This window comes from Macadamia integrifolia, chromosome 4, assembly GCF_013358625.1.
Source record: "Macadamia integrifolia cultivar HAES 741 chromosome 4, SCU_Mint_v3, whole genome shotgun sequence".
NCBI lineage: Eukaryota > Viridiplantae > Streptophyta > Magnoliopsida > Proteales > Proteaceae > Macadamia > Macadamia integrifolia.
This window is the reverse complement of record NC_056560.1, coordinates 22,998,780-23,135,474: the sequence shown is the minus strand read 5'-3', so window position 1 is coordinate 23,135,474 and position 136,695 is coordinate 22,998,780. Positions and strand designations below refer to the sequence as shown.

General features: G+C 38.9%; 6 protein-coding genes, 1 long non-coding RNA gene and 1 pseudogene across 8 annotated transcripts in view; 4 read left to right on the top strand and 4 right to left on the bottom strand.

Annotated features, from left to right (window-relative positions):
- The first annotated feature begins 31,746 nt into the window (after positions 1-31,746).
- LOC122076164 (cysteine-rich receptor-like protein kinase 10) lies at positions 31,747-34,734 on the top strand. Of its 2 annotated transcripts, none has more exons than XM_042641473.1 (7): positions 31,747-32,678; positions 32,763-32,879; positions 33,038-33,210; positions 33,346-33,556; positions 33,680-33,917; positions 34,020-34,170; positions 34,254-34,734. In XM_042641473.1, the coding sequence occupies exons 1-7, from the start codon at positions 31,889-31,891 to the stop codon at positions 34,542-34,544; spliced, it is 1,971 nt and encodes a 656-aa protein (XP_042497407.1). In that variant the 5' UTR covers positions 31,747-31,888; the 3' UTR covers positions 34,545-34,734. The 2 variants fall into 2 exon arrangements, with proteins under 2 accessions (XP_042497407.1, XP_042497406.1); XM_042641472.1 differs by having other exon boundaries at positions 32,760-32,879.
- A 190-nt stretch (positions 34,735-34,924) lies between these two features.
- Positions 34,925-39,172, top strand: LOC122076163 (cysteine-rich receptor-like protein kinase 15). The gene is made up of 7 exons (XM_042641471.1): positions 34,925-36,924; positions 37,275-37,391; positions 37,470-37,678; positions 37,767-37,977; positions 38,153-38,390; positions 38,561-38,711; positions 38,798-39,172. Exons 1-7 carry the CDS (start codon positions 36,168-36,170, stop codon positions 39,098-39,100), a joined length of 1,986 nt encoding a protein of 661 aa, XP_042497405.1. The 5' UTR covers positions 34,925-36,167; the 3' UTR covers positions 39,101-39,172.
- A 1,556-nt stretch (positions 39,173-40,728) lies between these two features.
- On the bottom strand, positions 40,729-41,480 carry LOC122076165. The gene is made up of 2 exons (XR_006139453.1): positions 41,269-41,480; positions 40,729-40,977 (listed from the first exon to the last, which is right to left on the bottom strand). It is a non-coding gene; the product is annotated as an uncharacterized LOC122076165 (long non-coding RNA).
- A 2,975-nt stretch (positions 41,481-44,455) lies between these two features.
- LOC122076340 lies at positions 44,456-61,524 on the top strand. Its single transcript, XM_042641651.1, is given in 14 exon segments — positions 44,456-45,411; positions 46,762-46,878; positions 46,960-47,168; positions 47,252-47,462; positions 47,637-47,874; positions 48,001-48,151; positions 48,243-48,544; positions 55,733-56,580; positions 57,891-58,025; positions 58,377-58,498; positions 58,752-58,962; positions 59,185-59,422; positions 60,803-60,953; positions 61,070-61,524. Coding segments are annotated over 14 exon segments (4,038 nt in total). The 5' UTR covers positions 44,456-44,654; the 3' UTR covers positions 61,418-61,524.
- Positions 61,525-63,624: 2,100 nt separating this feature from the next.
- LOC122076339 lies at positions 63,625-67,755 on the bottom strand. Its single transcript, XM_042641650.1, has 4 exons — positions 67,060-67,755; positions 66,278-66,918; positions 65,251-66,155; positions 63,625-64,055 (listed from the first exon to the last, which is right to left on the bottom strand). The coding sequence occupies exons 1-4, from the start codon at positions 67,753-67,755 to the stop codon at positions 63,625-63,627; spliced, it is 2,673 nt and encodes an 890-aa protein (XP_042497584.1).
- A 2-nt stretch (positions 67,756-67,757) lies between these two features.
- Positions 67,758-69,350, bottom strand: LOC122076338. Its single transcript, XM_042641649.1, has 2 exons — positions 68,465-69,350; positions 67,758-68,374 (listed from the first exon to the last, which is right to left on the bottom strand). Exons 1-2 carry the CDS (start codon positions 69,348-69,350, stop codon positions 67,758-67,760), a joined length of 1,503 nt encoding a protein of 500 aa, XP_042497583.1.
- A 1,311-nt stretch (positions 69,351-70,661) lies between these two features.
- On the bottom strand, positions 70,662-92,466 carry LOC122076337 (annotated as a pseudogene).
- Positions 92,467-119,589: 27,123 nt separating this feature from the next.
- LOC122075750 (serine/threonine-protein kinase ATR) overlaps positions 119,590-136,695 on the top strand; it is a 57,274-nt gene continuing 40,168 nt past the window's right edge. Inside the window, exons 1-5 of the mRNA XM_042640897.1 lie at positions 119,590-119,863; positions 119,963-120,107; positions 122,733-122,845; positions 123,332-123,666; positions 123,784-123,908. Coding sequence (XP_042496831.1) covers positions 119,707-119,863; positions 119,963-120,107; positions 122,733-122,845; positions 123,332-123,666; positions 123,784-123,908 — 875 coding nt within the window. The 5' untranslated portion in view covers positions 119,590-119,706. The remainder of the gene's footprint in view (positions 119,864-119,962; positions 120,108-122,732; positions 122,846-123,331; positions 123,667-123,783; positions 123,909-136,695) is intronic.

Genomic DNA, 136,695 nt, shown 5'->3' with positions numbered 1-136,695 from the left:
ACCAACCGAGGAGTACCTCTTTCTATTTCAGCAGCCTTATTAACATAGAAGGCTGTACAACTCCAGGGTGATGTACTGGGTCGGATAAGCTTTTTGGCTAAGAGATCATTGATCTCTTCTTTGCATGTTTCTAAGAGGGTTTGATTCATTTGGGCAGGTCTTGCCTTAGTAGGGATTTGAAGATCTGAGAACCCAGTAGCATAAGGTAGGGAGACCATATGCTGCTTTCGATACCAAAAAGCATCAGGAACATCAGAACAAAGATTGGATTCAAATTTTGTTTTAATTTGATTAATTTGTTGGATGGTTTTTGGATTTTTAAGATGATCAGAGACTCTTTCATGAAGGAGCTCTGTTTTGAGAAAATTTAATTGTCTAATTTTCCTAACACTTTGGTCATTAGAATTTTGGGCTTGCAAGAATGGGAAGACAATCTTTTGTCCTTGGAATTTTGTGGAAATCCCATCTTGGGTTATTTTAAATGGTTTGATTTTTTCTAAAAATGGTTGACCAAGGATTATGGTTTGGTCAAGATCTTTGGCAAGGATGAAACTTTGGGGAAGGCAAAGGCCTTGGTTGCACACATGGGTGTTTGAAAGTTTGTATTGGACATTCAACCCAGATCCATTAGCCGTATTAAGGCGTTGGGTAGTTCTTTCATAGAACTGAGTTGGAATAGCACCTTCGTTGATGCAATTGGCATTTGCACCAGAATCAACAAGGGCAATGGAAGAGAATTTGAATGAGGCATTAATGACTAAGGTTATGCGAACATACCAATTTTGACAGGTTATGGTAGACACAAAACCAGGGATTGTAGGATTTGATTCAATATATTCTTGGTTTGCAAACGGATTTATTAATGGTTCGTTGTTTGAAGTTGAAGCCTGTTGGTTTTGGGGTCTGTTTAAAAGGGCTATTTGTTGCTTAATTTGTTTTATTTCGTACTGCAAAGATGCAGTAGTGGTTTCAAGGGATTTGATCCGACCAGAATGATCAGGAATAATAGGTTTTGATATTTTATCAAATTTTTGCATTATTTGATGAAGATTGTATGGTTGAGGAGAGTTTTGGGTAGAAACATTGTTTCTGAGATGCTCAAGGCAGGCCTTCTTATGTTCTGGGTCTGCTAAGCTATCAATATAGTCAAAAATATTTGAGTTTGGTGATGCACGAAGCATCCGGACAGATTTGGGAACACAGTCTTCACAGCTAAGACCAATAATACAAGAATCACAGTTACATGCTTGAAAATTCTCATTATTGGAAGAACTGGAAGAATTATGTTCAGAGGCTTGAATTTGGTTAAGCTTATGATTTTCATCCTCAGAAGAAGATGAAGAAGTTTCTTGAAATAGAGCAAGGATTTGGGTTTTGTCTTGCTCAGAGATTTGTAAAGAATTAATTTTATTTGAAACTCTACAGAATTTGGCAATGTGCCCAGGCTTACCACATTTGAAACATCCTTGTGTGGTTTTATCTGGATTTTGATTCTTAAAATTTTTAGGTGCCTTGAAAGGCTTCCTATATTTGGTATATTTTGGTTTTGAAGGAGTTTTATGATAAAACTCAGGGGTTGAAAATGGTTTGTTAGACACATATTTTTTGGATTTGTGAAAATTTTTATAATATTTACGGGAAGACTTATGTTTGTGCTTAGATGGAGGTCTGAGAGGTGGAAATCCAAATTGTTCACAGAATCCTCCTAACTCACGTTTGTAAAATTTGTTCTCTTTATGGATTTGTTTTTTAAGTCTAATATCAGTACAAAGAGCAAGGCCCTCTTCATGAATAAGACTAATGATTTGGCCATAGGACATTTGATCATAGGGAATAATCCCATCATTTTCTTTCCTAAGGCGTTGTTTGATTTTTTCAGAAAACAAAGTTGGTAATCCTGTAAGGAATTTTTCTTTCCAACAGGGAAGGTTTGCATCAGGTCTGGTTAAGACTTTGGTTAAGAAAGTGTCTTTGTACCATTTGAAATCATGTAATTTCTTACATCTAAGGTTTGATAATTGTTCAGCTGTTCTATCTTTGAGACGAGAAGGGTTTCCTAAAAAGTAATTTGTAATGCTGAAAATAAGGGTATTAACAGCATCCTCTATAGGAATACCTTCACCATCAAGAAGAGGAACACCATCTGGTGTAATTTGAACAGCCATTAAGATTTCTGTTTTTTGGACATCAGTCAGGACATAATCCCACCAACCTTTGAGTTGGCCTGTGAAGCCAGAAACAAGCAAGGTAGCTACAGCACTATCAGGTGTATTCTTGATACGATGTGCGTTGCTAACCATGGTCATTTCTTGGAGTTTGTTCATGAGATTATGTTCGGACAGACCATCTATGTTCCATTCATAGATGATTCCACTTTGGTAGGAAGCCTGAGGAGCAGTTCCTCTAGCTTCAATTTGTAGGTCTGGGAAGACCGGGTGTTGGTTAGAACTTTGACCGATTTGGTTAATTTTGGGAAAGTCTTCTTCTTCAGAACTTGAGGAAGTGTCTGAAGAACATCCTATAATGTTGAGGATACCTCTATTATTTGATTCAGCTGTTGGTTCATTTGAAGCTTGATTTTGGGCTGGTGTTTGAGGATCACTTAAATGTTCTTCAGTAGCATTAAGGATAGTCAAACGTTGGTTGATTTGATCTAAAACAAAGGATTTGTTAAGAGCAAGTTGTTGTTTTAGAGGAATATTATAAGGTTTGAATAATGAAACAGAAGTTGGAACTGGAGCCGGTGTCAAGGAAGAAGAGGCAACAGTCTTAGGTTGGACAAGGTTCTCAACTCTTGAAAGTTGATTACCTATGGTTTGAAGACTTAAATTTGTGAAGTTTAATTGTTCAATTTGTCTTCGGTTTGGATCTTCTTTGTCAGCAATTTTGAATGGAGAGGCTATTATCTCATTATTTTTGTAGTTATGTTTGATGCTTTCAACCGGAGGATGAATAGCATTAGTGGTTTGTCCCTCATAAAGAGTCCAGGCTTTATGAGAGGAAGTTTGAGTACATACCTGATTATGCCAGGGGTAATAAACATTATTATCCTGGGCATAGATATCAAAATATGTAAAGAAGAAAACATTTGTTTTAAGATTTGTCATGAAATTATACCAATTTGTTCTAATTTGAGCTTGTTGTTCAAGGTTAAAGGTTTTTAAGAACCATTCACGTTTTTCTTTGTTCTTTTGGGACTCAAAATCATTTCGAAGTAAAGGTTTGTCAATTTGATAATCTGTTTCTACTTGAATCATGTAAACTCCGCCAGTTTTAGGGTTTTCAGAAGGAGGAGGAGGTTCAACCTCAGATTGAGTAGGAGACCTTTGATTATTGGCTTCAGAAGGGGTTGTATCAGGAACGGTAGAAGTAGTTTCGTAAGTTCCATGTACAATATTTTGATTATTTTGAACTCCAACAAGATGAGGAAAAGGAGGAGTAGTTCTGGTTTGAGAAACCCATTGGTTTAAGTCAGAAGTTGATGCTTCAGAGCATGATCTTCTGGAACTTTGGTAAACCGGAGGGGTAGTTTGTCTGTTGAACCTAATGGCAACTAATCCGTCAGAATCTTGAGAAATAGAACGGATATTTGTGTTTGAAACTTGAGGAGGAATAGCAGTCGTTTGCAGCTGCCATTCTTCAGGGAAAGAAATATCTTCCCAACGACAAAGTTTGGGGTAGACAATTTGACCCTGAATACAGTCAGTCTCAAGGTAAAGAGTTTGGCCTTTTGAAGAAATTCTTTTAGCCCGAGGTTGGACTGATTTCATAGCTTTGTATTTGATGCGATGGATAATGGAAATTGGGATGGATCCATGCATTAATTTGTAACCATGAGTTTTAAGGTTAAGTTTGAGTGAATGTAAAATATTTGGGTCTTCTAAAGCTATGGACATGTCAGGATAGACATTAAAATGGATAGGTCCATAACAAAGACTTGTTTCAATGGCTCCCAGAAGGGAATCATTGAACTCAAGGAACCTTTGGTCACGAAGGGCTAACAACATGGAAGTGTTGAGTCCTTCTCGGTGAAGGGGTTTGATGGCCACTTGGACTAAGCCAATATGGACATAATTATATTTGCGGTCTTTGTATAAATCTTGTATGGTAAGTGGATCAAAAAGTTGGATTTCTTGAGTTTGAGGGGTAAAATTTATAGTTTGTTCTACGGTCTTGACTGTTTCGAGTCCGAACCAGTCTCGATCATAGAGATCATTTTTTGAAATCTTTGGCATATCCCAACTTCTAAGTCGTCGGTTAATTCTTGAGGTTTGTTCATCATAATCAAGCACATTAGAACTTGTGCTTGCCTCACCTGCCGATCTCATCGACATGGAGTGGGGTAATCGACTCATAATTTGAGAATTCTTAGTCTTGGGGTAATCACCTAGATCTAAGTTTTAAGATGGTATTTCCAACATGACTTGGGCACAAACGTGGTCTTACACTCTTCTGCCACTCCTCCCAAGAATCCAAAGGCATATACCGCGTCGAAAAACTTAAAAGAAAATAATTACTCAAAAGAAAAGAAATCTGCAAAGAAATAAACCGAATCCACCACCAACCTGGCTCTGATACCAGATTACAGGATCGAGATTTGCTAAAATCCAGGGAAGTAGTGATCTCCTGGTTCTGTATAGCAATCAGAACGAGATAGGTGCAATACCTTACTCCGATCTAGCAAGGAGACTAACACTGAGATGGGTGCAATACCTTACTCAGAACTAAATTTGTGCTTAAATGAAATAAACAAGCAAAGAATAAAACCATAGACAAGAATAAAAGATATGGAATTGCAGAAAATTAAAAGCTGCTTAACAAGATCTATATCTTGGAATCAAGAGGCTCGACTGTAGGCTTTGATCCAAGGATAGAACGAGAAGCTGCTGTATGCAGATGCAGATGCAAAAAGAAGCTAATAATGCAATCAAAGAAAAATACTTTGAGTTATAACTTTGAAAGTAAAGATTACAATATTTGGAGATATTTTTGATCCAGAGTTCTTGAGTCTCTGGAAAGGCTTAGGACGGTTTGGGTTAGAGGATTTGAGAAGAAGAAGGTTGGGTTGGCTTTGAGCTATAGGTAGCTAACCTTTGATGGACGATCAGACTTGGGATGATCGGAGTTTGAAGTCCGGCGAGATGCTTGGAGAGATCTTGGAAGAACTTGTGGAAGCACAACTTGCTTCAGAGCTTCTCTCTCTTAGTTTCTCAATTTGGGGTTCCGATTTCAAGTCCTTTGGGAGAAGGGGTGATGCTCCTTTTATAATGTAAGGAGGCTCATTTGATTTACATGTGGATTTGGGTTGTATTTGGGTTTCATTTGGTACTGTACCAAATTAGGTACTATTTGACATTTCATTTGTCACTATTTGATACTGTGCACTTAAATCTGCATTTGGAGTGAACAGTTGCTGCCGACAATTGTGAAACTGTTGGCGCCGAAAGTTGAAGTTGCTATGACTTGGCATCTTTGGTAGATTTGTTGTCGATAGTTGATTTGGAATCTTCAATGATCTTACCACGGCATTCCACGTGTCAGGGACACTGTTCTCCGTATTGGTTTGATCAAGAAATTTGTATCCTATTTATTTGAGCCGGATATTGGCCGGACTGTCCTATGACCTGGGACAGTAACAGTACCCCCTTTCCTTAAAGGTCGTCCGGGGTTAATTGACTAGGTAAAATTTAACGACTGCACCATGTCGGCTAGTTTATAACCGTCTTAGCAGACGTTTTTGGACCAAACTTATTTGGTCGAAGAGGACTTTGCAGTATTTGCCCGACGAGACCGCCGGGAGGTAACTTCTTTGAATTTGCTGGAGGAAGACGCTGAGAGACTGTCAGGGACGAAGTCAGGATCTACCTCATATGGATCTTGCCCATAGCAGAGTTCATGGGCAGGAACAGATCTTTGCATAGATTTGAGACTGTAGGCATCATCACTGGAGCCTTCATTGTCTTCATTGTCGGAGTCGGAGCCGAGCTCTGCTAGACGAGCACGAAGGGCTTCCTTCTCACTTTTGGTGCTTGATTTGGAGGAGGTTTGGATTTTTGGAACAGGTTGGAGACCTGTGAGGCTTTTGATTAAAGCATTTTTCTCACATTTGGAGACGTCACAGTTGTCCCACCATTTGATGTTGAACGACCGACAGAGGACTGGGGCAATCCAGTCATTTACCTGGTAGTCATATATTTGGTATTCCCAGAATACTATCCATGCGAGGCGGCAGTGGAAAAAGAATCTGAGAAGATTAGGTTGGTGAGGTTGGGGTGTTGAATTTTGAGAAAATATTTGGAAGGAATCTTGGATTTGTGGGGGTAAGATTTCTTCCATGGGTCCGTATTGGTCCCACCATTTGGGAAACCAATTGGGAGTTTGATTGTTGAATTTGTATTCAAAACAGAAAAACCAAGAGTGGCGGTTTGTTCTATTTTGAAAGGTGAAAGCTTTGAACCAGGCATCCTGGTAATCTTTGTATGTATAATTTTATGGGGAAAAAATATTTGAAAAGTTCCTTTGGTTCATGGGATGAGTTCCCCAATCTTTGAGAGACAGGATTTTGCAGATGGTTACAGTTGTATGTGTAACCAAAGTTGGGTCGGTTCTGTCATAATTGAGTTTGAGCCTGACAGAATCGGTTTCGACGAGAATATACTCGTAGAATTCTTGATTTTTTGCCATGGAATCGGAATGGTGATTCCAACCTTTGTAGAAAACTGCTTGTGCCATCATTATTGGCGAATCAAGATATTTGTATAAGGGCTCTTCAATGATGAAGAGGTCTTCTTTGCAAGGCTTTTCATAATATTGGCTTTTGAGTTTGGAACCTTGTACTGTTTGAAGAGGTTTGGTTTGTGTAGTTTGGAGGCTGGTACTGGCCTTATTTGTGGGTTGGATGGGACCTGAGGTAGAGCCTACTACCACGGCATGGGAATAAGGTATTTTTGTGGTAGTCATTTGAGTCTGGCTACGGGTAACAATTTGATGGGATGGTGCAGCAGAGGCAGCCGTAGCACCATAGTTTGATTTGGTTCGAACAACAGAATTTGAGGAAGTGGACTCCTTAGGGGGAGCCATCCTGATAAGGTTAATTTGAGGAGTCTGGCCCTGTAAGAATTCACGGGTAAGAAAGTCAGGGACAGAATTGGATTCTCCTTTAATATATTCTATTTGAAATTCAAAAATTGATAATAAAGCTTGCCATCGGGCAAAAATTTGTTTTGATGCAAGATTTGAAACATCGTTTTGTAAAACATATTTAGCTGCGCTACAATCAACACGAACTAAAAATAGTTTATTTAATAATGTATTTTGAAATTTTTGAATGCAGAGAACAATCGATAAAATCTCTTTTTTGATGGTACTGTAATTCTTTTGAGCAGAATTCCAAATGCCAGAAGTAAATTGGACTAATTGTTCTTTGTTATTATCAGGATTTCTTTGTTTAAGAATTCCTCCATATCCAATGTCAGAGGCATCAGTCTCAACAATCTTAAATGCCTCAGGATTTGGAATAAATAAACAAGGAATTTCTTTAACAAGCTTTTTGATAGTTTGAACAGCAGTTGTTTGGGTTTGAGACCAAGGAGTTGGTTTCTTTTTAAGCCGAAGATAAAGAGGTTCGGCAATCTTACTAATTTGGGGAAGAAAATCACGAACGTAATTTAAGCTTCCTAAAAATCTTTGTAATTGAGTTTTATCAAGGATTTGGTCAGGGAATTTTTCACCAAAGGTAATGGCACGATTAATGGGGGTAAGAGTACCTTTTTCAATCAAATGCCCCAGAAATCTAACCTTGGTAAGAAAGAATTCCATTTTTCTTTTTGATAGAACAAGACCATTTGATTTAATGATTTGGTAAAATGTTCTTAAGTGTTTGAAATGTTGCTCAACAGAATTTGAGAAAACCAGGACATCATCAATATAGACAATAGTGAATTGTCCATAGGAATTGAATATGTCATTCATGATTTTCTGAAATTCACTAGGAGCATTTTTGAGGCCGAATGGCATAACGTTCCATTCGTATAGGCCAAAGGGTGTTGTGAAGGCGGTTTTATAACGATCCTTGTCATGGATTTGGATCTGCCAGAAACCAGACTTCATATCAAATTTGGAAAAAATTTTTGCTTGATAAATTCTTTGTAAAAGGTCTTTTTGATTTGGGATTGGATATCTGACCCATTGTAGGGCATCATTTAAGGGTTTGTAATTTACGACCAACCGAGGAGTACCTCTTTCTATTTCAGCAGCCTTATTAACATAGAAGGCTGTACAACTCCAGGGTGATGTACTGGGTCGGATAAGCTTTTTGGCTAAGAGATCATTGATCTCTTCTTTGCATGTTTCTAAGAGGGTTTGATTCATTTGGGCAGGTCTTGCCTTAGTAGGGATTTGAAGATCTGAGAACCCAGTAGCATAAGGTAGGGAGACCATATGCTGCTTTCGATACCAAAAAGCATCAGGAACATCAGAACAAAGATTGGATTCAAATTTTGTTTTAATTTGATTAATTTGTTGGATGGTTTTTGGATTTTTAAGATGATCAGAGACTCTTTCATGAAGGAGCTCTGTTTTGAGAAAATTTAATTGTCTAATTTTCCTAACACTTTGGTCATTAGAATTTTGGGCTTGCAAGAATGGGAAGACAATCTTTTGTCCTTGGAATTTTGTGGAAATCCCATCTTGGGTTATTTTAAATGGTTTGATTTTTTCTAAAAATGGTTGACCAAGGATTATGGTTTGGTCAAGATCTTTGGCAAGGATGAAACTTTGGGGAAGGCAAAGGCCTTGGTTGCACACATGGGTGTTTGAAAGTTTGTATTGGACATTCAACCCAGATCCATTAGCCGTATTAAGGCGTTGGGTAGTTCTTTCATAGAACTGAGTTGGAATAGCACCTTCGTTGATGCAATTGGCATTTGCACCAGAATCAACAAGGGCAATGGAAGAGAATTTGAATGAGGCATTAATGACTAAGGTTATGCGAACATACCAATTTTGACAGGTTATGGTAGACACAAAACCAGGGATTGTAGGATTTGATTCAATATATTCTTGGTTTGCAAACGGATTTATTAATGGTTCGTTGTTTGAAGTTGAAGCCTGTTGGTTTTGGGGTCTGTTTAAAAGGGCTATTTGTTGCTTAATTTGTTTTATTTCGTACTGCAAAGATGCAGTAGTGGTTTCAAGGGATTTGATCCGACCAGAATGATCAGGAATAATAGGTTTTGATATTTTATCAAATTTTTGCATTATTTGATGAAGATTGTATGGTTGAGGAGAGTTTTGGGTAGAAACATTGTTTCTGAGATGCTCAAGGCAGGCCTTCTTATGTTCTGGGTCTGCTAGGCTATCAATATAGTCAAAAATATTTGAGTTTGGTGATGCACGAAGCATCCGGACAGATTTGGGAACACAGTCTTCACAGCTAAGACCAATAATACAAGAATCACAGTTACATGCTTGAAAATTCTCATTATTGGAAGAACTGGAAGAATTATGTTCAGAGGCTTGAATTTGGTTAAGCTTATGATTTTCATCCTCAGAAGAAGATGAAGAAGTTTCTTGAAATAGAGCAAGGATTTGGGTTTTGTCTTGCTCAGAGATTTGTAAAGAATTAATTTTATTTGAAACTCTACAGAATTTGGCAATGTGCCCAGGCTTACCACATTTGAAACATCCTTGTGTGGTTTTATCTGGATTTTGATTCTTAAAATTTTTAGGTGCCTTGAAAGGCTTCCTATATTTGGTATATTTTGGTTTTGAAGGAGTTTTATGATAAAACTCAGGGGTTGAAAATGGTTTGTTAGACACATATTTTTTGGATTTGTGAAAATTTTTATAATATTTACGGGAAGACTTATGTTTGTGCTTAGATGGAGGTCTGAGAGGTGGAAATCCAAATTGTTCACAGAATCCTCCTAACTCACGTTTGTAAAATTTGTTCTCTTTATGGATTTGTTTTTTAAGTCTAATATCAGTACAAAGAGCAAGGCCCTCTTCATGAATAAGACTAATGATTTGGCCATAGGACATTTGATCATAGGGAATAATCCCATCATTTTCTTTCCTAAGGCGTTGTTTGATTTTTTCAGAAAACAAAGTTGGTAATCCTGTAAGGAATTTTTCTTTCCAATAGGGAAGGTTTGCATCAGGTCTGGTTAAGACTTTGGTTAAGAAAGTGTCTTTGTACCATTTGAAATCATGTAATTTCTTACATCTAAGGTTTGATAATTGTTCAGCTGTTCTATCTTTGAGACGAGAAGGGTTTCCTAAAAAGTAATTTGTAATGCTGAAAATAAGGGTATTAACAGCATCCTCTATAGGAATACCTTCACCATCAAGAAGAGGAACACCATCTGGTGTAATTTGAACAGCCATTAAGATTTCTGTTTTTTGGACATCAGTCAGGACATAATCCCACCAACCTTTGAGTTGGCCTGTGAAGCCAGAAACAAGCAAGGTAGCTACAGCACTATCAGGTGTATTCTTGATACGATGTGCGTTGCTAACCATGGTCATTTCTTGGAGTTTGTTCATGAGATTATGTTCGGACAAACCATCTATGTTCCATTCATAGATGATTCCACTTTGGTAGGAAGCCTGAGGAGCAGTTCCTCTAGCTTCAATTTGTAAGTCAGGGAAGACTGGGTGTTGGTTAGAACTTTGACCGATTTGGTTAATTTTGGGAAAGTCTTCTTCTTCAGAACTTGAGGAAGTGTCTGAAGAACATCCTATAATGTTGAGGATACCTCTATTATTTGATTCAGCTGTTGGTTCATTTGAAGCTTGATTTTGGGCTGGTGTTTGAGGATCACTTAAATGTTCTTCAGTAGCATTAAGGATAGTCAAACGTTGGTTGATTTGATCTAAAACAAAGGATTTGTTAAGAGCAAGTTGTTGTTTTAGAGGAATATTATAAGGTTTGAATAAGGAAACAGAAGTTGGAACTGGAGCCGGTGTCAAGGAAGAAGAGGCAACAGTCTTAGGTTGGACAAGGTTCTCAACTCTTGAAAGTTGATTACCTATGGTTTGAAGACTTAAATTTGTAAAATTTAATTGTTCAATTTGTTTTCGGTTTGGATCTTCCCTTTCAGTAATTTTGAAAGGAGAGGCTAATATCTCATTATTTTTGTAGTTATGTTTGATGCTTTCAGCCGGAGGATGAATAGCATTGGTGGTTTGTCCCTCATAAAGAGTCCAGGCTTTATGAGAGGAAGTTTGAGTACATACCTGATTATGCCAGGGGTAATAAACATTATTATCCTGGGCATAGATATCAAAATATGTAAAGAAGAAAACATTTGTTTTAAGGTTTGTCATAAAATTATACCAACTTGTTCTAATTTGAGCTTGTTGTTCAAGGTTAAAGGTTTTTAAGAACCATTCACGTTTTTCTTTGTTCTTTTGGGACTCAAAATTATTTCGAAGTAAAGGTTTGTCAATTTGATAATCTGTCTCTACTTGAATCATGTAAACTCCGCCAGTTTTAGGGTTTTCAGAAGGAGGAGGAGATTCAACCTCAGATTGAGTAAGAGACCTTTGAGCATTGGTTTCAGAAGGGGTTGTATCAGGAACAGTAGAAGTAGCTTCGTATGTTCCATGGACAATATTTTGATTATTTTGGACTCCAACAAGATGAGGAAAAGGAGGAGTAGTTCTGGTATCAGAGCCACGGTGGTGGTGGATTTTGATTATTTTGGACTCCAACAAGATGAGGAAAAGGAAAACCAGAACGAGATAGGTGCAAAGAAAACAAGATGGATTTTCTCAAATCCATCTTGTTTTTCAAGTTTACTCAGAACTAAATTTGTGCTTAAATGAAATAAACAAGCAAAGAATAAAACCATAGACAAGAATAAAAGATATGGAATTGCAGAAAATTAAAAGCTGCTTAACAAGATCTATATCTTGGAATCAAGAGGCTCGACTGTAGGCTTTGATCCAAGGATAGAACGAGAAGCTGCTGTATGCAGATGCAGGTGCAGAAGATTTCTTTTCTTTTGAGTAATTATTTTCTTTTAAGTTTTTCGACGCGGTATATGCCTTTGGATTCTTGGGAGGAGTGGCAGAAGAGTGTAAGACCACGTTTGTGCCCAAGTCATGTTGGAAATACCATCTTAAAACTTAGATCTAGGTGATTACCCCAAGACTAAGAATTCTCAAATTATGAGTCGATTACCCCACTCCATGTCGATGAGATCGGCAGGTGAGGCAAGCACAAGTTCTAATGTGCTTGATTATGATGAACAAACTTCAAGAATTAACCGACGACTTAGAAGTTGGGATATGCCAAAGATTTCAAAAAATGATCTCTATGATCGAGACTGGTTCGGACTCGAAACAGTCAAGACCGTAGAACAAACTATAAATTTTACCCCTCAAACTCAAGAAATCCAACTTTTTGATCCACTCACCATCCAAGATTTATACAAAGACCGCAAATATAATTATGTCCATATTGGATTAGTCCAAGTGGCCATCAAACCCCTTCACCGTGAAGGACTCAACACTTCCATGTTGTTAGCCCTTCGTGACCAAAGGTTCCTTGAGTTCAATGATTCCCTTTTGGGAGCCATTGAAACAAGTCTTTGTTATGGACCTGTCCACTTCAATGTCTATCCTGATATGTCCATAGCCCTTGAAGACCCAAATATCTTACATTCACTCAAACTTAACCTTAAAACTCATGGTTACAAATTAATGCATGGATCTATCCCAATTTCCATTATCCATCGCATCAAATACAAAGCTATGAAGTCTGTCCAACCTCGGGCTAAGAGAACTTCCTCAAAAGGCCAAACCCTTTACCTTGAGACTGACTGTATTCAGGGTCAAATTGTCTACCCCAAACTTTGTCGTTGGGAAGATATTTCTTTCCCTGAAGAATGGCAGCTGCAAACGACTGCTATTCCTCCTCAAGTTTCAAACACAAATATCCGTTCTATTTCTCAGGATTCAGACGGATTAGTTGCCATTAGGTTCAACAGACAAACTACCCCTCCGGTTTACCAAAGTTCCAGAAGATCTTGCTCTGAAGCATCAACTTCTGACTTAAACCAATGCGTTTCCCAAACCAGAACTACTCCTCCTTTTCCTCATCTTGTTGGAGTCCAAAATAATCAAAATATTGTCCATGGAACATACGAAGCTACTTCTACTGTTCCTGATACAACCCCTTCTGAAACCAATGCTCAAAGGTCTCCTACTCAATCTGAGGTTGAACCTCCTCCTCCTTCTGAAAACCCTAAAACTGGCGGAGTTTACATGATTCAAGTAGAGACAGATTATTAAATTGACAAACCTTTACTTCGAAATAATTTTGAGTCCCAAAAGAACAAAGAAAAACGTGAATGGTTCTTAAAAACCTTTAACCTTGAACAACAAGCTCAAATTAGAACAAGTTGGTATAATTTTATGACAAACCTTAAAACAAATGTTTTCTTCTTTACATATTTTGATATCTATGCCCAGGATAATAATGTTTATTACCCCTGGCATAATCAGGTATGTACTCAAACTTCCTCTCATAAAGCCTGGACTCTTTATGAGGGACAAACCACCAATGCTATTCATCCTCCGGCTGAAAGCATCAAACATAACTACAAAAATAATGAGATATTAGCCTCTCCTTTCAAAATTACTGAAAGGGAAGATCCAAACCGAAAACAAATTGAACAATTAAATTTTACAAATTTAAGTCTTCAAACCATAGGTAATCAACTTTCAAGAGTTGAGAACCTTGTCCAACCTAAGACTGTTGCCTCTTCTTCCTTGACACCGGCTCCAGTTCCAACTTCTGTTTCCTTATTCAAACCTTATAATATTCCTCTAAAACAACAACTTGCTCTTAACAAATCCTTTGTTTTAGATCAAATCAACCAACGTTTGACTATCCTTAATGCTACTGAAGAACATTTAAGTGATCCTCAAACACCAGCCCAAAATCAAGCTTCAAATGAACCAACAGCTGAATCAAATAATAGAGGTATCCTCAACATTATAGGATGTTCTTCAGACACTTCCTCAAGTTCTGAAGAAGAAGACTTTCCCAAAATTAACCAAATCGGTCAAAGTTCTAACCAACACCCAGTCTTCCCTGACTTACAAATTGAAGCTAGAGGAACTGCTCCTCAGGCTTCCTACCAAAGTGGAATCATCTATGAATGGAACATAGATGGTTTGTCCGAACATAATCTCATGAACAAACTCCAAGAAATGACCATGGTTAGCAACGCACATCGTATCAAGAATACACCTGATAGTGCTGTAGCTACCTTGCTTGTTTCTGGCTTCACAGGCCAACTCAAAGGTTGGTGGGATTATGTCCTGACTGATGTCCAAAAAACAGAAATCTTAATGGCTGTTCAAATTACACCAGATGGTGTTCCTCTTCTTGATGGTGAAGGTATTCCTATTGAAGATGCTGTTAATACCCTTATTTTCAGCATTGCAAATTATTTTTTAGGAAACCCTTCTCGTCTCAAAGATAGAACAGCTGAACAATTGTCAAACCTTAGATGTAAGAAATTACATGATTTCAAATGGTACAAAGATACTTTTTTAACCAAAGTCTTAACCAGACCTGATGCAAACCTTCCCTGTTGGAAAGAAAAATTCCTTACAGGATTACCAACTTTGTTTTCTGAAAAAATCAAACAACGCCTTAGGAAGGAAAATGATGGAATCATTCCCTATGATCAAATGTCCTATGGCCAAATTATTAGTCTTATTCATGAAGAGGGTCTTGCTCTCTGTACTGATATTAGACATAAAGAAAACAAATTTTACAAACGTGAGTTAGGAGGATTCTGCGAACAATTCGGATTTCCACCTCTCAGACCTCCAACTAAACACAAACACAAATCTTCTCGTAAATATTATAAGAATTTTCACAAATCTAAAAAATATGTGTCTAACAGACCATTTACAACCCCCGAGTTTTATCATAAAACTCCTTCTAAGCCAAAATATAACAAATATAGGAAGCCTTTCAAGGCACCTAAAAATTTTAAGAATCAAAATCCAGATAAAACCACACAAGGATGTTTCAAATGTGGTAAGCCTGGACACATTGCAAAATTTTGTAGAGTCTCAAATAAAATTAATTCTTTACAAATCTCTGAGCAAGATAAAACCCAAATCCTTGCTCTTTTCCAAGAAACTTCTTCATCTTCTTCTGGGGATGAAAATAACAAACTTAATCAAATACAAGCCTCTGAACATAATTCTTCCAGTTCTTCCAATAATGAGAACTTTCAAGCATGTACTTGTGATTCTTGTATTATTGGTCTTAGCTGTGAAGATTGCGTTCCCAAATCTATCCGGATGCTTCGTGCATCACCAAACTCAAACATTTTTGATTATATTGATAGCTTAGCAGACCCAGAACATAAGAAGGCCTGCCTTGAGCATCTCAGAAATAATGTTTCTACCCAAAATTCTCCTCAACCTTACAATCTCCATCAAATAATGCAAAAATTTGATAAAATATCAAAACCTATTATTCCTGATCATTCTGGTCGGATCAAATCTCTTGAAACCACTACTGCATCTTTGCAGTATGAAATAAAACAAATTAAGCAACAAATAGCCCTTTTAAACAGACCTCAAAACCAGCAGGCTTCAACTTCAAACAACGAACCATTAATTAACCCCTTCGCCACACAAGAACTTGGTGAACCAAATCCAACAATCCCTGGTTTTGTGGCTACCATATCTTGCCAAAATTGGTATGTTCGCATAACCTTAGTCATCAATGCCTCATTCAAATTCTCTTCTATTGCTTTAGTTGATTCTGGCGCAAACGCCAACTGTATCAACGAAGGTGCTATTCCAACCCAGTTCTATGAAAGAACTACCCAACGCCTTAATACGGCTAATGGATCTGGGTTGAATGTCCAATACAAACTTTCAAACACCCATGTTTGCAACCAAGGCCTTTGCCTTCCCCAAAGTTTTATCCTTGCCAAAGATCTTGACCAAACCATAATCCTTGGTCAACCATTTTTAGAAAAAATCAAACCATTTAAAATAACCCAAGATGGGATTTCCACAAAATTCCAAGGACAAAAGATTGTCTTCCCATTCTTGCAAGCCCAAAATTCTAATGACCAAAGTGTTAGGAAAATTAGACAATTAAATTTTCTCAAAACAGAGCTCCTTCATGAAAGAGTCTCTGATCATCTTAAAAATCCAAAAACCATCCAACAAATTAATCAAATTAAAACAAAATTTGAATCCAATCTTTGTTCTGATGTTCCTGATGCTTTTTGGTATCGAAAGCAGCATATGGTCTCCCTACCTTATGCTACTGGGTTCTCAGATCTTCAAATCCCTACTAAGGCAAGACCTGCCCAAATGAATCAAACCCTCTTAGAAACATGCAAAGAAGAGATCAATGATCTCTTAGCCAAAAAGCTTATCCGACCCAGTACATCACCCTGGAGTTGTACAGCCTTCTATGTTAATAAGGCTGCTGAAATAGAAAGAGGTACTCCTCGGTTGGTAGTTAATTACAAACCCTTAAATGATGCCCTCCAATGGGTCAGATATCCTATCCCAAATCAAAAGGATCTTTTACAAAGAATTTATCAAGCAAAAATCTTTTCCAAATTCGATATGAAGTCTGGTTTCTGGCAGATCCAGATCCATGATAAGGATCGTTATAAAACCGCCTTCACAACACCCTTTGGCCTTTACGAATGGAACGTTATGCCATTCGGCCTCAAAAATGCCCCCAGTGAATTTCAAAAAATCATGAATGACATATTCAATTCCTACGGACAATTCACCATTGTCTATATTGATGATGTCCTGGTTTTCTCAAATTCTGTTGAACAGCATTTCAAACACTTAAGGACATTTTACCAAATCATTAAATCAAATGGCCTTGTTTTATCAAAAAGGAAAATGGAATTCTTTCTTACCAAGGTCAGATTCCTAGGGTATTTGATTGAAAAGGGTACTCTTACCCCCATTGATCGTGCCATTACCTTTGGTGAAAAATTCCCTGATCAAATCCTTGATAAAACACAATTACAAAGATTTTTAGGAAGCTTAAATTACGTTCGTGATTTTCTTCCTCAAATCAGTAAGATTGCCGAACCTCTTTATCTTCGGCTTAAAAAGAAACCAACTCCCTGGTCTCAAACCCAGACCACTGCCGTTCAAACTATCAAAAAGCTTGTTAAAGAAATTCCTTGTTTATTTATTCCAAACCCTGAGGCATTTAAGATTGTTGAAACTGATGCCTCTGACATAGGATATGGAGGAATTCTTAAACAAAGGATCTCTGATAATAACAAAGAACAATTAGTCCAATTTACTTCTGGCATTTGGAATTCTGCTCAAAAGAATTACAGTACCATCAAAAAGGAAATTTTATCGATTGTTCTCTGCATTCAAAAATTTCAAAATACTTTACTAAACAAACCATTTTTAGTTCGTGTTGATTGTAGCGCAGCTAAATATGTTTTACAAAATGATGTTTCAAATCTTGCATCCAAACAAATTTTTGCCAGATGGCAAGCTTTATTATCAATTTTTGAATTTCAAATAGAATATATTAAAGGAGAATCCAATTCTGTCCCTGACTTTCTTACCCGTGAATTCTTACAGGGCCAGACTCCTCAAATTAACCTTATCCGAATGGCTCCTCCTAAGGAGTCCACTTCATCAAATTCTGTTGTCAGAACCAAATCAAACTATGGTGCTACAGCTGCTTCTGCTGCACCATCACACCAAATTGTTACCCGTAGCCAGACTCAAATGGCTACCACCAAACTTCCTTATTCCCATGCTGTGGTAGTAGGCTCTACCGCAAGACCCATCCAACCCACAAATAAGGCCAGTACCAGCCTACAAACTACTCAAGCCAAGCCTCTTCAAACAGCACAAGGTTCCAAACTCAAAAGCCAATATTATGAAAAGCCTTGCAAAGAAGACCTCTTCACCATTGAAGAGCCCTTATACAAATATCTTGAGTCACCAATTATGATGGCACAAGCAGTTTTCTACAAAGGATGGAATCACCATTCCGACTCCATGGCAAAAAATCAAGAATTCTACGAGTATATTCTCGTCGAAACCGATTCTGTCAGGCTCAAACTCAATTATGACAGAACCGACCCAACTTTGGTTACACATACAACTGTAACCATCTGCAAAATCCTGTCTCTCAAAGATTGGGGAACCCATCCCATGAACCAAAGGAACTTTTCAAATATATTTTCCCCACAAAATTATACATACAAAGATTACCAGGATGCCTGGTTCAAAGCTTTCACCTTTCAAAATAGAACTAACCGCCACTCTTGGTTTTTCTGTTTTGAATACAAATTCAACAATCAAACTCCCAATTGGTTTCCTAAATGGTGGGACCAATATGGACCCATGGAAGAAATCCTACCCCCACAAATCCAAGATTCCTTCCAAATATTTTCTCAAAACTCAACACCCCAACCTCACCAACCTAATCTTCTCAGATTCTTTTTCCACTGCCGCCTCGCATGGATATTATTCTGGGAATACCAAATTTATGACTACCAGGTTAATGACTGGATTGCCCCAGTCCTCTGTCGGTCATTCAACATCAAATGGTGGGACAACTGTGATGTCTCTAAATGTGAGAAAAATGCATTAATCAAAAGCCTCACAGGTCTCCAACCTGTTCCAAAAATCCAAACCTCCTCCAAATCAAGCACCAAAAGTGAGAAGGAAGCCCTTCGCGCTCGCCTAGCAGAGCTCGGCTCCGACTCAGAAAATGAAGACAATGAAGGCTCCAGTGATGATGCCTACAGTCTCAAATCTATGCAAAGATCTGTTCCTGCCCATGAACTCTGTTATGGGCAAGATCCATATGAGGTAGACACTGACTTCGTCCCTGACAGTCTTTCGGCGTCTTCCTCCAGCAAATTCAAAGAAGTTACTTCCCGGCGGTCTCGACGGGCAGTTAATGCAAAGTCCTCCTTGACCAAATAATTTTGGTCCAAAACGTCTGCTAAGACGGTTATAAATTAGCCGACGAGGTGCAGTCGTTAAATTACACCTAGTCAATTAACCCCGGACGACCTTTAAGGAAAGGGGGTACTGATACTGTCCCAGGTTATAGGACAGTCCGGCCAATATCCGGCTCAAATAAATAGGATACAAATTTCTTGATCAAACCGATACGGAGAACAGTGTCCCTGACACGTGGAATGCCGTGGTAAGATCATTGAAGATTCCAAATCAACTATCGACAACAAATCTATCAAAGATGCCAAGTCATTTGTCGATAGCAACTTCAACTTTCGGCGCCAACAGTTTCACAATTGTCGGCAGCAACTGTTCACTCCAAATGCAGATTTAAGTGCACAGTATCAAATAGTGACAAATGAAATGTCAAATAGTACCTAATTTGGTACAGTACCAAATGAAACCCAAATACAACCCAAATCCACATGTAAATCAAATGAGCCTCCTTACATTATAAAAGGAGCATCACCCCTTCTCCAAAATCACTTGAAAAATTGGAACCCCAAATTGAGAAACTTAGAGAGAGAAGCTCCGAAGCAAGCTGAGCCTCCACAAGTTCTTCTAAGATCTCTCCGAGCATCTCGCCGGACTTCAAACTCCGATCATCCCAAGTCTGATCGTCCATCAAAGGTTAGCTACCTATAGCTCAAAGCCAACCCAACCTTCTTCTTCTCAAATCCTCTAACCCAAACCGTCCTAAGCCTATCCAGAGATTCAAGAACTCTGGATCAAAAATATATCTCCAAATATTGTAATCTTTACTTTCAAAGTTATATTTCAAAGTATTTTTCTTTGATTGCATTATTAGCTTTTTTCTGCACCTGCATCTGCATACAGCAGCTTCTCGTTCTATCCTTGGATCAAAGCCTACAGTCGAGCCTCTTGATTCCAAGATATAGATCTTGTTAAGCAGCTTTTAATTTTCTGCAATTCCATATCTTTTATTCTTGTCTATGGTTTTATTCTTTGCTTGTTTATTTCATTTAAGCACAAATTTAGTTCTGAGTAAGGTATTGCACCCATCTCAGTGTTAGTCTCCTTGCTGGATCGGAGTAAGGTATTGCACCTATCTCGTTCTGATTGCTATACAGAACCAGGAGATCACTACTTCCCTGGATTTTAGCAAATCTCGATCCTGTAATCTGTGGTATCAGAGCCAGATTACAGGATCTGATACCAGATTACAGGATCGAGATTTGCTAAAATCCAGGGAAGTAGTGATCTCCTGGTTCTGTATAGCAATCAGAACGAGATAGGTGCAATACCTTACTCCGATCCAGCAAGGAGACTAACACTGAGATGGGTGCAATACCTTACTCAGAACTAAATTTGTGCTTAAATGAAATAAACAAGCAAAGAATAAAACCATAGACAAGAATAAAAGATATGGAATTGCAGAAAATTAAAAGCTGCTTAACAAGATCTATATCTTGGAATCAAGAGGCTCGACTGTAGGCTTTGATCCAAGGATAGAACGAGAAGCTGCTGTATGCAGATGCAGGTGCAGAAAAAAGCTAATAATGCAATCAAAGAAAAATACTTTGAAATATAACTTTGAAAGTAAAGATTACAATATTTGGAGATATATTTTTGATCCAGAGTTCTTGAATCTCTGGATAGGCTTAGGACGGTTTGGGTTAGAGGATTTGAGAAGAAGAAGGTTGGGTTGGCTTTGAGCTATAGGTAGCTAACCTTTGATGGACGATCAGACTTGGGATGATCGGAGTTTGAAGTCCGGCGAGATGCTCAGAGAGATCTTAGAAGAACTTGTGGAGGCTCAGCTTGCTTCGGAGCTTCTCTCTCTAAGTTTCTCAATTTGGGGTTCCAATTTTTCAAGTGTTTTGGGAGAAGGGGAAGTGCTCCTTTTATAACATAAGGAGGCTTATTTGGATTACAAGTAGATTTGGGTCACATTTGGGTTTCATTTGGTACTGTACCAAATTATGAACTATTTGACATTTCATTTGATACTATTTGGAACTGTGCACTTGAATTTGTATTTGAGATGTATAGTTGCTGCCGACACTCAGAGGACTGTTGGCGCCGAAAGTTGGAGTTGCTGTCAACAAATGATTTGGAATCTTTGATTTGGACTTTGTTGGCAGTTGATTTGGAATCTTCAATGATCTTACCACGGCATTCCACGTGTCAGGGACACTGTTCACCGTATTGGTTTGATCAAGAAATTTGTATCCTATTTATTTGAGCCGGATATTGGCCGGACTGTCCTATAACCTGGGACAGTAACAGTACCCCCTTTCCTTAAAGGTCGTCCGGGGTTAATTGACTAGGTGTAATTTAACGACTACACCTCGTCGGCTAATTTATAACCGTCTTAGCAGACGTTTTGGACCAAATTTATTTGGTCGAAGAGGACTTTGTATTAACTGCCCGTCGAGACCGCCGGGAGGTAACTTCTTTGAATTTGCTGGAGGAAGACGCCGAGAGACTGTCAGGGACTAAGTCAGGGTCTACCTCATATGGATCTTGCCCATAACAAAGTTCATGGGCAGGAACAGATCTTTGCAAAGATTTGAGACTGTAGGCATCATCACTGGAGCCTTCATTGTCTTCATTATCTGAGTCGGAGCCGAGCTCTGCCAGACGAGCGCGAAGGGCTTCCTTCTCACTTTTGGTGCTTGATTTGGAGGAGGTTTGGATTTTTGGAACAGGTTGGAGACCTGTGAGGCTTTTGATTAATGCATTTTTCTCACATTTGGAGACATCACAGTTGTCCCACCATTTGATGTTGAATGACCGACAGAGGACTGGGGCAATCCAGTCATTAACCTGGTAGTCATAAATTTGGTATTCCCAGAATAATATCCATGCGAGGCGGCAGTGGAAAAAGAATCTGAGAAGATTAGGTTGGTGAGGTTGGGGTGTTGAGTTTTGAGAAAATATTTGGAAGGAATCTTGGATTTGTGGGGGTAAGATTTCTTCCATGGGTCCATATTGGTCCCACCATTTGGGAAACCAATTGGGAGTTTGATTGTTGAATTTGTATTCAAAACAGAAAAACCAAGAGTGGCGGTTTGTTCTATTTTGAAAGGTGAAAGCTTTGAACCAGGCATCCTGGTAATCTTTGTATGTATAATTTTGTGGGGAAAAAATATTTGAAAAGTTCCTTTGGTTCATGGGATGAGTTCCCCAATCTTTGAGAGACAGGATTTTGCAGATGGTTACAGTTGTATGTGTAACCAAAGTTGGGTCGGTTCTGTCATAATTGAGTTTGAGCCTGACAGAATCGGTTTCGACGAGAATATACTCGTAGAATTCTTGATTTTTTGCCATGGAGTCGGAATGGTGATTCCATCCTTTGTAGAAAACTGCTTGTGCCATCATAATTGGTGACTCAAGATGTTTGTATAAGGGCTCTTCAATGGTGAAGAGGTCTTCTTTGCAAGGCTTTTCATAATATTGGCTTTTGAGTTTGGAACCTTGTGCTGTTTGAAGAGGTTTGGCTTGTGTAGTTTGGAGGCTGGTACTGGCCTTATTTGTGGGTTGGATGGGTCCTGCGGTAGAGCCTACTACCACAGCATGGGAATAAGGTATTTTGGTGGTAGCCATTTGAGTCTGGCTACGGGTAACAATTTGGTGTGATGGTGCAGCAGAAGCAGCTGTAACACCATAGTTTGATTTAGTTCTGACAACAGAATTTGATGAAGTGGACTCCTTAGGAGGAGCCATTCGGATAAGGTTAATTTGAGGAGTCTGGCCCTGTAAGAATTCACGGGTAAGAAAGTCAGGGACAGAATTGGATTCTCCTTTAATATATTCTATTTGAAATTCAAAGATTGATAATAAGGCTTGCCATCGGGCAAAAATTTGTTTTGATGCAAGATTTGAAACATCATTTTGTAAAACATATTTAGCTGCGCTACAATCAACACGAACTAAAAATGGTTTATTTAATAATGTATTTTGAAATTTTTGAATGCAGAGAACAATCGATAAAATCTCTTTTTTGATGGTACTGTAATTCTTTTGAGCAGAATTCCAAATGCCAGAAGTAAATTGGACTAATTGTTCTTTGTCATGATCAGAGATTCTTTGTTTAAGAATTCCTCCATATCCAATGTCAGAGGCATCAGTCTCAACAATTTTAAATGCCTCAGGGTTTGGAATAAATAAACAAGGAATTTCTTTAACAAGTTTTTTGATTGTTTGAACGGCAGTTGTTTGGGTTTGAGACCAGGGAGTTGGTTTCTTTTTAAGCCGAAGATATAAAGGTTCGGCAATCTTACTGATTTGAGGAAGAAAATCACGAACGTAATTTAAACTTCCTAGAAATCTTTGTAATTGAGTTTTATCAAGGATTTGGTCAGGGAATTTTTCACCAAAGGTAATGGCACGATCAATGGGGGTAAGAGTACCTTTTTCAATCAAATGCCCCAGAAATCTAACCTTGGTAAGAAAGAATTCCATTTTACGTTTTGATAGAACAAGACCATTTGATTTAATGATTTGGTAAAATGTTCTTAAGTGTTTGAAATGCTGTTCAACGGAATTTGAGAAAACCAGGACATCATCAATATAAACAATTGTGAATTGTCCATAGGAATTAAATATGTCATTCATGATTTTCTGAAATTCGCTGGGAGCATTTTTGAGGCCGAATGGCATAACGTTCCATTCATATAGGCCAAAGGGTGTTGTGAAGGCTGTTTTATAACGATCCTTATCATGGATCTGGATCTGCCAGAAACCAGACTTCATATCGAATTTGGAAAAGATCTTAGCTTGATAAATTCTTTGTAAAAGATCTTTTTGATTTGGGATAGGANAGGTGTTTGAAGTGTTGCTCAACATAATTTGAGAAAACCAAGACATCATCAATATAGACAATGGTGAATTGTCCATAAGGATTGAATGTCATTCATAATTTTCTGAAATTCGCTTGGGGCATTTTTGAGGCCGAATGGCATTACGTTCCATTCATATAGGCCAAAGGGGGTTGTGAAGGCAGTTTTATAACGATCCTTATCATGGATTTGGATCTGCCAGAAACCAGACTTCATATCGAATTTGGAAAAGATTTTTGCTTGGTAAATTCTTTGTAAAAGGTCCTTTTGATTTGGGATAGGATATCTGACCCATTGGAGGGCATCATTTAAGGGTTTGTAATTAACTACTAGCCGAGGAGTACCTCTTTCTATTTCAGCAGCCTTATTAACATAGAAGGCTGTGCAACTCCAAGGTGAGGTACTGGGACGGATAAGTTTTTTGGCTAAGAGATCATTAATCTCTTCTTTGCAAGTCTCAAGAAGAGTTTGATTCATTTGGGCAGGTCTTGCCTTAGTGGGGATTTGAAGGTCTGAGAACTCAGTAGCATAAGGTAAGGAAACCATATGCTGCTTACGGTGCCAAAAGGCATCAGGAACATCAGAACAAAGATTGGATTCAAATTTTGATTTAATTTGATTAATCTGTTGGACGGTTTTTGGATTTTTAAGATGATCAGAGATTCTTTCATGAAGAAGCTCATTTTTGAGAAAATTTAATTGTCTAATTTTCCTAATACTTTGGTCATTGGAATTTTGGGCTTGTAAGAATGGGAAGACTATTTTTTATCCTTGAAACTTAGTAGAAATCCCATCTTGGGTTATTTTGAATGGTTTGATTTTTTCTAAAAATGGTTGACCAAGGATTATGGTTTGGTCAAGATCTTTAGCCAGGATAAAAGTTTGGGGAAGGTAAAGACCTTGGTTACAAACATGGGTGTTTGAAAGTTTGTATTGGACATTCAACCCAGATCCATTAGCCGTGTTAAGGCGTTGAGTAGTTCTTTCATAAAACTGGGTTGGAATAGCACCTTCGTTGATGCAATTGGCATTAGCACCAGAATCAACTAAGGCAATGGCAGAAAATTTAAATGAAGCGTTAATAACTAAGGTTATGCGAACATACCAATTTTGACAGGTTATGGTAGACACAAAACCAGGGATTGTTGGATTTGGTTCAACGAGTTCCTGAGTTGCAAAGGGGTTTGTTAATGGTTCATTGTTTGAAGTTGAAGCCTGCTGGTTTTGATGTCTGTTTAAGAGGGCTATTTGTTGCTTAATTTGTTTTATTTCATACTGCAGAGATGCAGTAGTAGTTTCAAGGGCTTTGATTCGTCCAGAATGATCAGGGATAGTTGGTTTTGATATTTTATCAAATTTTTGCATAATTTGATGAAGGTTGTAAGGTTGAGGAGAATTTTGGGTGGAAACATTATTTCTGAGGTGCTCAAGGCAAGCCTTCTTTTGTTCTGGGTCTGCTAAGCTATCAATATAATCAAAAATATTTGAGTTAGGTGATGCATGAAGCATCCGGATAGATTTGGAAACACAATTATCACAGCTAAGACCAATAATACAAGAATCACAATTACATGCTTGAAAATTCTCATTATTGGAAGAACTGGAAGAATTATGTTCAGAGGCTTGAATTTGGTTAAGTTTATGATTTTCATCCTCAGAAGAAGATGAAGAAGTTTCTTGGAATAGAGCAAGGATTTGAGTCTTATCTTGCTCAGATATTTGTAAGGAATTGATTTTATTTGAAACTCTACAAAATTTGGCGATATGACCAGGCTTACCGCATTTGAAACATCCTTGTGTGGTTTTATCTGGATTTTGATTCTTAAAATTTTTAGGTGCCTTGAAAGGCTTTCTATATTTGTTATACTTTGGCTTTGAAGGAGTCTTATGGTAAAACTCAGGGGTAGTAAATGGTCTGTTAGACACATATTTTTTAGATTTATGAAAGTTTTTATAATATTTGCGAGAAGATTTGTGTTTGTTTTTAGATGGAGGTCTGAGAGGTGGAAACCCGAATTGTTCGCAGAATCCTCCTAACTCGCATTTGTAAAACTTGTTTTCTTTATGGATTTGCTTCTTTAGTCTAATGTCAGTGCAGAGAGCAAGACCCTCTTCATGAATAAGACTAATGATTTGGCCATAGGACATCTGGTCATAGGGAATGATCCCATCATTTTTCTTCCTAAGGCGTTGTTTGATTTTCTCAGAAAACAAAGTTGGTAGTCCTGTAAGGAACTTTTCTTTCCAACAGGGGAGGTTTGCATCAGGCCTAGTCAAAACTTTGGTTAAGAAAGTGTCTTTGTACCATTTGAAATCATGTAATTTTTTACATCTAAGGTTTGATAATTGTTCAGCTGTTCTATCTTTGAGACGAGAGGGGTTTCCTAAAAAGTAATTGGCAATGCTGAAAATAAGAGTATTAACAGCATCCTCAATAGGAATACCTTCACCATCAAGAAGGGGAATTCCTGCAGGTGTGATTTGAACAGCCATTAAAATTTCTATTTTTTGGACATCAGTCAGGACATAATCCCACCAACCTTTGAGTTGGCCTATGAAGCCAGAAACAAGCAAGGTAGCCACAGCACTATCAGGTGTATTTTTAATCCGATGTGCGTTGCTAACCATGGTCATTTCTTGGAGTTTGTTCATGAGATTATGTTCGGACAGACCATCTATGTTCCATTCATAGATGATACCGCTTTGGTAAGAAGCTTGAGGGGCAATACCTCTGGCTTCGATTTGTAGGTCAGGGAAGACTGGGTGTTGGTTAGAACTTTGACCAATTTGGTAAATTTTGGGGAATTCTTCTTCTTCTGAACTTGAGGAAGTGTCAGAAGAACATCCTATGATGTTGCGAATTCCTCTATTATTTGATTCAGCTGATGGTTCTCCTGAGGGCTGATTTTGGACTGGTGTTGGAGGTTCTTTGGAAGGAGGAGGTGGTTCAACCTCAGATTGGGTAGGGGACCTTTGATCATTGGCTTCAGAAGGGGTCGTTTCAGGAACAGTAGAAGTGGCTTCGTATGTTTCATGGACAATATTTTGGTTATTTTGAACTCCAACAAGGTGAGGGAACGGTGGAGTAGATCTAGTTTGAGAAACCCATTGGTTTAAGTCAGAAGAAGTCGATGCCTCGGAGCATGATCTTCTGGAACTTTGGTAAACCGGAGGGGTAGCTTGTCTGTTAAATCTAATGGCAACTAATCCGTCTGAATCCTGGGAAATAGAACGGATACTGGTGTTTGAGACTTGAGGGGGAATAGTAGTTGTTTGCAGCTGCCATCCTTCAGGGAATGAAATATCTTCCCAACGACAAAGTTTGGGGTAAACAATTTGACCCTGAATACAATCAGTCTCAAGGTAAAGGGTTTGGCCTTTTGAAGATGTTCTTTTGGCTCGAGGTTGGACAGACTTCATAGCCTTGTATTTGATGCGATGGATAATGGAAATTGGGATAGTTCCATGCATTAATTTGTAACCATGAGTTTTAAGGTTAAGTTTGAGTGAGTGTAAAATGTTTGGGTCTTCTAAGGCTATGGACATGTCAGGGTAGACATTAAAATGGACAGGTCCATAACAAAGACTTGTTTCAATGGCTCCCAAAAGAGAATCATTGAACTCAAGGAACCTTTGGTCACGAAGGGCTAACAACATAGAAGTGTTGAGTCCTTCTCGGTGAAGGGGTTTGATGGCCACTTGGACTAAGCCAATATGGACATAATTATATTTGCGGTCTTTGTATAAATCTTGTAGGGTGAGTGGATCAAAAAGTTGGATTTCTTGAGTTTGTGGGGTAAAATTTATAGTTTGTTCTACGGTCTTGACTGTTTCGAGTCCGAACCAATCTCGATCATAGAGATCATTTCTTGAAATTTTTGGTATATCCCAACTTCGAAGTCGTCGGTTAATTCTTGAGGTTTGTTCATCATAATCAAGCACATTAGAACTTGTGCTTGCCTCACCTGCCGATCTCATCGACATGGAGCGGGGTAATCGATTCATAATTTGAGAATTCTTAATCTTGGGGTAATCACCTAGATCTAAGTTTTAAGATGGTATTTCCAACATGACTTGGGCACAAACGTGGTCTTACACTCTTCTGCCACTCCTCCCAAGAATCCAAAGGCATATACCTCGTCAAAAAACTTAAAAGAAAATAATTACACAAAAGAAAAGAAATCTGCAAAGAAATAAATCGGACCACCACCACCGTGGCTCTGATACCAGATTACAGGATCGAGATATGCTAAAATCCAGGGAACTAGTGATCTCCTGGTTCTGTATATATATATATATATATATAGAGAGAGAGAGAGAGAGAGAGAGAGAGAGAGCTTATTAAATGGTGATACGCTGCACTAGTGCAGTTCCTTTTATCGTTGACGAATTGAATGTGGTGGTGGGATCATTCATCTATTGTCATGATACCATAGTTGAAAAATTAGGTTTTGATTTAGGAAGAGCCACACGAGTCGAGTCAAAATTTTGAAAATTTTGGTCAAGAGTCATGTAGACCCAGCCAATGTAAAAAAATAACAAGATTCGTCAAGAATCTTCCGAGTCAAATAAGAATACAATTTCTTACCCGTCACCTTTAACTCGACAAGTCTAGCCATTTTTAAAATATTATTCAATCGGTTCATTAATTTCACTTATGTCATTGAACATGTATGCAATGATACAAACTCAAAATTCAATAATATGTGATTCCTCCATTTTTTTTTAATATTTTTATGATTTTTTTATTAATTTATATATATTTATTATATTAAAAAAAAAAACTCACACTGGCTAGGTTTGGCCAGACCAAATATCAGATTTCTCCAAAAGACGAAATGAGTTAGAGAACCTGATTTTTCCAACTTTACTTAATGCATGGTTTTTCCCAATTCCCACACCGTTCAAATTTCAACTGGTCCATCTGCTTTAGTTTTAAAGTCCCTTTACGTCACCATTCATGGAATGATGCAGTGTCATTTTCTTTTGTAATTTTTGGATGAGCAAGTGCCAATAGCAGTGTCGACTGTTAAGTTGTGGTTATCCCTTTCATTTCCTGTCAAAAAGAGAAAGACTGGCCAAGTAGCCAACATTTATCATTGAGAAGACGGCCAAGACCCGCTATTAGTTTTCCAATTACTTGCTTCCATGGTGGGGTTAGAATATGAATGAGAAATTAACCTTATTTTTAGTCATAATAAGAACTTCCCTTGTTATTACCCCGTGTCGTATCGATTCATAAAAAACACAAAATTTGACAAGAAAACTCATTATTGACTTTCTACGCGCTTATAGTCAGTTAATTAATTTTAGGGTTTCTTTGTCATCTTAAAAAAAAATACGACTATCAGTGAAAAAAAACACGTGTACTCTTTCATCAAGACCATTAGAGAGAGCTTTCTATCAATTCCAGCTTTTTTACATTATTCATGTTAAACGACTTAACTTTCAGGGGTCATCCATGTCTCCAAGGTGGGGAAAACACATATATGATGTCAAGCACCGCAAAGCATCAAATAAAGCTAAAACTGAAAGGGCAATTGATTAAAGCCATCCCTGATCATCATCTATTTCAGACAAGGGATTTGGAAAATTTCTTTTTCTGAAGTTATCTGAGAAAGTAAGGTGGGGAAAGGAGGGAAATTGTGGGTGGGGCTTTGTGTTATAGGCACCAGGCTTATTTCTCACTTGTGAAGATTCCAATAATTTAAAAAACATGTGGCAAATGGTTGAGTTTAAAGTTTCACAAAATCAAGAGAATAACATTCATAACAATGGAATATTATTGCACTTCGCTGCTTTCTATCACTTTGGGACTTGGTTTTAAGACATCTAGTACTAGACATAGCTAGACACAATTATTGACCTATTATATGGGTTTAGTTCCAACAATGAAACAATGTTCTTGAATGAAAAAGTAAAGATAAAAAAATAAATAAATAAATAAATGACCATTTAAAAAAATATATTGAGATGACTAGTAGCCAAGATTGAATAGCATTGGTACATCAAACGCCAAGAAACACGAATAAAGGGAGACAATAGATCTGTACGACACAAAGATTTAACGAGGTTCACACACCAGGGTGGTGTGCTACGTCCTCGGGCGAAGAAGAAGATGATTCACTATGCAGAAGAGAGATTACACCCTAGCAGCGGCGAGGAAGAACTCGCCCTGAAACTCTAGCTTCGTGAAAACCCTAGAATACAATGACTTTCTCAACAAGCAACAGTACATTATATATACTCCAAAAAGTGGGTCGACCCATCGGGTCGCGGTCGATCCGGTCGAACCATACCGCCCCCGCACCCCCATACGAGATCAGTGATGGGCTCCGGGCTTGGGCCTATCGGCCCAACCCCTCTGCTTCCATCACAGATCTCAGAAAAATTCCCATTTGGGTCACTACCAAAATATGTCGAATCAGGTCAATCTTCAAAGCGGGTCAAGAATTCGAGACAAACTTAACAGATAGCATCCAACTTGGGGCTTGGGCTTATGTTTGAATGTCAAGAAAAGAAAAAAAAAAAATTTGAAGAAAGAAATAGACATATAAATCAATAATTATATCATTATGATTTTTATCTTATCATGTTATTTTTGTATTTTTTTTTTTTTAACATCCAAACAACACCCTTGTACTTGGTTGCGTCAAACACTTATGTTTTATCTCTAGTCTCAAATTTTTTTATGATGTTTCAAAGACTTTTGAATGGACCACTTACATATTTTCCCCAAGAAATCTTATGCTGGTTTTTGTTAGCCATGGTTTGGTAGGTTGTGAAATTGAAGCTGAAGCCAGGGGCTTCTTGCAAGGATTAGAAGCATGTAGGAAGTTGGAACTCGACTTGGTACAAATTTGGATTGGTTCAAACAAATTATTGTCACTTGTTCTATATTCATATAGATTATTTAGCCACCCTCATATATATATATATATATATATTTTGCTTTAGTAAGTTGCAAGTTTTTAAAACAATGCCGAAGGTGGAATTGGGTTCTGATTGTTTTTCTGTTTTATTGTTGCACTGTTGGCTCTCTTGTATTCTATTCATTCTTTTATTAATAAACATCTTGCTGACCTTAGGCAAAAAAAAAAGCGGGTTGATAAATTCAGAAAACAAAAACCATTACATCACTTAATTGGGAAAATAATCTGAATTGCAATGTATTAGAAATTTAGCACCCCACTTTAAAATAAATAAATAAATAGCATTAGTTTAGATGATATAACTATGATCTAATCACATTTAAAATTAAAAATAGGGTTTAAAGGCTAATAAACATCAATAATTATGCAATACTTTTAGTTAGCCCAATACTTACTAATTAAGAGAGATTTAAACATAAAACTGAATGAAAAAAAATAAAAATGATTAAGCTATTGAGAGTGGATGGGCATTTTAGAAAGCCAAAGGAGGAAGGGTGAAAGTTTGATGCATACGGAGTATAAAAAAATGTATTTCAGATTAGATGTTAGCTAAATACAAAATAATTAGTTTAGGAGACAAATTATGAGATTTTTTCCATAATCTCTAGTGAGCATTCAAGGATTGAAAGGGTCTTTGGGTGTTTTTCAGTCACTCCCAACCGTTGAACGTTCGCTGAGAGCTGATGTGCTACAAAGAACATGGATCCCAGTTTAGCGTACTCCACTAGAGAGACAATTTTAACTTATGGGTGGATGTCACGTCGCGTGGTTCTTTAAGTCATCTCTCTCTCCATGGAGATGGTCGTGGTCGCGTCCAAGACCACAATTTCATTTTGGAACGTGGAATATTGACGCAGACGATGGCCCCAAAGACTTAAAAAGAGTCTGAGAGTCTTGTCATTAAAATCAAATTGCGTAAGAGATACCACTTGGGGTTTGTTTGGCACTGTTTTGACCTTTTTAAGAAATGGTTCATTAGACTGAATGAAAATGCTTCCAAATTTCAGTCTAATGGACTTGTTAAGAGCTTCCATTCAACCCAAAGGTCCTCTTCAACTCCCACATGGAGAGTCATTTTAAAATGCTTAACTGAGTTGCACCAACCTGAACAATTCAGTATCTTCATACATGGCTCCTTTCCTTGCTATCCCAAAAAGCTTTTGCTACTTGATCCTTCTTTATTCCCTTCTTCTAGCTACCCTTCAGAGCCCTTGTGGTGCAGATCCTCCCTATCCTATTTGTACAAACACAACCAATTACACACTCAATGGGCCATTCCATAATAATCTTCAAAACCTCTTTGATTCCTTGTCCTCTAAAGCTTCCCTCTCAGTCTCACACTATTACAACACTAGTATTGGCAATGATCCACACAGAGTATATGGCTTCTTTCTCTGCCTAGGATTTGATAGCCTAGACAAATGCAAGCGCTGTGTCGACGATGCAATTCAGGACATTCAGAAACTATGTCTCAATAGAAAACAAGCATCAGTGTGGGAAGAGTATTGTGAATTGAGCTACTCTGATCAAAATTTCTTTGGGAAGGTGGATGATACTACACCTCTTAATCAAACTAGTCCTTTAAAGATTACAGAGCCAAATAAGTATAGCCAAGCTGTGAAAAAGATGCTTACTAAACTCTCCGATCAGGTTTCCAATTCATCATTCTTGTATGCGGTTGCAGAAAATAATTATACTGCATCAGAGAATTTATATGGTCTTGTTCAGTGTACCATGGACCTATCTAAAATTGATTGCCATAGATGCCTACAAATTGAAATAGAAGAGCTTCCTCATTGCTGCTATAATCCTAGGGGGGCAAGACTTATGAGTAGGAATTGCTATTTAAGGTATGAGTTATATGACTTCTACACAGGAAAAAGTGGATATAACTCTCCATCAGTTCCCAAAAGTTCTGGTTAGTATTTCAAATTTCATTTTCTAGTGTTCCTTTGGTTCCAACCATAGCTAGATTCAACAATTATTTGGTTTTAAGTAGCAGGTGGCCAGAAGAAAGTATCGAAAAATGTTCTCTTTATCGTCGCATCAGCATGTATAGCAGGAATTCTTTTGAGTTTCTGTATCTACTGCCGTATGGTGAGGGAAAGAAGCCAGAAAGGTAAGAGCACCCAATAAATAGTTGCATAAAATAGTAGTAGATTAGGTATTCTTTTGAGTAGATAGTCTTGTGTTCAGTTGCAAGGGGTTAGTTCTGGGCTTCATTGTATATATTTCATTCACCCAAAAAAAAAAAAAAATTCTTGTTGTTCAATCCAGAGAGGAGCAAAGTTATTGGTCAAGCTGTTCTGTCACAACAAACTGGTGCCGAAAAGGATCAAATGAAACCTCCAGACTTTCCATTGATTAGTTTAGCTACCATACATGCAGCTACAAACAACTTTTCTGATTTGAATCTGCTTGGACAAGGTGGATTTGGCCCTGTTTACAAGGTACTACCATGATCACTCTTATCACAACCAGCTAGAAATTATGGTTCACAAGGATAAAGGGTAGACTAACTCTTAATTGGATTTGGAATGTTTGTGACTAAAAAGTATTATTCAAATCAATGATTGTGTACTCAGGGAGCACTACCTAATGGAAGGGAAGTAGCCATTAAAAGGCTTTCAAGTGGTTCTGAGCAAGGTTCAGTGGAGTTTATGAATGAAGTATCACTAATATTGAAACTCCAACACAAAAATCTTGTTAGGCTTTTGGGTTGTTGTGCAGAAGGAGCAGAAAGAATTCTTGTCTATGAGTACATGCCTAATGGTAGCCTTGATTCCGTACTTTTTGGTTAGTATATATATATATACCCTTTAATCTCTTCAACTTAGCATTTCAAATTTGTACATTGCTTATAAGATGGTAACCATGACTCTGCTTTCTAAGTTCACTTTATATTGTGTTCGGATATAGATCAGGGGAGACGTGCTCTTCTTGATTGGAGTACACGTTACAACATCATTTGTGGAATTGCCCGCGGCATCCTCTATCTTCACGAGGACTCTCGACTTAGAATCATTCACAGAGACCTAAAAGCCAGTAATGTGTTGCTAGATAAGGACATGAATCCAAAGATCTCAGATTTTGGTATGGCTAGGATCTTTCCTGGAAATAATGCTGAAGCTAGTACTGCTACCATAGTAGGGACATAGTAAGTGAAAAGTTTTCCCATTAATGTTCTATTAGAGAGAATACATCTTTATCATATGGCTCTAATTAATCCACTTTTCTTCCTCCTGAATAATTCCAAAAGTGGATACATGGCTCCTGAGTATGCTATGGAGGGACTATATTCCACAAAGTCAGATGTTTTTAGCTTTGGAGTTCTCTTGCTAGAGATTGTAAGTGGGAGAAAGAATGCTGGTTTCCATCGGTCCAAACACGCTCCCAGCCTTCTAGACTATGTAGGTTTGGTTACCTTGGTTCATCCTATTCTTTTTACAGCTAATCTTCTTGGTTTCAAAACTTTCCTTTACGACTATTGCAGGCATGGCAGCTATGGAAAGAGGGAAGAGCTTTGGAATTGATGGACCCAGTGTTAGTAGAGACTTATTGTGCGAGTGAAGTGTTGAGATGCATCAATGTTGGACTACTGTGTGCTAAAGAAGATGCAACTGATAGACCCACTATGTCACATGTTATCGTTATGTTGAGAAGTGAATCTCTTTCTCTTCCACAACCTCAACAGCCTGCGTTTTCCGTCGGCCGATTCACCTCGACAATCATGGATGATATTTCTGTCAATTATGTAACTATTACAGATGTTATTCCTCGCTGAGTTACATGGACTCAACCTTTACGAGTGAAAATAATAATAATAATAATAATTATCAATTAAAATAAGGAAATATCCTTCTCAGTTGTATGATCTCTCTTGGGGGACCTTGGTACATCCTCGTGCACTGGGTATGTCATTTTTAGTTGTACAATCTAGTTTATTTGATAAGAGTATACAAATTTGTATTTCAGCATGTTCTTAGTTGGACCAAAATGTGAAAGGGTTTTTGTTATACAATAGATTTGAAGCAATTACAATGACAAAAACAGATGCAAAGAAATAACACAATCATATATCGGCTTATGACCTGCATCCATTGGATGAAACTGTTTTGTGTCACTATGTAGGGAAAGGGATCCCTGCACAATAGCCACGCCCCATCTTTGTAGGCCTGAGTTTTTGATGTTTTACGTAGCCACTTAGCAAGTTCCGTTGGACTGAAAATTGACATGTAAGCAAGAAATCTTGAGGTTTACCTATTCAAAAAATTAAAGCTTTACTGGAAGGTGTATTTTGAATTTGACGTGTCACTAGTCCAAACTGCCATTCGCTAAATATATTAGTCGGAATTGTCAAATCATCCTTTTGTACCGTAAAACTAACGGATGCGCATATAGGAAATTTCCCCAAGATAACTAACTTGGAGGAGCTATCATTTGGACTTCTATCAATGCAGAAGCTGCAACCATATGACCCAAATTAATGCATTCTACCTGCAGCCCATGACTAAACACTTAAAACTTCCACCTCTAGTCCCCCTCAAGAATCTTCTCACTTTGAAAGTTTGTATTCTTTGTACATGTTACTTCTTCTGTCTTAATCTTCCCTTCTACAAAGGACTAACCTCAACATGAATCTCCCCGTCCTTATCTTGAAGTTTCTTCGAACAATGCAAGGACATTACCTACAATATTCCTCTCCCTTGGGCACATAACGAAAAAGCCAGAGAAATCAAGATCAAGCAGGGCATAAGAAAAGTCAAAAAATGAGTGCTGCAGAGGATGCTCTGCTTCTACCTTTGTTTTCAAATCTCCTTCAAGTTTAAATATACTTCATAGCTTCATGTTCCAACCTTCAATACCTCTCGCGTAGAACTCAGATAATGCCTATTCAGCTGTTATTGCTTTCATGTCTAGTAATCACCATGGTCCATAATGGCCCCTGTACTGATGCAGAGGATCTTCTTCATACCTCTGGTCCCCCCCAAGAATATTCTTACTTAAGAGAAATTGCTCCACATCTGGTCCCCCGCAAGAACATTCTTACTTAGAGAAATTGCTCCACCTCTGGTCCCCCTCAAGAATATTCTCACTTAGAAAGTTTTCCACAAACTCCCATGGGCAGTCTAAAGGGAGTAGCCAGTTTTTACCAATTTTTACCAATTTCTGTCTTAAACTTCCCTTTTCACAAAGGACAAACCTCAAGGTGAATCTCCCTCTCCTTGGTCTTGAAGTTTCTTGAAACAATGCAAGGACAGAGAGATCAAGAACAAACAGAGCATAAGAAAAGTAGTGTTGCAGAGGATGCTCTGCTTCTTCCTCTGTTTTCAAATCTCCTTCAAGTTCCAACCTTCAATTCCTCTCTCTTAGAACTCAAATAATTTTGTCTGTCTGTAGCTAAAGGATGGACAAAGATGCATCATCTATTCTGCTATTATTGCTTTCATGTCCACTAATCATTGTAGCCCATAACAGCCCCTGTACTGCTGCAGAGGATCTTCTTCATACCGATTGCCCGGATTCAACACAAGATTATGCGCCCAACAGCACATTCGGGACTAACCTTAAGCTCCTTCTCTCTTCTCTTTCCTCTAAAACTTCTCTCTCAAACGGATATTTTTGCAACTATTCAGTGGGCAGTGACAAGGACCAAGTCTATGGACTTGCTCTCTGTAGAGGCGATGTGACCAGCAAGGTTTGTTTGAGTTGTGTTGAGGCTGCGAGTCGAGAGATCCTCACTTTGTGTCCTAGTAAGGAAGAAGCGATAATCTGGTACGAGGATTGCCAAGTGCACTATTCGTTCCAGATGATCTTCTCTACGATGGTATATGCTGGAAAGTTACCTCACTGGAATGATCTTCAGCCCATTTTGTTGAATCCAAATCAATTCCTCCAGATTCAGAATGATTTGCTAAATGAACTAATCAGCCAGGTTACCTCAAATTCTTCTGACCGTAGGTTTGCCACTAGAGAGGTTACAATCTCAGGAACAGGCAAGGTACTTGGTCTGGTGCAGTGTACTCCAGATATATCTTGCGATGACTGTGAAACTTGTCTTCAGCAGTCCATGGCAGACCTCATAGGATGTTGCTCTTCACGTCAAGGAGGAATGGTTCTTGGTAGGAGTTGCAATCTGAAATTCCAAGTTTCACCTGAAAAGGGTCAGTACTTATGACATCTTTAATATCCGATAATCGTCTTGTCGGAATCAAAGCAACAGTTTTTTAATTTTGTAAAGTTTTCATCTCAAAAGTTCAAATTAGTCGGTAGATGGGATTCCCATGTGTGTGTGGGACTGAACCCGCATGTGTGGCAGTACATACTGCAGACATGTAGATACGATGAAAACCCGCTTTGATACCATGTAAGTTTCCATCCCATATTCACCCAAAAAAAAATTTCCATCTCAAAAGTTCGAACTTGGTAGGTGAAAGGGACTCCTTTTGGTTTGATTGGTTTCCAAATAACTTCTACGTAATTCATTTTTTCTTTCTTCTCCTGCGTTTAAAAGGAGGAGGTGCAAGGCTGGTTTCGATTAAAGCTAGTGTAGCAATATCTATATCAGTTTTTCTTGCCAGTGGCTTCTGTGCCTACCTGCTGTGGAGGAGAAGGAAGGGAACCCAAGAAGGTAAATATATATTAGTTGACACCATTGCAGACGGTAGTTGTAACCATCTCTGGTTCAAATTTAATTTTTTTCCTTCAGATGAGGAAAATAGCCAACGTCCACTAAGAATTGATGTGGAAGGTCAGACGAGCACATTAGTCTTGCACAGTAATATTCTGCAAGGTTATCAAATTGATGACTCCTCATCAGAATTGCCCTTGATCGATTATGAAGCCATAAGAGTTGCTACAGGCAACTTCTCAAATACAAATAAGATTGGGCAAGGTGGGTTTGGCACCGTTTACAAGGTAACAAGAGTTTCTTTAATTAATTAGAGATTGGATTAGGTGGTTGTGGTGTTCATATTTATTCTAAAATGTTCGAAGAAATTCACAGGGAACATTACCAGATGGAAAGGAAATAGCGGTTAAAAGACTTTCAAGGAGGTCATGGCAAGGTTTAGATGAATTCAAGAATGAAGTTAAACTAATTGCAAAACTTCAACACCGGAACCTTGTGAGGCTCTTAGGTTATGGCATGGAAGGAGAGGAAAAGCTGCTCATCTATGAATTCATGCCTAACTTCAGCCTTGATGTTTTCATCTTTGGTGTGGACCCTCTATCCCTTCACTTTTTATCTATATTAATTTATTTATACTGTGAGTACAAAGAATTTCCATGAAATGAACTCATTCCCTAATCTGAGTTATGGCTAGAGACCTAATTTAAGTTCTAAATATGACCTGACGATGCCCTTTTCTTTCCCTAAAATTTCTTACTTAGATCCCATAAAGCGATCCCAACTCAATTGGAGAACACAGTATAACATCATCGTTTGTATATCCCGTGGACTTCTTTATCTTCATGAGGACTCTCGACTCAAGATCATTCATAGGGATCTGAAGCCTAGCAATGTTTTGTTGGACAAAGATATGACTGCAAAAATTTCAGACTTTGGCATGGCAAGGATATTTTGTGAAGATCAAAACACAGCTGACACTAAACGAGTTGTGGGGACCTTGTAAGCATCGTCCTCCTCTTAACCATTTACATAAAGATTAATTGTTAATTTATTTTAGAACAAGAAAGGGAAGAACCAACCTAATATACCGTGTTTATTCCGTATTAGTTCTAGTATGTTTATTACCCAGTTAATAACTCTTCCTTCAATAATTTTTCTATCTCAAACAGTGGATACATGTCTCCAGAATATGCAATGGAGGGGATATTTTCAGTGAAGTCTGATGTTTTCAGCTTTGGTGTTATCTTGCTTGAGATCATAAGTGGAAAGCGAAACAACAGCTACTACCTTAATGAACATGGTCATACCCTCTTGGCATATGTAAGTCTTTTAGACACTTCAATTAGAATTTTATTTTCGATTGGAAAATTTGGAAGTGAAAATTTTATATGTTGTAAAAATTACAGGTTTGGACACTATGGGGTGAAGGCAAAGTCTTGGATTTTGTAGACCTGTCATTGATCAGTTCTTGCCCAAGAAGAGAAGTATTGAGATGTATCCATATTGGACTTTTGTGTGTTCAGCAAGATGCAGCAGATAGACCAACAATGTCGGATGTCATCGTTATGTTAGAAAGTGATTCTAGAGATCTTCCTCAACCTACAAAACCTGCATTTGCTCTAGGAAGAGTTGTAATCCAAATGAATCAGCCTTACTCTGTCAGTTCCTCTGTAAATGCAGTTACTATTTCTGATATCACACCTCGGTGAGAATCAGAACGGAGTTTGGGGTTCCATACTTCAGGTTGATACATATTATGAATTCTTACCTAGAGGAATAAATTCCAGAAGGCATTTATTAAAGTGCGGAATACAAAAAAGGTTAAAAATATGTAGTGTGGGAGATTCAGATCATATGGACCAATGCAACTGTAAATAGAGAAGATGTAGAGCTTTAACCGTTAAGAAACAAGAACCTAAAACGATGCAGGAAAATAAAAAAACGAATGGGAATCACAAACTCACAACCACACAATGCAAACACGAAGATTTACATTGTTCGGTAAGATTGCCTACGTCCACGGTGAGATGGGATCTCCTTCACTATCAATGAGAATATGATTACAACCACTCGTCCCCAGTCCTCACACCTATCTGATTGATTATAGAGAAAGAACCCTCGCTACAAATACATAGTGAAAACCTATGCATGTAGGTATTTACCAAAATACTGATATACACCTAAAAAAATTTATCGGGAGCTACTACTCCAAAACACCCGCATGGACCCACTAGTAACAAAAATAACGCACACGGTGGACTGATTCCTCTGAGCCCTCGGCCCTTCAGAATCAACCCACTTATGCAAACGACGGAATACAAGACAACGTACCCCAACAATAACAGTTGTTGATGTAATACTAGATCATCACCAAATTAAATTCAGTTCCTTTCTTGCTAGCTGGTGAATAGAATTAATCTTATAACCAACCAAATGGATGCCCCACCTAGTGGTCTCCGTGCCCACAGGTACAAACCATTGATGACCTTGTCTTCAGAAGAACATTGCATATCAATGATTCGTCAGTCACATAGTACCTTAAAATAGAGCTCCAACTTGTCTCCATCAAAAAGAACATTGCATATCAATGGTTCCTCATTCCCATAGTGTAAATAGTGACTGTTAGCTAAGCAAGAGGGCTGACATTTTAAGTAGGAAAATTTATCTCACTCCCCTATACTTGCGATATTTGAATCAAATTCTTTTATTCAAAAATTATTCTTATCTGATCCCTCCAAAAAAACAAACTTTCACATCTATTTCTCCATTGCTAATTCTAATTCCCTAAATTACCACTCCCCTCCCCTCTGGTGGCACCCCACTCCACTGGCCTCTCTTTGGTATTTCCCCCACCTTCTGATAGGATGGAGGTTTGGATTTAAGGGAGAGAATTAATGAGCTGAGATGGATAAGACAAATTTCAAGCTGGTGAGACTCCTTTAGAAGGGGGTGAGAAGTTTGAAGAACAAGAAAAACATAGCGAATAAGATTTTTGTTGCCTTCTTCAGACAGTTTGTTCATGACTTATATATTTGTCCTTAAACCTGATTACTGTGGAGTTAAATGACATAAACAAATTAATTCTCAAGTAATTGCAATAATCTCTCCTCTTATTTTCTTCTTAAAGATTCTCTACAGTCATGCAACAGACATGCCTTGCATATTATGCCAAGGAGTTAATAGTTGTCCTTTGCTTTCATAACTCATCATTCCTTTAGAAGTTCTAGAGTGTTGTTGACATAATCAGCAGCCCACACAGGTATTTTCCTAGTCCTCTTAGGCCTGGCACTGTACTTGGCTGGGCTGTATCAATTCTTGTTGTTACCTCTTCTCCCAATTCATCATCCTATACATAATCCTGCATCTGTTGCTCCACTAAGTCAGACTGAAATTGCACAGGTGTATCACCCTCCACCCTGCTTTCCACTCTACCATAAGCCATCCCCCTTTGCAATTGCTATCCCACACCTCTTTCCGCAACACCCGTGGTCAAATCTGTTCAGTTTTGAACACTGGATTTTTCACGTTCACGGTTCATCCATAGTAAATTTCATTTTTAGCTCCAACACATCATCGAGTTTAGAATCTGATAAGCCACAGAATGGGAAAGAAATGCACAGGAATACAAGAATTAATAGTCAAAACTTTATACATGTTCATGTTGCATCCAATCCGAAGTCATGAAATTTTGATTCTATATAATTCAAGTAGAATTGTTAATAAATCATAAAATTATTAATTTTACAGTGAAACTCTAGTGCCTACTGATTTTGTAAGCAATATGCCTTAAATTTAAGAAAACCCCAAATGGCAAAATCAAGAAAAGGAAAGTAATTGGCGATGCTAGAGAAAGAAGGAAATTTTAACGAAGGTTCACCTGTTCAACTGAAGGGGCGCCTTGTTGTCTTGCAGAAGCCAAGAAAGATTGTCCACCTTTACCGGCCATGCTCATAAACTTAACCCAAAAATGAAGCAGTAAAGCCCAATACCAAGTGACAAGGTGTTTGTCTCCCACTGCTCCACTTTTCACTCTCGCTGTAGGGTTGAGAGCAGATGCATTAGTAGCAGGGCAAAGAAAGGAACGCACCAAAAAACTGGTCGCCTGTGTTGTATTGTGTATCAAAAAAAGGCTTAGCCATTTATCATTTTGAATGGGTAGGGCGGGAGTTGCGCAGAGTGGGGTGTGTGCTACGGTTTGCACTCTGAATTGGCATCCGAATCGGTCAGTGCTGATTCCAAGTTGAATTGGCCGATTCACAATCTACAATCTGATTCAACGATTTTTTAAACCGTGGTCCGAGTAGGACATAGGGAGTGGGGTAGAAGTTGCAAGAGGGGGTGGCTCATGGGACTCCAAAATGCGGATCAACTCACCACATGGGGACAGGTGGGGACAGATCTCTACCTCCTTGGGGTGTCAATCATGCACGCCTGAGGTGAGTCCCACACCCATAGAGGGTGCAGGTCTGTGAGATTTCCCGTGACCACATCTTTTGGAGTGAACATTAAGGTGCGGTGAGCATCGGATGACTGAGAGCATTTGGGCACGTGCCTCAAGGGTTTCCAGTCATCTGATGCTCATTGAACTACTGTAATGTCAGTAGACAATTTTCACAAGATATTTCCTCACCCATCCAAAACCTCTTTTTTTTTTTCGTGGGGGGTGATGCGTATAAGGGAGAAAATAGAAAATTCAAATAAGGGAGGGATTTAGCTAAAAGAAATTAATAAAATATAAAAAAAGATAGGATTGGCATTACGGACGAAGCCATGACGACCCGGCCTATTGGGAGGTAGTCGACCTCTTTTCAAGATAAGATCAAGAGATAATTTTTAGGATTTCATTCGTTCCCTATTTTTGTTGGTCCTTCCTCTTAAATATGATAGGATAATCGTTACAAAGAGTCACATTATTGAAAATTCCTACAATAACCGATTACTCACACATAATTGAAATTTCCTAAACAACTAAAACTTATCTCAAAATTAACTACTCCCGCTTATTTGTGCACGTAACATTCCATCCTCATTAAGATTGGTCTTGTCTTCAATACCACTTCCTGCAAATTGAATTTTCATTGCATCTAGATCCTCTCAAGTTGCTTTAACATGTTGGTAGTCTTCCCTTGGCTTTATCGAGGAAGCTATGACCTCATTTCTCTAGAGAGAAATTGTAAAAAATCCACTTGTGAATGCCGTGCCTGAGCTCTGATATCAGATGATGCATGCAGGGATTCCATAGAGAGAAAATAGGAAAATTAAGATAAGGGAGGGATTTAGATAAAAGAAATTAATAAAATATAAAAAAAGATAGGGTTGGCTTTATGGACGAAGCCATAACGTCCCGGCCTATTGGGAGGTAGCCAACCTCTTCTCAAGATAAGATCAAGAGATAATTTTTAGGATTTCATTCGTTCTCTATTTTTGCTGGTCTTTCCTCTTAAATAGGATAGGATAACCATTACAAAGAGTTACAACCTCTTACTCCACTAACACCACTTCTCTAATAACTCCTACTATAACCAATAACTGACACATAATTGAAAATTCCCAAACAACTAAAACTTATCTCAAAATTAATTACTCCTGTTTATTTGCGCACGTAACCCCGCGGGGGAGGTTTGGGGGTGTTAGGGATGTTGGGGAATTTCAACTGATACAAACAACTTTGCTGATTTGAATCTGGTTAGACAAGGTAGGTTTTGGCCTTGTTTACAAGGTCATACCCTGATCTCTCTTATCACAACCAATTAGAAATTGTGGTGATTTCGTCATTTTTGGTTAGTATATATCCTTTAATCTCTTCAACTTTACATTTCAAACTTCTACATTTCTTATAAGATGGTAACTATTAATCTGTTCTCAAAGTTTATTTTATATGGTATTTGGCTATAGATCAAAGGAGACACTGCTGTTCTTGATCGGTTATATTTCAACTGCTCTTTTCCAATGATAATATTCTAATTGCTATTTTTTTCCATCTGCATATACATGTATCTTTTGGTTTGAAGAGACAAAAGGTTTTTAATTTTTATTTTGGAACTCATGGGTGTGCCATAGTGAGCCTCTCATTGTGAATTTGATGTCTTCTAGTTGCGCGTGAGTCTAACACTCGGATTCTAAGAGATATAGAGTTTAGTGGCCATCTCCGACCTTAAAGTTAAGCGGGCCACTCTAACTTTTGTTACTCTATATTTTTTATTTATTTTCTATATTTTTGTAACTTCTTTTTTAAATGCTTCAGATTAGTGTCTGTGCAAGTCTTCAAAAGTTGATCTGAAAGCAAGAAATACATTCATTGGTTAAGCCACTCCACTTGGAGCCCACTCCCTTTTCTCCATATTTCCAACAATGACTCTTTTTCAAATGATATTCCTTCTCCTTCACCAGTATTATAAGCAATATATCAAAAGCTTATTGCTTCCCCTTTACCAAAAGCTTATTTCTGCCCTTTTACCAAAAGCTTAAAGCACTATATCAAACCTTATTTGTTAACCAGGAAAAAAAAAAAAAAAATTAACTATATTAAAAGCTTATTTCTTCCCCTTTACCAAAAGCACAAGCACTATAACAAAAACTTAAGATGTCAATGAGGGCGCATCAAAGCTTCCGACACATCAAGCATTCCCAGTCAATATATCCTTCCATAGGGTTCATACCTAGAATCTCCCTTGGGCTATAACAATACCATGCTCGTTACTCCTAAAAGCTTAAATTGTTAGGGAATGGTAGAATCAATGTATACATCAACAATTATGTCTGTGACTTAACACTTAAAAGCTCCACCTCTGATCTCGAATTGTTAGGGAAGGGCAGAGTCAATATATACATCAACAATTATGTCCGTGACTAAACACTTAAAGCTCCACCTTTGATGCCTCCCGCAAGAACATTCTCACGAAATTGCTCCACCTCTGGTCCCCCTCAAGAATATTCTAACATAGAAAGTTTTCCACAAACTCCCATGGGCAGTCTAAGGGAGTGGCCAATTTTTAACAATTTCTACCTTTGTATCCTTTGTTGCTTCTTCTGTCTTAATCTCCCCTTTCCACAAAGGACAAACCTCAACGTGAATCTCCCCGTCCTTTGTCTTGAAGTTTCTTGAAACAATGCAAAGGCAGAGTAATCAAGAACAAGCAGAGCATAAGAAAAGTATTGCTGCAGAGGATGCTCTGCTTCTTAGTTTGTTTTCAACTCTCCTTCAAGTTGCAACCTTATTACTCTCTTAGAACTCAATTAATTATGTCTGTCTGTAGCTGAAGGATGGACAAAGATGTATCATCTATTCTGCTATTATTGCTTTCATGTCTACTAATCATTGTAGCCCATAACAGCCCCTGTACTGCTGCAGAGGATCTTCTTCATACTGATTGCCCGGATTCAACACGAGATTATGCGCCCAACAGCACATTCGGGACTAACCTTAAGCTCCTTCTCTCTTCTCTTTCCTCTAAAACTCCTCTCTCAAACAGTTATTTTTACGACTATTCAGTGGGCAGTGACAAGGACCAAGTCTATGGACTTGCTCTCTGTAGAGGCGATGTGACCAGCAAGGTTTGTTTGAGTTGTGTTGAGGCTGCAACTCGGGAGATCCTCACTTTGTGTTCTAAGAAGGAAGAAGCGATAATCTGGTATGAGGATTGCCAAGTCCGCCATTCCTTCCAGATGATCTTCTCTAGGATGGTATATGCTGGAAAGTTACCTCAATGGAATGATCTTCAGCCAATTGTGTTGAACCCAAATCAGTTCCTCCAGATTCAGAATGATTTTCTAAATGAACTTATCAGCCAGGTTACCTCAAATTCTTCTGACCGTAGGTTTGCCACTAGAGAGGTTACAATCTCAGGAACTGGCAAGGTACTTGGTCTGGTGCAGTGTAGTCCAGATATATCTAACGATGACTGTGAAACTTGCCTTTGGCAGTCCATGGCAGACCTCAAAGGATGTTGCTCTTCACGTCAAGGAGGAATGGTTCTTGGTAGGAGCTGCAATCTGAAATTTCAAGTTTCACCTGAAAAGGGTCAGTACTTATGACATCTTTAATATCCCATAATTGTCTTGTCCGAATCAAAGCAACAGTTTTGATTGTTTTAGAGTAATATTTTTTAAAATTTTTTTTGTCTAAAGATCAAAAACATCATATTAAAAAGAGAAAAAAAAAAAGGAGCAACAAGATGATGTCTGGGCATACCCAAACGAATACATACACAGAGAGAGGAAGGAAATCCCCACCTTCAGCATTGCCAACAGCATGAGAGACCAACCTCTTCCAAAACTTACATAAAAAAGCTATATTTAGGACTACCCAAGACATCTCCCAGGAATTCATCATTGATAAAAGATGGAAAAACAACTGATGATGAGATCCATGTTTTGCCGCCTCAGCCAAGAAGTCTGATATTGGATTTGACTCTCCATGAGTAATCTTCCAAACCATCGATGATAGAAAGGATTACAGAAAAAGCCAATCCTGTAATGCAAGCAATGGAATCTTTTTGGATTGAATCACAATAACCACAGCCACAAAATCACATTCAATCCAGAGTTTTTGAACACCCTATTCGATGGCTTTATAAGGCCGACGAATAGCCCCACAAACTCTGACTGAAAGTTAGCGTTACAACCAAGATTTTCACTGAAAACATAGATAACGGATCCTTTATGATCCCCAAAAATTCCAACTGCTCCTGCTCTACTTGGGTTCCCAAGGGAACACCCATCAATATTTAATTTAATCTGCTATGTTTGCCTCGAATTCTTTTCTTAACGCATTTCAAAAATTCACCTGCTCCAACATATTTTGATGGCAATCCATATGGGAAATTTTTTTTCCTGATATCTGTGATGGTAGCAGAGGAGTATAAATATGTACTATCATCTAGTTGAGCAAGCATTGTAAGATTTGGGTGTTTTTCGTGTGAAGGTTTTGAGGTGAGTTTTCTTGCCGCGATTTGGATGTTCTTGAGAGAGATCTCCACTGTAACTTTTCTTCCAACATAGTCAATCATAATCTTCTTCGCCTGAGGGCGTAGCACACTACATCGGTGTATGAACCTCGTTAAATCTCTGTGTCTTGCGTGAATCTATGTTTGTTTTCTTCATATTTTTTGGTGTAATGTTCCAACATAATCCAATCCAATTCTGGTTTACAATAGAAAATTTCCGAAATCTGATGAAGAGAGAAAGCCCGAACCATTAAAACCCAATCTTCTAGAACTGATAAGATCTGAATCTGAGGAGATTGGTGCAAATTAATCAACATAAGTTCTTGCAACACTTTCCTTTTTGGTTTGATTGATTTCTAACACTTTCCAACTAAGAACGAGCAAGTGAATGACTTCTACTAGTCTGTTTTTCCTGCATTTAAAAGGAGGGGGTGCAAGGCTGGTTTCATTTGAAGCTAGTGTAGCAATATCCGTATCAGTTTTTCTTGCCAGTGGCTTCTGTGCCTACCTCCTGTGGAGGAGAAGAAAGGGAAACCAAGAAGGTAAATACATCTTAGTTGACACCATTGCAGAGTGTACTTGTAACCATCTCCAGTTAAAACTCAAAATTTTTTTTCCTTCAGATGAGGAAATAAGCCAACATCCACTAAGAATTGATGTGGAAGCTCAGACAAGCACATTAGTCTTGAACAGTAATATCCTGCAAGGTTATCAAATTGATGACTCCTCATCAGAATTGCCCTCGATCGATCATGATGCGATAAGAGTTGCTACAGGCAACTTCTCAGATACAAATAAGATTGGGCAAGGTGGGTTTGGAACCGTTTACAAGGTAACAAGAGTTTCTTCAATTAATTAGAGATTGGATGTTGTGGCCTTTCATATTTATTCTAAAGTGATTGAAGAAATTCACAGGGCACATTACCAGATGGAAAGGAAATAGCAGTTAAAAGACTTTCAAGGAGGTCATGGCAAGGTTTAGATGAGTTCAAGAATGAAGTTAAACTAATTGCAAAACTTCAACACCGGAACCTTGTAAGGCTCTTAGGTTGTGGCATGGAAGGAGAGGAAAAGCTTCTCATCTATGAATACATGCCTAACTTTAGCCTTGATGTTTTCATCTTTGGTGTGGACCTTCTTTCCCTTCATCTTTTATCTATATTAATTTATTTATACTGTGAGTACAAAGAATTTCCATGAAATGAACTCATCCCTAATCTGAGTTATGGCTAGAGACCTAATTTAAGTTCTAAATATTATCTTATGATGCCCTTTTCTTTCCTCAAAATTTCTTACATAGATCCCATAAAGCGATCCCAACTCAATTGGAGAACACAGTATAACATCATCATTTGTATTGCCTGTGGACTTCTTTATCTACATGAGGACTCCCGACTCAAGATCATTCATAGGGATCTGAAGCCTAGCAATGTTTTGTTGGACAAAGAGATGACTGCAAAAATTTCAGACTTTGGCATGGCAAGGATATTTTGTGAAGATCAAAACACAGCTGACACTAAACGAGTTGTGGGGACCTTGTAAGCATTGTCCTCCTCTTAACCATTTACCTAAAAGATTAATTGTTAATTTATTCCCTATTAGTTCTAGTATGTTCATTACCCAAATAATAACTCTTCCTTCAATAATTTTTCTATCTCAAACAGTGGATACATGTCTCCAGAATATGCAATGGAGGGGATATTTTCAGTGAAGTCTGATGTTTTCAGCTTTGGTGTTATCTTGCTTGAGATCATAAGTGGAAAGAGAAACAACAGCCACTACCTTAATGAGCATGGTCATACCCTCTTGGCATATGTAAGTCTTTTAGATAATTCAATTAGAATTTTATTTTCGATATGGAAATCTTGCAAGTGCAAATTTATAAGTTTTAAAATGATAATTACAGGTTTGGAAACTATGGGATGACAGCAAAGTCTTGGATTTTGTAGACCTGTCATTGATCAGTTCATGCTCAAGAAGAGAAGTATTGAGATGTATCCACACTGGGCTCTTGTGTGTTCAACAAGATGCAGCTGATAGACCAACAATGTCAGATGTCATCGTTATGTTAGAAAGTGATTATTCTAGAGATCTTCCTCAACCTACAAAACCTGCATTTGCTTCAGGAAGCGTTGTAATCCAAACGAATCAACCTTACTCTGTCAGTTCTTCTGTAAATTCAGTTGCTATTTCTCATGTCACACCTAGGTGAGAATCAGAATGTAGTTTGGAATCCAAACGAATCGCCATTTGTTTTTTCTATGTTGTTTGGTCTTGGAGATTGCTCTTCTGGTAGAGCATGATATGAGTTTGTCTATATCTTGGCCCCTAGGGGCCTGTGTATTCTTCTTCCTTCTTCCTTCTTCTTTCTTCTGAATAAATTTGACAATGCATACCAGCAAAAAAAGGTCAATACATATTATGAATTCTTACTTGAACTGGTTCCAAAAGGCATTTAAAAGTGATATGATACATAAAAAAGGTTTAGAAATGTAGTGTTTTCCCTGACTACATTGTATCTGAATCTTCTGTGTTGGATTTGGATTCAGATCAGATGATCCAGTCCAACTGTGAATAGAGAAGATGTAAAGTTTGAACAGTATAGTAGATGTAATACTACATTATCACCAAAGTAAATTCACAGTCCTTTTTTTGCTAGCTGGTGAATGGAATTAATCTTATAAACAACCAAATGGATGCCCACCTAGTGGTGACCATGTCCACAGGTACAAACCATTGATGACCTTTTCTTCTCAGGTACCTTAGAATAGAGCTCCAACTTATCTCCATCCAAACGAACATTGCATATCATTGGTTTGTCAGTCCCATAGTGTAGACATTGAATGACAGTTAGCAGCTAGGCATTATAAGTAGAGAAAATTTCTCACACTCCCCTATTCTAGCCTTATATTACTCAAACCTTCTTATCTGATTTCTCCTCCCAAAAGCAAACTTTCACATCTCTTTCTCCATTGCTAATTCTAAATCCCTAAAAAACAAACTTTCACCTCTCGTGTCTACTGATTTTGTAAGAAATATGCCTTAAAATCTAAGAAAAACCTAGACGCAAAAATCAATAAAAAGAAAGTAAAGAAATTTGGACGAAAGTTCACCTGTTCGACTGAAGAGGCACCTTATTCTCTTGCAGAAGCCAAGAAAGATTGTCCACCTCTACTGGCCATGCTCATAAACTAGACCCAAAAATGAGGCATCAAACCCCGATACCATGCAACGAGGTGCTTCTCTTCCGTTGCTCCACTTTTCACTCTCGCTGTAGGATTGAGAGCAGAAGCATTAGTAGCAGGACAAAGAAAGGAACTTGCCAAAAAACTAGTCGCCTGTGCTGTATTGTGTATCCGAAACGAAGAGGCAGAGCCATTTTATCGTTTTCAATGGGTAGGGCGGGAGTTGCGCAGAGTGGGTGTGTGCGGAGTTGCAGAAAGGATTTGGGGTGGGGGTTTGCAAGAGGGCGTGGGGTTGGGGGGGTTGCGTGGCTCACGACTCGGGACTCAGAACTCAAGAGCACGGAATCGGAATCGGAATCGGCATCGGCATCGGCATCCGAAATAGGATAGTGTCGATTCCTGATTTGATTCGATAAAAGTCGGTCAACACCGATCGTAATCGAAGTGAATCAATCTTGAATCGGTAGGATCGGTCAGTGCCAATTCGAAGGTGAATCAACCGATTAACGATGCAATTCTACGATTTTTGAAACCCAGGACTTGCAAAGATGGGGTTGGGAAGGAGTTGCAGGAGTGGCTCATGGGGTCCAGATCAGCTCCCCACGTGGGAACAGGTGGGAATAGATCTCCACCCTCCATGGGGTGTAGGTCCCGTGCAACGAAGGTGGGTCCAACACCCATGAGGGTGTGAGATTTGTCCCCACCTGAAGATGGAATTCAAATTCGGCTCATGGTAGAGGGGTTTGTGGGGTGAGAGGTAGTGGCTTGGCGGAGGGGAGGGGAATGGTGTAAGTTAAATTTTAGAATTACTAGAGGAGAAATATATGTAAAAAATTTCTTTATAAGGGAATAAAAAAAAAAACTGGGTAGAAGAATTTGAGTAAATATATGATAAATACAAGGAAAAGATTGAAATTTTACATTATAAGTATGGCTTCGAAAGACAATAATACCTCAATTCTCATCCTCAAGATTCAAAGCTATTATTCCTTCACATGCTATTAAATTAATTCAATCATTTCTTCAGCTTGAATCTTGTTCAATCTATAAACACATGCAATGCCATCTCCAACCAACATCACTTGTCCAATCTCATCCACTAATATTCCTGATTCAACTCAACTCAACTCAACCTTATCTCATTTAAATGGGGTTGGCTACTTGGATCCTATTTCTCTAATCATTTATATTCAAAGTCATACAAGATTCCAATCCTATGCTATACATGCCTTCCTCATCACTTCTTCTATAATTATTTTAGGATGGTTATAACTCTTTTTTCTCCAATAATTTGCAATAAATCACTTTTTTTGTTCTAGAGCATTCAAAAGACTCCACTGCACATGATCAACCAACTTCAAATGAGTTGCAATACATGGGTAGCTATTTTAGTCCCTTTCTTGCTAGTTGGTGAATGGAATTAATTATAACAGTGTAAGTTTGGTTCTGTCAGCCCGAACCTACTTCGGCCTGCCTTGAGCCCAAACGGGCCTTGGGATAAGGTGGGTCAAGGTTGGAATATTTGGCCATGAGTTAGGGTCTGGCTAGGCCAGGGTTGAGGCATTGGGCTAAGCCCGGCCCAACCCTAATTTTATATAATGACCAATATACCTCACTTCATATGTTGATTATTGAGTACCCTTCTTACAATCTCTCTCTCTCTCTCTCTCTCTCTCTCTCTCTCTCTCTCTCTCTCTCTCATTTTGAGCATTCATAATCATTGGTACTGTGTGGTATTCATTAATTTACGCTAGGAAGAACATCGCCAAACACATTGTGCACATGGTTCCTCTTTGTTGCTTCTCCAAGAATTATAAATTTTTCTATTTGAATCTCACTTTGTTCTACATTGAAGTCAGAACCAATGAGGATCAACCTGGTCCGAACCAGACCTAGGCCTATCTAAAGGAACTCAAAATTGGGCTAAGTTTTTCAAAGCCCGGTACAACCCGTCCATATTACAGCCTTAGAATTAATCTTGTAATCACCGACATGGATGCCCCACCCATAGTTAGCAATTCGGCCGAATAATTCGCGAATTATTCGGCCGAACCGAATTTTAAAGAATTTTATCAAAAATTCGGATCGAATCCGAATTAAAAATAAAATTCTTTAAAATTCGCGACTTTTTCAAAAATGAATATAAATCGCGAATAATTCGGACCGAATCCGAATTAAACCGAATTATTCGGTCCATTTAAACATTATTTAAAAAAAAAAACCCCAATAAGATTTTTTGACCGCTTTTTTGACCGAATCCTTAAATTAATCGTCCGAATTATTCCGAATAATTCTCCGTCCGAATAATTCCCGAATCCGAATTTGCTAACTATGGCCCCACCTAGTGGTGGCCATGTCCACAGTTACATGAGTACAAACCATTGATGTTTTATCTTATCTACCTTAGAATAGTACTCCAACGTATCTCCATCCAGAAGAACATTGCATATCATTGGTTTGTCAGTCCTGTAATCTTGAGAAAGTGACTGAGGGGGCTGGCATTTTTAGTATCGCTTCCAAAGACAACAATATCTCCATTACATTCTCAAGATTCAAAGTTGTTCCATCACACCACTGGAAAATTAATTCAATCATTTCTCAGATTGAATCTTGTTCAATCCATAAACATGATGCAATGCAATTCAGTCTACAAGTGACACCATTTGGCCATCCTTGGAAAAATATCCCCTCTTAACGTGTTGGACACTCAGCGCTGCATCCAACAACTATGAAAACCTGGGCGCTCTTGTCGAGTTATTGGAATGCATGCGTAGGTCTTTTCAGCTGTTGGATGTCGCATTGGTTGTCCAACAACCAATGCATTAGAGAGGAACCGGATCCCCTAATCTCATTCATGAACAATTTTTTTGTGCTATCATCCACAAACATTAATAATTCTATTTTCTTAAAGAGCCGTGAGTGTCACAAAACTCTAACCCTCCTAGCCTTGTTGTGCCTAGTCAGATCCGAGGATTAGGAACATCCTAGACATGCATCCCAACACCTAAATACACCGCAAGGGATTCGCAAATTTGAAGATAATATGGGTTTGAAGCTCCCAACCATCGACAGAAGAGGATCTGCCTCAAAGTGCCACTACTATGGGAGTGAATTCCACAATTCACAAATTGGATATTTTGAAGGGTGGAATCTGCATTGATAGTTTGGCTAAGAAGCAAATCCATAAATCAATTAGTCAACCAATCGCTCTCCAATTTGATAATTTTACCCTGACCATCACGGCAAACCCAAACATTTTATTGGTTGATGCAGACTGATGATGATGATGTGAAAACTTATTTTTATTTTTTAATATTTAATATTAACATATTATTATTTTCTCCAACTGACCCATGAGGCCATCCTAAATTCCAATTCCCTTGACTTGACGATTATCTTGCATTACAATAGTGTAATTGTAATGCAATTGTTCAGAATCCTGGACAATCCTTGAATCACCAATTGAAATCCAATTTAAATTCTCGGACTATGCTATTAATATCTGATTTTTTTTTTTTTTTTTCAGAGAAACAGGAAAACCAATGTGGACACTTATTGCCTTATCGGCTCATTGTCCACCAAAGCTTTTCAAATCTGCATGAAAAATCTTCCTACGATTGACTATGACTTGGCCCAACTTTTGTGGTTTACTTGTTTCTTTTTTTTTGTTTTTTTTGTTAGAAAAATTTCCTTGTTTCGTTGAATCTGAATCTATAGTAACCAGAAGGGATAAGCTGACGTATTAGGTGATGAGGAACCAAGTTACTAACCCCAATAGGTAACCCAATTTCCAAAATTAGTCAATCACGCGTTTTGATTTTTTTTTTTTTTTCCTTAACGAAACTCACGTGTCTTGACTCTTGACACTAACGATTTCACCGATTAATACGTTCAAACAATAGCTAGCATAAATGCGTTTAAAATAGTTGGTCAAGTGTCTACTGTCTCCGAGAGTCCTTGGGCCAAAACACATGGGTGCATATCCACAAGTAGGATCATAGTTATTTTTTTTTTATGAATTTAAAATTGATATTGGATAATATATCTTGGAACTTATAATGAATTGTGGAATATATATGGATTAATGTTAGATGTTATAGTTGTTCTGTCCAATAGATTAAGAAGTATTCATATAATAAGTCCACAATTTATATGAGTAAATTGCTCTTTTTTTTTTTTTTTTAATCATTTAGAGTTTTTCACCATTTAAAAACCATATTGTTTGGTTCCATTTTTTAGGTCGTTCCCATTTTTGCTACATATGGTCTTACTGAACCTACACCACATCGCCGTTGTCTATCGCTCTTGTCATTGTCAGTAATGGATTAGCCTTGGTGTGAGAGGCACCATAATTATATATTTGTTTGATTTAGAAATAAATATATTTTTACTCTTAGAAAGAATAACATAATTGGTTTTTAAATTTTTTGAAGTCTGAAAATTGCATGAGAACACAACATACCCATGTATTAACATTCTTGATAAAATATAATAGAAAGAATAAATACTACCCAATAGTGTGTTCCTGGGCCAAGACATAATATGTGCCAAAAAATAATGTTGCCTCACGATAAAGATGCTCGCATGTGCTCTTCCATTGACCATGGGTACAACTAATGTGCATGTGGCTATCGGAGAGTATTCTCTCGTCCAATATAACATATGTTTGACATTATTATAGGTACAAAATTTGGACCATTAGTCAAGCTTTTTTTTTTTTTTCCGTCTTTATACTCCTAGTAATTAATCAAGGTTGATTTTATGTACAACCAAATAGTTATGTATACAACTAACTTGAATGTGAATGATAATTTTTCATATGAATAAAAAAGAGTATAGGTGGTGGCAACATGGACCTGTTACCAAGCTTAACAATACTTCCTACTTAATATTTTCCACGTGGTAAACAATGTGGTCGCAAAAGTACAAGGTGTAGACACTTCATTTTTGTCACCTCAGAAGATGCTCTAACCATGACTGTATCTCTCAAAGGGTTTAGAGATTTTTTTTATTTATGGATTTTGGGAATTTTTCCATATTCTCTGACATGTTTATAAATTTTATGGAGAAAGAAACTAATTAGGGGAATTGACACGTGGCCTACAACCAGATGAAATTGCCGACAGCTTGCCTTGGAAGCATAAAGGGACTTTTGGGACGACTACAGGGGCAAACAACAACAACACAACAACAATCAGATCAATGCACCATTTCAATCATCTTTCATTTCTTTGTGTTTTCAAGACAAGATAGTCTCCTCGAGGATTAGTCAAGTTACGCGTAAGTTGGCTGGACACTTTGATTAATAAAAAGAAAAAGTATGAGTTTGCAATTAACTTAGTTTTCCTTTACAAGCATGATTTCAAGTATTGGTCTTATCAGATTGATATCGACTGAGATCAATCCTCAATCTTTGATTGATCAATTATCCACATTGTTTCAAGGGTAAAATAATGAAAAATTAATATTTTTTAAAGAAAACAGAGACAAAACAGATTGATGCCCACTAAACCAATATCGGTGGCATCGACTCGATACCAATATCGACCCCTAAATCCTTGTTTCCAAGTAGAGTAGTTTACCTTTGTATTCTAAGGTCGGGATTAGTAGTGTTAATAAATTCCTCCCGTTCATTACTTTCAGTTTATTGTATGAGTTTGTCGTCCAATTCTTTCCTTTCAGTCTATTGTAAACAGTTTGTCAAGATTACTGAAGATATTATCCAGTCAATTTATTCAGAATCATTTGGGTTGTGAGTAAGAATCACACTTTACGGTCTTGATAAAAGTTAGAGACTAGTTGGTGGCACTGGTGGGAGAATCGGATCAAGTACTCATACGAAAATCATTCTATTCTTGTGTTTGATCCACACTTAGACTTCACTCAGTCTCTCTCTTCTTTAAATTGATTTCTCCCTTCTTTAAATTGATTTTTATTTTTAATAGAGTCGATCAAATATTATACGATAATGATGAGGACCTGATCTACTATCCCAGTGGGAGGTGAGAACACAAAATGAATGGGATGAGTCTGAATCTACCACACACAGTTAATTGTTGAGTGGATTCCACCTGTCCTACCTTTCCCTTTAAATAATAATTGCTTTCGATCAGGCTGCAGTTGCCCGGAAGCAAAAGTGATGAAGTCCAAGTCTTCTTCTCCTTCTTCTTCTTCTTCTTGAGCCTTGAGATTGAGAGACTGCATGGTGGAGGAGCTGGAGAATTGGAGAAACGATGGAACCATCTATCAACACTACTCCAAGAGCCACAGTTGTGTTCCTCTTCTTCTTCTTCGTTGTCCTCTCTTTCCTGGTCAGCTTCAGCAGCTGCGCCGACCCTAATTACCTCAACGAATATTGTCCCAACACAACTTTATACGCATCCAACGGCACCTACCAATCCAACCTCAACATCCTCCTCTCTTCTCTTTCATCCAACTTTAGCACCACTTATCGCAACACCACTGTCGGCCAGAAACCTAATGCCGTCTACGGCCACTACTACTGTAGAGGCGACGTAACCCTTGATAACTGCCGTGATTGTGTCAGCACCGCTGTCCGTGAGATCCTCAATTACTGTCCCAACAGGAAAGTCGCAATTATTTGGTACGATGAGTGTACATTGCGGTACTCCAACAAGTCCTTCTTCTCCATTGTCTCCGAGGACCCTCCCTACGCCATGTGGAATACACACAACATCTCGGACCCAACTCGGTTTAGTCAGCTATGGGGTAATATAACGAACGTGACCGCAACTGAAGCTGCCTCCAATTCTTATAGATACGCCACTCGAGAAGCTAATTTTACGAAATTTCAAACCCTGTATTCTCTGGCACAGTGTAGCCCTGATTTATCAGGGAGGGACTGTAACAGTTGCCTTGGGAGTGCCATTTCTTATCTCCCCGGTTGCTGTAGCGTCAGCCAAGGAGGAAGGGTTTTCAATCCTAGCTGTATCATCAGATTTGAGATATACGCTTTCTATCGACTTGCAGCTTCAGCACCTGCTCCTTCGCCTTCTATTTTTTTTCTGCCTTCACCGAGTAACAGAACTACCATTCCCGGTAAGCTACTTGGAGTTTTAAATTTTGAATCTCTCTCTCTCTCTTTCCGGAAGAAGAGAGACAGACATAGGAGAGCAGCTGAGATAGGATCCACTGTTCGTACGATCACCTGATTGTACAAGTATCCAACATATGTCTTTATTTTTTTCTCATTACAAGGATAAAATGAGATATATTTATTTAAAAAAAAGAAAAAAAAAAAAGATAGATGTTAGATGTTGACTCATACGATCAAGTGATAGTACTAGTAACTAATCCATTTTTGGAGCTCGAGATAGGAATTGATTATAATAAGGTGAGGGTTAGCTATGATGTAGATTGCAGCTTGCAAGCAATGGGAGGGGGTGTTAAGGTTCATAATCTCGGTTCTAAGATTGGAATTGGTTTCGGCTGATATCGATCTAGATCAACCGGATTTGATGGATTTATCCTTTTAAAAATAAATAAATAAATAAATTATTATATTTTTATGCTTAGGTTATACCAATGGATTGATATTTGATCGTTCAAGATTCATGATCAATCTCGACTAATATCGATCCAAGAGAATCCACCAATCCTGATATGAGATTACGAACCATGGGTGGATGACAAATCCATAAATAGATGGTTTTAAGGAAAAAGAAAACATGAGGCCCACCATTTATGGATCTTGGTAAGCAGATTCATTCCCACATGGTCGTCTATTCACAACATTGCCTAGTTTTAAGGGTGTCACTTTAAAATCGAAATTGGCCATTTAAAACCGAATCAAATAGAATTGAAGTAAATTTGTTTGGTTTTGGTTTCAAAAGATGGAATCTTTTCTAAGTTTGATTTGGTTTCGAAACCGTTAAACTAAACTGAGTTATCTATTTTCAAAAAAAAAAAAGTAAAATTATATTTTTTTATCATATCAATCGATGTGGTTGATAAATTTTATTCCTTTTTAATGTTTGATAAAAGTTTGGTGAAGTAACAAATAAGGGTTTTTTTTTTTGGGAAAGAAGTAAAAAATTGTCCAAGACACCTTCAATGGACCTAAACTTAATATGAAACCAAATTAAAACCAAATAATAAATCCAATATGAAATTGAACAAAAACCAAAACTGAACCGAATCGATTTAGTTTTGATTTCTAAAATGTGTTTTATTCTCGATTTAATTCGATTTTGATTTTTACATCTTATATCTTGAATCAAATTAAATAATCAAAATCGAACCGATTGACACCTTTACCTAGTATTAATTAGATATGAATTTGAAATCTGTAATTAACTCTGGGCGGCACATTTGTAAATCATCTCTAATGTTTTCAACTTTCTATGCAGAAAAACAAGGAAGATCGTCTAAAAAAATTGTTGAAATAGCTGTGCCAATTGTGGCTTCTGGAGTGATTATTTTCTCTATCCTCTTGTATTGTCTGCCAAACTGGAAGAAAAAGGAGGACCCGCCAAAGGAAGATGGTACAATCTTTGACTTTTTATCCATTCTAAAACGCTCAACTTGATTGTCCAAAGTTAAATGTCTTGCATGAATTTAGTGCAAGGTGTCTGATCGGGTCATATCGGACAAATTTGTCTTTTACTTAAAGAGATTTTTTTTTGGTAGAATATTTCAAGAGCTTTCGAAAATAAGAAAAAAGACAATCAAAATAAATTTGCATGTACTCTTTTTTTTTTTTTTTTTTTTGTAAAAATATACATGTACTCAATATAGCAATAGGTGACATTCAGACACTACCCTATTTTTATTCATTCTTGTCTGTTTTCCAATGTCAAACTTTTAACTTATCTCCCTTTATGGCATTGGAATAGGTGAGAGTACAATTAAAAGTGCAGAGTCATTGCAATTTGATCTTAGTACGATCCTTGCAGCCACAAACAACTTTGCAGGCGACAATAAGATTGGTGAAGGAGGATTTGGTGCCGTTTACGAGGTAAGAAAGAAGTTACAACATATAGTAAACAAACTATAATTCTTGAATGTAAAAGTTTAAGTGTAGGAGAATATCAAAAAGGAAAAAAGTTCAAGGTAGGGGAGTTTTAATAAATATAGGCCAAGTGTGGCAGGGAAGTGATGGTAATTGCCCCTAGAAATTTTAATTAGGCATGAATTTGGAATAATGAAAAACACTTTCATTTGATCATGAAGCTATATAATTCTATTAATTAGTTGTATTATGTCATCAGGGTAAACTTCCTAATGGGCAAGCAATTGCTGTCAAGAGGCTCTCAAAATACTCAGGGCAAGGTGTAGAAGAATTCAAGAATGAGGTTGTGTTAGTGGCAAAACTTCAACACCGCAATCTGGTTAGACTATTAGGATTTTGCTTGGAGGGAGAGGAAAAGATACTTATCTATGAGTTTGTTCCCAACAAAAGTCTTGATTCCTTCCTATTTGGTTTGCTCCATACACACTTATCTCCCTCTCTAATTTTTTCTTGGAGTAGTTTTCTCTCATTTTACAGGGATTTCCATGAATTATACCAATGTAGAATTACAATTGAAACTTATGTTAGTTCATCATCTTTTGTCCAGCACCAACATTTCAAGATGAGCTGTTTGTCAACTTGATCAAGTCTTAAATTATGATTCTATGTTTTATTTAATTGGATGAATACAGATCCTGAGAAATGCAAGCAGTTAGACTAGCAGAGACATTACAAGATCATAGAAGGGATTGCTCGAGGACTTCTTTATCTTCATGAAGATTCCCGCCTTCGTATTATTCATAGGGATCTTAAAGCCAGCAATATTTTATTGGACGGGGAAATGAATCCCAAGATCTCAGACTTTGGGATGGCAAGAATTTTTGGTGTGGATCAAACTCAAGCAAATACAAACAGAATAGTTGGGACTTAGTAAGTTTTAAAGCCTCATTCCTTCTCCTAGTTATGATCAGAGAAAACGTTTTAATGCATTTGCATTGCCAAGTTCATAATTAATTAATTTTGTTTTTTTCTTCTCATAGTTTATCAGATTTTCGGAATTTCTATTCTTTACATTGCACATATTATTTTGTGTGTTTTTTTAAATATATATTTTTTTATCTTAAATTGGTAGTATAGCTATTTCATTGCATTTCTAGCATAATTATCATGTTCCATGTGTTTAGATATTTTTTACATATTATTTCCCATTTATTTGCTTTGTTTCCTTAATATTTGCATTCTACGAATTTAGAGTATATTGCATAAAAGTTTCTAAATATTTATTTTTATTTATATTTTTTTCTTAGGTTAACCATGTCAGTTATTCAATCATTTTATAATTTTACTTTGAATATTAGGCTAGATATTGCATAACTGGGTGTTTAGGTCATTTGAATATTTTCTGTAAACTCGGAATTTCATTGTATTTTATATAATGATATAATGATATGTATATCATCCTCTAATCGGCTTCGGATTTCAGTATGTATTATGTCAGTTTATTTATTTATTTTTCTTCTTTGTTGTCAATCGGCTTTCTCATTATTGTGGCATTTCAGTAAATATGATATCTTACAATATAAATTTCATGTACTGTTTTTACTTTTTTTTTTTGTAAGGAGGGGGGTGGTGGGGAGGGCTAAATTTTACAGTTTTATTGATAAATAGTATAAATAGCATAGAGCAAGTTTTCTATATGAGATTGGCCCATGCGTCAGACATAGAGGCACACACCCTACTAAGAGGGGCATAATAGTCATTGTCAGGAGTGACAAAATTTTTTCCCAATAGTAAATTAGGATAGCCTTTTGCTTTTTATCACTTTGGTTGTGTATGCTAATTCTTGTCATGTTGAGCAGCTGGATTCAAACTAGATCTCTAACAAAAACACACACACACACACAAGCACACACCCACACAAACACACACACACACACACACACACACACGCATGATTATGATATGATACATGCTAGTTTTTTTAATATTTATCATTGAAAAAACAAATAAATAGGAATATCGATTCAACTAGGTCGATCGAGGTACTTAACACCTTCCTAATCCAGACCCTGACTCAAACCTGGTTTCAAAGTCAGATTGATTGGAGTGGTGTCATATACTTTTATGTGAGTCTTAGACCCTAATCTAGGCGGCAACTTTCTATTATTTCTCTCCCAAGTTATGGATATTCTCTTTGATGATGGAAAAATCTCCATTCAACCATAACTAATTAAGGATAAAAATGTGATTTAGTAGAATCTCTATTGTTACAATTTGTTGTTTTAATCATCTTATAATAATTTCTTGTAGTGGTTACATGTCTCCGGAATATGCAATGCATGGGCAGTTCTCAGTGAAATCAGATGTATTTAGCTTTGGTGTATCAGTTTTGGAGATTGTAACTGGAAAGAAGAACAGTAGTTTCTTTCAAACAGATTATGCTGAGGACCTTATAAGCTATGTAAGCATGGATGTTTGCACTTCTGTTTTTCCTTCCTTACTGTATTTTGCTACTATATATCCACTAGAATATCTTGAAAACTGAGGAACCTAATGACTTATATGTTTTAATTGTAGGCATGGAGACATTGGAATGCAGAAACAACCTTCGAGTTGATTGATCCAATCCTGAGAGAGACTTGTTCAAGAAGTGAAGTGATGAGATGCATTCATATTGGGTTATTGTGTGTTCAGGAAGATGTAGCTCACAGACCCACTATGACAAACGTAGTCCTTATGTTAAGCAGCTACTCAATTACTCTTCCATCACCCTCACAGCCAGCATTTTTTGTGCGAAGCAGGATGGAATCAGGCATGCTTATAGAAGGGAGAAATATGCTGGGTGCCGAGTCAAGTCAATCTAAAAGCAGATCAATACCAATATCTGTCAATGAAGTGTCAATCACTGAGTTACAGCCTCGGTAGTGTGACTGGATCAAGGGTAATGTAGAATAAGTGTATGTTAGTCATCAAGTGATACTGGGTTTGCATTATTATGGGGAAAAGAAAACCATTTTCCACTTGTGTTAAAATTTAGAGATAATGCAGATCAATAGGTATGCACAAAGTTAATAGCACAAATAATTTTTTTTTGCTAAAGATCAGCAAAGAATATTATTAAGAAAGAATCAATTCAATACAAATTGAATCCAAAGAAGAAAAGAAATTCGAGGTTGTAGTCCACCTTCGGCATAGTCATTAGCAAATTTACAACCCAAATCAAACTAACAAATTAAAAAAATGGTTATAAAATCAGTTGAATCTGTATCTCGGATGGTCTTGAGCATCCCAATGAGATTATTCATTTTTTTAACATAGAAAACCCTTCTAAGATTGATCAAAAAAACCATGAGACCTAGTCTAGTAAAACCTTCCATTATAACTGATAATGACATTACACGTTTTCCCTTTGACCATGCAAGAGGATTACAAATAGGTCTTCCTTAGTCAATGCTAGAGGCTCACAAAATGTCAAGAAAAAACCGTTCTCGAATGAATTCAAAAAATTATTTTGATCTCACTTCTTCAATGCTAACGCAACAAAGCACATGAAGAATTGTAACACCATTTTTTTTTTTTTTTTAACAGAGAGAATACCATCATTCCATTATCTACATACAAGGAGCACCTCTCTGGATGTACATATAATTTAGTGTGCACCACACCCTCTCTGTGCATATGTGCAATCTACGGGTGAGTACAGAATAAATAAAAAACACACACACTCACATAATGCGAACAACAGGGTTCGATTCCACGAATCTCCTCCCTTGGGTGGAGGCTCCACAAGCCGAAGCTACCACCACTAGGCTATCCTAGTGTTCGTGAAAAATTCACTCTTCATAAAGGCCATTGTGGTTTTTATCTCGTAAAGTTCTTTTTGTCATGGTTCTCTATACCCTCTCACCAAGACGAGAGAAAATCCCTCCTTTAAAGGGGAAAGGATATTGTGTATGGATTGGGATCCTATCCAATGACTTTTTAATCTTTCACATACACGCATGAGACGACGTGTCGACCACATAGAGTTGCGTACCCCAAGTGTTGAACTACATGCCTATAAGAAGTTGGGGGAAAAAATCGTTGGAGAAGATCCAAACCCACGGTCCCCTCTTCCCTTCTATAGAAGAGATTAGAACAAGGGACATAAATTCCAACGTGGGTGACAATTTTATTTTTTGGGTAGAAAGGTGGTGACATCACATCGATCACCTTTCTTATGGATTCTTTGTTATGGGGGAAATCCAACATGTACACCATTTGGTTAAGCCTTGAATGGATTATCATGGAAGAAAGTGAACGGATTTCATATATTACTCAAAGCAAGAAACAAATAGGGCTGGTGACTTGAAAAGGAGGGTTTATTCTATAATTTGAATCGAGTTTTCCTCAAGTTATGGTGAAAGAAAAATTCCTTTATTGAAGGCAATTATTCCCTTGATGGGTGCCAGGGAATAGTGAAGGATATTTTAGATCGGTTGGGATCAATATATACAAATTATGAGTGGAGGACAGAGAGTATCTAGCGATTTGATGGGAGGGTTTCTAGCGAGGAGAATAATGATGATGGTGGCGATAGGGAAACTTTGGATCAAGGTCTGGGGGCTTTAAAAGAGATCATCCCGAAGAACTCACAGGAGACTATAGTTCCCAAGCATTCTTATGCTAAGGCAGTGGGGAATTCTTCAATTGATGATGGCATTTTAATAATTATATTTTATATTCATCTTCATTTGATGACATTTTTATAATTTATTAACACTTTGGATCAGAGTTTGAGCAATTTTCCTTGCTTACTTTGGATTAAAATTTGGCCAAGATATATGCGTGATTCTCCATCACATGGATCGACTCATGTATTGTCAAGTGGCAAATAGTGAAATGTTATATATCACTAGGCATAGTGACTATTAAAAAGACCCAAATAGATAAAATCATACCATTTCACATGCATTCTTGAATTTTTTCGCTAAAATTTCATTGTATTAAAAGAAGGGGAAAAAGAATATACGAAGACAATAACATATTTGGAATCTGGAAAATTCTACTCCACCTTCGGCAGTGCCATCAGCAGAGAAAGAACTCACACCAGAAACCAAATCACAAAAATTGGAAATAAAAAACAGAATACATTAAAAGAAGCGGTATCTAGGCCGAGATTGACCATCCACTTCCAACTCTATAGCAATCAGCGCAGGCCAGGATTGGATAGGAGAAGAAACTTCGAATTTTGCTGCTGTTTTTGCCAAGAAATCAGCCACAGGATTTGCTTCCCGCATACAGTGAGTGATTTTCCAGGTAAGAGAGTTCAAATAGGAGGTTAAACTCATCCACCTCTGAAGACAAACCCAAGGGATTCTTCCCTTAGATATAAGTAAAACTACAGCAACTGAGTCACACTCAATCCACAAATGAGTAATACCCATATCTCTTGCAAATTCCAGTCCAGTAATAACAGCTATCATCTCGGCTTCAAACTTTGTGTGGACACCAAGAAAAGTTCTGAAAGACTGTAATATTTCTGAATTTTCATTCCGAAATACTCCACCCGCACCTGCTTTTCCTGGATTTCCCAAAGAGCATCCATCTGAGTTTAGCTTCACCCATCCCCTTTGGGGAGGACACCAAAAAATTTCCATTAACTCTCTTGGTTTGTATCACACCCTAGAGATCCCCAATCGTTTGGCACACATTAAGGAACTAAATGAGAGGAGACCCTGTAGCAGCAGTCATCTGGAGGCTGATTTCACTTTTAATCATGGCAAAACAGTGTCTAGATGATTTGGAGACCCCCTCAAAAATTCTTGCATTCCTTTCCTGCCATATGATACTAGGAACCAGGGAAAAGCCAGTAATCCACACCTTTTTAAAATGGAGATTCTTTGTTGTTTGTTTCCACCATGCAATAAAAGAAGGCATGTCCATATAAGGTTTCCATTGCACATCGAAGCCTTCACAAAAAGCTCTCCACAAACTACAAGCAAATTCACAGTTATAAAATAAGTGAGACATTGATTCTTCATCTTTACCACACAAACTGCACCGAGAAGCCATTTGTACTCCACGACGAGAAACATTTTCATCTGTTGGTAATCTATTTTGAACTAACCGCCAAGCAAAAACAGCTTGTCTTGGTTGGTTAGATGAGTTCCATATAAGAGAAAACCAACTCACTTTCTGATATTTTTCTCTATTTTCTTCCCAGGCAGATTTAATAGAGAAGATACCTGAAGAGGTCAATCGCCAAAAACATTTGTCGTTCACACCTTGGATGTGAATACGTTTAGCTTTCTCCCAAATTTCAGCAAGTAAAACCGACTCCACATGAGGGAGGTCCTAGGCGGCTTGGCATATGAAATCAAAAACTTTTTCTTTTATATCTGAGAAAAAAACCGGGTCCAAGTTTGTCTTCTCAGCGATAGATTGATTGTCAATCCATCTATCTAACCAAAAATCAATTTTTTTCCCATTTCCCAGAATCCATTGCTCGTTCTTTGCAACGAAACTCCAAACTCTTTTCAAGCCCGGCCATATAGATGAAGACTTATATCCCCTTCGCAGCGACCCATCTTCCTTGATAAAACGTTCCCTGAAGAATCTACTCAGAAGAGAATCCTCATGTTTGATTTGCCAAGCCAGTTTACATAAACAAGCAAAATTCACTTCTCTCATCCTTCTAATTCCCAGACCCCCTTCCTTTTTAGGCTTGCACACCCCTTCCCGTTTCATAACAATCTTCTTTGCCACTTCCATATCACCTGACCAAATAAAATTCCTCATCCACCGTTCCACCGCCTTAATAGTTTCATCCGGCCACCAGTACACAGAGAAATTGTGTATGGGAATACCAGAAATAACTGACTTAACCAATTCAATTCTCCTAGCCATAGAAAGAATTTTGCCCTTCCACCCTGCCAACCGACCCTTTATCTTATCCAGAAGAGGAAGCAAATGACTATTCTTCACTCTGCCTTTAAAAATCTCCACCCCCAAATATTTTGTAGGGAGATCAGTCGCAGCAATGCCCAGAAAATCACTAATAAAACGACTTCTATGAGGGGCAATCTTCCCAAAAAATATTTTACTTTTTTCCAAGTTTATTTTCTGCCCTGAAAAAGACTGATACTTGAATAAAAACTCATGAAGATGCTTCATGTACCTAGCTGACCCATTCATAAAGATAAAAATATCATCTGCGAAAAGTAAATGGGAAGGAGTAATTGCTCCTCTAGGGCCTGGGAGAGCTTTCATCTTCCTTTCCAGTATCAAGTTCTTCAGCCCCCTACAAAGAACTTCCTCTGCCAGAATAAAAAGGATTGGGGAAATAGGGTCTCCTTGCCTGAGACCACGCTCCACACCAAAGAAACCCACTGGACCTCCATTTAGCAAAATTGAAATCCTTGTTGAGAGCAGCATCTGGTGGATTTTGTTGATCCAATTTGGAGAGAAACCAAATTTCTTCAAGGTTGCAAAGAGGAATTCCCAAGACAGAGAATCATAGGCTTTCTGCACATCTAGCTTTAGACCCATACCTCCACCTCGAATGGATGAGTGCATCAGATTTGCTAACTCTGAAGCAAGGCTTATATTTTCTGAAATAATTTTACCCCTCTGGAATGCACCTTGTTCTTCTGAGATTAATCTTGGGAGAAAAATAGATAACCTGGAAGCAGCAATTTTGGACAAAACTTTGTAGAAAAAGTTTCCCATACATATGGGACGAAACTTATCCAAAGAAGAAGCACCATCAGCTTTAGGGATAAGGGTTAGGAAACAATTATTTACCCCCTTAGGAATTTTTTCCCTACTAAAAAGAAAGAGAAAACAGCCCTACAGAAATCATTTTCCACAATATCCCAACAACTTCTGAAAAACTGACCTGGAAAGCCGTCAGGACCCGGAGAACTGTCCGCATCCAGATCCCATATCGCCATATTTATTTCTTCCCTTGAGGGAACAGCATCCAAGAAAGCATTGTCTTCATTAGAAATGATTGTTGGAATTTGGTCTAGTAACTCATAGTGTGGTTCTACAGGATTTTCAGAGTGAAAATTCTTGTAAAAATCCACAATATAGTTGGCCAAATCTAATTGATCAGAAATCCAAGAACCATCTTCACGACGTAACATACTAATCTGATTTCTTGATCTTCTAATCTTGACTGAAAGATGGAAAAATTTTGTGTTCCGATCGCCTTCTTTCAACCATCGTAATTTAGCCTTCTCATACCATAGTTTTTCTTGCATCTTACTAGCAATTAAAAGGGCTGTCTTTGCATCAGCTTCTTCATTAAAGAGGGCATCCGACATTCTTGAAACCTCAATAATATCCTGCACTCTTTTTAGCTCGGAAGTAGCTTTTTTCACTTCCTCATTTAAATTAGGAAATCTTTCTTTTGCCCAAGCTTTTAGCACCCCTTTCACCACCTTCAATTTTTGCGCCAAGATATAAATGGGGCAGCCACCTACCTGGTGGGACCAGGCTTGCTTCACCACCTACTGAAAACTATCATCTTCCATCCAAAAATTATGAAATCGAAATGGAATGTTGCTAGGCTTTTGGATCACGTTTGAATGGATCAAGATGGGAGTGTGATCAGATGCAGTGCAGCTTATAACTCGCTGAGAAATATTTTTGAATTCATCAATCCATAACTCATTATGAAAGCTTCTATCCAGAACAGCCATGACATTACCCCTTCCACGATTATTTGACCAAGTATACTTTTTACCCTGTGAAGGGGTAGAAATGAGCATACAAGAATCCACCATTGCTTGGAACTCTGCTGCCGATCCAACATTAAATTTCCCTGGACCTTTTTTCTCATTAGATAACAGCGTCGCATTAAAATCACCAACAACAAGCAGAGGGAGAGAAGCTGCTGAAATAGCCGCCAATTCCGACCACAAATCTCTACGCTCAATTTTAAAGCAACTAGCATGAATAAAGGACAAAAGCAGTTTTTCCCCTTGCCAGTCGACCTCAATAGAGAGCTGTTGTTCCGACATTGAGACAATGGAAGGGTGCCTCAGACCACGTTTCCAAATTATCCACAGGTTAGACAACCTTTCATGGCGGATATTATGGATAAACTCTGCCGAATATCCCAATTTATTAAAAAATAAAACAGGGAATTTACTCACCTGAACCATTGGTTCAGCCAAACACAGAAAATCTGGAGAATACTCTGAAATAAGAGATTGTAAAAATCTCTTACCAGCCTCCTTCTTCACACCACGAATATTCCAGAAAAGAACACGCATGATTAAACAGTTGAATCCGCGATCTTGTCAGATATAGATGTCTGACCTCCTCCTTTTTTCTTCTTCCCCTTTTTTTCTCCCACTGTTTTACCCTGCTCACCCATCAAAACAGCTCTATCCACTGCCTGAGCTCCCATCACAGCAATCTCCCTTCTACTAATTGTAGAGGTAGGGGCCGGACCATGCCCAGAGGAAGAAATCCGACCGCCCCTGCTCGTCAGGCCGCCTCGACTGGATCCCTGAATCAGTCCCGTTCTCTTTGTGCGCGATGACATTCTCACAGGACCCTGCGACACCCTCGCCAAAGAGACTTCCTGTTGAGAAGTATCCACTGTATCATAGACTGGGGAAGATCGGACCTGATATGGTCCACTCTCTTTTGAACCAGAATCCTGGTCTGAATCAAATTCTAATTCTGATTCAGAACCAGAATTAGACCCCTCCATGTCATCACTAGATTCCTTCTCTGATTCAACTCTCTCCTGCGCTAATCTCACATTTTCCAAAATAGGGAGATTTGTATTAGCCAAATTCAAATTAATTTGAATCTCACCTTCTTCTAAATTTGGAAGTTGAGAAGAGATATTATTTTGTGATTGTCCAGCAGATCCGTTTCCCTCTTCAATAGGTAATTTGCCTTTATTGTTCAAAATCTGATTTTGGAGAGGTAGATTTGAAAATTTTCTTTCCAAAGAAGATCCAGAGATACCCAACGAGTCACCCCTGTCCGAGTCAACTCCGTCTTCCTCGTATACCGCACCTGGTACCTTTACATTGTCACGAGCACTCTGCTTCTCATCCTCCATCTTTTTGAGTCGACAATTATTTACTTGATGACCCATCCGCTTACAGAAACCACACTTTGCACAATTATCTTCATATATTACTCGCTGACGAAAGCCAAAAATCTTAGTAGTACCTGGTTCGAATCTCTCTACCTGAACCTCCTCAACTCGAGTAGCAGCTTCCGAGCTATCAACTTCAACCAGCACTCGGGCAAAATATCCCAAAATTCCTTGCCTAGTATGATTATCCAGGGTAACTGGACGTCCCACCCCCTTCGCAATGGAGAGAAGGACATTATCATGCCAATATTCCAAGGGAAGGTCTGGGAAACGAACCCACATGAGTTTCGTGAAGGAATTTTTCTCATGGATGTTAAAATCTAGTCTCCAGTGTTGAAGCCGAATTAACTGTCCACGCACACGCAAAGGGGTTCTTCTCCAAATAGCCGCCTTATCGCCCTCACATCGAAATTGAAAAATGACGTAGCCTTTTCCCAGAGGGTGCATCACAACCCCTTGACTCAATTTCCAGTTATCTCTTGCCTCTTGACGTAAATCATCCAAAGATAGAAGACGAAAATTTACACGGCCTATTAGAGCAAACCTGAAATTCTGTCTCTTTGCTTCATAATCATTCTGTGGTATGACGATCCTTGTAATATTCCCTGCTTGAATCGGCTCTGGGAGCGAATCAATTGCAAGCCATGAGGCGAGACCTACCGCCCTTGCATAAGAACGAGTAGGTGCATTCACCTCCGGCCCCTGAGGAGGGGGTCCTCGATCCAAAGCCTCACGATCACCATTATCCATATCATCACCTTCAGGTTGGGCTGGAAATTAATAGATAACCCAAAAAAGATATATGATGGTTAGGAGTTAGGACCGTTAAGAGAATTTTCCTTCTATTTAGGGTAAATGACATTTTCCTTGATTATAAAAGGTTTAGTTTGTTATATGTACAAAAAATTTGAGACAGTGGAGTGTGGACATGATTGATAAAGTTGTAGGCAATTTAAGTACATGTTTAGGTCTATAGGGGAGATTTCTATTAGGGTGTTTGCACTTTTATATCAAATTCTTGTTAGATTTGGGATCAAAATCCTCTGTTTTTCTCATCCCTGTTTTTCCTTGTTTTGCTACCTGTAGAACACGACACGTGGACAATAGAGGATCCAACGATCAAGGTTGGGTGATGATTATTACATCCGGTGCGTTGGTCTTAAAGTTGTCCACGTGTCGTGTTCTGCAGGTAGCAAAACAAGGAAAAACAGGGATGAGAAAAACAGAGGATTATTTTCCTTAGATTTGGGGGCAGATGTTTCATTTGACCCCAGTGTGGGACATCACACCAATAGGCGTGGGATACGGCTTAGTATACAGGGGGCCTATTTGGTGTGGGAAGATGGCGAATGTCAATGTGGGTCCACTGATCAGAAAGGGAGAGGCCATGGATTTTGGGAAGGAATCCCCAGACTGACATTGTGGAAGGTTTTTTTTCCTTAAATTTAGGACGCACTTTCCATATTTACAATTAAAAGTCATTTAATTAGTACTGAAGAGTTTTGCCATAGATAAGCAGGTAGGTAACCTTTATTTAACTATGTTATGATTAGTTAATGTCAGCCTCAGCCTTTAAACTCAGTAAGTTAACATGTTAAAGATATGTCAACCGGGGATTTAGTTGTGGTCTACAAACATGACCAAGACCACAGGTGAATGCCTCTGATCTTATCCCTTGAATCAATTCTGTTATATCTTTCATTGAGTTGCATGTTTACATCCATTTCAAAAATCTTACTCCATATAAACCTGTATACTTTGTTCTCACAATCAATAACGCTTGTTTTCACCCTAAAACTACTCCAAAATAAACTACTTTTATTTCCTTGTTTGACTAAGACTGAAAACCCAACATTTTCTATTTTATACCTTTTCCGTAGTTCCACAACCTCCTCCCTGTCCAACATCTAACATATTTATTTTTCTAACCTTAAATAATTACCAGGATTTCTATTTAAAATGATATAATCATATAAACCAGCATGCAACGACTTCTAGGAAAGCTGAGACGATGCATCATGCTACAAACAGTGGTTTTTGTTCTATTTGTCTCACCTTTATCATCGAGATCCTTCCCTCCAAAGCAACCTTTCACCCAAAGGATTACTGAAACACATTTCTCCCTGCAAAGAATCAACATCTAACATATTAGGGGACCATATACTCCTCTACTGGGAATTGCGTTAGTCCCTTTTCCTGACCAGTAGAGGTGGATCTCCAAAGTATTTCCACTGACGATAACATTGTTAAATTCCTTAATGATGATCCTACCAACCCCTTTAGCTTCCTCTGCAATATTAAAATTCTTCAAACACATTTCTCCCTGCAAGAAACCTAAACAATGTCAAGAAAATTGTGTTTCAAGCGGGGGGAAAAAAAAATCAATGTTCTTCAGAAAGTAGGTGGAGATTTAACCAGATGATTCATTAAAAAAAAAAGAAAAAAAGAGAACCAGAGACTAGTTTCCTAAGGAAAATTAGTTGGGAACAATGAAATGGTATGATTAAAAGAATACCGATGATAACAATCTGGCATTCACTCACTTGAATTAACACATCAAATATGCGCCTACCAAGGCTGCTGTACGTCTGATCTTCTGTAAATGTTATTTCAGCAAAGTGGAGCCGCACTGTATAACTACCGCTTTGTAAGCAGAGACCATAATATCTTAGTGAGACTGGTGCACTGCGAGCTGTCATATATATGGATGGATCAGTCATCTTCAACACTGATGTGTTTGTGGTCGAGTACTGAGGATTGTTTCTATCCAAAAAGGTTCCTGTAGTGCTAGAAGCCCATCTGTCAGCAGGATAGAAGTATGATGCACCATCCACCATAGGTGCTGAATCATCAGCATACTCCTCCCCATCAAATTTCATCAACAGGCCTCCGCAATTGATAAACAACGAATGTTCTGCATGTGTAATTGGAAATTTGGAATCAAGGTAATGTGTTCATATATGATCACTTCCTGTGACCGCTCGTAAATCTTTAATAAAGTTTCTAATGTTTTCTTATCTCAAAAAGTAAGGAGATTCTACACTTACATTGAGGTTTCCCAGAGCAAGGGAGGTCCTTCTTCAAGCACCAACCAATTCTGCAAAAAGTTTCTGCATATGAATTCATTTTCTTCATATGCATCATTAATCGAGAAAAATAAATATTCCATGGAACGACAAACTTACGAGTTGTCTTCTGAAGATGAATAACTTGCAATTGTGTTCCAGTTAAGAAATCAGCAAACAAATTTTCATAAAGGAAATAAGAAAATCATCTACCATTTAAATCCAAAAGAGTTAATACAGGGAACTGAATATACACAGCATTTTGTTGTGCACAGCTGGGTTGTGAGGCGTATCCAGTAAAATTGTTGTAGGATAAATCACTGCAAGACAAACCAGTATCATACTATCATGTCATATACTGCATTTCTTGATGAAAATATGATAAGCCAAGACACATAGAGTGGTCGCCATAAATATCTCAAGTATGGAATTTATCGCAAAGATAAGTCACATGTAGGTGAAAAAAATCCTATGAACCATGACTCAGCTTTTGATGAGTAGAAATACTCACATTTTTATGTTGCCTTTTGAAAATAACCAATCTGATACTTCTCCAGTCAGAAAATTGTTAGAGAGAAACCTATGCCCATAAACAATATAATGCCTACTGTCATATTATAAGAGGAATCATTTACAAGAAAAGTTGAAATAGACGGCCCTGTCCTGTGCACAGAGACCTGTGACTATGCCCGTGAGAAAGTGCAATAAAGTGCTAATCATAGGCAGAGACCTGTGACTATGCCCGTGAGAAAGTGCAATAAAGTGCTAATCATAGGCAACCACAAATAATGGGATAAAGCTTCTTTATTCGGTTTTATAAATGAACAACTAGTAATCACATGTGAATAAAGTAAGATAATGACATTTAAAAGGAAAATAAAGATATATATATTACATACAAGAATTGCAGATATTTTTTTACATACAGGAATTGCAGATACGCCGAACTCCCAAAATCTGGAATTTGACCAGTCAACCTGTTAAAGCTCAGGTCTCTACAAAGGAGGGAAAAAAAAAATCCCATGAGAACATAACTAGGAAAGATTGTCTTCATACTGTAATTAATGATGGGCTTGTACAACAACAACAACAACAACAAACTCAGCCTTATCCCAACTTAATGGGGTGGGCCACATGGATCCGTGCATAACCCCCAAAAAAAAAGAAGATGAAGAAATGAAAATAAAAGGAAAGAAGCCAACACCAGCAAGTTAGGAAAAATCTCAGCTAAATGGGGTCAGCTACATGGACCTTTGCCCTCCAATCAGCTCTATCTAAGGTCATACTTGTAGAACATTCCAATCAATATAGAATTAACTTTAGTAATTCAAGGCCACGAAGACATTTACTCAATATATCCATGAAGATTCTAGATTTGAAAATAATTAATTAATGGAATTACTGCTGGTAGTCAAACTGCCTTTGTACCCAAATCTGCAGCTAATGGAATCCTATAGTCATCGGATTAATCAAGCATTAGTTTAGTGTCAAAACCTTCAAGTTAGATTGACAACTATGAGATCAAGTTTCTCAACCACATGATGAAAACATATAGGAAAGGCAAAGTAAATCAACCAAATAGAAAATAAATAGCTACCTTCAGAAATATGCAAAAGATAAGATGCTGTTACAATATCAGAACCAGAACCCAGCAATCACAAAAGAAAGGAGAGAGAAGAAGAGGTGGGGGAAAACTGCCCAGTGAGAATTGCAGAGCAGAATCATGAGAGTAATTTTCTCTCCCCACTGCCTGCCTTTTCTTCATATCCCAAGCATATTCACAACAGGAAACTAGTTGGAAACTAAGACTAAGAGAATCTAGTCTAACAAGGAAATAGAACTAAAATAAAGAGAAATTTACTTCCCCCTCCCCTGTAGTATGTTAGTTTTTACTAAAATACTCACACCGTTAAGTTAGACTAATATTTCGATAATACCCAGTTTACCCTTCAATATTGTTAAAATATGATTTCACCCTTCCAACCACAAAACCATAATATACTTGGAGGCTTCCCAGTTCAACCCACCCCCACCCCTACCCCTCTATCTTCTCCGCATCTCTATATTCTCCGGTGGAAGACAAACGGTGAACTTAGGCTACCGACATAGAACTCCAGCAAAGTTTGAGTGATAATCGATGCTAACTGGTTAACTTCGAGCGTCAAAACCAGTTAGCATCTTCTTCACCGTCGCCTTCATCATCGCCTGATCACTACCTCACCTTTGCCGGAGATAGTGACTACCTCTTTCACAATACTCAGGTTTTCACTACCCTAAATCTTTTCTTTTCAATTTGGGGGAAAATGGTTTTATGAAACTCTAGGGGTAAATTAGGTAGTTGATTTGTGGTTGAATTACAAAGCTAAAATCGTCTTTTACAATTCAAAACTAACACCACACTAACAACGTCGTCTGACAGGGGAGGATTATGCCATTTCTAAAAACACAGGGAAGGGGGATGTAATAAAAGCAAAGTACAGAGGATGGGGATGTAAATTGCTCTAAATAACAGAAAAGTAAAGAGAATAAATCCACACGATAGGGACACTCCCCTATCGTATAAGCCTTCAATATTGTACCCCCACGGTAGTGGGGGTCCATTCTTTAACACTCCCCCTCAGCCTGGAGCATACATATCTCTCATGCCTAGCTTGGTATAGTTCTTCTGGAAAGCAGGACCAAACAGATGCTTGGTAAAAACATCACCAAGCTGATTATCAAAGGACAAAAATGGAGTAACAATCAGCTTCTTCATGACAACACTTCTTGCAAAATGACAATCAATTTCGATGTGCTTGGTTCTCTCATGAGACACGGGATTGCTTGCAATGTAGATGGTTTCCTGGTTATCACAAAACATCTTCATGGGACAAGTCATCGGAAATCCCAATTCTTGAAGTAAATATTTCAATCACATCAATATAGAGGTAGTATGATTCATAAATCGATATTCAGCCTCAACACTGGATCTAGCGATTGTTATTTGCTTCTTGCTCCACCAAGTAACTAGCTTGCCACCGACAAATGTACAATATCATGTGGTTGATCTTCTGTCATTACCAACGCCAGCCCAGTCAGCATTAGAGAATCCTACCAAACCAACACTTTGATGAGGACGATAAATGAACCCCTTCCCTAAAGCTTCATTCAAATATCTCAATATATGAAAAGCAGAATCCTAATAAGCCTTCTTTGTTGACTGCATGAACTGACTGATAGCACCAACAACAAATGACATATCCAATCGAGTGATAGTCAGATAAATAAGCTTCCCTACTAACCTTTTACACTGGTGCCTGTCTTCAAGGGCTTCACCAGCACTAGTCCCAAACTTCTGATATCGATACATCAGACGATCAACTTATTTGGAGGAAAGCATACCAATCACATAAGAGTTCTAACACATATTTCTCTATGATAAATCAATTATTTTCTTACTTTGTAGGACTTCAATGCCAAGAAAAAATCTTAGGGCACCCAAGTCTTTCATTTGAAAATGTTGATTAAGGTAAGAGTTCACTTCTACAATCCCAAGTGTATTATCTCCAGATATAATAATGTCATCTACATACACAACTAATACAACCACCTTAGAGCCCTAACATTGTACAAACAAAGTGGTCAAAGAAGCACTGTGAAAACCTATAGCGAGTAACAATAGAGGTGAATTTTTCGAACCAGGTTCGAGGCAACTGTTTTAATCCATAGATCCATAGATGGCCTTTCGTAGCTTGCAAACTTTTTCAGAACTCTCCCCTTGAGCAATATACCTGGGAGTTCACTCCATATAAACCTCCACCTAGAGATCACCATAGAGGAAAGCATTTTTATGTCCATCTAATACAAGGGCCACTCTAAATTCACAGCTAAAGAATTAGTACACGAACAGAATTGAGATGAACAACTAGGGAAAAAGTTTCAAAGTACTTGACATCATATGTTTGAGTATACCCCTTAGCTACCAAACAGGCCTTAAGACGTTCACGAAACCATCAGGATTGTGTTTGATTGTGTACACTGAGCGTTGTATTTGATAGTGTACACCAAGCGACAACGCACAAGACCCTTACCCAAAGGAAAATCCATTAGAATCCATGTCTTTCAAGACAACAAGACATCCATTTCAGTTTCCATAGCCATTTTCCAGCCAGGGTGAGAGAAAGCTTCATGATTAGTCTTTGGAATAGATTAATGGACAATAAACAAGCAAATCATGGAACAGTGATGGAAGACAAGATAGAGACACATAATAAGATTTTGTGTCCAAGACCAAGTACCTTTTTGAAGTACAACAGGTAGGTCAGTTGGAGACTTAGGACTTGGATCAGATTGCATGATGGGCTGTAGGAATCGGAGCAAAAGTTGATGGCATAGCATTCTTGGGCCACTAATACACCTATAGCGGAGGAGATAAATGAGTAACAGATAGGAATAGGTGGGACACAATCATGATGGTCAGAGATGGTGGAGATGGAATAGGAAGTGGGTAATAAGATGTATTTTCAAAACAAGTAACATCAGCACTGACAAATTGGCAATGGATAACATGATCAAAGCACTTATACCCTTTCTAAGTTCTAGAATAACCAAGAAAAATACATCAAATCTCCTTGGGAGATAACTCATCAATATGAGGATGTAAAATATTAACAAAACAAAGACCACCAAATTCCTGCAGCGGAATAGTAAACAAGGGAGGATAGAGAAATAAATGGAAAAGAGAGATTGGTTATCTAGAACAAAAGAGGGCATCAGTGAATTAAAAAACCGGCAATAAGAACAACATCGCATAGAAAACGAATGGGACATTCATATGAATCATAAGAGACCTAGCAACTTCCAACCAGTGTCTATTTTTACGTTGGGCCACACCATTTTGTTGCAGGGTAAAAGAATAGCTAGTTTGATGAATCATCCTAGTAGTCAAGCAAAAGTCAGAAATTTCTCACTGAGAATATTCAAGGCATTATCATACCTGAAAGTTTCAATAGAATTATCAAACCGAGTTTCTATTTCATGCTAAAAAGCTTCAAAACCATCAATAAACCAGAAACAATCTTTCAACAAATAAACCCAAGTCAATCGAGAGTGATCATCCACAAAGGTAACAAAATAAAAAGATCATAATCTATTACTAACACGACAGCGATCTCAAATATCAGAATGAATTAAGGAAAATAAAGACGGACACCTAGACACACTATGGGGGGGAAACAATGACCGTTGATATTTCCCAAGTTCACAGACTTCACACTCTAGGCAAGGGACAAATTTGCAACTTGGAACCATTAGATGAAGCCTGGACAAAGATAGATGACCTAGACAAAGATGCCATTGAAGAGAGAAGTTCCACCCGTAGTTGTAGTAGCAGCAATTGACAGTCCAATGCCATCTAAATAGTATAGACTAGTCTGCTCAAGCCCTCCACCAATTGTTCTCCTTATTACAAGGTCCTAAAAAACACAATCAGGGTAGAAAGTAACAGAGCAATTAAGTGACTTAGTAAGCTGACTAACAGATAAGAGGCTTAAAGATAACTGTGGAATATGAAGAACAAAAGACAACGACATTGAAGAGGTACAAGATACTGTTCCATGTCCTGCCACATGAGTGGAAGAACCATCAGCAAGGATAATTAGAGAAGAGTTTTGAACAGGTATTATGGAAGAAAATAAGTTTGACTTACCAGTCATATGGGAGGAGGCACCAGAATCACTAGTCCATGGAGTGGATGATGTAGTACTAAGGAGGGTTGAGTTACCTGTGTGAGCTAAGTGGCTGTGGAAGTGGGAGGCAGATGTGTCAAGTTGTTGTAGACGCTTGAGGATCTGATTATAATCGTCGCGAGGCATAGAGAAAGTGGAAGATGCCCCAGATGCAGATGCAAGTGTAGTGACACCAAATGGCACTCGCTCAATAGAACTATTAACCATAATTGTGTTGACCAACTCATTGGCCCAGTCTTGTCGGCATGTTTATCCCAACAAGTGACAACAGTATGATTTGTCTTTTCATAGAAATAACATTGACGAGAAGACTTGTCAGTTTGCTGTCCACTTGTACCACGACCACAACATTGCCATTGGCCACAGCCTCTAGCAGAAAGGAGGAACCCCATTCTCGGCCAGTAACAAAAAGGCTGATCCTTCCCTTGGAGAGGGAGAAGAATCAACCTTGGGTGAAGTAACCAAACATACCAAACAAGAGACTGTTTCATTTGATAACAGTACCTTTTTACCAGCAGGAACGTGACTTTTCACAGATTGGTAGTCTGGGTGTAGGCCGGCCAAAATTTGGCAGTGTGAAATTCAGCCATTGAAGCTTCAATTGTTCTGGATCCTTAGTAAGGGATGGATGAATCTAGAGTTCCTCGAGGATACCCTTGTAACTACTTAAGTACTCATGCAACGACCAATCCCTTTGTTTGAAATTAAACATCTTTTCATAAAGTTCATAGGTTTGGATTATATCATTCTCTTGAGAAAAATTTACATTTAAGTCTTCTCAAACCCCTTTTAAAGTATCATGAAACATGACGTTGGCAGCAGTAGAAGGTTCCATACTATTCCACAACCAAATCTTGAGTGTGGAATTTTCATGCATCCAATCTTCATAGGCCGCAACAGCAGTAGCATCTTTCGAGTCAACGGATGGAGGAACAGAAGTTAGGTATTTCATCTTCCCTTTAGTGGGTATGTAAGCTTTAACAGCTTGAGACCAATAACAGATAATTCGATACACCATTAAGTTTAATGGTAGTAATCTGAAGATGACATTATCAACTGCAGACTTAGGATCAGCCATTGTGCTCACAATCAGCAACCAAATAATGGTAAAAGCACACCTGATATCTGAAGAAAAACCCAACCAGAAGTAGCAAGTAGCAGCAAATATCTACAAAACAGTACCCCAAAGAGGTTCCCTCATCCATTGGACAGATCAAATAAAATACCACGAATTGATGCGCCCAAAAAAACTCAAAAAACAGAGTATCTCCTGGAGAGAATAAGAGGGAACAGAAGCAGCAAACCTAAGGCTATAAACAGCCTCAAAGCAGGGATCGAATGCCCTTCTTCAGTTGTGTAACATAGTCCTCAAAAGAGGAATATCATCCAGTTGATGAAAAGAGACAGAGAACTGCAGAATCTTGCTGGTGGCAAAACAGAGACTTGAATCTTTGATGACAGCAGCCCCCTTCACATATCAATCACCGTAGGCCAAGAACTTGATTGGCAAATAAGGTAGAGAGAAGAAAGAGCCCTAGTTGCAGAGCCCACCGAGTTTCATATCAGAACCAGAAACCAGCAATCACACAAGAAGAAAGGAGAGAGAAGAAGAGGAGGGAGAGACTGCCCAGCAAGAGTTGCAGAGCAGAATTGTGAGAGAGTAATTTCCCTCCCTACAGCCAGCCTTTTATGAATATCCCAAGCATATTCACAAAAGGACACTAGATCCCTTAGTCTACAAGGAAACTAAGAGAATCTAGTCTAACAAGGAAATACAATAAAATAAAAAACAGAAAAGTAAAGAGAATAAATCCACACGATAGGGGCACTCCCACTAACCTGTGAGACTTAAATATTGTATGCCCACGGAAGTGGGGGTCCATTCTTTAACAGATACAATTCAAATTAACCTGAAGTCAGATAGGACAATAACAGAAGTAAATCGGTGAATTAGATGAGCTTGACAATAGGATAATTTAAAGTATATAAATCTTAGAAATTACTTAGGAATTAGCACCACAAACATAGAATGGACTATGCCAAAAACTATCTGGTTGACCTAGAACTCAAGTACTCCCCAAATGAAAGGTACTGAGCTTTTCAAAACAGCTATAAGATTAGACAAGTTCAAGTTGACTGAAAGTTTAAAATACTCATGAGTTACTTTAGTGCAGTAATCATGCATGAGTTGACTAGACGTACTGAGGATCCAGACCCTTAAATTATGATTTTTTTTCTGATGGCATATTTTTACTGGAAGACACAAAAATAGGGATGAATGCTAAGTTAGATTTATGGACAGACACTTCTTGAATAAAAAGTTTCAAGATAAGCTGAATAAAAACAACCACATGAAGTGTAACCTTAATTAAAGTAGGACTGAAAGTAGGCGATGAGAATTGATGAAAGGGAGATACCTCAAAGTGATATTTTTAGATACCTATTTTCAATCATAAATAAAGAAGGAGAAATGAATGATGATATTGCATAATAAATAAGCAAGGTGGATGGAGTGAAGGGGCACTTATGGAGTGTTGTCTGTAACGCATTCCACTAAAACACAATGGAAATTTTTATAGGGCATCTACAAGACCAGCAATGGTGTGTGGAGAAAAATATGGGCAGTGAAGAGATTAAGAAACAAGATATAAATAAATTTAGTGTAGCTGAGATAAGGATGTTGAGATGGACGAGTGGTAAAACTGGGGGGAAAAAAATGAAAAATGAATAAATACATTAGAGGTAATATAGGAGTACCTTTGACACATGATAAGTTGGGAAAAAATTATTTTATGTGGCATGCAACAAAGACCTTTGAATAGAGAAGCTGAGGAAAGACATGCATGGATTAGGGTTGACAACAACTATGGCTTTAAATAGAATTGAATGGAGATATAGGATCCTCATAACTAAGCCATATAGTTGGGATGAGGCTTAGAAGTGGAGTGGAGTTGGGTTGAGTTGCAGATGAGTCACTTAAGATTTTTCCAGGTTTCTGCTGAACCATCAATATTTCTTAGAATGTTGGAAGAGTCTGATCAAAATCCATTTCACCTGTTTCTAAACAAGGTCACTCATAAAAGTAGTCAACTTGTTCCAATATATCCTTCAACAACAACCAAAATCTTATCCCAACTTAATGGGGTCGGCTACATGGAGATTCCAAGCAAGGACGAGCACGAGGATCCATGCAAAAAGATTGACGGATTATGACTAATTATAACAAGTGCCAACTGTCAAGTGTCAACCTAACGCACCACTACAAATCAGCCACAAGCTTATAACGAAAGACTATAATAAGGTACCAGCTGTCTACCTGACGTATCATATAGATCAGTCAAGCCAAAGCATCCTACATGCATTATGTTCTCCACCAAGACAATCTATCATCCAACCTACTTTTATAAGAGGAATAAGATAAGGAATTCTTGACAGCCCGGCTAAGCAAAAAAGTAACAAATCGAACCACACAACTCCACATTGAAAACTATATTATCAACACACAACTCTGCATTGAAAAATAGATAATCAAGAACTATGTTCTTGATTAATGAAAACATCCTTGACAACTGCTTTCACAATTGTTCGTCTTTCATAAGTCCAAGAATTTCACCTCTGACTACGGAATACGAATGCCCCTAACTGTCCCTGTTAATCATTACACCGATCCCGAAGGCCACCGCAATAGGACCGAAATCCTATGATGTTGTCGGCTTGCTTTGAGCACTCTAATTTCTTCAAAGTAATAGCGCCGAACGCACGAACCGGACAATTAACGCTAGGAGCGTATCGTTGAAAAAAGGGATAAGACGACTGGTACACATCGTGAGGCTGACCGATTGGCCCATCCCAAAGTCCAACTACGAACTTTTTAATGCAACAACTTAAATATACGCTATTGGAGTTGGAATTAACCGTGGCTGTTGGCACCAGACTTGCCCTCCAATGGATTCTCGTTAAGGGATTTAGATTGTAATCATTCCAATTTCCAGACTCAAAGAGTTCAGTATTGTTATTTATTGTCGCTACCCTCCCCGTTCCAATCTATCCTTCACGTTTCTAAAATTAAAATCAGGGTAGAGTGGTAGAACTAGACTTGAAGGCAAGGATCGAAATCTTGTTTCGTTTCAGTGGGTTCAGAATCACCAACTCGGCGAGATCTTGGCGAGTTGGTGTATTTTTTTTTTTTGACTCGGTTGACTGTTTCAGTGGTTAAAAGGCCATATTTTGACCTGAAACTTGGTGGGTAGCTTGCTTTAAAGTTAATAAACATACTTAGACCATAAATTTATAAAAATATTAGAACATGACATTGTTTTAGAGTTGCACCCTTGTTTGGCAACAACCATCGAACTGTTCTGGAGAATATGACATAACATAACAAACATCATGTATGCTTCACAACACTTTAATATTAATCTCTTATTTTTATTTTATTTTATTTTTAAAATCAAAACAGAATATTTTTCCCTATTTTTAAAATTATTTTTCAATTATTAATCCATTTTTTATTTTTTGAAAATTAAAATAAATAATTACCGGCTGAAAGAAAAAAATTCACTCCGATAGAGTCGTAGAATAGGCAATGGTAACATATATATAATTGACTTCCATCAAAGGTATATTTATCATAAAAGTAACAATTTATGTTAATGAAAAATGCATTTTTAAACCAGAAAAATAAAAATTAAAAATATTTATGTACCAAAAAAAATAATTTCGACTCTATCGGCCTCTAGTGTCTAACATATAAAAAATCTAGCCACATCCAACATATATTTATGTACTGTTTAAAAAAAAAAAGGTTTTGGGGAAAGAACTTTACCTTTCCTAAGCTTAGAATGTATAGATATTGTTATAGGAGTGATTTGGAAGGCAATATGTGTGATGATGTGGCTAATTAGAAGCCAATAGGGTGACTTTGTGTTCAAAATGCAAGATGGAACCGAGATAGACGAGACAGGCGGGACAGAGTACACCAAAATGAGGTATTTATAAGCCTTTACAATGTAACATTTCGGTATCTCACCAAGATGATACCGATATCAAGGCCGAGATACCGAGATGATGTACAAAGTGTATTTTGTAACCTATCTCGTCTCGGCAAAAAAAAAAAAATCACAAAATAACCGAGATCTTGGCGAGATTTTGAACCTTGCTTGAAAGTAATCCATGGCATGAATTCTGATTGTCACTAACAATCACCTTTGATCAACATAGTAAATTGTTTATTCTATCAATTTGGGATGAAAATGTGAAACAGAATTGAAAAGCCCAAATACTGATTTCTGATGGATTATTTTTTAGCAAAATCCATCCAGAAAAGTATAAAATAAGCTTAGTTCAAAGGGAAAGAGAATTCCATCAAATGAAACTCACAGAGTTTTTAAATTTGGCATCAGTTTTCCAATGTATTCTGGGATTGGACCCGTAAGAGAACAATTTCTCAGTACCCTGCACCATCAAAGAAAGCGAAGTCCTCATGACCCAGACAGAACCATAGACAAACTGGCATATGTTAATGCCATGTCGTCAAGTACATCCATCATTCAACATAAATTCCTTCAAATGAAGGGGGAAAACTCACAATTCATTTATATTTGCCAGATTCCGCAAGTCAGGGAAAGGAAAACTCATATTTGACCCATGAAGGTCAGATACCCTCCTGAAATTCAAAATGCACTAAATCAAATCAAAGCCAATCCTTCAATTCTCTACTTCAGTTCATAACCACAATAAAGGCCAAGGATCAAATATAATAACATTTTTAGTAGTTCTAGAAGGTGCACTCACAATGCAGTTAGGTTTTTCAAGAGGGAGATATTAGAAGGAACAGGGCCCTCCAAGGACGTGCCCTGCATATCCCTGCAATACACAATTCGGGAAAAAAAAAACATATAAGATATCCTTAGATAATAGAAAAAATCTTCATCGAACGAAGAAAATGGAAGAGAGGTTCCCAATGAAATAAGGGATCTTCCCAGAGATGTCAGTCCCATCTATCAAACTGCAAATAGCAAGCCAGTTCAGGCATTTATTATTTCAAAAGGTTAAATCTGTCCAAACAACTACCTACAACTTACAATTGTACCAAGTTAGTAAGCTTGCCATATGTTTCCGGTATAATTCCCGAGAAATTGTTCGTAGAAACAATGCTGCAAGAGTAAGAAAGCTATATAATGAGTTTATTTGAAATAGTAATAGTAGTAAATATAATTTGATATTGAATGTTGATGACGATAATGATGGTGCAACCGTACAACAACAAAAATAATTACATAACCATCATTTCTTCTATACTACCATTAACAATCTGCAATTAAGTTACCAAGACTGACCAAAGAAAAACCCTGTTTCCTCAATCAAACAAGCCCTGTCAACATCAGAGCCCTCAAAGAACAAGAGAGATTTCAAGTGATTGATCCAAAGGCCCGACGACCCCTTAAAATGGTGTAAATGAGACATAATGGACTCAATCAAAACAATGTTCACTTTAGAGAAGATCATGAGATCGTCATCAAAGGCGAGAAGGGAAAGCTTCAGAGCCTTGCACTAGGGAATGGGAGAGAGAAGTTGTTGATCCGTACTAGTATAAATACTTTTGTATAGGACTTCAATGGCTAAGGAAAAGATGAATAGGGAGATGGGACAGCCTTGTCAAATGCCCACTATAGAGGTGAAGAAACCGGCCAGACTACCATTAACAAGCACCTAGAAATACAAAAAAGAAATACAGTGATAAATCCAATTGACAAAAACTGGAGGAAAGGCCATCTTAAGCATGACTTTAGAAATGAAGTCAACCTCAAGGAGTCAAAAGTCTATGGATATCGATCTCCATAAGGGCGGTAGAGTAATGAGACTTTCTATTGAAGCCTCTGATAAGCTCATTGCAGAGGATGGCATTATCATAGATAATTCTTCATGCGATGAAAGCCGATTGATTGTCACTAACTAGAGAGTCAACCACTAACTTAAGCCTTGGAAAGGACTTTGTCAATGACATAAGAGATGCAAGTTATATCTTGGGCATCATGTTGTGAGAGATGACGAGCTAAGGATGTTAGGACTTTCACAATCCAACCATATTGACAAAATTTTGTAACGATTTAGAATACAAGATTTTAAGAAAGGAAGTGTTCCTTTCAGACACGACATCACTCTTTCTAAGTTATAGTGTCCTCAAACCCTTAAATGTTAAAGCTATGAGAAGGTTCCCTATGCTTCACCAGTGGGGGTCTGATGCATTCGAGGATATGTACCAAACTAAACATTTGTCATGTTGTTGGTATAGTTAGTCATTATCAATCAAACTCTGGACCAGAACATTAGACTATTGTCAAGTGCAGCATGAAATACTTGAAAAGGACCAACGATTATTTCTTGGAGTATGGTGCAAATAGTATATCAGTAATGGGATATACAAATTCTGATTTCCAGACTGATAAGGATAACAAAAGGTCCACTTCTGGTATGTTATTCATGATGGAAGGAGAGACAGTCATATGGAAGAGTGCCAAGCAGAAGTCAATGGCAAACTCCACAGCTAAAGCAGATTACTTGGAAGCTTGTGAAGCAGCCAAAGAGGGTTTGCGGTTGGGGAAGTTCTTAACTGACGTTTATGTGATACCTGAGCTAGTGCAGCACCCTATGTTGTTATATAGTGAGGAAGCCATAGCTCAAGCAAAAGAACCAAGAGCACGTTAGAGAAATAAGCATGTGGAGTGTAATATCATCTCATCAAGGAGATCATATAAGATAGCGATATCAATATTTCCAAGGTTGACATTGCAGACAATTTATCAAGCCCAGTGATGAAGGGAGTTACACCAATTGTATTTAATTGACATGTTGAGAATATGGGTGTAAGATTGATAAGAATGGTCTTTGATGTACAAGTGGGAGATTGTTCGAGATATATTGATATATATATATATATATATAAGGATTAAAGTATCGGTATCGATCACCATGTCGGTCAGGTCATTTGAAGAGACATATCATAGCATATCGTATTGAAGATACGCAAGATACGCACAAAAATGGACAAGATACATATGAAAATACACTTTTGCATAAAAAATTAGTATAAATAAGCAATATATAACATGTACCATGCATAAATTTAAAATACATAACATATATTGAGAGACAAGTGCATACAATTGAAATTGTTATAAAGGATGAGGTTTCTTACATGTAGTAATAATTTATTGTCAACTTTCTAAGAAATTTTAAATTCTATGAACAAATCAATGCAATAATTCATTTTTTTTGCAATATTTAGTTTGTTTTACCCAAATCTACTCAAATATAGCAAAAAAAATGGAGTAAACAATGATTTGCGGAAAAAATTGAGTTTTTCAACTTACCTGTCTTGCGTTATATTTAACTTCAATGGATGATTTCTTATGCTTCAATCCTCTAAACATCAGAATCTTTTGCTATGAATGATTTCAAGCCCCAAGTCCAAGAAATGAAAGGGAGATCAATTGTGTTGTTGTGCTTCAAATTTTGGAAACTTATGTACTGCTAGCAAAGAGAACAGGCTCTGTTTCGAAAGTGAAATGGGTCTTGTAGATATATATCTTACGTATCGTTATGTATCGATGTGTATCAGCTGATAGGTATCGATATGCAAGGATACACTTCCTTTTTTTTTAAATGTAGAGTATTGATATCGACCGACACCGATACATATGCTGATTTGATAAAATACGGACCGATACTTTAAACCAGGTATATACATGTGTGTGTGTGTGTGTGTGTGTGTGTGTGTGTCCATCAAATCCATTTCAATCAAGATCGACTTTATTGATATTTTTTATATGTGATGGTTGCCTTAGGTTTGACCTTAAAGTGTTCACAACTAAGGACAAAATTAGGCACTTTGTTCTTACAGTTGTCACAGTGTATATTTCGCAATTGAATTGTAGAATATAAATGTGAGCACTCATATTCTATGTTGAACGTGATCTTCAAGATTCTTGTATAGAAATTGTTGGTTGTTTGAACAACAAGAATCTCAAATAGTCATTTTATCTCTATACCTAAGAGGTCCTTACCATTGTAGTTGCGCATTGTGCACTTGTGGTGTACCAAAGGTTGATGCCTACTCTGGCTACATCTCAGTATGTCTGGTGTACAATGTTCTGGTGTAGATGGAAGCAATATTCGACATGGTATCCACTTTCCGAAAGGGAGAACATCTTGAGAGAATTATCTGATAGTGATTGGATGCAAATTCTAGTACCGGTGGCAGTTTTGTAAATTGTTTATAAAGCATTTTATGCCCAATCACCAGTTAAGACTCTCTGATATTGGTCATTCCATAGATTAGGGTTTTTAGCAGTGTCTGTTTCTCTACCCATATGTCCATTATGTAATGCTGATAAGTGAAGGGACTAAAATGTAAAGAAAATTTTCTCGCTTCGGGGATAAATGATTACATCTTGCATTGATTGTCCTTATGTGTGATAATGGACAAGTTATGAGATCACCCATTTAGATCACACCACTTGTCCCAATCACAATCGTTGGTTGTAAAGACATTTTGTAACAAATATTAAGATCATGCATGGATCCATGTAACCGACATTGTTGTTGTTACAAATATTATGGTCATGAGAAACCTTGATCACTCTCATGATTGAGAATTCAGAATTAAGTGAGATTACAGAGGAAGAGAAAATCTCTTCTCCATCAGGGTTTACAATGTTGAAGGTTCTTCTTCGATCAGGTGATAATGGGTATAAGTGTTGCATTCCATTGGTTGCCTTTGTGAATTATATCCCGACAACCAAATTTTGTTTTGGCATTCCATATACCAACATAAGTCAGACCATATGAAGCCATATTAATCATTTATCAAGTAAGCATGTCTACATGTCTTGGCAAAAAGAAGGCATTATAAACCGTATGAAGACAAATCTTGGTCCAACTTTGAGTATTTTATGATTTCACCTATGTCACCATTTTTTATTTTCTAAGATATGATTTATGACATTATTTACATTGACAAACACCCTTAATTAATTGAATACAGCTAAATTTTGTGCCTATTCTCTGCAGTTTACTGTGGCCTACTGTTGATTCTTTCTAACAACAAAGACTGTATGCGAACTATTCTGACTAGCATCAGATTCTTTCATACCGTATTATATTCAAATAAATGTAACACCCAAGAATACGGCAAGTACCAGACCCACTTAGGAGATCGGTGAGGTATTCTTACCAAGAATACGGCAAATACTAGAGTGTTTGAGAGATCGGTGAGGGTGTGCAAACTTTAGTCCTTAACATGGCACAACGCGTTTTAAAGCCTCTTTGGGGCCAAAGAGGACAATATTGTACAAGGTTAATAGGGACGGGGTGTTACAAATGTTATTAGAGCAGACCTCGGTAGCGTGTGGGGCCACAACGGGAATGCTATGCCGAAAGGGAAAAATATTGTAACTCCCAAGAATACAGCAAGTACTAGACCTACCTAAGAGATCGGTGAGATGTCCCCACCAAGAATACAAAAAATACCAGGGTGTTTGGGAGATTGGTGAGGGTGTGCAAACTTAGTCCCACATCGCTTAAGGGGAGATTACTGAGCTAGTTGATAACCTCTAACCTCCTTAACATGGCACAATGCGTTTTAAAGCCTTGAGGCAATGGATCAAAGAGGACAATATTCTGCAAAATTAATAGGGCTGGGACGTTACATATAATATTTTAACCACATTATTTTTGCTTCAAACAGGACAAAGTTCTCCTTATCATGTTGTTGATCTATATACCCGAATCAATAGTTCAATCTTTTACGCAGTAAATCCTCACCCTCTGGATGTTTGTTTTTTAGAAAGTTAAATCATTACAAGAGGACTTTGCAAGACCTTAAATGGACTATAGGTTATTGCCTCAATGTAGGCACCGAAATCAAAGCACATCCTAGTATGACGGGGACAGGAGAAAAAGCAAAATCAATATTCCTGCACTTAACCAACCCCTTCTGTAGACACAACCACTTGCAATCTCTGCTAATGCAGTACCGTTGCCTAATCTCAATTTGCACCATGTTCTTTGGTCAATATCAACTTCGGCAAGTTCATTTCAAAGACAACGACTTGAATCCATCTACTAGATACTCACCTTGATTTTTTTTACTTTTTTTTGGGGGTCGGGGGGTAGGTACCTTGAACAGAAACTAATTGCGACCAATACACAAATTTCTTCAGTTGAATAAATAGATTTGAGGCTCTGTAATTGTAATCAGTACGCTCAGGAATGTCCAAAAATATCCACCTAAACTAAGTATGAACGTAAACAATGGAATGAGAAGAGAAAGCTTACAATCTCTTCAACCGTGACAAAATACCAAGCTCTGGAGGAAGGGTTCCTTCAAGTTCGTTATCTTCCAAGACCCTAGAAATGAAAATTAGAATGAGAAAATCGGTTTATGCGTCATTTCATTGTCCTCACCTATCAAGAAGCTTAAGCCATCGATACTCACAGCTGCTCCAGCGTAGCGATGCCACCAATCTCCTTAGGAATTGTTCCACTGATGCGGTTTCCCAACATAGAGCTGCAATTCCCCCACAGTTTGGGTTAGGTTAGTGTCCTCATTAAATGTTTCTGTCGAAGAACTGAAAGCAAGCAACTTAAGAATTCAAAACTACAAATGCAAAGAGAGAAGTAGAAGAAGAGGAAGAATTAAGTAACTCACATGATGACGAGAGGGATCTCAGCCCAACGAGTAGGAATTGATCCATTCAGATAGTTTAGAGTCAGGTCTCTGTTCACAAAAACATTATCCTGCCTCGGTTAAAATGGAGTTTGGAAAACGAAAAAATCAATGGCGCCAAAACCACTTCCCCACTCTTTTTTTGTGGGAGTGGGCAGGGAGGAAAAGGTTCTCCAATCTGTCAGTTAGGGTACTTGGTCCTCTCTCTCCGGATCAAAATCCTCTGTATTTTCCATCCATGTTTTTCTTTGTTTTGCTATCTGCAGTACGCGACAAGTGGACAATAAAGAGACCAACGATCAAGATTGGGTGAAGATTATTACATCCGGCGCGTTGGTCTTAAAATTGTCCACGTGTCGCGTTCTGCAGGTAGCAAAACAAGGAAAAACAGGGATAAGAAAAACAGAGGATTATTTTCCTCTCTCCCTTATCTCTCATGTGTACTCTCGATTCCTTTTGGTCAGAAATTAGAGAATGTTTTCTTTCCAAGGGTGTAGCCGCTGCATCAACGCGGGGTCACACCTGGAAGCATCAATAGTGTAGCTGTTTCTAATCTTTCATGGGGCCGAGGTAGTCAAAATGACTGCCTATGTGTCTTCGTGCAACCCTACACTCTTCGGCACAAAAAACATTCTCCCTAGAATTCGCTTTCCTTTTTTCATTGAAATCCTTTGAATTTGAAAAGTAAAATAAAAATTACATACAATCATGTTGGATAATGATAATAAAAATTTCTTTTTTGGATTAAAATTTTTTCACTTCCTTTGCCTTTGATTTTTTTTTTTTTTCCATCAAATGCAGCCTTAGGCTGTGTCTAGAAGCCAAGAGAAAAAAAAAAGTACAATTTTTGTACTATTTTTTTAGTCTAAGAAATTCTCATTGTGCTTGGCATGCCTTGAGAGAAGATTTTTTTTTTTTTTTTTCAAAACTCACTTTTGAAATTGTGAAGTTTTTCTTTTGCTAAAGAAAAAATCTTGCCAAAAACACAAGAAAATACAAAAACTATTATTTTCTTTTCTTCTAATGGTAGCCAAACATACATAATTTTTTTTTTCTTACCATTTTATCTCTTTTCCATTCTATTCTTTTATTTTATTAATTAGATCTATGTCTACCAAGAGAAGAAAAGAAATGAAATGAAAAGGAAAAAAGAATTTGGAAAAGAAAAGAAGTGAAATGGTAAAAAATAAGAAAAATATATATGTTTGCGGTTACCATTAGAAGAAAAGAAAAGCTTTTGTATTTTCTTATGTTTTTGGCATTTTTTTTTTTTTTGGTGCAGACAAAGAATTCACCATTTCCAATGAGAACTTTGGAAATTAAAAAAAAAAAAAAATCTTCTCTTGATCTACCAAATACAAAAAAGAATTTTTTAAACCAAGAAAAAAATATAAAAGAATTTTTGTTGTGTATTTCTTTTATTTTATTTTCTTCTCTTGGCTATCAAACACAGCCTAAGGTAAAAGTTTGACAGAGCTTTCTTTGGGCAAGTGAGTTAACCTATACCCCCTCAAAGAGATTTTTCTACTTATTTTCTCTATCTGGGAGTGCAACGTATAGCACTCCTTTAGTCTATATCTCTCCTCCCACAACAAAAGGGCAAATATAACATTTCATTGGAAAAGAAAAAAGATCGACTCAAGAAAATATTAGTGTACACAGAATTGATTTTCCCAAAATAACTACTACTACAAAAAAAAAAAAAAAAAAAAAAAGACCATGTGAGGAGGCTTGGGCTACACTGCTTTGTTAGAGAGCCTTTATCCAAAAATTTATATGGATTGTGCGAGCTACCATCCTATACTTCCCAATGTACTGGCATATATTCCCTTTGCAACTTTAGTTAGGGTAACTATCATTTATACGGCCTCTCTCTCTCTCTCTCTCTCTCTCTCTCTCGTCCCAACCCATCCCTCTTCCTACAACATAACCCCCCTCCACTCCACCATTTGCATCTCCCATGCGACCCAATAGCCACATTGAGATATACAGCCAAATAGAACTGAAGGAGATCTTAGTTCTACATACTGCCTTCAGCTCACCCCTCGTTGCATCTCCCCTCAAACCCAAACTACTCGAAACGACATATACAATCTAGTGATGTATAGACGTATCTAAAGACCAGGGAGACCGAAATCTCATAGATGACAATCTCGCCGATGGTAAAAAAATCTCAATAGATCATCCAATGCTCTTCCTTCGAACACTCTCCTACTATAGGGGCCCAATGAAGACCCCGAATGACCTAGTCAAGAACATTTTTTTTTTCCGTGTAAAGAAGATCAAGAATATCACATCTAAAAAACTGGACGAGTGTCATATCCATGGTTCTAAGTATTGGTGTCGGATTGCTCGTATGGCAAGTATCCGATCCTAATACCTGGTTGATATTGTTTCGGTTGAACTGTACAGATTAGGAGTAAAAAAAAAAACAATATTTAAGATGAAGCAAGGGTATTTCTATCTGATACAGGCAATCCGATACTAATCTATTCCAATATCATACATTAATACCCAGTTGGATTCCGTGCTCTAAAACCATGGTCATATCACTCATGAGTATGTTATAAAGGATCTTACCAAAAAGGAGAATTTACTGTCACTCCCCTACGCTTGGGCTATATGTACTGACTCCCTTACCTTTTACCTTCTTTCTTTTTTTTTCCTGATATTCCCTTGCTTTTGGACTTTTACATCTCTTTCTCTCTTACTCTTTTCAAATACCCAAATCACCCCTCTTTTTCACCTCCAACCTATTAATATATATTTTTAAATTGATTGGTTCAAAACATACTTTTACTAATCCAAGAAAACAGCCAACTAGTTTGTCCTTCCATTATTACTTGGTTCAAATGTTGTTTTGTTGGCTGAAACTCAAACTCCTCCTCAGCTCCCATATCATTATTATTTTTCCTTTTGAATTTTCTTTAAATGTATTAGTATCTTTTTTTTTTTTTTTTGCTAATCAAATGCATTAGTATCGAGTCACTTAAAGATACTATTTATTTATTTATTATTATTATTATTTATTTTACCTCATCTATCATTAAGAATATTGTTTATTTATTTACTTCTTTCTTTTGTTTCATCCATCATCACGAGCTTAGTAATCTATATTTTTTTTTATCAGTATTGGATAGATATCAGTCTTAGCCGATACTAATTTGGATCGGTATCGATTTCAATGTTATATTCTCCGTTAGGGTTGTTACACATGGTTTTAAGGATTAAAAAAAAAAAAAATAAAAGTATTAGATCTATATTGTTCTCAACCAATATCGATATTGTTCACTTAATTTGAACAATTCAATACCAACTACCTGAACCATGCCCTTCATTTGTGCCATCTTTCTACAATGTCATTTTTTAACTAATCAATTTGAAAAGAGTTTGATAAGTTACAAATTAAAGGAGTGGTAATCTGGATATTTAAAAAGAGCAAAGGAAAAAGAGATCAAATCAAAAAACAGCAGAATATCAAAAGAAAAAAAAGAGATTAAGGGAGTTTTAGTAAATATAGGCCACGTGTAGGGGAGTGATAGAAATTCCCTTACCCAAAAAAAAAAAAAGAATTGTTATAAATGAGACCCTGATATTTCATTAGTCAACAAAGTTCTATAAAAATTTCTACATAAAAAAATCAATAAAAATTGTTTCTTTTTGAAAAGTGTTTTTAATGTAGTAAGAGATTATGGGGCAAAAAAAAAAACATTTAAAAAATAATTATGAAAACACCACTAGCCTGAATCAATGTTTTGAACTTCTTCTTCTTTTTTTTTTTTTTTTTTTTTTTTTTTTTTTTTTTTTTAAGTATTACATATATCAGATTAAAGCTTAGGTGACATGTATGGGTGAAGAGTAGGGGTGTAAATCGGTCGGTCCGGCTCGGTTTTGGTCCGGGTTGAGTCGATTTCGGTGTGGGAAAGCTGAAACCGAAATCGAACCAATAAGGAAATTCTGGTTTCGGTTTGGTTTCGGTGCGGTTTGGTTTTGGTTTGTCTTCGGTTTCTTAAATCGATTTGTAACCGGGTTGGTTTTGATTTTTGGTCCAGTTTGGATTCGACTTTCCATACAAATGTATACAAAACTATGCAAATTTTGATTTTTTTAATGAATTTTGGAGTGTTTCGGTTTCTTACAGGTTTGGTTTCAGTTTTGGTCTGGGTTTTGAGCTGGTTTCGGTTTGGTTTTGGGTTCATCCGGTTTCCGATGTGGTTCGGTTTGGTTTTGGTGTTGCAATACTGCAAACTGAACCGAACCAATATGGCTTCGATTCGGTTTGGTCCGTGTTGTTATCGGTTTGGTCTGGCCGGTTTTACCGGTTCGGTTAAGGAATTGACACCCCTAGTGAAGAGTCTACTGTAACATGAAACCACCCAAGATTGTTAATGCAATTTAGGATTTATAGAATTTAGGTACGTGGGATTTACAAGTAACATGATGGTTCTAAGACTTATCTTAGGCTTGATAATTGGCACCCTTATGGGGTTCTAATTGTTAAATATGGGTGATAGAATTAGATATGATATGAGATCGGATAGGTTGGCTAAGGTGTCACACCCCGTTCACACTGAACCAGAGCGGTGACCGAGTTAACACCGGTTAACCCAAACCTGCCAGGATCATCAGATACTGTATTCCACCACAGCACACACACACTAACATAAGTTCATCAGATCAGCGGAAGACTAAGTTTTACCTGTGAATAACTCCCATATACTTGATACCCAAATGGTGATACAATAATTATATACATTTGGGCCCGAAGGCATGATATATACACAAAAAGAATAAAATTCAAATATCAAGTATATACAGTAAATCATCAAAATCATCAGAGTGCACAGCTCGGCTCGGTATCAAGGCTGGAGCTCAGCTCGGCATTAAGGGTTGTGCCCAGCTCGGCATCACATAGAAGAGCTCAACTCGGCCTCAGAAGTGGAGATCAGCATGGCCTCCAGGGTGGAGCTCAGCACGGCCTCAGAGCTGCTATCCTGCAACACAGCTCTCGCACGAGCAGTCTACGCCGTGCTCAAACTCCTCAGGGGTCCACCAGTCCTCTTCAGGAAATTCGACTGTGGGACCCACCCCATGCTCCTCAGATGTATGACCTGCAAAATCATCTAAAAAGGGGGTGCACACGTGGGATGAGCTCACTAGCCCAGTAAGTAGAGAGGTGGACCACACACAACAGTCCACACATCACAACACATCATATGCACTACATGCCATGCTATACATTTTAAATCACATACACCTAATCAACATTACTAAGTCTTTGGTTTTAGTGCTACTACAACCACAGTGCGCGTATACTCCGGGTACGAGCCACGAACTCCCTCCCGCGATACGCCCATAGGGCTGTTGGAGAAAGCCCACCGTGAGTACTCGGAAAAGTAAAGACAATGCCGTCCACCGGCTCTCAACAAAAATGTAAATGACTGAAAATAAAAGTGCTGACTCCAGCAATTTAAAAGCAGTACGATTGGCCCTCTTGAATGTACCACCGGGGTTGCCGACTGTCCTACATGACTCGCCGGGCGTAATACCTAACCGCCACAGTGTCCGACAACCGCGACCCCTGCTTCCCTCCAAATGGCAACCCAACACCTTAACCCCTGTTGGGAAGGGTCGTAGCACGGGATGGTGAGAATCCTAATACCGCATGCTCCTATATGACAATAGTACGACTGCATAGTGCCTCCGTGTCCCATACCACGGGCCACCAATGCATTCGTTTCCAAGCCGACCACGGCATCTAGTCTATCCATGCATTATGCTCCATGATGTCCACATTCAACATATAAACATCTCATTCAATTGGCATTTGAAAAGTAAACATAGCATAAATGCACATCAATGTGAGGAATGACTAATCTATATAGCATATTCATGATGACATGACTAGATTAGATATAATTAAATGAATGCCAAACAAATGCCTTGAAACAAGGCCAAACGTCCTCTCTCCACTTACTTGTAGCGTACAAGGATTCCCGCTCGGTATGGGTGAGATCCGGAGCGAATCAGGTTGGATTTGGTGAACCTAACATAGTTGAGCGGGGTTAGTACTTCACCATTTTAGAATCAAAATTAATGAAATCCGATGTTAAAATCGTGTTTAGAACGTCAAAAGAAGGTCACACGTCCGATTTGGGTTCGATCGGACCTAAGGATCTCCTTCGGGGCCACACGGGTGGGTCAGACAGGTGGGCTGTCTACCACCGGTTTTACCCACCGGTTTGGAACCAGCGGGTAGGGGCCTGCCGGTGGTACCCGCCGGTTGTACTCCCTGGTTGGGCCAGGGACCCTCTGCCAAGATCGGCGGGTAGGTACCCACCAGTTGTACCCGCCGGTTAGGCCTGAAGGCCCCTTGCCTTCTCAGGTGGGTACCTACAGGCGGGTAGGTACCCGCCAGTTGTACCCACCAGTTTTGGCGGGAAAGACCTTGTTTCTTCCCCATTTTCTCCATTCTTTGGGAAAACAAATGGGGCTTTTCCCCACCCATTCTTCACACCCTCAAGGTCCTATAAGATGGTTCTAACCTAGATCTAGGTTAGATTCAAGTGAGGGAAACCATCTTACCTTCTTTGCCCAAAAATGACTTCAAACCCTTCAAATCACTTCCAACTCACAATGCTTCTTCTATCTTGTCAATATCTCTTCAAAATCCTTCAAGATCAACACATAAATCATCTATTAAACCTTAGATTCATCATTTCAAATGGTATTTACAAGATCTCAAGAAACCATACTCGAATCAAGGGTTTAAAGCTTGGGTATGGTGAATGTTCGTAAAACCCAACTTTTCTTACCTCCAACTGTAGATCTAGAGTTGAAGATTACTCTCCCGGCACCGGAATGGCAAGATCGAGTTTCGGCGCCACTGAAAACCTTCCTTTCTTCCTCTTCCTTTCTTCTTCCCTTTCTTTTCTCTCTCCTCTTTACTTTTCTCACCAAACGTACGAGAGTAATAAATGGAAAGAAAAGAAACCATAAAGCCTTATATACTATTCCTAATTAAGTGAATAGTCTTGGATGGGTCACTCAGGTGGGTGGGTGTACCCACCTATTTTACCCACCTGAGAGCCAAGACTAAGGATTTTGACCGGGTTCGGACCTCGGCTCGAACCCCACCTCAGGCATACGATGTAGCCTACGTATATACCTTAAAATACGGATATAATATCTGTTTTATCCGTACATAGCCTTATGGTAGGTGCACGTACACGGTTTGGGAACTCCCGTCTCTTCTGGCACTGGCTCGGACTTGTCGGGCCAGCCGGTGTTTAAGGTTACCCGTGCCATCATAGCCCATAAGGAACCCGCTCTAATATCCTCTGGCTCGGTTCCTGCATGGTTAAACCGGTTCAACCGCGAAATCAGACCGGGTTTAAGAAGCGGGGTATTACACTTACTATCCGGCTTATGCTCCTAATTACCCATCGACGAATAATACGTCAAAGGTAGTGGAGTCATTCAAGAGGAACTTGCCACCAGTATTCTCTAAGGTGGGGAGTGATCCTCTGGAGCCGGACTAGTGGATCCAGGAGCTAGAGAAAATATTTGAGGTGATTGAGTGCACAGATGCACAGAAACTCATTTGTGCGGGGTTGCAACTCAAGAAGGAGGCCAACTCTTGGTGGCAAGCCTCTAAGCCCATATTATTGGCCGCCCATCTGGAACCCACCTGGGAACAGTTCAAGGAGTTGCTCTTGGACAATCATTACCCACACAGCTTCAGAGACCACAAGGAGACAAAATTTATGGCGGTAAGACTATCCTTGAATACCAATAGCAGTTTGAGAGCTTGTTCCATTTTGCCCCTAGGCATATGAGGAGAGCTGAAGAGAAGGCTGCGAGGTTTCTAAAGGGCCTAAAGGCATCCATTGGGTCTGTACTTGAGGTCCTAGATTTAACCGACTACGGCCAGATTGTGCAGAAGGCCAAGACCATGGAGGATAAGTAGAAGGGGGAACAATCCCTCACCCCTGGACTATGGAAGAGAACAAATCCATTTTCGGATATGGGTAATCCCTCTAAGGCATACCGCGGATCGTACAGTTCGGGGCCTACGTATAGGCAGCCCTATAGGCCATCTGGCTACCCTCCTAGACCAGCTGGTGGTTCGGGCTCCACATCTTTTCACCCGAACACTAGCACGACACCTACAGTTCCAAGGCCACCCCGACCTCCATCTTCAATGGGTCAAGTGCAGAGGGGCCCCGCCCCAGTTTCGACATCTCAGATCCGTTGCTTTAACTTCCATTCCTTTGAGCACTATGCAAAAGACTATCGGGTTAGACCAGCCTTGCCCTCCAGTCAGCCCTTGGCGTACCGACCTCCCTTAACTCAGGGAAGTCAACCGCAGGGAAGGATGTATACCCTATCAGCTGAGGAAGCTGAGGCCAACACTGAAGTGGTAGCAGGTACATTTTAAATTTAAGAATTTCCTTATGTTAAATATTAATGATCTGCTGAAATTATATGCATTGTTACACTAGGTGTCCTATCTATATCGGGCATAACAGCCTATGTTTTATTCGATTCAGGAGCTACACATTCATTCGTATCTAAGAGATTCGCTGAGAAACTTGGTATGTCACCCAGGACCCTGGAGCATGGGATGATTGTTAGTATGCCTATTGGTAAAGTTACACAGTTGAAGGAGGTGTATGGGTCGTGCCCAGTGGAAATTAGAGGGAAGAACTTTGATGCACAACTCATTAAGTTCAATATGCAGAATTTTGATGTTATACTGGGCATGGATTGGTTGTTAGCTCATCGAGCTAATGTGATGTGTGCTGAAAAGCTGATTAGAGTGACAGATGACGAAGGGAAAGAATTGGTATACTGAGCAGATAAAATGAAACGGGTGAGAAAGGTCCTTGTCTCTGCTCTTCAAGCGGTAAAGTTGTTGGAGAATGGATGTCAGGGCTACTTAGCATCGGTACTTGATGTTGATGCAAGGATTACACCTCTAGAAGAGGTAAAGGTGGTTAAAGAGTTTCTCGACGTCTTCCCAGATGATCTGAATCATTTACTACCTGATAGAGAGTTGGAGTTTGCCATAGATTTGACTCCCGGAGCAGCTCTAGTATCTAAGGCTCCGTACAGGATGGCACCAGCTGAATTGAAGGAGTTACAGATGCAATTGCAGGAATTATTGGAAAAGGGGTTTATTCGCCCAAGTGTTTCACCTTGGGGTGCCCCAGTATTGTTTGTCAAGAAGAAAGATGGTAGCTTGCGTATGTGCATTGATTACCGGGAATTGAATAAGCTAACCATTAAGAACCGATATCCATTGCCACACATTGATGATTTATTTGACCAGTTGTAGGGTGCCAAGGTATTTTCAAAGATAGACCTTCGATCGGGCTATTATCAGCTCAAGATAAAGAGCGGCGACATACCCAAGACAGCATTCATGACTCAGTATGGTCACTATGAGTTCCTAGTGTTATCTTTTGGGTTAACTAATGCACCGGCAACGTTCATGGATTTAATGAATCGAGTATTTAACGATTTCCTCGATAAATGGGTAATTATTTTTATTGATGACATCTTAATCTACTCCAAAACAGAAGAGGAGCACACTCAACATTTGAGAATGGTGTTACAGAGGTTGAGAGAACAACAATTGTTTGCCAAATACAATAAATGTGAATTTTGGCTTGAGCAAGTTGGATTCCTGGGGCACGTAGTGTCTACGGCCAGAATCGAGGTGGGTACTGATAAGGTGAAAGCAGTAGTAGAATGGGAAAGCCCTAAGAATGTCACCGAGATAAGAAGCTTCTTGGGTTTGGCTGGATACTACCGACGCTTCATTGAGAATTTTGCCCGAATCTCAGCGCCAATGACTAAATTAATCAAAAAGGGTGTGAAATTCAACTGGGTAGAGGAATGTGAGAAGAGTTTCCAGGAATTGAAGAAGAGGTTGGTGTCAGCCCCTGTGTTGACCATCCCTGAAGGCATAGGTGGAATGACAGTCTACACTGATGCTTCCAAAGTTGGGTTGGGTTGTGTTCTCATTCAACGCGGAAAGGTGATAGCGTATGCTTCCCGACAACTAAAGGAGTATGAGAAGAACTACCCCACTCATGACTTGGAACTAGCCGCAGTCATTTTTGCCCTTAAGATTTGGCGACATTATTTGTATGGGGAGAAGTGTGAGATATACAGTGATCATAAGAGCCTTAAGCACTTTTTCACCCAGAAGGATTTGAATATGAGGCAGAGGAGATGGCTTGAGCTCATGAAGGATTATGACTGTGACATTCAGAATCACCCCGGCAAGGCAAATGTAGTGGCAGATGCGCTGAGTCAGAAGGCACAGACTGTGTCACTCTCATACTTAGCAGTCAGCCCACCACTTGTACAAGGGGCGACACTAATGGATGAAGCTCTCTTGTATGAAGGAGCAACCTTAGAATTTGAACATCAACCAGAAAACCTTAAATGGTTGACTGTATCCTTGGCGGCTCTACAGGTGCATCCGACTATTAGGCAAGAGGCAATAATGAAACAACCTTTGGATCCTGAATTGCAGCGGATCAGAGTTAAGGTTCAAGATCAAACAATGAACGACCCAGATTTTGTTTTAGCCAGTGATGGGGCATTAATGTTTCGAGGCAAATTGTGTGTACCCGATGATTTGGATATACAAGACAAGATAGTGTGAGAAGTACATAGCTCCGAGTACTCACTCCACCCAGGAAGTACAAAGATGTACAAAGACCTCAAACAAAATTACTGGTTGCCAAGCATGAAAGTCACAATAGCTCTGTATGTGGCAACTTGTCATACATGCCAAAAAGTAAAAGCTGCGAGGCATCGACCTTATGGTACTCTTCAGCCACTCCTAGTACCAGAATGGAAGTGGGATAGGATTACAATGGACTTCATCACCGGACTACCATGTACACCTAAGGGGATGGACACGATATGGGTGGTCGTTGATTGGCTTACTAAGGCTGCTCATTTCATTCCCATCAAGACCAAGTTCTCTATGGCCAAATTAGCACAACTTTACATGGATAACATAGTGCGCTTTCATGGAGTGCCAGTGAGCATTGTATCAGATAGGGACCCAAGGTTCACTTCCAGATTTTGGAAAAGCTTCCAGCGTGCCTTGGGATCACAGTTGAATTTGAGTACTGCTTTCCACCCACAGACCGATGGTCAATCGGAGCGAACCATACAGATATTAGAAGACATGCTCAGGGTGTGTACAATGGAAATGTGTGGTAGTTGGGAAGAATATATACCCCTTATGGAGTTTGCCTATAACAACAGTTACCAAGCTACAATTGGGATGGCTCCGTATGAGGCGTTATCTGGCAGGAAGTGCAGAACTCCTTTGTATTAGGATGAGGTAGGTGAACGTCGAATATTAGGACCTGAAATGATACAGATGACTTGTGACAAGGTTGACGTTATTCGAGAACGGATTAAAGCAGCTCAGTCCCGTCAAAAGAGCTATGCAGACACCCGCAGAAAAGACATTGAATTTCAGCCAGGAGAAAAGGTATTCCTCAAGATCTCTCCTACTAAAGGGTTGCAAAGGTTTCACAGAAAGGGGAAGTTGATCCCAAGATACATTGGACCATTTGAGATCTTAGCCCGGGTTGGCTCAGTAGCCTACATGCTTGCTCTACTACCTTCACTCGGGGATGTTCATAACGTATTTTATGTATCCATACTGAAGCGATACGTTCATGATCCCTCTCATGTATTACCCGTGGAACCAGAATATCTAGCAGCTGACATGACCTATACAGAGCAGCCGGCTGAAATTTTAGACCGAAAGGTGAAGACCCTTCGCAAACAATTCCATTTTCGACGTAAAGGTGCGATGGGCTAATCATTCACTTGAAGAAGCATCTTGGGAGAAAGAGGAGGAAATCCAAGCCAAGTACCCTCATCTTTTTGGACAACCAGGTACGCCAATTTTGAGGATGAAATTTTCAGAAAGGGGGGGGGGTAAATGTAATACCCTATTTCTTAAACCCGGTCTGATTTCACGGTTGTCTCGGTTTAACCATGCAGGACCCGAACCGGAGAGAGCTAAGGCGGGTTCCTTATGGACCATGATGGCAAGGGTGACCTTAAACACCGGCTGGCCCGAAAAGTCCGAGCCAGTGCTAGAAGAGACGGGGGTACCCAAGCCGTGTATATGCTCCTATCATAAGGCCATGTACGGATAAAGCAGGTATGTAGCCGTATCTTAGGGTGCATACGTATATTACATCTTATGCCAAGAGTGAGATTCGTGCCGAGGGCCGAATTCTGTCAAAATCCCACTTGTTGGCCAAGTTTTGGCCCTCAGGAGGGCGGACAGGTGGGCGCATCCACCCACCTGAGTGACCCACCCATGTGATTGCTTAGTTATGTTAGGAAGTATAAATAGCATTTAAATTTTTCTTTTTCTTTTCTCATTTATGACACTTAGACGTTGGTGAGAAGAGTAAAGAGGAGAGAGAAAAGAAGGGAAAGAAGAAGAGAAGAGAAGGAAGAGGAAGAAGAGATGGATTTCAGCGGCGCCGAGGCCTGATCTTCCCATTCCGACGTCGGAAGAGTGATCTCCAATGCTAGATCTACGTTTAGAGGTGAGCAAAGGCTGGGTTCCTTAAGCTTTCACCATACCCAAGTAAAAACCCTTGATTTGGGTAGGGATTCTTGAGGTCTTGTAAATCCCCCTTGAGATGATGAATCTAAGGTTTAATAGATGGTTTATGTGTTGATTTTGAAGGATTTGAAGAAGGGTTTCCATGGTTGCAAGAGCATTGCTGATTTGAAGTGATTTTGGGGTTTTGAAGGAGTTCTTGAGCAAAGAAGGTAAGATGGCTTTCCATTCCTTAAATCTAACCTAAATCTAGGTTAGAACCACCTTGTGAGACCTTGAATGTGTGGAGAATGGGTTTGGAAGAGCCCCATTTGATTCCCCAAAGGTTGGGGAAGGTTTCAGGTGAAAATGGCTCTTCCCGCCAAGACCAGTGGGCCATTTGGCCCGCCTGTGGGCACCTGCCTGAGAGGGCAGGACCCTTGGGCCCAACCGGCGGGCCCAACCGACGGGCCCAACCGGTGGGTCGCCATGCCCGCCTATCTTAGCAGGACCCTTGAGCCCAACTGATGGGCCAGATCGGCGGGTAGACCTACCCGTCGGTCAGGACCGGTGGGTAGACCTACCCGTCGGTCAGGACCGGTGGGTCTGACTGGTGGGTCAGATAGGTGGGCTGTCTGACCCACCCGAGAAGCTCTGAACGTGATTTTTACGTCCGATTAGACCCAAAACGGATGTGTGACCTTCGTTTAGGTTTCTAAACATGATTTTGTCCTTGGATCTTGTTAATTGTGATCCCAAAGTGGCGAAATGCTAACCCCATTCACTTATGTTAGGTTCACCAAAGCGTATGCTTCTCGCACCGGATCTCACCCGTACCGAGCGTGAGTCCTTGTACACTACAATTAAGTGGGGAGAGGACATTTGGCCTTGTTTCAAGGAATTGTTTGGCAGTCATTTAACTGTATCTAGACTAGCCATGTCATCATGAAAATGCTATGTAGATTACTCATCCTCACATTGTTATGCCATGGGTGTTGTGTTTATTTTCTAATTGCCAAGTGATGATATGCTTATGTGGTGAATGTTGACATCATTGTGCATGATGCATTAATAGACTAGATGCCGTAGTCGGCTTGGAAACGAGTGCATTGGTGGCCCGTGGTATGGGATGCGGTGGCACTATGCAATCGTACTATTGTCATATAGGAGCATGCGGTTTAGGATTATCATCTACCCGTGCTACGACCCTTCCCAATAGGGGTTAAGGTGTTGGGTTACCATTTGGGGGGAAGCAGTGGTCGCGGTGATCGGGTCACTGTGGCGGTTAGACATTACGCCCGGCTGGTCATTAGGACGGTCGGCAACCCCGGTGGTATATTCAAGAGGGCCAGTCGTACTGCTTTTAAATTGCTGGAGTCAGCACCTTTAATTTTTAGTCATTTACTTTATGTTGAGAGCCGGTGGTCGGCATGTTTTACTTTTTTGAGTACTCACGGTGGGCCTTCTCTGACAGCCCTATGGGCGTATCACGGGATGGAGTTCGCAGCTCGTACCCGGAGTATACGCGCACTGTGGTTGTAGTAGCAGTAAACCAAAGACTTAGTAATGTTGCTTAGGTGGATGTGATTAAAAATGTAATGCATAGCATATAGTGCATATGGTTGTGATTTATTGTGTGGATTGCTGTGTGGTCCATCTTTTCACTTACTGAGCTAGTGAGTTCATCCCACGTGTGCACCTCTTTTAGATGATTTTGCTGGTCATCAACCAGATGAGCACGGGGGCGGGTCCCACAGTTGAGTTCCCTGAAGAGGACTGGTGGGTCCCTGAGGAGTTAGTGCACGGCACTGATTGCTCGTGCGAGAGTTGTGCTGCGGGATCGCAGTTCTGATACCGAGCTGAGCTCCACTTTTGATGCCGAGCTGAGCTCTAAGCTTTGGTACCGAGCTGAGCTGTACACTCTGATTTTTTATGATTCCTTTTGAGTACTTGATATGTAAATTGTATTCTTTTTGTGTAAATATCATACCTGCAGGCCCACATGTATTTAACTATTGTATTACAATTTGGGTATCAAGTATTATGGGAATATTCACAGGTAAACCAAGTCTTCCGCTGAACTGATGAGCACTTTCTTAGTTGTGTGTATGTTGTGGTGGAATACTGTATCAGATGATCCTGGCAGGTTTGGGTTAACCGGTGTTAACCCGGTCACTGGCCCGGTTCTGTGTGAACGGGGTGTGACAATAACCGTTAACCCTAAACATAACTGTGACAACATCAAATTAAAGATAAAACTATAGGACATTATAATAAATCATTAGTCTTATAGTTGGGTTGGAATGGGAGTGTCCGAAGGCGCATATTTTTGCTTGACTGTTTAGATAGATTTCTAGTCCTATTTAATACTATTTGTGATTCTGGTATAAACAGAAACAAGTTTATTATGTACACTTCAATTTATACCATATTTGGAATCAAATTCTTGTAATTTTTTATTCTATTAATGATTGTTTATTATTTTTATTTTAGCTTCCATTAGTTTGGGAGACTATTTATGAGAAAAATAAGTATAAATTGATGTATACATGCAATGTTTAAAAAAAAAAAAAAAAACTCTTCATGTTGAATGTAGGCTAAGTGAAAATATATCACCATTGAAGTTTAAATAAATATAGGACATTAATAATCATGCAATTGGGTTGAATGGAAGTATCCAAAGATACACATTCTTCTTGGTTGTATGGATTATATCTTTGGTTCTAGACTTAAAGAGTGATTTATATATATCATTTAAAAGAGTTATTTTAAAGTGATTGTAATGATGCAATAGGTTACTTTATTACTATTAAAACTCAAAGCCTAATGTTATGGTAAATATGTGTTATTTACTTCTCTTTAATAGGAGTTCTACCAACTATGTTCCCTATAATAAATCATTCATTGCTTAGATTATGTAAACTTCATTTTCTTAAAAGTTTTGACCCTTTAAGATTTTCCATAATGTAAACGAAAATGGAACCTAGATCAAATCCTAAGAATGTGTGTCCAAAAGAAATTGAGACTGAAGCAAGATGAAAAATAAATGATTCTCTATACATTAGAATATAGTAAAATAAAACCTAGAAAGATAGTGAATCCTCTATAATAACTTTAAATCTGACAATGGGAAGTGATACTTCCAGAAAGAATGTTAGATAAATATTGGTTTGAAAAGAAGGGTAATAATGTAAATCCTTGCATGTTTTCAAACAAATATTAACTAATCTTATGTGATGATTGAAAGATTCACTAGGGTGGTATTGTTAATGTTCCATATAAGAATACCTCATGATATTGAATCCAAAATGAATGTGGGCATAGAGTTTAGTTGAATTTAAAAGAATATAGAATAAAGTCGAGTGAAAACCTGATAGATGCTAGAGTTCGAGCAATCGATACTCGTAGGCTCACTATTGATAATAGATTTCAAGTAGACCTTATGAATACTGTATATTCTAAACTTATCTAGATAATTTGGTGAATAAAGTTGTTAATGTTTATAAAGATAATAATCTAGTTTATACTAGATATTTATGTAGTAGTCTTTATAAAATTATTTTAGATTATATTTCTTTAGAAATTTTCTTCTTACTTTGTACACAAGTGTCGGATTAAAACATGCATCCAACAATGTTGATTCCTCGCCCTTATGATATAAATGCTGAGGTCATATATCTAGACATAGAAAAGAGAGATTACTGAAGGAAAGAATAATGTCAATCTTGACTTCACTGATTTCACTATTTGCTTAGATTACATTAAAGATAAGCAATCTAAGTTAAATATAGTAACTGCCATAAGAATTATTGTATGTGTTTGATTCTTTAAGATGAAGGGTATAATTCTCAAATACATAATTCCTGGTACACCTGGCATTGCAGAAGTCGTAATCATATCCTTATGAAATTGGTACGTAGTATGATAGGCAAATGCTTTATTTTTTGAATTTCATAAAATAAAATTTGACCTTAAAACCATAAATTATTACTTTATAGGTAGTTGTTAGTGGTTAGTGGTTAAATGATTTGAAACCACTCGTAGTATCAGAATTGTGTAAATATGAACTGTTAGACTTTTAGAGAATGATAACGTTAGTGAGAGTGAGAAACCATGTAATATGGTATTTGAGAAATATCATATTTCACTACTGATGTTTGTATATGGTGATAGTATTGTTCCATAGGTGACTATTGAAAATAATCCTGTAAACAAACTATGAATGATACAACACTCTATGATATACTTATCACAGAGAATATTATGAATATTCTCCAACCAAGATTTATGTTGGACATTTGAAAGTTAAGAGGTCTGCTATTCCGGATGGTTACATAATATATCTCCAAGAATCAGAGTTTGATGTTAGAATTGACAATGACATAATTTTTACATGCCATTATGATGTAGATTCTCTTCAAAGTGGATAGATGTCATAAAAGATGAGATGAAATCAGTTAGTAACAATAATGTCTGGGAACTCATTCAAACTACCTAAGAGCTTTAAGGTGATTTGTTGTATGTATTTAAAACTAATCGCGACTCGAAAGATAATATTGAAAGATATAAAGCTAGACTAATTGTAAAGATTTCACTCGGAAAAGAAAGAGGACATTGATTACCATGAAACCTTCTCTCTTGTTTTTAAGAAAGATTCTATTATGATCATTTTAGCGTTGGTGGCTTATTATGACCTGGAGCTTCACCAAATGATTGTGAAAAGTATATTCTTAAATAAGGACTTAAATAGGAAAATCTACATGAACCAATATGAAGAATTTAATGAATAAAGAAGATTTAATGTGCATATATAAGAAATCCGTATACAGAGTTAAACAAGCTTTCTGATAGTGGTATTTATTATGTTTAACTATATTTTATTTTATTTCCTTCAGATTTGTTCAGAACATCTTTATAGATGTATAAATCTGAAACCCAGTGAGAGTATATTTATATTTCTGATTTTGTATATGAATAATCTTATTTAGATGAGCAATACGAAATTGTTTCTCTCAAGAACTTCTAAATGAGAGATATAGGTTTAGCATCTCTTATTACCGGCTTAAATATATATTATTATATATCTCACCAATTATCTAGACTATCACAGAAAACCTATATTAATAAAGTTTTAGAGGAATACAATATGTAGATTTGTTAATTAATTGTAGTATCTATAATCTAATATGATAAAATTGATTTAAGGTAGTGCCAATAGAATATTCAGAATATATGTAATATTTTTGACACTCATCATGACATTAGTTCCATATTGGGCAACTATGTGATTGAAGGTAATAAGATACCTTCAGGGAACTTGCAGAGAATTTGATTTTTTGGAAGTGATCAAATATAAAGACTCTGATTATGTATGATGCCTTTATGTAGAAAGTCCATATCTAGACATGAGTTTCTACTTAATGGTGAGGCAATTTCTTTGAAGTTTAAGAAGCATTATTGAATATCTGCTTTTATTTTGAAAGCGGAGTTCATGGCATGCTTTAAGGCTACATCTATAGCAATATTGTCATTATCTCAGGATTTGGGTTGTTGACACCATTTGGAGTTGCTGAGAATATATTGAGACAATATTGCAGCTGTGAATTACTCCAAGAATGATAAGCATTTTTGTAAAGCAAAATCTTTTAGAGTTTAATATAGTTTTAGAAATATAATTCAGAAACAATAGTGTATATTGTACATATCATATACCAATATGATGATTATGACTAAGGCATAAGCGCGCCAAAGTTTTATGTGGATCTTATTGTAGAGTCTGATTAAGAATTAATGTGTTTGGCCATTTGTATTTGTACATGACACTCCTTTATAGTGATCACATTATATGTGGTTTCTGAATGTTTCTTATTTTATCATTGTATGTACACATTTCTTTGATATAAATGAGATATTATTATTTGGACCGTATATTATTTGTTTCCCCGCATAAGAACTGGTTTGGGTGGGATTGTTGATACTGTGATTATGGAAGGGAGTGTGTCGACTGATAAATGACGCATAATTGTCATAGTTCTTATCAATAGTTTCATCCATTCAAGGTATTATTGAATGCAACCAAGGATGGGGTGTTTTATTAAAGTGGCCACATTGAAGTATTTCTAAAATTATTGGAATCCAAGAATTATCGTTTATGACAAACAAATCTTTTAACTTGTTTTTTTTTTCAAAAAATAAAACTTAGGTTGTTGTGAACTGGTCAAATGGTCCAAGTGAGAGATTGTAGGATTTATTTCCTAATATGTCTTAATTGATCATTGATTCGGTTCCATTATGGAAACCCAATATTTGATTTGATTGTAAATTATCTTGGATTCTATTAAGGATACCCACCATATTAGTTTGGTTGTAAACAGGAAAGACTTGCTCTCTGATTGATTGGCCTACCTTAATAGGAGATAGGCATTGTGTTATTAAAGGAGACTAGGTCTCCTCTTGTATAGTAATGTATTAATCTCACCCATTAGAAAAGTACATTGAGAAAATACCAAGGGGAGAAACCTACCTCCAAGAAGAAAAATAAGGTTGCTCATTCGTGCAAGGGCGGCATCAATGGCAGCATCAAGCTTCGCTGAAAATAACACACCATCGACAGTGAACGGTATGTCATTTTCCCTTTTTTTTTTTTTAGATTGAAATGGTTCATAGTGTATTGGCAAGATCATTATTATGATATAGGAATTATTATGTTTTAAATTTCATCACTCACATAATTACTTGGAGACGGTCAAGTCACGAGAGAATTTATTTCTTCATCCTCAGTCTTTTTTGTATGTGGCTTTTTTGATATGATCATCAAGCTCCTAGATTTGGATGTTCAATGGTGGTTTTGTTTCTCGGTTGTAAGGCTTCGCAGTTTGACCCCTGGATACCTTGGTTCTGTCATCCCTTTGTTCAATCGGTGACCATCATTAGCATGGCCTTTGCGACCAATACGGGTGTCGTGGCTTAAGTTCTCTTGGTTGTTATTAGGGGTATGAGCATTGTGGTTCTATTCATTGTGGCTATGGGCACGACTAATCATTCATGAAGTGCCTTGTACCATCTACGTTAAGGCTTGCAATTGTCCTAGAATTGAGCCACCATGACTGTGGTTGGTGTTGGCCGTTGTTCATTGTTATATGGAGGTAATGATGGACTAGGGTGCATGGCATTTCGGTCAACCATCTTGCTCCAATGATCATTAAGTCACCCCACCCCTAACCTGCCTTTCGTCTCACTATTTCTATTGTCATTCCTTGGACTTTGACGACGCTGAGGGAAGGGTTTGATTTGGGGTGACATTCTTGCTAGACTTTCTTGTGTACATGATTGGTCTTCACAAATTCCTTCTTTTTGCCTATACTTTTGATTTCCCGTAGACGGCGTCAATATGTTACTAGGAAAATCTGACCGAAGGGGAGTCTCCAGTGCTTAAGTCAGATTCCAGGCAAACAACAGTGTGAGTTTGAAAGAGTAATAGGTTATGAGTGTGAAGAAATTGAATTATCTACTTTTGAGTGTTGTTCCTTCATTTATTTAGTAGGATGACTAACCTTTGGAGCTATTAACGGAGTTACCTACGTTCCTCTTGTAACGGCTCCCATGAAAGATCATAGGGAGTTTATGGAGAGTATTGTTGGTCATGGAGAGTCAATTTCTCAACAGTTACAAAATGGATCCGAGCCAACGTCAAAGTGAATTTGGTCTCTTACCACATGCTCTCCATCGATTGGCGGGTTGATTTTTTGTGTATTATTATAATGCCCCAAAGTTTGGAACCCTAGAATAATTTTTCTTTAGCCTCTTTAAATATTTGTTTTGTAACGGTTCCCATGAAAGATCATAGGGAGTTTATGGAGAGTATCGTTGGTCATGGAGAGTCAATTTCTCGACAGTTACAAAATGGATCCGAGCCAACGTCAAAGTGAATTTGGTCTCTTATCACATGCTCTCCAACGTCAAAGTGAATTTTCTTTAGCCTCTTTAAATATTTGTTTTGCCACTTAAATTAATAACTTAAGTGTTAGCTAGTGGTTGTGACAGAAGTTGGAGAGGGGTTAGGGGTTTAAATCTTAACAATATCATCCAAAACCTTATCACAACTTATTGGGGTTGGCAGGGATTCAAATCTTATAAGTTGAAAAAGGAGTGGCAAAGCTAATTTAATATATATTTGGGCTTCTTTTAGTAGAAATAAGCTATGGGATTGATTCCTAGAGTTTGTCTTCGTTTTGACTTTTTTGACTTTTGACTGTAGTAAACTTTTAGGAAAGTTGGGTATTGAATTAGTTTTGAACTAGGTGTTGACTTTGGTTGATTTTTACGAAAGTGGGGTATTGAATTAGTTTTGAACTAGGTGTTTAATGGAAGGGATACCTATCACATATGGTGTTTGATTTGATCATTCAAAGCTCAGAGGGTGGAAGTAGGAGACATGCAGCTGAGGTAAATGGATTATAGCGGGATTACACCACGGGTGTGTGGTTGATTGTATAATGTGATGTTTGGTATGCTTGTATCGTTGAGATGTTCAGTCCTATGCTTATTTGAATTATGTTTATGTATGACAATAAGTTCATGGACGTGATTGTATTTGATGGAGATGAATATTATTGTATAATGTGTATTGATGTTGATTCATACTTGGAGATTTTACCTGTGTTTTCACAAGTATGTATTTTAAAATTATCTTATACCACCCCTATTTTTAAACCTTATATTATATACCACCCTAATTTTTTAAAAATATCAAACGTACCCTAAAGCCCCAGTAAAGAAGAGTAAGGAATGTATTAAAAAGGAGTTGGGGGTTGCACCAATTCAGGATAAGTTCCATGAGAACTGGTTGAGGTGGTATGGCCATAGGCAACAAGACCTATGATGCCCCAGTAAGGAAGAGTGAGAAGATTCATTTGGAGGGAGCCAAAAGAGGTAGGGGCAGGCCTAAAATGACTATTAAGTAAGTGGTGAGAAAAGACATGCATATGGTGGGGCTAGATTCTAGTATGACCATGGATAGAGTTCTGTGGAGGACAAGGACCTGGGTAGCTAACCCCATGTAAGGGATGTCCCTATGATGCATATTTAATTTCTGCCTTATTTGCTTCTCTTAGTTCATTTTTACGTCTTTTTCTTCATTGCTTCTTGATTTTCCTTTTTTTTTCATATTGGATCCTGATACACACATAATAAACTGTCCAATAGGATATAGACACGTGGCAACTCGCCACGTACCTACAACGCAACTTCAGATATGGTAAAGGAACCCTAGCTTCCCCTCAGTAGTAGATTCGTAATAGGACTCCATTCCTTAAGGGAATATTCCCTGAGGAGTAATGGGGCACGCAAGGAGTAGCCCTCTAACAAACCATCCCAATCCCTTCAAAAGAGGGGGGAGGTATCCCAGTAGGAGTCTACTAGGGAGATTCCTATAAAAGGAGACCCGCGAGATAAAACGAGGTAAGTACACAAACATTCATGCCATTACTCTGCTAGAAGAACTGTTGCATGGGTTTCTGACTTAGGCATCGAAGGACTAATCCTGGAGTCACCTCCTAGCCTCTGCCTTTTGTTCTTATGTAGGATCGATGCTCGACCTCCTAGAGATTCTCGACAGCAACAGATTGGCACCGTTAGAGGGAACGATAGAGTAATGATGGGGAAAACCTACAATTGCAAGAAAAAAATGCAGCGCCAAATAGAAATATGAATGTGGGAGAGCCTTCAGAATCTCTGCCCCCCTCGGCGGACATTGGTGAAGAACGGGGGAACAATAGCCGAGAAGGTTCCATAAGGGACCAATGTTCGGCCAAACATTCGGTGTGCAGGGACGGTAATCCCCCACCCCCTCCTAGGGTGCAAGAATATGTGACTAAGAAGCAGTTCGATGCCCTTCAGGAAAAATACGATCTGATGGTCGAAACGATGAAGGAGGTCCCCAAGGTCGTCACTCAGAAGACTAATGGAGTTACGAAAAGTTCCCAAATCCAGTCAGAGAGAGTTCAAGACGAGTATCAAAGTGGCTCGGGGTCGATAAGATCCTGTCAGAATCCTCGAAACCAAGCGGCCAGGGAAAGCCCTGCACCTAAAGAAAGGACGTGACGCACCACGGGGGCTAGACATGAAGAGCCACATCAAGGAGACGGTCAGAGACATGAAGACCCAGGGTTGAAGCAGATGATTCTCGACCCGAAGAATGAGATTTGGAAGATGGCAGAAAACTAAGCAGGCACTCGCAAGCCAGACCTCACTAATGACACAGCTTTAGCTGATGAAGTCATAAGGAATCCACTCCTGGTTGGGTTTCGCCTGCCCAAGTATGACACATATGATAGATCTGGGGACCCCATCGATCACTTGGAAGGCTTTAAAGTTGCAATGCAATTCCACCAAGTCTCGGAAAACATCATGTTCCATGCCTTGCCATTGATGTTTAGAGGGGTGGTAAGGTTATGGTGCAATCGCCTGCTGATGAAATCAATTCACAACTTCAGTGACCTAATCTACTTCTTCGTGAAGGGATTCTCCAACATCCAACCCCTTCAAAAGACTACATTGAACTTGACCCACGTCAAATAGTATGAGGGGGAGTTGCTACAAAATTATATGAAATGCTTCCAGCAGAAGAAGATCACAATCAGAGGGTTGGACTCAAGGGAAGAGTTCATGGTCCTTTTGGGAGGGGTCAAAGACAGGGAACTAAAAAGATCTCTGGCAAAGCATACACCAAGGAACCTGGCTGAGTTGAGGGCTCGGTGTGATAAATACATTAAAATGGAAGAAACCCTTTCGGCTGATGAAGAAGCCGAAGGGAAGGCAGGGAAGAAAAGAACTTCAAGAGATGATGATAAGCCTTCCGAGGGCAAGAGATGAACATCTAAACATGATCAAGCACCCAATCCACCAAGGAAGTTTGAAAGGTACGCACCCCTAAACCAGAGGAGGACAGACGTGTTAATGCAGATAAAAGACTCCTCGGATGCCAGAGCCATGAAGTGGCTAGGGAAGATGGGGTGACATCCCGAAAGACGCAACATGGACAAATATTATCACTTCCACAGGGGCCATGGCCATGACACTGAAGAATGCTGGCACTTGAAAGGAGAAATAAAAAGTATGATCCAAAGAGGATATTTAGGCCGGTTTGTAGACCGTAAAAAAGAAGATCCCCAAGATGACAATGATTAGCTGGACAACCACCAGAGGGAAGGAAGGGGTCATCATAAAAGAAGGGGGCCAGCCCGCAGAGGCAATCGAGAACGGCGAAGGGATCGGACACTCGAAGAAGCTGACCCTCGCCCCCAAGACGATTAGGAAAGCCCAACCAGAGTCATAGCCACTATCAGTGGAGGCTTGGCCACTGAAGAAAGTTTCATCTCGGCCAAAAAAGCAAAGGCCTATGCAAGAAGCGTACATGTGGCCAAATGGTCACACAAGAGGGCAAACACAGGAACAATTATCTCCTTCTCGGACGATGAGCTAGAAGGGGTGTAGACACCACATGATAACGCCCTGGTAATCACCCTGATCCTAGCCAATTACAGAGTAAAGAGAATCTTGGTGGATAATGGTAGCTCAGCCGATATCCTGTTCTTTGAAGCCTTCCAAAAGATGGGCCTGGACAAAGAAAAGTTAAAAAGGTTGAACACCCATTGTAAGGGTTCTCGGATGCCCCGGTCAAAGTAGAAGGTTCAAGCGAATTGCTAATGAGAGCTGGCATGGGAGGCCACCAAGTAATGGTAAAAGTTGCTAAAAGCTATTGTCTCCACACCGCACCTCAAGATGAAGTTTCCTACCAAGAATGGGGTTTGCAAATTCTGAGGTGATCAAGAAGCATCTCGAAAGTGCTACGCCACAACCCTATGGGGAAAAGAAAAGGCTAGGGAGGGACTCTCGATAGAGGATTTATGCGATGACACCAATTATTAAAGAGGGAAACCAACTGAGGAGTTGATCCAAGTCGACATCGAAGAAGGGGATAGTACTCACCAGTTCCAAGTTGGGGCCTTAGTGCCGAGGCAACAACATATCATCTCATTCCTCTAGCACAATTTTGACGTCTTCGCTTGGTCAGCCTTGGACATGCCAGGGATAACCCGAGAAGTAATTGAGCATCATCTGAGTGTTGATCCAAATAAGAAGCTGGTACAGCAGAAGAAGAGAACCTTCGCCCCCGAGAGGCAACAGAAGATAGATAAAGAGGTAGAGAAGTTGCTAAAGGCCAAGTTCATCTAGAAAATCCATAGATGCGTATTCAGGGTACAATCAGATCAAAACATGTGAGGCTGATGTCCCAAAGACGTCCTTTGTAACCGAAGGGGGCTGTATTGCTATGAAGTAATGCCCTTCGGGCTAAAAAATGCAGGAGCCACCTACCAAAAGTTAGTGAACAAGATCTTCAAGGAAATGATTGGCAAGACTATGGAGGTGTACGTGGATGACATGCTTGTGAAAATCCTGAAGGCGAAACACCATATCCGAGACCTAGAGCAAGCATTCTAAGTACTGAGGCAATATGGCATGAAGTTGAACCCAACAAAGTGCGCATTCAAAGTAGCATCAAGAAAGTTCCTCGGCTTCATCTTCACGGAAAGGGGGATTTAGGCCAACCCGATAAAAATACAGACCATCCGAGATATGAAGTCCCCACAGAGTGTGAAGTAAGTCCAAGAGCTGACAGATAGAATCGCCGCCTTGGGATGGTTCATGTCTTGATCAGCTGACAAGTGTCTTCCTTTCTTCAAAACCTTAAAGAAATCCAAAAAGTTTGAGTGGATAGAGGAGTGCGAGAAATCCTTCGAATAGCTGAAGGAGTATCTAGCGACGCCCCCGCTACTGACGAAGCCAACACTAAAGATACTTTGCAGTTATACATAGCTGTATCAGTCGTGGCGGTAAGCGTGGTACTACTAAAAGAAAAGAAAAGACAACAACGACCGATATACTATGTTAGCTGAACTTTTTTGGATATAGAAACAAGGTACAGAAAGATGGAGAAGATGGTATATGCATTGTGATAACAACAAGAAAGCTAAGACCCTATTTCCAATCACACACGGTATGTGTGCTAAGAAGATACTGCAGAAGTCGGACATATCCGATAGATTGGTAAACTGGGCTATAGAGTTGGGAGAATTTGACATCCAATACAAATCAAAGACCGCGATAAAAGCACAGGCCCTGGCAGACTTTATAGCCGAGACAACACTCCCAGAAGAAACTCAGGAGTTGACCGAGGCTCGGATAGATAAGGCTTGGGTATTGTATGTGGATGGTGCATCCAACAGGATGGGAAGCAGCGCGAGAATCATACTAATCAGTCCCGAAGGTTTCAAAATCAAATACTTCCTACGGTTCAACTTTAGTGCCTCCAACAATGAAGCTGAATACGAAGCACTAATAGCCAGAATTAATCTGGCACAAACTTTAATGGTACAGGAGGTGGTCGTGCACAGTGACTCACAACTTGTTGTGTGGCCAGGAGTAGCAAGTGCCTGAACGACCTCGGGAGTGGGCTCTTCAACTCTAGCTCTCTTCTTTGAGGGGGCCTCGGAGGTGGAAGCTCATTTCTTCTTCTGTTTTTGTTGCTTCTGCTACGCCTCTTGCGCCTTAGCCTCCATCATCTGAGCTTGCCTCTAGGCAGCAGCAGCCTTGGCCTCAGCTCTTGAAATTTGCACTACAACAAAGTGAAGACGAAGAAGATCAATATGAAGGAGAAGGTTCATAGCTAAAACAAATTTAGGACAAGGCCTAGGACTCACTCGGGCTAAGCCCAAATCTGAACAAAACAACATCTGATTTTAGACTATCAAACTCAATCAGAGGGCAAGTACTTTGATCCCTTGCCATCGCCATCACCATCAACTCCGCGTCTGTCCCGAAAAGGGCAGGTGCGGAGTTCACTATCCTCAGATCGGGGATGTCCCAGACTGTGCCGAAGGGCACCCCCTCCGACGACCTCATGAAGAAGAATTCCTTCTTCCAGCTATGGATTGAGGTAGGGTAACCATTCAGAAGCCGAAGATCCCAAGGGCTAAATAGTACCAGCCCGAAACCCCCTTATTGGCTTGAAGAAGAAAACAATTGAGAAAGAAGGGAAGGGAGAGGGGCCTTCGTGCCTAGAGAAAAGGATGATAAAACTTAGCATCTGTCGCCACCCATTCGATGTCAGCTAGTTAGGGTAGATCTCGTAGTGCCAAAACACTCGGCCAAAGAAAGGATGGAAGGGTAGCCGAAGGCTAGCCTTGAAAGCCTCTCTATACAAGCACAACTCCTCAGGATTCCTATAGCTGGCCTGATCTATTGGTTTTGGTGTTCAGAGCATGAAGGCATCCAAAATGCTACAAGAGGCCCTGAACTCCTCTAGTTCGTGCCCATCCATGGTAGAAACAATGTTGCGAGCCTCCACCTCGAGGGTATCCTAGGTTTGGGAATGAGACTCAAGCACCCTTTCCCTAAAGCCCTCGCCGTTCGAACCACCCTTGGACTTACTTGGTGTAGCTGTCGATGAGGAGTTGTGGGAGGAGGGTGAATTCGGGGAGGAGTCCGAAGACATCCCTCAGATCCTTCCGGGGCTTCTACCCCTTCGGTTCAATGTGGTCCTTTCCGAGGACGACGAACTATACCTAGATGAACTGGACATTGGCACTTACTTATGTCAGACTAGAGAAACTGAACGACAAAAAGAAGGAAACACCGAAACTGAAGGAAGGCTCTCCGAAGGAAAAATAATTATGGCCCGTAAATGACCACCATCTCTTATAAAGGGAAGAAAGATGGTACGACTACCTGAGCATTTATGGCCATGCCATGTCATCAATAACGATTCCCGAGACTCACACGGACTAGGCGCATGAGTAAGAGAATGCCTACCTCAGTTGGGGGCTCAGGCCAAGGCCGAGCTAACCTGACTGAAGGTCCCTACCTCAGTTGGGGGCTCAGGCCAAGGTCGAGTGGACCTGATCGAAGATTACTACCTCTGTTGGGAGCTTAGACCAAGTGCGAGCAAACCTGACCGAAGGTTCCTACCTCGATTAGAACGAAGGTCGAAGCCGAGCGAAAAGGATCGAAGGAGAACTTAAAAGAAGAAAAAAAACGTCGTTACTCCCACTGAAAGGGCTCCTCAGTGGTAGTAATGGGGATTTTGATACGCACATAATAAATCGTCCAATCAGACATGGACAAATGGCATCGCGCCATGTACCTACAACGTAGCTTCGGATATGACGAAGGAACCCTAGCTTCCCCTCAGTAGTATAGTCATAATAGGACTCCGTTCCTTAAGGGAATATTCCCTGAGGAGTCATGGGACGCATAAGGAGGAGTCCTCCAACAAACCATCACAATCCCTTCAGAAGAGGGGGGAGGTATCCCAGTAGGAGTCTACTAGGGAGATTCCTATAAGAGGAGACCCGTGAGATAGAACGAGGTAAGTACACATACATTCACGCCATTACTCTGCTAGAAGAATTTTTGCGTGGGTTTCTGACTTGAGCGTCGGAGGACTAATCCTGGAGTCACCTCTTGGCCTCTGCCTTCCGTGCTTGTGCAGGATCGACGCTCGACCTCCTGGAGATTCTTGGCAGCAACAGATCCATGTAGCTGACCCCATTTGGTTGGGATAAGGTTATGTTTATTGTTGTACCCTAAAGCCTAACACTGTTAGTTTAAGAATGGAAAAAGACTTTTTTGACCCTATTATGTCTATCTATATACAATCCATTCTCATCATTTTCCTCTCTTTTACTTTCGAATTTCCTCAACAATTTAACCCTAAGAACCTAAGCTCTCTCTTTCCCAGTCCCCATTTTGGGCTCTTGCTGCCTTTGTCATCCTTGGATTGTCGCTACCTCCTACAATCCATTCCTTCTTCTCCTCTTCTTCTTCTTCTTCGAACATGATAGCAGATAGCACTGCAACTTTTTTTTGTCTCATTTATTAATCTGCTAAAATACTTCTTTAGTGAAAAAAAACTCCAACTACGGAAGCTTTCTATGCTAGTTTCCATAGAGCCTTTCATCAAATCCTTTAATCAATAAAAAATGATGCAATTACTTCCTCAACATAACATCCTGCTAAAATTTAATCACCATTAAATGAATATTTGTTCTCAAGGACTTTCCGGATTGAATTACTAAGTTTAGATACTTGTCTAGACAACAATCAAGTATGATTGGCATCCCAATACAACAATGCGCAACATCCTAACTTATTGTTTAGCAACTAAGCATAAGGTGTGATAGTGATATTAACAGCTCATCACTGAACAAGGAGCGATTGCATACCAATCGTGTGGTGTGAATAACATATCCACGTAGCATTAAGCTTAATTTCCCAAATGATACAGATAACGAAACAAACACCTTAGCTCAAAATCCAAATCAGTGCCACCGAAACACCAATATCAACTTATCATTCAATCAAGGAAATGCAAGCAGTTGCAGAAGGGAGGAGAAAGAAAAAGAACCACAAGAATGTAGCCATCTTTGTACAATTGTACTAAGTGTGATTTTCAAGAGAAGGAAGAGTGAATCCTCAGGTGATCGTTATTGTTGTCAGAGCAGAGAAACCCTAAATTTGCTATTCAATGTTTTAATCTATTGATTTAGGGGTTTTTACACTCAAGCGTAAGCTTGCCATTTAGACAACAACAAACGCACCACGTCATCACTTAACAATTTTTATCTAATAGAGTCGATTTAAGTGTAATTTTCTTTTCAAAATGAGGAATGTACTCGATATTATTAGCAAACTACGGTGTTATATAAATTTAAAATTGAGGGGTGGTACAAGATAATTTTCCTAGAAAAAATAAAGATTTTATGAAAGGTGATCTTGTGTAAAGGTGATTTTGTAAAGATGAAAAGAGAAAGTGTTTGACGGTAAATAGACTGTAATTGTCGTCTAAGAGGAAGTGATTCGTGGAGCAGCGGAAATTAGAGATATGGATACCCGCTGTATACAAGTGAGTGTCAGTAGTGTACGAGGAGATGAAAAATTGATTTATATGTGGTTGGCCGACTTCTTTCTCAAAGGATGGGCAATGGTAGGTTGTTTCCCTAGTGTCGGCTAAAGAGTTTTATAAATGAGGTGTTTTTTTAAATGACAATATTTTTATTGACGGTGCTATTTAAGGAGAACAAAAAGTGTATGTTTTAACCGTTGTTTGTGTTTGATGGTTGTTATGTGTTGTGCTTTTATTATTTTCTTTCTTAGTGGGTTGTCAAGCTCACCCCATTATTTTAACAACACTGATGATTGAGATGGAGCTATGGTTGGAGCAAAGTTTGAGGGTGACTTCAAGATTTCTTTATTAGTTTTTATTTCTATTTTTCTAGATGAATGTAATAGGGATAAATTTGAAATGTAAACTCGGATAATTGGTTTTGGAGTTTAATTGGGACATACCTTTAATTGCCACCAGTAGGAGTACTGGGGATTTATGATAATGATTGATTGTATAGTTTAAGACTTGAATTTGATGAGTTTTATTATGCATGATTTTGTGAGTGTTATCGATCATTTGATTAGCGCTGGTGAGGGCTGTACCCTCATATGACATGGGGTTTGGATCGTGACAATTAGAATGTGTATAAAGAAGGAAAACATGCAAATTGTTTCATGAAAAACTTTTTGTGGAGTGTGTCCGTGCACACAGACAAATGGGGCGAAATGACCGACCCGCAATGAAAGGAAAAATGACTATTTTGTGGGTGTTTTCTCGTACACTCCCACTGACCCTGTACCTGCGCCGCACTCCACCATAGGAAGCATTTCCCCAATAAAAAATTATCAACAATGAAAATGAGAATATTGTAGAATCTCTTTGATCAAGTTCAAAAGAAGCTAAACGAAGGTTCTTTTGGGGGGGAAGGGGAGGTGGGCGGGGACCGGGGCTGACGGAAAGTGGTGACTGGAATGGGCGTGACTAATTGAAGTGGCGGTACCGTGGTGGTCGTTTCGAAATCGGGAGGGAAGTACTATCATGGCGAACCTGTCCAGCCTCATTCACGAACTCCGCGAGCGCATCGCTGCTTCATCCTCTTCGCCTCCAAGTAACGGTGACGATGATCCTCTGGAATCCAGATTTCGTGCAGTTCTTCCTAATCTCCTCCAAGCTTACGTTGTCCCTTCTCCCACAGGTCTTCTTCTTCTCTTTTTTCCCCCCCCTCTCCGACTGATACCGTGCTCTGTCCGATGGATTTCTTTATCTATTTTACGAACTTTTTGATCTACTGCAGCCAGCGAGAGAGAAGTCATTGCAGTACTTAAGCTCCTGTCTCAGACCACGCGGATTTTCCCTGGTGTATTTTTTCATGGGAAGGCCGCTGCTGTTCTCCCGGTCATTGGCCGTGTTTTGCCTTTCTTTGCTGAACCTGCATTTCGGTGAGAAACTCTCTCTCTTTCTCTCTCTCTCTCTCTCTCTCTCTCCCTCTCATCTCCTGTTTTTCTCGAGAACTTTGAAATGTACTTTGTTTATTCGGCCTTTATTGGCTCTAATAGTCTGATTCATACTCTTATGCATTTGCTTGTTTGAAATTGGTCCCTGAGTTGTTATAAACTTATCATGCCCGAGCTCAAATAGTATCATTATTGCCTATGATGGTTCTGTATATCGTCATCCTCTGATAGACCTGATTAGTTCCCCTTTAATATGTCCTAATTCTCTTACCAGTTCCATGGTATATGGTGATTGTAATATTTAAAAGTTCTGTGCGCGTAGACTTAAGAATGTTTAGCTTATTTTGACATCTTTTTTTTTCACCTGACATCATCTTCATCATTGGAAAATCTGAAAAAAAAAAAAAAGGTTTCTGATAGATATGGAATGAAGGCTAAGCTACAAGTTGAACAGTTGAAGTAGAATTGTAGTTATATTTTTATGAATTTTTTTGTGAATATAAAAAAAAGGAAGTTTTTAGCTGGTTCTCGGATTGACTTATTCACCCTGGGGGAGAAAAGGGGAAAAGTGTGATATCCCATTTGTGTTATTTCAGATAACTGGATATACTTATGTATTGCACAATTTAGATTTGGCAATAGGTCAGCCGTTGGGAGCATAGTTGTCAAGGTGCAAGGCGACCCAAGGTGATGGAGAAGGGTAGAAAATTAAGGTGACATCAATAAGGCGCCTACGCCCAGGCAGCGCTCTAGGTGACGCCTTGACAACCTTGGTTGGGAGGGAACTTGGAAACATGTAGCTTTTTGGATACATTGTGTGTAAGTGTTCCATCAACTATACGTAGTTGTGCCCGTGTTTCTGGATTTCAAGAGGTTACCATGTTCAATGCTCTGCCTTGAGGTTGAAATATGACATTTATAATTGCCCATGCATCACTGAAGTTTTTATTTTAGGTGAATAAAAAATTCATTACCAAAAAAGGAAAAGAAGAATATACAACCCCTAGGGGCAAAAAACAAAAAAACTGAGAAAAAAGGGCCAACAAATTACAAAGGGGGGGGGGAGGTCTTTGGAGACAACAATAAGCCTGCTTCTTGGGGAATCTCTAACGGCCCGAAGAGGAAGTAGCTTCAGTTTGGAACTAATTTCAAAGAAGATGGCTTTCCACATCAAGTCAAAGGAGCGGGAGTTGGAAGTCCATCTTCGGAGGTTTCGCTCCATCCAATCATCACTGAAATTTAATTATTGAGTGCCTATGTTTTGTATGGGACTCATTTTTTTATCGGTACCTATCATATAGAAGTGGGGGGGGGGGGGGGAGGGAGGTAAAATCTCATCTAAATGAGGTATTCTACATGGATTCTTACCCTCCAATCAGATCTATTCAAGGTCATTCTTCTATTTTTCCTTTTGCTGTCTTTGATCGTATCTAGCTGACCCCATTAAGTTGGGATAAAGCTGAGTTGTTGTTGTTATTGTTGGTGGTGGTGGTGGTGGGGGCGGGGGAGGTAATGGCCAGGAGGCTCGAACTTGATACCTCTTGGTGAGTGTAGGCTTAGCGCACCATAGCTTCACCAACTGCAGTTGGCAGCTTCACCTATACTTGGTTTTGAGCTGATCTATGATCAATTGATAAGACTCATTAATTGGTCATAGATCAGTTCAAAACATGAAAGATTGGTCAGTCAATTGATTGCAACTTTTACCCTAGAGGTGATTCAATGCTAATATCCATTCCATGAGAAATAATAATAGTATCTCCATTGGGGGCAAGACAGCCTGCAGCCATGTCCCTTTTTGCCCTCCCATTGAAACCTATCTTTTCTACAGATGTTTGGAATGTGTGGCACAAAAACTGTGAGCTAGAGTCAGGGCTGCAAACAGTAGATGTCTGGGTTTGGTTCGGACAATGAGCTGGTGCAATTGCTCAGGTTTTGGATGTAGACCTCTTTCTGTGTCTAACCTTGTTTTAATCCTGTTTTGCCATCTCCAATCTCGTTTGTCTAATATTGGGAGAATTAATTCTTAAAAGTGTTATTATAGTTCAGTTTAACTAACGCCAAAAAAAAGACCTTTTTATGGTTTAAACCAAATGCTTACAACTTTCAATTCTAAATCACTAAGCTAATGATCTACCTAGTACTTATGAATTAAATCCACACGTTACTATAATCTATTTTAAACTCTGTAGCCTGAACGACCAATCCTGGGCCCTACCAGTTCTTTATTCTGGGAAAATTTAACCTTTAGGAGTCAGGATATGGATTATGGTGTATGGTAGGACATTCTTGTCTGTGCCTGGCTAAAATGTGTTGGTTCAAAATAGTTTGGATTGGTTGGACAGAACAGTGCCAGCCCTTTACCAACGTGTATAATCTGCGTATTCTTTTGCCAACCTGTCCATGATTGTCTCAGTTATTTCTCTTATAGCTCCTTTTGTACCAAAATGGTGACCAGCTTTACATTCTACCTTTAACCAATATGATTCTGCGCCCTATAATCCCAGTTCTTTCTTGTTTAATGTTTTTTGTTTTTGTTTAGAATGCATGGTTGAGTGTTTCTCGTCTTTCTTCCTGTCCAGAGGATGTTAATTAAATTTAATCTTTCAGCTCACGCCATGGAGTGATTTTTGAGGCAGTTGGATCCCTTCTATCCTTGCTCCGTACAGGAGAACGAGAAGCATACCGCCAGTTCTTCTACGATGCCATGTTGGTGGTTGAAGGTATGCACTGGCACACTGCTCTGCACATTCTTCTCAGACTGTCAAAAGAACAAGAAAAGAATTAGAATTTCAGCAAGGCCTAATTTTACTGAAGGGTAGTGTTTTGCGTCCTTCAAGGACCACAAGGGCTGCCTGTCTGAAGTTTTTAGATTACTCACCGGACAATCTGAGTTGGTCTGTGTGCCACCTCTTGGATGGAGTTCAGTGAAGCTTTCTTTTTTCTCACACTCTCTCCCCCCTCCCCTCTCTATGTTCGTGGATAATTGGTACAAAATAACTGATTCTTGGGTTGCGGCCCATCCAGGAGATGACCAAACAGTTGGATACTTTGGACTAGTTCTCTGCCTAGCTGTATGTACATGAAGGCGCAAAGTTGTTTTTCCCAACAAGGACGCAAAATTCTTACCTTTTTTTTTTTTTCCTGTTTAATTCCTCAAATTTCTGATGCCATAGTCCAAACTTTAATTTTCCCTTTCTTGCGTACAGACCTTTTATATATCGCACTGGCCTATTCTGAAAATTTGGGCACCACAGCTTCCACTAGAGTGTCTTTGAAGTGTTTCTGTGAGTCCTTTAGAGGAATTTCCGGAGTTCCATTTCTCTTAAGTGACCTTCCTGCTTGTTGCAAAGCTACGGATGGCCCTGGTATTTTGATTGACCTGACAGATAAATCAAGGTGGCAATCTTTTGCAACTTGGACCGTCAAGCTTCTCAGCAAATGCCTGACTGATGGAACTCTCTATGTGGAAGGGCTCATCAGTGCCTCATTTGTTTCTGCTACATGTAATCTTCTATGCTATGGGGATGCTGCTATGCAAATGGTGGGTAGTATCTTGAGTTCTTAACCAACGACTGCTTTTTCTTCTTCCTAGTTTTTTCATTTGTAGCAAGGCTAGTTTTATTTATATTTTTATTTTGACATTTACACTCTGTGAAAGGCATGTTTCGACTTTGCACGCATCACAACGTTGGTTATGGATGCTGAAATTGTTCCTAGTGAGAAATTTATTCGGTCAATATCTTCCATACTAGGTGAAGATGACAGTGAACTTCCAGCATTCAGGTATGTATTCTGACAGTAAAGATATTTCTTGCACTGCTGGTGGGAACTCTTCTTATCTAGCTTTGGATGTTGTGCGTTTAACTGGCTGCACAAGTGGAAAAACTTGAGATAGCTTTGTCTATGTATGTCAATGTTGTTAAAATGCCTTGGTGAGCCTAGTCTATAATCTAGTTGGTGAGGTGTCGAGTATCAGTATCAGGCAGCATATCAGAAAGCTAGTTTTTAGAGATGTCATGGAGACATATTGGAGAGAGTCCGTGACATGCTTTAAAGTATCGGTGGTATCGTATCGGTATCGGATGAGATCGATCCCGATCCCTGACCGATCCCGATCGGTTACTTGTATATTTTCAGGGGTAAAACAGTAAAAAATTGTACTTGAAAAAAAAAACAAGGGCAAAATCGATCGATACTCACCGATCCGATCCGATCCAATCCGGATCGGTGTCGGCAGATACCACTATTGATACTGTCCCCTAAATCCATGGTCCGAGAGACACTAAGAGATGCTAGATAGTACGTTTTGATATGCATGGATATGCTTATGATGCATGCAAAGCAAGTGTTTTAAGCATTGTGCATTATAAACAAACAATTAATAATGATAGCTGTTGAGATATGGCCTGGTTTGATTTATTTCTTTATTCCTGTAATGTGTCCATATTCCTTGTACCACATGTTCCACATGTAGCACATGCTAGATAAGGCCTTGAGTTAGCCTTAGCTAGCATGCCTTATTTGTAATTCCTCTTGATTATAAAAATAGTGGTGGCCTCTGTTGCTCTGACAAGCCAGTATTCTCTTCTCTCCTTTATTTTCTACTATTGCCAATCAATGTTAGGTTATCTTTGCCTTCACGGCATCTATGTGATTCAAATTTTCATTGGCAAGTACAATATTGTTAACAACAAAACTAGGGTAGAATGCTTGAATGACCGAAGAGGTCAGTTAAGCCTTTATTTATAATAGAAGAGCATAAAACAAAAGGGAAGGAAATTACAAGTTTGCCACCCCCTCTAGCTGACTCTCATTAATTAGAGTTGGTTAAAGGGGAAAGCCCAATAATGCCCCTACGGCCCCCTAAATTACATATTTTTACACTCCACCTCAAGTTGGAGCATAGATGTCATGTCACACATGCCCAACTTGACTAAACAAGGATAAAACAATTTTCCTCCTAATCCCTCAGTGAACACATCAGCTAACTGATCACCAGACTTCACAAAAGAAACACAAATTAACCCAACATCTAACTTCTCTTTGATGAAGTGTCTGTCAATATCCACGTGCTTAGTATGATCATGTTGTACTGGGATGTGGGGCAATGCTTATAGCAGCCTTGTTATCACAATAGAGCATTATGGGGAGACAAACATAAACACCAATATCTTCTAGTAAGCTGCTCAACCACAAAAACTCACATCCTTTGTGCCATGGTACGAAATTCTGTTTCAGCACTGGATCTAGCTATCACATTTTGCTTTTGCTGTGCCAAGTGACAAGGTTCCCACCTATGAAGGTACAATAACCTGAGATGAACTTTCTGTTGGGGGAGCCAGCCCATTCAACATTTGTATAGACTTCAACTCTGAAGTGGTCATGAGGAGAGAAGATGATCTTTTTTCCTGGAGTTGACTTCAAGTATCGCAGGATACACAAAACAACTTCCATATGGGAGGAAAATGGATCATGCATAAACTGACTCACCAAATTCACAATTGCAACAATATCAGGCCATGTATGGAAGAGATAGATCAGTTTGCCTACCAGCTGCTAATGTCCTTTGTCAGTAGGATCACCCTCTTTTTCCTTGAGCTGGGTACTAGCTTCCATAGGAGTATCGTAAGAATGACAACCCAATGAACCAATCTTAGACAACAGATCGAGGATGTACTTCCTCTGGGAGAGAAAAATGCCTTTTGAAGACCAAGCAACTTCAATCCCGAGAAAGGACTTTAGTTTTTCAAGATCCTTTATTTCAAACTCACGGCCAAGAAATCCCTCAAGATGACCAATCTCAACACTATCATGCCCTGTCACCATGATGTTATCCACATAGACAATAAGTATGGTGATCTCATCACTAGACCTTTTTATGAACAATATGTGGTCAGCATTGCTTTGCTTATATCCCACAGAAGTCATTGTCTTGTGAAATCTCCCAAACCAGGCTCTAGGTGACTGCTGTAACCCATACACGCTTCAACTTGTAGACCTTCCCTTGAGTCTGATGCGGATCAAAGTTTGAAGAAGGGGACAAAAATAAGATTTAAAAGTACTGTTCACGTGAACTGTAATTTAGGTTCATACCTCCTTTTTTAGTTTCCTATTTAGTTTAGTTTGGTTAGTTCCTATTTTATTTCTTTCTTAGTGAGCAAGTTCGTCCTTAGTCACTAAAGTCCATTAGTTTCCTTTTCTGTTATTTCTCTGTGTCTGCAATGTAGGGCTATTTATAGCCCATTGATCATAATAAAAGTAGATTTGAGTTTAAAAAAAAATAAAAAAGAGAAAAAAAAAAAAAAAAAAAAAAAAAAAAAAAGATGGCTTATGCTGTTTTTCTGTGGGATGGAGTTGGATGAAAGGCCCTAGGTGAGAAGCCTAAACTTGAGGGGTGAGATGCCCAAAACCTATCCTTCTTCTTCCCCCTTCTCAACCCTCTATTGGTTTCTCTTTTCTTCTTTAATATTTTCTTTTTTAGCCTTTGTGAGAGTGCTTGAGAGTTATTTGAAGATCTGAAGTTCAGGCTACAGATCAGCTAGAAGTACACCCATAGGTCAAGGATTGATTTCTCTACTGTCAGGGTTTTGAAAACTCTGGATTGAAGTCCAGATCTCCCAAACCAGCCAGCAGTTCAAGCTCATCTTTTGAAGGATACCTGGAAAAGTTACTAAGGGATCTTCATTCTAATTTTGAGGATCATCCGATGCCAAGAACCTTAGATTCTGAAGAGTGGTAAAAAGTTTTTTAATTCATGTCGACAACACAAGCTTCAATTCACTTATTGGAATTGTCTCATTTTTTGAGGGTTTGTTGAGCTGTATAGAACCTTTATTTACTCCAAGTTTCAGCTCCATCTGAGTTACGTTTTATGAGTAATCGGAATATTCTCTATTCAACCAGAATTTCAGACCTTGCCTGGGATTAGGATGACTTGTGATTCTAGTTTTACATCAATTGGTATCACAACTTAGTTTATTTGAGGAGGGATCAACATTATTTTTGTGAGGAACTTACTTTATACGTATTCCTTGAATGGGTAGATGTATTGGACGTGTATTTTGACAACTACAACTTGATAGAGATGCAACAACTTCGATATGCTTGCTCCCAGGTGAGTGATTGTGCTCGAATAAAATGGAGGGTCTTTGAAAGACAACTTCGAGCTCAAGGAAGTGAGCCTAGGACTTGGAAAGAGATGAAGTATGTGTTGGCGGGCATGTACCTATCGTTCACGTACATCCCTCTACTAGAGTCCCCTCTGAAGCCATCTGTTGATTTCCAAAAGCCATCCATTGGTAACAAGAGCATAAATGAATTAGTAGACCACTTGGCCACTATGAGAAGACACCTTCAACCAAAGCACGAGAACCTGAAGTTGAGGCTAGTGTGGAAGAAATTCTAGTAATTCCTACTGTTGAGGAGGAGTTAGTCACTAATGTTCCCATCATCGAGATTCATGTGGATGAAGTCGAAAGCGATATAGTCGTAATGGTGGACAAGGAGATTAAACTCAAGGATAGTGACACTACAACAACTGTTACACCCGTGCCCTAATCCGGTCTAATTTGAACTGTTGTGACAGGCCTCGGATCGGAGATCGGAAGTACGACCGGTTTTTGGCTTGCGGCTGCACATTGCTGAAGAGGTAGAGATGACCCCACATGTTCGTGCATTGCGTGCCTATCTAATTGGAGAAGATTTATACCTTCCGATACCAGACGGTATGTGACCTGACTCCCCACACTTGATTTTTAGCACGCATTAAAATTTCCAAAAGGCCTTGAGCATGTCCGAGGGCAACCACCCATGCGAGACCAACTATGGGACAGCAAGCTGTCTTGGCCACCGGAAACAAGCCACCGGAAGCAGCCTGGGCCTGGATTCGATGCCTGTTTCCAGTGGGTTGACAGGCTGCTGTCAGGCATCGTAAATGACTCCGGATGATCCCAAATCATCCTCCACACCTTCCTCGTGATGTGAGCACTTTATGGACCTAAATGTGTGGGTCCTCGTGCCCCGAAATTTATGTTAACCCCGATTGGTTCAAAAGGGGTCCAAACCAAACAGACGCTAAGGTCCATTTAAGTTATAAGTTGGGAAATGAGGGTTCATTTCCTCATTTCCCTTGTGCTCAACATAGGAGAGGAGAGAAAGAGGATAGGAAGGAAGAAGAAGAAGAAGGAGGTTGGAGGCCTACCTTAGTGCCGGCTGTCGCCTTGTTGCCGGAATCGTTGCCAGAGGTAAGTACAACCTCCCATACCACTCTCTCTCTTCATTTCGACCTAGACAAAGCTAGGTATGGATGGAATCTTGGTGTACAAACCATGTTGAGGTTGTAGGATGCGTGTTCTACCCTCCTGGTGTTGTTGCCGAGCTCGAACCAAGCCCGGTGAGCTCCGGTAACATGAGTTGCCAAAAGACCAAATAGGGTTTTGATCGTTCAATTGACGTATCTCCTAAATGGCTTAGTGGAATTGGAATTTTCTTATCTTAGAATGATGTTAGGAACATCCCCTACAAACTCCACAGAACAAATCCCGACAATCGGGCCTGAGCCGGAAAACCCCAAATTTGGTGAACTGCCTTGAACCACCATCAGAACAGCCCACTGGATCCATTGGGTCTGTTTCTGGTGGCATATTTCTAGTGGACATGTGAGCTTTACATGCTCTGTCACCTCCACCAGAAATAAGACTGATATTTCCAGTGGAAATGCCTTGTTTCCGGTGGGTGTTTCCGGTGACAGTACTGTCACTTAGGAACAGTGTCTGTACCCTTTGGGGGGTGACCTATGTGGGTCCCTCCCGATGTTTTTGATGCGCACTGATGTACGGTTCCCTTGTGTTTAGGACAGTGACGCGCACGTGCCCCAAAAGCCGGAATTGAATTGATCGATTGGTGGCCGTACTTGAACCTGAACACACCCTATCGTAAACCAGGTGAGGGATGGACTGTGTTTATTTTTAGAATGTTTATTATTATTAAATTGCTCACATGCTTAAAAGTATATATTGAATTGTAGTTGCTCACGTGCGATGATTATATGTTACATTTGTCATTTACGATTATGATATGAACTGTATGGAGATGTATGATGGGATCCAGTGTAGCCGAGGTGGTGTCGGTTCCGTGATCGCAGTGTGTTTGGTTGTGTGTGTGAGACGGAATCCGGCGTGGTCGAGGTGGTACCGGTGCCGTGATTGCCGTATGTATGTTGCATTCATGTATTGATTATATGCATTAAAGTTAGTTGTAGTCGCATGTTACACTTTGTGGCCAAGGTCTCGCTGGCATCGTGTACCCCAGGATTGCATTTGGAAATGGATGCGCTTCGTAGCCGATGATTGGTACCGGTGTCGCGTAGTTCATACTCAACTGTGATATGTGTGCTAGATTAGGTAAACGGTCTCGGGTTTCACTTTGTGGCCAAGGGCTCACTAGTATCGTGTACCTGGGACTATATTTGGAGATGGATTACACTTTGTGGCTGAGGTCTTGCCGGTATCATGTAATTCATACTAACTGTATCACTATGAAGGCATGTAGTATATTTGTGATTAGGTATCACTCCCTATGCTACGAACCCTTGCCAACAGGGGTTGAGGTGTTGGATAACCCATTGTGGTATGTTCAATGTGCCCTTCCGGAATGTCACACCCGCGGTACAATGTGATTGTAGCCAGAGGCGGGAACCTGTCCGACGTGGCCGATGATGTACCGGTGCCATAACTAGTAGGAGGGGGTTATCAGGGGTTTCCTGGGTGACCCATGGACGCATACGGGGACCGACAGGCTTCTAATCACGGCTGGGGTTTGTATCCTTGCGTAGTTGATGGCGGTTCCGAGACGAAAGATACATCCTAATGTGCCGTAGTAGCATTTACCAGACTTAGTTGTATTGTTAGGTGGATAATAATAAATGAACTGCATCACGAGCATCATGGACTATGTGTTTAATTTCTGCAATCATGCATCATAAATTATTACTACTATTATCTTGCTTGGATGTGCTTGACCTCACCCCTCACTGAGCAAGTTAGAAAGCTCACCCTCCGTATACACCCCTTTTTAGATGATGATGCAGGTACCATGGTGCCAATGGCAGGTGACCCAGTATCTTCTGGGTCAGAGTATAGTGTGAGCGACTGGTGGATGCCAGAAGCGGAGGAGCACGATTAGGACTGTGCTTGCGACCACTGTGCTTAAGCCGCGTCGTGAGATTGTACATCATACTTCGATACTTTTGGATATAACTGTGGATTGTATCTTTTGTTGAGGTTATATTATATGTTATGGATGAATGTAACAGAATAACTCGGTTATTGCTATTATATAATCATTAGATGTTTCCCCATTCTAATTATGATTCCGCTATTATACTCTGATGTCGCTGCTTATGGTGGTTTGTGATGTGAGATTGTGAAAATGTTAAGGTACTGCTATCAAAGATCCTGGTAGGTTTGTAAGACAGGTACGTGTCTTACTCACACTGCCGGTATTCCTAATGGTAAGCTGGGTCTACTGGAAATGGGGTGTGACAACAACTGTGATGATCATGAACAACCAAGAAGAAGCTCCTAAGGGGCTTGAGATTGAAGATGTGGTAGAACCATCAACCGAACCGATCGAAAACCACTAGGTAGATGAATCAAAAGAGTTCTATGTTGCATTGTAGTTTGAAGAGGTCGAAGACACGGCTGATATTACTCCCCTACAGAAAGAAATAGAACCTACTGACAAGGTAATTGAAGACCCATGTGTGGATGACCTATGGATACATCCGATGACATTAAAGTTGAACACATGGAGTTCATTGTCCCTTTGAAGTACTTCGAAGAGCGTTAACCTTGCCTCTATGAATACTTCCGTAATGTCAAGGAGTCAGTAAAACAATCACCCTTACATTCTTCAAAATTTGAGGACAAATTTATTCTAAAAGGGGAAGAGTTGATGTAGATCAAAGCTTGAATAAGAGGCCAAAAATAAGAGTCGTAAACATGGCAGTAACATGAGTTACTTTTCACATGACACTACTCATGTGAACAATAATTTGGGTCCGTATCTCCTATTTTAGTTTCCTTTATAGTTTAGTTTTGTTGGTTCCTATTTTATTTCTTTCTTAGTGAGCTAGTTAGTCCTTAGTTACTAAAGTCCATTAGTTTCTATTTTATACTAGTTTCCTTCTCTGTTATTTCTTTGTGTCCAAGCAATGTAAGGGTATTTAAAGCCCATCGATCATAATGAAAAGTAGATTTGAGTTTGACAAAAAAAAAAGATGGCTTATATTGTTTTGCTGTGGGAGTAGTTGGGTTAAAGGCCCTAGGTGAGGTGCCTAAACTTGAGGGGTGAGATGCCCAAAACATATCCTTCTTCCCCCTTCTCAACCCCTTATTGATTTCTTTTTTCTTCTCTCTTATTTTATGTTTTAGCCTTTTTGAGAGAGTGAGAGTTATTTGAAGATCTAAAGTTTAGGCTACAGATCAGCTAGAAATAAACCCATAGGTCAAGGAACAATTTCTCCATTGTCAAGGAGGTTTTGGAAACTTGGATCAAAGTCCAGATCTCCTAAACTAACCAGCTGTTTAAGCTCATCTTTTGAAGGATACTAAAAATGTTACAAGGGATCTTCATTCCAATTTTGAGGATCATCCGTTGCCAGGAACTTTAGTTTATGAAGAGTGGTCAGAAGTTTCCCAATTCATGTTGACAACACAATTCTCAATTCAACCATCCGAATTATCTCATCTTTTGAGGGTTTGTTGACCCATATAGGACCTTCATCTACTCCAAGTCTCATCTCCATATGAGTTACGGTTTGTGAGTAATTGGAATCTTCTCTATTTAGCCAGAATTTCGAATCCTGCTTGGGATTAGGATCATTTGTGATTCTAGTTTTACATTAGAATACCATCGCTAGAGAACCTTGGTGGAATATTTATGTAGACTTCTTCATCAAGCTTTCCATAGAGGAAAGCATTCTTCACATCAAGTTGTTGGAGATCCCATCCCAGATTTACAACACAAGAGAGCAATACCCTTACGGTTGTTAGTTGGACAACTAGAGCAAACGTCTCCTAGTAGTCGATCCCATATGTTTGAGTGAACCTTTAGCCACAAGCCTTGCTTTGTACCTGTCCACTGTGCTATCTATCTTCTGTTTACAAACACCCACTTACAAGCAACTGTCTATTCCCAGGAGGAAGAACCACAAATCCCATGTAGCGTTCTTTTTCAGGGCATCCATTTCTTCCACTATTGCTGCCTTTCATTTTTCATATGCAAGAGCTTCTTGCCAATTTCGGGGAATACACACAGAAGAAAGAGAAGACACAAAAGCCCGATAAAAGGGAGAAAGGGAATCATAAGAAATACTATGGGATATGGGATGTTGGGTACAAGTTTAGTGCCTTTCCTAAAAGAAATAGGTTTATTAGGAGAAGAATATATACGTGATGAAGTGTTAGGCTCTGGAATAGGTTTGGATTTAGGGCTGGCGATGGGATGTGCAAAGGTGTTGTAGTGATGGTGGTGGTCTGAAGTTGCTTATTTCTGGTGTAGCCCCTACGATAACCTGAAGGTTTGAGTCATCAATCTGCCTCTGAAATTCATTAATGGTCTTCTAAACTGGAGTCATCTGCTCCTGAGGTGGAACAGTAGTCTCAGTCACACTCTCCTTCTGACGGGAGGACTATCAGAGGATGACGAGTACACTGGTGGAGCATTATCAGCACTATCAATACTAGACTCCCCCTGAAGAGGTGGCAAGGAGTAGTAGCCAACGGATTTATGAAACACAACATCTATGGTTATTATAGTATGCCTAGGAGGATGGTAACATTTGTATCCCTTCTGTGTTGGAGAGTAACCCAGAAAGATACATTTAAGGCTCCAGAGTTCTAATTTCCCTGGAGAGTGGAGAGTGGAGAGTGATGATTCCGAGCATAGCATGCAACACCCAAATATCCATGGAGGAACCAGAAATAATGAAGTCCCTTGAAGAATATCAATAAGAGTCTAGGAAACTAGATAAGTAGCAGTAAGGACAACATCACTTCAGTACTGAGATGGAACGTGTCTAGCAAACATTATGGCTCTAGAAATTTCGAGTAAATGCCGGTTCTTATGCTCGGCTACCCCATTTTGAGCTGGGGTACCAACACAATTTGTCTGATGAATTATCCCATGGTCAACAAGATACTGTTGGAGCTAACCCTCCATGTATTTATTGCCGTTGTCACTAAGAATAATCTTCAGAGTGGCATTGAACTGTGTCTGAATCATCTTATGGAACTTTTAAAAACAACTGAATACTTCACTTTTATGCTGCATCGTGTATACCTAAGTAGTTCTTGAGTGAATCGATGGAAGCCACAAACCATTGTTTACCAGAAATTGATGTTTGGTGAGCCGGACCCCACACGTTAGAGTGAACCAAATGGAAAATAGGACTTCTTTTATTTTTTTCTATTTAAAGGAAAATAGCTAGAACGAGTCTATTTAGCCAGAGTACAACCTTCACAAAAAAAAAAAAAAAAAAAAAAAAAAAAAAAAAAAAAAAAAAAAAAATAATATCCCTAGTACATTGCTTAACCAACTGCAGAAATAAAAAAGATAAAGTCCCAAGCGGAGGGTGTCCTAAACGGCAATGCCGTTGGTGTGGATCAAGCAGAGTGAAGCTGATGAAGTGGCGGAGTGACTGCAGCTGTGGAACAAAAACCATCATCAAGCAAGTAGAGATCACCCTGCACCTTACCACATCCAATCGTCTTCCCTGTTACCAGATCCTGAAAAAGACTGTGGGAAGGAAAAAAGGTGACTTTGCAGTTCAAGTCCCTAGTAATACTCTTAATGGAGAGCAGTTTAGAAGTAAAATTAGGGAACGTGAAACTGAAGATAAATTAATAGTTGGAGAATGCTGAATAAAACCCTTTCTCGAGACACTGGATAGGGAGCCATTTGCTACCAAACTTTATCTCTGCTTGAGGTGGGAGAATATCGGCAAAACAAGTTGGAAGAACCAGTCATATGATCAGTGGCGCCGGAGTCAATGATCTAGGGACTGAAGACAACTGATGCACAATAACCACCAAACAAAATACCAGAATGGGAAAAGTTGGAACCTGAAGGAGTTGCTGAATTGGGAGGATTCGAAGCAGCTGATGAAGTAGAGGCCTTTAGCATGCACTAGAAAGCCTAGAGTTCTTCTTGGGAAAGACCAAAATCTATTGCAGGTGGTGTGTCAACAGTCTCAACTTGATTGTTCTAGTTCATACAGACCAGTTCCACTCCTGTCATAGATGGATCATCTTGCACTGAGGATACCACCAAGGAAGTTGTTAAATGTGAACACTGCAACAAGCCATACTATAACAAGGCCACATGTTGAAAACTCCATGGTAAACCAGCTGATTTTGAGGCAAAGCATGGTCGTGGTTGATCCAAAACCAAATCCAATCAAGTTGAGACTGTTGACACACCACCTGCAACACTCCTCCGTATTTTTCAGTGGTGGGAGGATGAAGCATAGTAGTACGACAACACTCCTCCGTATGAACTAGAACAAAAGCCTATTCCAAAGTAGGGAAGGGAGACCTGCTAAGGGCCTGGACATGGATTTGATCATTGTCAACATGCAAACCAGCCAAGAAATCATACACTTTGATTTTGTCCACATACTTGCGATAGGCAACAATGTTTGATGCATTGGTAGGTTAATAGTTGGCGTAGTGATAAAGCTCATACCACGTACTTCGATGTTCAACATACTATTTAGACATAGACAGTTCTTTCTGAGTAGTGGTATGGACTCTCTTACGAAGGTCATAAACCTGAGCATCATTCCCTACTTGTCCATAGTTTACCTTTGGAACGGACCAGATCTGGGCAGCAATATCGAACAACAATAAACCTCTAGTAGAGGCTCCTCCAAACATCAGCTGGATCTGAAAGGGGGAACCCTAAAATCAATGGAGTCCTCCAAAACACTGATTTCTGAAAAATCACAGATGGGTAGGGAAAGCACTCCAATTGCTATCTTGCAAGGTTTTAGGGTTTCTACCATTGAGGTGAGATAGAGGGTAGCAACTAGATTCATAAGAATCACTTATTAGTGCAGCCCTATAAGGGAACCATTGAGGTGAGATAGAGGGCAGCAGCCAGATTCATAAGAATCACTTCATTAGTGCTGCCCTATGAGAGATTTAGAGAGACAAAAGTAGAGAAGAAGGTGGATGATGGGTTTGATGAAGGCTTGTGATATAGGTAGGGGAGAAAGGAGGGAGGCTAAAAACCTAGATCAGAATTTTTTGCTTTGATACCATGTTAGCAGCAAAACTAGGGTAGAATGCTTGAATGACCAAAGAGGTCGGTTGAGCCTGTATTTATAACATAAGTCCTAAGGGCATAAAAGAAATGGGAAGGAAATTTCAGTTCGATTTAAAAATTCCTTACTGAAGTTTTTCTTTTTTTCTTCATTGGTATATAATTATACAATTTTTCAGGAGATTTTTTTTTTAACCTGTATAGGGAGAATTTGTTTTGAGCAATTTACATCCCCCTCTCTTGTACTTCGCCGTTATTACAAATACCTCACCTGTGTTTTCAGAAATTACATAATCCTCCCTTGTAATCTGTCAGTTTTTACTAAAATACTCACTGTTAATTAAGATTAATATATCGATAATACCCAATTTACCCTTCAATATTGTTAAAAGACTATTTTACCCTTCCAACCACAAAACCTTGATATACATGGAGACTTCCCATTTCAACCCACCTCCGCCCCTTCTTTATCTTCTCCGGTGAAAGGCGAACAATGAACTTAGGCTACCGACGTAGAACTCCGGCGATGTTTGAGTGATAATCAACGCTAACCGGTTAACTTCGAGCGTCAAAACCCCATTTGCGGCTGGAGAAATCTGAAATTGGCGATGTTCGAGTAATAACCGTCGCCTGATCACTACCTCACCTTCGCTGGAGATGGTGACTACCTCTTTCACAATAGTTAGGTTTTCATTACCCTAAGTCTTCTCTTTTCAGTTTTGGGGATAATGGTTTTTAAGAAACACTAGGGGTAAAATAGGCATTTGATTTGTGGTTGAATTACAAAAGGCGAAAATTGTCTTTTACAATTCAAAACTAACACCACATTAATAATGTCATCTGACAGGGGAGCATTATGTAATTTCTAAAAACACGGGGAAAGGGGATGTGATAAGAGCAAAGTACAGGGGAGGGATGTAAATTGTGCATTTTTTTTCTCCTATCATTTCATAAAAAGTTGCCAAACTGGGTGGATATGTAAAAGATATTCTTTGTTTTCCATCACTTCGACATGTATAAAATTTTTTTTATGGCATTTCATTTCTTATCGTATTTTTCAATTGATTGTTTCTTAGGCATATATATCTCAATGGGCAATTCCATCGTTTATAGTAAACAAATAGGTTTGCATCCGTTACTCAGTTGAATTTCATTCTCAGATTCAACCATATACCCTCCCAAGTATTAACATTCTTTTCTTGTATCTTCAACCAGTCATTTCATTTTAGAGTTTTAAACTCACTGT

Bases quoted from the DNA above. Each gene is read 5' to 3' on its own strand.
- LOC122076164 (XM_042641472.1), top strand. From the start codon at position 31,889: ATGGCTCCTTTCCTTGCTATCCCAAAAAGCTTTTGCTACTTGATCCTT. The intron at 33,211-33,345 runs GTACTACCATGA...TTGTGTACTCAG, and splicing joins GATTTGGCCCTGTTTACAAG to GGAGCACTACCTAATGGAAG. The intron at 33,557-33,679 runs GTTAGTATATAT...GTTCGGATATAG, and splicing joins CCTTGATTCCGTACTTTTTG to ATCAGGGGAGACGTGCTCTT.
- LOC122076163 (XM_042641471.1), top strand. From the start codon at position 36,168: ATGGACAAAGATGCATCATCTATTCTGCTATTATTGCTTTCATGTCCA. The intron at 36,925-37,274 runs GTCAGTACTTAT...TGCGTTTAAAAG, and splicing joins CCAAGTTTCACCTGAAAAGG to GAGGAGGTGCAAGGCTGGTT. The intron at 37,978-38,152 runs GTGTGGACCCTC...TTTCTTACTTAG, and splicing joins CCTTGATGTTTTCATCTTTG to ATCCCATAAAGCGATCCCAA.
- LOC122076339 (XM_042641650.1), bottom strand. From the start codon at position 67,755: ATGCGTGTTCTTTTCTGGAATATTCGTGGTGTGAAGAAGGAGGCTGGT. The intron at 66,919-67,059 runs GTGATCCAAAAG...CAAAAATTGAAG, and splicing joins CCATCTTGATCCATTCAAAC to GTGGTGAAAGGGGTGCTAAA. The intron at 64,056-65,250 runs GTGATATGGAAG...TGGGAAATCCAG, and splicing joins GAGGAATTTTATTTGGTCAG to GAAAAGCAGGTGCGGGTGGA.
- LOC122076338 (XM_042641649.1), bottom strand. From the start codon at position 69,350: ATGGATAATGGTGATCGTGAGGCTTTGGATCGAGGACCCCCTCCTCAG. The intron at 68,375-68,464 runs GTATCTCTGGAT...TACCTATTGAAG, and splicing joins GGACAGGGGTGACTCGTTGG to AGGGAAACGGATCTGCTGGA.